The sequence below is a fragment of the Asterias amurensis genome, chromosome 1, assembly GCF_032118995.1.
Source record: "Asterias amurensis chromosome 1, ASM3211899v1".
Taxonomy (NCBI): Eukaryota; Metazoa; Echinodermata; class Asteroidea; order Forcipulatida; family Asteriidae; genus Asterias; species Asterias amurensis.
In genome coordinates this window covers 26851513-26984936 of record NC_092648.1, presented here as the reverse complement: position 1 = coordinate 26984936, position 133424 = coordinate 26851513, and the positions used below count along the sequence as shown (strand labels likewise).

The following is a 133424-nucleotide window of genomic DNA, read 5'->3' as shown; positions in this document are numbered from 1 at the left end:
CTCCGAAAACTCGGCACCTTGCAAACTCGTTACCCTCTATCTCGGCATCCTGAAAATTCGGCTCCAACAATACTGGCACCCGGCAAACTCGGCACCTTGCAAACTCGGTACCCACTATCTCGGCATCCTGCAAACTTGGCACTCACATTTCGGCACCCTGCAATAAACTAGGCACCCACTCGGCACCTACTCGACACCTTTCAAATTCAGCTCCCACAGTCTTAGCACCCTGCAAACTAAGCATCTTGCAAATTCGGCACTCACTCTGCACCAAGAATGTCGGCACCATACGAACTAGGCACCAGAATCACCTGTTCACTTACTAAACACAAACACACTTATGTTTATGGCCTTGTTAATGCCGTTAATTGCACTAGACACTACCGCTTCCGTAACGTTGTTATACATGAGTATGCGTCCATGTTGGTGATATTGTGTGATATTTTTGGTGTATGGGCTTTTATTATCTAGATAGCTCTTTGGTTGACGATTGACGGCTAAGAAACGTTTTGCTAAAGGCGATTACACGGAGCTTGATTTGCCGAATGGCGGCCTTGGGGACGTTTTGCCCGACGCCCGCGACGGTGTGCACGTTGGTTGACTTTGCACACATTTATGTCTATGTCATCAACTTACGAGTTGATGCTAAAATTAAACCATGTTTGTTATTGTATTTCTCTAGTCATCATAGTTTTCTTCTTATTTCCTTCGAAAATGTTAAGCTCTCCATCACTTTTTTCTTTTAGTAGTATTCGTTCTCATCTTTAGCCAAAGTTTTTTTCCCGGTCTTTTTCGACAGGTGCCGAGGATGTGCCGATCGTGTGGGTGACGAGTCTGCTAAGTGCCGAATTTGTGGATTTGATGGGTTTTTTGGTGCCGAGTTGGCACGGTGCCGAGTTTTATTGGTGCCGAGTTTATAAGTTCCGAAGTGACTGGTACCCTTTTAAAGACCACATCCTTCCCAAAGTAGCACTTGGTGTTGCCCAATGTTTAAACAGCAGTTATCTTAAAACCCTTTACGTCGTAGACCAACGTGGTAGCCTACCACTGCAAAAACGGGGTGTTCAAAAAGAAAACATCATTCAAACATACCTCAGACAGTTACGCTATTCCTATTGGTGGAAAGCGCGTCACGTGGGTGTGTATAAACCTTTGTTAATGAACAGTAACAAATGTTGAAATATGGGCGTGACACGCAATCTTGCACCTGTGTGCTTATGAGACAGTTTCTTCATTTCTATTGGTCGAGAGCAACGGCTGGGACAGTTGACCCAATCACGCGATACGCGCGACGCGCACAGCATTCCCTTATGAGGAGTTGTTTACCCGAGGGCCTTACCATTTCGTAGCTGGAGGGGTGTTGTGTTTGAAGCAATCATTGAACAATCATAATATTTGCATTTATTTTATTTTTTGACCAAAAAGTGTTGATGTTTTTTGACCGAAAAGGTATATATGAATGGGAATCAAAGTGTGTTGAATCGGTTTTCAGCTAGTGCTTAAAACCCGCCGAGGCCTGATTCTTGATAATTTCCAACGACTTCGTCTCGGTAAAATAAATCAAGAACCATGCCTCGTTGGGTTTAAACCACTAGTTGAAAACCTCTTCACCACACATTGATTCCCTTATTCATAAATACCTCAGACAATTTCGCTTTTCCTATTGGTGGAGGGCGCGTCCCGTGGGGGTGTTTAAACGGTTGATAATGACCAGCTGAGCTCTGTTTATGACCGGTTGTTTTCGCACACTACGCTTTAGTATTGGTGCAAAGACAATTCTTATACGGGCGATGCGGGCGCTGTCAGTGAGTGTCTTGCACCAAGACTACACGCGCCCGAACGGATCCGGAAACTGTAGTCTCAGTCATAACAATGCAACACACAGAGCTCAAGCAAGTCGGAAACAGAGGTTCTTATTTTATTGCGCCTTTTAACCAAATAGGCATTTATGAATGGGAATAAAATAGCAGTGACTCGTTCTTAAACGGTCGTAGCCGTGTGATAAAGGCCCGAGCCGCGCCTTCAGCTCAGGCCTTTATCACACGGCAACAACCCTGCCGGTTTTTAACGGCCGTTTAAGAACTCTTCGCTACCCTTTTATACCCTTAGTAAACTTGCTGGTACAACCAAGTGTATATCTCTTCCGTTGGGGTGTTTGCTCTCAAAAGAGCCGGTGTGGTCTCGACAATTGGAACAGTATTCTCTACTCGGCTATGGTGGTGGTGGTGGTGGTGGTGGTGGTGGTGGTGGTGGTAGTGGTGGTGGTGGTGGTGGTGGTGGTGATGGTGGTGGTGAAAAGAGATTTGTACATGGTTAGTACCAGTAAGTTTGCTATTGATTTTTAGTTTATTTTTTATTTATCCATGACATGCAAAGCTTCTAATAATTATTTACCAGACTTTTAATTTATGGTAATTCGTTTATACAAGAACGCAATAAGCCTAGACGTGTAGTAGACAGCGGTTATAAACATTGGGCACCTTTTGTAATTGCCAAAGACCGTCTTCTCACTTGGTGCATCTAAACGTTTGCATAAAAACTGTGAAAATTTAAACTCAATTGGTCGTCGAAGTTGAGAGATAATAATGAAAGAAAAAAAACACCCTTGTCACATGAATTTGTTTGCTTTAAGATGCTTGATTTCGAGACCTCAAAATCAAATTTTGAGGTCTCGAAATCAAATTCGTGGAACACAACTTCTTTCTCGAAAACTACGATGCTTCAGAGGGAGTCGTTTCTCACAATATTTTATATTATCAACAGCTCCCCATTGCCTGTTACCAAGTAAGTTTGTATGCTAACAATTATTTTGATTAATAACCAATAGTATCCAGTGCTTTTAAAGTTATACACAAGCTTAGACTTTCAGAATGTCACTTCATTCTTTGTTTCAGAGAAGCGATCTCTGGGCTTAAGAAGTCCATTCTTGTTACGAATAAATTAAACATTACTTAATTACACGTACGTCATATAATATATAAACAAACTAATTTACTTATAAGACATAAAAAGTAATTTTAAATTTACTGTTATATTATTCTCTGTACTGTATCCTACTACGTGCTATATACTCTTAACCGCTTACTTTAGCCTGTTTTGTTTTCATCTTACCTATAATCTGTATAATATACAAATACAACAACAACAACACCACCAACAACAACATAGTGCTATTCTTGTTTAGTTTTGAGCTCAATCAGATTCATCGTCAATGGAGTCAGGTGTATCCCAAGCTCTTTTTTACGTGTGAAAGGATAGCCATTTTTCGTCATCCTTCAATTATTTCGGCAATAAAACAGTTTTCAGAGACTGACAATCAATCAAAACATTTATTTGTTTATTCGAATCATAAACAACAACATGCTATTATGGTTTACTTTTCAATCGACTGATCGCCAATGATGTCATTACTAGTAACGGTATTCTGTAACAGGATTTGTACCTCACCACACATCTGTTAAAGCACACTTGCTTAGGACTAATCCTAAGGTAGGACTACCTTTGTGAAATCGACCCCTGGACCTGTGTAGTATTGTGCCTGCGAGAATACTGAAAGAATGTACACGGTCACATACAACCTGTGAAGGTGCCGTTTGTAAAGTGAAGGTTTCTCAAAATGCATTAAAATGGCCAAAGCAGCTGTCGTACCAAGTAAATATTTATTATTATATGACTGACATACAGATCCTTGTCATTTGATTGGTGGAACTTACTTCACGTGACATTACTCCCACCCGCACCGGCGATAAAAAAGACTAATCGCCCATGAGGAATAGCATTTCCCATTCAACAGTTACGGATCATCCTTGTTCCCAATGTTCTTGAGCAGTACAGCGCCGCCGCACCGCTGCTAAAACGAAGGAGCACCTGTGCAAAAGATGTGATCCGATTTGTGCATTGTTGCCGCTACGCAGCGCTATATGATTTTTGGTTGTCAGTAATTTGAGTGATTTTTCATAATGTTTTACTTTTAAAATACATCAAATGACAACGATCTATATGTCAGATATATAAAACAAATATTGAGTGGCTTTAATTCGTGGAATGGAAGGAATATTACCGCCCGGTAAAATTTGGACTGTTCCATTTCACTCGGCTTCGCCTCGTGAAATGGAACAGTCCAAATTTTACCTTGCGATAAATATTCCTCCCATTCCACTCTGAGCCACTCAATTACCTACCAAACGAATACAGACCGTTCATTGAAGTTGCACCTGGGAAGCGGCACTCAGGGGATCACCTTAAGGGGATGCGACTTTTTGTTTAAGATATCAATGTATCGTAATTTGGGTGTGATCCCTGGCTACACGGCAGTTAACGGTTGTATGGTTTCTGACTGGCACCCCCGAACAAAGATATTGACAAAATAGGGACTAGATAGCTCAGTTGGTAGAGCGCAAACATGTTAATCCGGAGGTCGTTGGTTCGAATCCCACTCTAGTCAATTCTTTGTTCAACCCAATAAATCAATTTTTATAACAAAGAAACACCCCACAGATGACGTCAAGGTATTGTCATTTTGACGCACGCCGTCAACGGCAGGATTGCGGCTAGGGTTTGGTCTAAAAAAAAACTTTGTTGAAGTTTGGCACTAATCGCACGAGAACATGCATGGTTAGCCTAATATCTGCGTGTCTGACATGTTTAGCAGATTGTACACAATAACTTCCTGCTTTATGATAAGATCTAAAAGGCACTGGACACTATTGGTATTTACTCAAAATAATTGTTAGCATAAAAACTTACTTGGGGAGCTTTTGAAAGTATACAACATTGTGAGAAACGGCTCCCTCTGAAGTAACGTAGTTTTCACCTAAAATATTTGAATTTGATTTCGAGACTTCAAAATAAGATTTTGTGGTCTCGAAATCAAGCATCCGAAAGCACACAACTTCGTGTGACAAGGGTGTTTTTTCTTCCATTTTAGCAGGTTGTTATATTGTGCATATACCTATGTGGGGTGTCGTGGCCGAGCGGATAAGAGCACCGAACTCAAGCTCTGATGCTTCTGTTCAGCAGAGTGTGGGTTCGAATCCCGGTCGTGACACTTGTGTCTCTGAGCAAGACACTTAACTATAATTGCTTCTCTCCACCCAGGGGTAAATGGGTACCTGTGAGGGCAGAGATGGTTCTTGTGGTTGATTTAGCCGAGTAGCGCATATTAATGTTGCACAGGCTGCATACTCCCTACCAGGGAGCTGAGATGGTTTAAGGAGTGAATTAAGGCCCAGTGACCAGGGGTAATAATGTGAAGCGCTTTGGGACGCCCTCCGGGTGTGAAAAGCGCTATATAAAAACGGGTTATTATATTATTATGTTGAGATACACCAAGTGAGAAGCCTTTAACTGGCGTCATTTTATCTGTAAGGTGTCTATAATGTTGCAACATGTAGGCCCTACCATGGAGTCAAGTTTTAACAACCAAGTTTTTGCAGTTTATGGTCTATACTAGTAGTTAGGGAATGTACTTCAAGAAATGGATGACTGAACACAAATAAATTGGTCTGAGACGGTGGCATTTAACAAAAAATACAATCATTTAATAGACCTACATTTAAACTTTATTTGTTAGTGTTATATATTGTACTTTTCTTCCTTTCTAATTTTCCAGTCAGCTTGGAGCTATAATAAAGATAACTAATTTTTTATGATATTTCCGTCATTACCAATAGAATTTCAATAAACAAAATGTTGATAATTTGACAAATTTAGTTTGAAAATTAAAAAATCGAATATTAAAAATCCCCCAAAAAATAAAAAACATGTTTTCTTATAGAAAATGGTCAAGTTTTTGGTTTTCTTGTGACAGTCAAGTACTTGTAAAGACACACTTGATCACATGCAAAACCAATTTTGTGAAATCCACACTTGCTCTAACGACCTTATAATCCCCACCCAGGGCAGAAAACAAGCTAATTGTAATTAAAGTTTCATAACATGACTATGTTATTAATATATTGGCATGCCGATTTATTCAATTTTATTTTATACTTTCATAGAGTCAGTTTTTAGTTTAGACATACTGTTATAACATTGGTGGGTATACCTTTGGTTAATCCAAAAGTTAATGACCAAACAAATTTACTTCATAGAGAACACTGAAGAGCTTTTGATATTATCAAAACTTCCCCCATTGAAGTAATGTAGAAGAGGTAATTTTTCACAACCAAAACTTGGAATCTGTGTAAAGCTTCAGGCATGAAGCCTTACTCAGGCATCTGAAGGCACACAATCCAATGCAAAAAGGTTGCTTTTTCTTTCATCGTTTTCTTGCAAACTCGATGACCAATTCAAAGTGAAATATATTTTCACGGACTCCTTATTTTACCATGTTTGGATATACCAAGTGAGGATACTGTTCTATGACAATAATAACAAGATACCCGTCGTTTAATATCCTCTTTCGGTATACGTCCCTGGTTTACTAAAAAATATAGTCACTGGATTCATATAACACCTAATTACCAAAGGATGTAAGGCACTTTATAAGGAGAAAAGAAAGACCAAAGTAATGTTGAGGAGAACAGGTGAGTCTTGAGACCCTTTTTGAACAGAACAGTCTGAGCGTTTTAAATGGGAACATGAAGACTGTTCAATAGGCGGGATACATGTGTCTCGAGTTACCACGTCCCAATTTTATAAAACTATTAAGCAACAAATACTGCTCAGCAAATTTCTCTGCTAAGCAGAAATTTAGTGGGGCACCAGCTGCAACAATGTAAACTTAATTTGGGCTGGTACCTAGTTTCCACTTAGCAAGATTCTTCTGTGCTTAAAGGCTTTATGAAGCTGGGCCCTGGTCCTATAAAGATTTTCTCTATGGGCAGGTGCACAAAAACAAACAAAGAAAGCCTAGAAGATTGTTCCGCTGTGTAAAAGACCCTCTAAGTCGGCGAGTGTGTAAGACCACATGCACTTGCGTCATTTAATCGTGGACTAGAGGGCAAAGGAATTGAGCAAAGATAGCATTGCAAATAAGGCTACATGGGGACAGCTATGATGTCATGTCCATACAAATTATCTACCTGGAAATATTTGCAGGATCCTACACAAAATTGTTGAGCTTAAATTTTTGGTTAAGGTTCAGACCTTCAACCTGCTTGAGCCCTACCCCCCCCCCTGGCCACTTTGCATTGTACGAGTGGCAATGGAATGGTATGATATTGGTTCCTGATGCAATAACCCTTGCCATGCAATAAGCATTGGCAGATTTTGGAACACAAGTGGGCAGCAGATTTACTAGGTATATTTATGTTGTTTACATAGGCCCTTTTTTTTAAACCACAGCTTCGGCTTTAGATTCAGCTTCAAGCTCCATCCTCGTGTCTGACGCCCTGAGCACGTACACAAAACAGGCGCAATTGCAAAGACAACCGCAGGGCCAAGCTTGCCTGAGCCGAATCCAAAACCGAAGCTGTGGTTTTGAAAAGGGCCATAGTTCTGAAAGTTTCCAAAGAAAATGAATTGAATAGAAAGTCTGCCGCCACCTACTCTCCCCAAAAGTACACAAATAGTTGAGTTTCCCTACACGATGGTCTCTAGCCTTGCAAATGTTACAACAAATAATGGTCTGCCAATGTTATATAAAATGCTGCCAAATATTGACATGCAATCGTGTGGCTTACTTTGAAAGACTATTAAATTATACATGTTTTAATAGAGGATTTTTCACAGGAGAGTCTTACATTTTGGACATCACCAAAAAATTCTTCTTTGTGATCAGATCTGGTGAGATGTCTTTGATTGAGGCACATCCTGAAAAAGAAGTCAATAAATTCAAAGGTTAAAATTGAAAGACACAAAAAACCTACCTACGAGATCCTTTCTAAGATTTCTTTTGTAGGCGGATCAATATTCTACAGTAAAACAATCTATTAAGCTGCAATGTCAAAAAGAGGATCATATTACGATAACAATATTTATAGATTAAAAATGCTCTTTTCAAAGCCAAAGTAATGCCCCCTCCCCTAACAAAACCTAAAAAGCACAACAATGTTTCACTTATACTACCCCATTTTTTACATCAAAGACACTGGACACAATTGGTTATTGTCAAAGACCAGTCTTCTCACTTGGTGTATCTCAACATATGCGTAAAATAACAAACCTGTAAAAATTTGAGCTCAATTGTTCGTCGAAGTTGCGAGATAATAATGAAAGAAAAAAAACACCCTTGTCACACGAAGTTGTGTGCTTTCAGATGCTTTATTTCTACGCTCAAAATCTAAATATGAGGTCTCAAAATAACATTTGTGGAATATTACTTCTTTCTCCAAAACTATGATACTCCAGAGCGAACCGTTTCTCATAATGTTTTATAGAGTAATTTATCACTCAAATATAAAATGACTTCAGCTGAACCTTTTTATTTCCATCTGATAGCAAATAAATCAAAAGGTGTCCAGTGCCTTTAAGAAATCATTGCCAGCTTCTAGACCTGTTAATTATGGAACAACTCACCAGAAAGGGCCATTGCTAGACTGAACTCTTCCCGAATGATTTCAAGAATCTTCTTCACTCCTGCTTCACCCTAAACAAATCAATGTATAAATTCAAAGTCAGATTATGAGTATGCGAATCAAAACTTTTAGAGAAAACATTTGGAGGTTCGCTGTGTCTAATTTTATAAAGCTTATGAGCCCAGAACATTGCTCAGAAGAGGTTATGTGGTTTGCAAAATCAGCTTAGAAGCCAAGAAATGTACAATCATGACAATAGGCAAGAAAATCAAAGTGTAAAGCAAGTTTTTGTCATCCCCACCAGCTTTCTTTTTCTACGCCATTCTTGATATTTCTATATATATATTTCTGTTCTTAAAAAAAGGAACTATACAGAAAACAGATTCGTAGCTTTTCTTTGTCATCTTTGTTACAGTCTGTAATTGGTGGCAACAATGTAGGGAGTCCAACTTTTCCATTTAAATTTACTACTTCAAGACCCGGAACTTACATCCCCAAACTGCACGATATATAACCATTGTGAACATTTTGGAGGTCAATTCATTTGTGTATATTTTGTACAAGAATGGAAATTTGTTTTTCTCAGTCACACACTAAAAAATAATGAAGGTTTCCTTTTGTTTGAGCATACATGTACTTGTTTTGTTTACTTGTATATGTTCTTATTACTTGTCTAAGAAACGAAACAAATACAGATAATGCTTCCCTAAATCAAACCTAAATAGTGCGATTAGTGTTGTAGTTGCAACTATTAATTGCTTAGTCAAGTTGCGACTGCTGTTAATGGTGTAGCCACAACAACTACAAAAACAGTCGCGACTTCCTGAATGGTGAACCAATTGTATTGCTCACAACAATCCTTCAATCCATTAAACGTGGATTTTACAATTTGCGTCTGCAGTAAAACAATTTGCCACAAAGCATCTTGGGAATAAAAGATTTGTTGCGACTAGTGTCGAAGTCGCAACAATTTCAGGCGCGACTAGTAAAAAAGAACTAGTCAAGTAAATTTCACTGGTCGCCCAGGCCTAGTCAGAAATAAGGTTCACCTACATCGTAAGCCAGTCCCCACAGGACTGGTCGGCCGATGAAGACGGCTCTAGCCCCCAGGGCCAGTGCCTTCAAGACATCATTGCCTTTTCTTACTCCTCCATCGAGATACATCTCTATGTTGGACCCACACACTGCCTCCACCACCTCGGACAATGCGTCTATCTTTGAATACTGTAAATGGTACTTACATCGTAAGCCAGTCCCCACAGGACCGGTCGGCCGATGAAGACGGCTCTAGCCCCCAGGGCCAGCGCCTTCAAGACATCAGTGCCTTTTCTTACTCCTCCATCGAGATACACCTCTATGTTGGACCCTCGCACTGCCTCCACCACCTCGGACAATGCGTCTATCTGAATATACATAAAAATATAAAAAACTTGAAGAATAAAACATTTTTTTCTTTTCGTTATTTCAAATGTGCATATTTTGTGTTACTTCTAAACAGTCTCAGCTTTTATATTGACAGATTAAATAGGAACACATTTCTAAGTATGTGAAGATAAAGCATATGAACAACATTAGTAATTGTCAGATGACAGTACTCATACTTTATGAGACCCCACAAACTGGAAACAAAAAAAATGTGAAAGTTTAAGCTTACTTTCTCTTTGGAGCCACCAAAAAACATGTAGTAACTAAAAACAAATTATGTTTTCACCGCTTTAAACATTGGGTTTTGGACTCAAAAGTGAAAAACTTGTTGTTTTTTCTCATTTTTGAAAAACTGCAGCATTTCAGGCGAACAGATTGTAAAGGGAAGGGAAGTTTTCCACACTTCCCATCTTTAAATCTGTAACCATAAACAGTGTTATGCAAACCCTTCAACCGAAGTATGCCCTCAGTAAAATATTACATTTCCTACACTGTGCAATCAGAGTCACTCTGTTTAAATATGTACCGTGACTAGGACAATTAGATTGAGTTCACTCACCGTTGCTTGGACACCATCAAGCTGCCTTGCCCCATGGTTTGACACGACGATGCCTGAGATGTTATGTTTAACAGCGAGACGAGCATCCTCAGCTGAAACATAAAATTTACAATCAACGACTTGAGCATTAAGAACTTAATAATAATAATATGTAATAATAATCGATTGTTATATTACGCGTTTCACACCCGAAGGGCTGCTCAAAACTAGCACTCCACCATGTACCTCTTTACCTGTGAGTATTCCTTTAAGGACGATAGGCATTGATGTGATTGTCTTGAGCCATTCGATGTGCTCCCAGTTCAGTGACGGATCTATGAGTGAAGCGACGTAAGCGGCCAGACCAGAGTCCTCAGAGTGCTTCACCCCGCTCGAAAGATGAGCATTAACGTTGAAGTTGGCTAACCTAATAGTAAAAAGAACCTGTCCTGTTTAAAAACGGAGGGTCTGTTCATCGCTTGGCTTTTGTCAACATAATGTTGATTCAAGGGGAAATCATCAAGAAAGATACAACCAAAAGTCACATTATGTAAAATATTCAGTTAAATAAAGTGTGTGCTTTATTGAGAAAACAGCTAAAACTGTCACAGTATTTTCAACATTACCATTTACTCTAGGTGAGGGCAAGTACCAGGCAGCACTCAACGGTCACTTAGGATATTTCAAAAAGCCGCCTGCAGACAATCTTTAGAGATTTTTGCCTTTCTGTATTGATTCATAATACGTACTACTGTTACCAGTCTTCACTAGCAGGTATTCATTAAAACTTACATACATTTTTTTCGGGGGTCATTATTCCAAAGTATGACCCTACCTTTAAAAATCTCTTTGCAGCAGAAACGTTTTAAAACAATCATCTTGAGTAAAATTTGTCTAGCCTCCCCTTTTCTACAACCCTTTGCCTCATACCTGAGATGTGATGGCAAAGAAAACTTGTTTCTAACATCAGCTAGTCTCCTGCCTAACATAGGCGTGTCCACCGTAACGAACAGCGCCTTGTAACCAGCTTGCTCCGCCCTCCTGACAAGATCTCTGACGACGTTACGATCTCGGTAGACATAGAGCTGAAACCAGCACAGGCCTTCAGGTGTGCAGGCTTCCGCTACCTCCTCAATTGTGGACGTGGCCCATGAACTCAGAATGATACCAGTTCCAAGAGATGAGGCCGCTTGAAAAGAAATAAACATAAATAATGTGAATGTTTTATGGTTTGGCTTTTCGTTTTTACGCTAATCAGCATTCTTTGGAACTAAACTGCCATGTGACGTGACTTGTTGACAAGTTTTTATTATTAGGTTAATTAAAAACATTTCAGAAGTCACTCCAATACGCTGATTTGTATTTAAATCCCAATCATTACAATAAATATATAAAAGGCACAAAGGCCAATAGAGACCTACTATAAAAACATGTTGTTGTCCAGTTAATGAATCGCAATTTCCTGATTTGTGCATCATAATCAAAGATGTTAAACCAAAGTTTGTATTAGAGAGATTGGCTGTCCCAACTTGGTGTTTATACCCCCCTTGTGGGAGTTTGCCAAGTTCCCTTGATGGGAAGATCATCTAAACAAACAAGCAAACAAACAAACAGACAAAAACTTTGTTTATAGGAAACATGTGTACACTCAACAATCGTATCTCTCACTCCTGCCGATGGTCAAAGACCAGAGCAGAGGTTGCAACAAACCATCTTTGCACAGGTTTTTGATGACCTTTCAAATCAACATTCTAAATATACCCAATTTCAGAAGTCACTCCATTACACTGATTTGTATTTGAATCACAATCGTTACAATAAATATATAAAAGGCACAAAGCCCACTAGAGACCTACAATAAAAACACGGAACACATCAGAACAACATTCAATCTCATTCTATCACAACATTCAATCTCATTTGATTGTGGAGGGCTTTTGCATCCACCAAAACCATCTTTGCACAGGTTTTTGATGATCTTTCAAATCAACATTCTAAATATACCCGATTGGGAACATATCAAATGATGAAAAAAAAATAAAACAACTTTCAAGTGAATGGTCTGTCGGTGTCAATCATACATGTACATGTAGCTGTTAGGTCGAAGGGCCTTGCCACATGGGGCAATTTACAGGCAACCAGTTCCAGGCAATCTCCAAGAAGAAACTTTGGCATTCACATTGTAACTCATGTGCTACCAATTTGGTCTTGTAGACTGCATTGCAAATGCTTGCCTCCAAGTTGCCTGCAAAAGTTTCCTTGTGTGGCAATTAAAGCCATTATACACTTTCGGCACAGAAAACAAACAAAAAGCTCACAGATTTACAAATAATTTACAGGGTTTACAGAAGGTAGTGGTGAAAGACTTCTCTTGAAATATAAGTCCATGAACTGCTTTACTTTTTTAGAAAACATTAAAACAATATCAATTCTCGATAGCGAGAATTAGGGATTTATGTTAAACCATGGAGGAAGAAAATTTTCTTCCTCCATGGTTAAACACATGTCAAGACACGGCGAAACGTGGGGAAACAAGGGTTGGTTTTCCTGTTATTTTCTCCCGACTCGGATGACCGATTGAGCTTAAATTTTCACAGGTTTGTTATTTTATATATAAGTTGTGATACACAAAGTGTGGGACTTGGACAACACTGTTTACCGAAAGGGTCTAATGGCTTTAAAGGTCCTAAGGTATGTAAGGAGAAATCAAGCTAAGATTATCAAAGCTAGACATAGCGTACACCATCATCTCTCTGAGTCCTTCCACACCATACCTTTTGCTGTTGCCACTTCTCCATCACTGTGTGCCATGCGCTGCATCGCTGTGGGAGCTACAGCTATAGGAAAAGCAATCTCTTGACCCAAGATGGTGGTACGAAGGTCTCGTTTGGAAACATCTCTTAATAGTTTGGGCTTCAGTCGGTATCTGTAAAAAATAAACACATATTAGTTTTGGTTTTACCCATATACTCGGTACTTTCCCAAAATCTGTTAAAAAAATCACAGGTACTCCGGTAAGATCAGGGGATAAAGAATATTAATTTTGTTTTTTTTACCCAAACACTGATGTGTGTTAGCACTGTATACACAGTACTTTCCCCAAGCCCTGTGAAAAAATATCACAGGCATGTTATCTTTTTATTGTATTAACTGACAAATTGTAAATTTGAGAACGCAATTCAGATTTTTTACTGCCAGTGTCTTTTTTAAATGTTGTTGAATAAATATTCCATTATAAAAAAAATTTAAAAAATTATATTCTGTCAGTCACATGTTCATATCATTCATGGTGGATAAACTTTAAATAGTATGTTTTAATAAAAATAAAAATTAAAAATTAAAACTAAAACATCAAACAAGCAAAGTGTCAGTGTGCTTTACCACCACATAAGGCATCAGTGGCAGTGATAATGTCTATTTTGAGTATCCTAGTGTAGGCCTCACCTCAAACTTAGGTTCGTTTCACTAGTTATGGATACTATATTGTCAGACTCCAGTCATAGTTCTAGGACTGGAGTAGTGTAGGCCTTCTTTTTTTTTTGCAGAGTGACTGGCATTATAAGCAGCAAATTAGGCAGTAGTACAGCATCTATACATACAATAAATCAAACTTTGATGAATGTCTCTCTGACCCTGTAGTGTCTGGAAAATTCCTGTGGCCTTTTTGGACCGTCACCGTGGTCAAGTGGTTAGACTGCAGGACTTGCAATCACAAGGTTGTGGGTTTGAATCCCCCAGCTAACCGCTGATTTCACAATGACTTGAACAAATATTGTCGTCTAGTTAATGAAGCACAGTTTCTTGATTTGTGTAATTCATAATCATAGACGTTAAAACCAATGTTTGAGAGAGAGATTGGCTGTTGCCAGCTTGGTGCTTATATCCCTTGTGGGAGTTTGCCGAGTTCCCTAAGCTGGGAAGATCATTCAAACAAACAAACAAACAATAAAAACACATGAAAATACTCCCAAAAAATAAAGGACACGGTAGACCTACAATCCTGAGAACAATTCAAAGAGTCAGCATTCATACATACATGATGCTAAAATTTTAAACAGTATAGCACACTGTGGCCAAAGCCACAAAAGTGGGGCTAAACTACTCCTATTCTACGAATAGTGGTGGAACAAAGACGATAGTAGTGGAACGAAGCTCATAGATCTAGGGCAAAACCATCTTTCAGGCCTGTATGCTTCGTTTTTGAAAGGGCAAGGGCACGAAGGCGGTTTCTCCTTGGTAAAGGCCACCCTATGACTTATTGAGGAAGTTGTAAAATTCTACTGTAAAGGAGCACTGCATGGAGGCAATCGCCTCTGTTGCCTCTGTAAAGTTTCAAATGTCTTTTTTACTTTGTTAATATTATTGTCAAGTTGGGGCCGGAACTATGGTGAGGGCTACTCCTAGAACTATGCGGTTTTATAGGGACTATAGGGGAATGAAACCGATAGCGGAATGAAACCGCATAGTTCCTACTAGGATCGGAGTACAGGTGTGGCCTAGACATGATGCTAGACCCTGTATCTGGGGCGCTGTATTCCTTTTTCAAATTTTTTGACATTAACAGTCAAACTAGCTAGTATTATACATTTTACGTACTAGTTGACTGATAATGTCAGACATTTCGAAAAAGGAATACAGCGCCACAGTTACTGGGTCTACATGGTCTAGGCTAGGTGTAGCCCATACTCCAGGATTCCCACTCACAACACAGGCGGGGCTATTATATTAAATTATTATAATAATACTAGGTGGAACTAATACAAGGTGGAACACCAGAACTATTGCGGTTTCGTCCGCTATCGTCTTTACGGGAGACGATAGCAGACGATATAGTTCTAAAAGTACCCTACAACAGACAGAAGGTTCGTTCCGCTCTCGCCTCATTCGTGGTGGCAATAGCGGAATTCCGCGGAACGAACCGCATAAAATAGTATTAGGAGTAGAACAGGATCCGTAGAACACCTCCATCATCTGCTGTATGAACCGTCGACCATCAACATCTGCTGAACAAGCTGAACCATGCCATGATGGCTAAACCGTCGACCGTCATCGTTTACCACGGAGGCTGGTCATCTCGCCACCTAGCAAGCTCGCCACCAACAAAGTCGCCCCAAAGTCGCCCCCTAACCGGCTCACCCCGAGTTGTTACAAAGTCGCCCCCTGACAGTTTTTGACTCCCATAAATGGCCGAACGTGTTTGTCAACGAGGTAAAACGAAAACCACGCAATTTCGAGGCATATTTGTGTAGATCATTGTATTCTACTTTTACAACATCTTTCTTACCATACCGATTTTATAACAGTTACAGAACGCTTTTCAAAGACCAACCTGACCGATCCAAGGCAACGTGTTCCTTTATTATAGCCTTAATTATTTTCCGAGCAACATCTGGGGGCGACTTTGGTTTGCTAGGAGGCGACAATGGCTGGGGGCGACATTGTCAGGGGGCGACTTTGCTAGCTAGGGGGCGACATTGTTTGGGGGCGACATTGCCAGGGGGCGACGTTGCCAGGGGGCAACTTTGTTTCAATCAACAACCCGGGCGAGCTGGGTAGGGGGCAACTTTGCAAGGGGCGACTTTGTTGGGGCGAGCTTGTCAGGTGGCGAGATGACCAGCACTCGTTTACCACTCAAAAGTCAAAGTTGCAATCCCCCCAAAAAGGTAGCGTACCTACCGTTGAAAAGCGTCCACATTATCCCTCAACGATTGCTCGTCATTCGCCCCACTTTGGTAATAATCGAAGGCATTCTTTGTGAGCCGCCTTCTTGCAATACCCTCAAAGTCTCCCAAACACACGGGTTGTTGTGTCGACACCATTTCTCTCAGTCGGTCGGTCAAGATGATCAGCTGATTTTTGTGACCAACACCCAAAATAAACAATTTAGATTTTGCACGTCCGTGGTCTCGGTGCAAAACGTTCTTGGTGGTAAAACCGCAAAACCATTGGAGGCGCGCCTACACAACACTATGATAATGATCAACAACGTCTTCAGCAAGACTAGTAAGTATTGCTGACAAGGGCAAAAAGCAGAGTCCTAGCTAGCTTCCAAACTGTCGAGTCTTTTTCGTATTGGGAGTTAGGGTACCATACGTAAATTTGTGGTGTCGTCTGCTAGTATAGTTGGCTAGCTAAAATGGAGGGTGGAAAGTAATATGATATCGCTATGCTTTTAATCATGGTTCAGTCTTTATTTCGGATCCAGTTTTGGCTATATCGATTTGAAGCGCTTTCCACACTAATTGACGGAGGCTAAGCCCATGGCCTCAAAAGGCCCAACGAATTGATAATTTAGTTTCAAAGATTTGACTTCTGCCAATTCCAACTAGGTTATTTTATAAATTAAGTGTCAGATCAGCAAAACCTCAAACGCAAAACTCAATCAGACAGTCCATTCCTTTCTCTTGTTTTAATAAATTGGAATAATCATCATTCTTAAATGGATATCAATAAATCTCATTACAAATTAGAAAGACCAATTCAAAATTGAAATTTTTAAAGTTAACAATTAACTTTTAAAGTTAACACTAAATCTTAATTAGTAAAACAGTTCTTAACAGCCAACAAATACTAACGAATTAGAAATTAAATGTAAATTGCAACTTGATCAAAACAAGTCATTACTTTTTCAGAACAGATCATCAATGTAGAAACTGGATTGCATAACAATGCTTTCTAGTGGTTGAACAACTTTTTAAAAAATCAATGTTTGGCAATATCACTGTTCAGGTGCTGGTACTCTATAGAAAAAAACCCAATGTTATAATCGAAGTATCATAGTTTGTTAAAAGGGAAGGTACACTATTGGTAATTGTCAAAGACCAGTGTTCTCACTGGGTGTATCTCAACATATGCATAAAATAACAACCCTGTGAAAATTTGAGTTCAATTGGTCATCAGAGTTGGGAGAAAATGATGGGAAAAAAACACATCCTTGTTGGACAAATTTGTGTGCTTTCAGACAGGAATAAAAGACTTCTAGCTAGAAGTCTTTTATTATTTTAGTGAGAGATTACCTCTATTACGAAACTTACGCCACTTCAGAAGGAGCCGTTTCTCTCAATGTTTTATATTATCAACAGCTCTCCTATGTTCACTACAAAGTCAGTTTTTAAGTTAGTATTTGTTTCGAGATATTACCAAAGGTGTACCTTCCCTTTAAAACATTTTTTCTTTATGACATTATTTCGACATTATTTCAGATGAACTTATTTTGATATAAACATGAACTGTATTAGTTTTGGTTTTACGCATGAACACCAATGTAATTAGCACCGTAAACTCATTACTTTCCCCGAGCTCTGTGTAAAAAAAAACACTTGCATATTACTCGGGTGGGATTCGAACCCATGACCTTTGAAATTCTAGACAGTGTCTTACCAATGGTAACACACCTCTAGAATTGCAAAGGTCATAGGTTCGAATCCTGTTGGTAAGACACTGCTCTAGAATTTCAAAGGTTGTGGGTTCAATCGAATCCCAACCGAGTACTATGCCTGTGATTTATTTTCACACAGCTCGTGTGAGTGCTAAACACAATTCAATGCAGATGGGTAAACCAAAATTAATATTCTTTATCCCTTGATGCAAATTTCCATCTATTAAAGACAGTGGAGACTATTGGAAATTGTCAAAGACCAGTCTTCTCACTTGGTGTATCCATGGAGGTACCTCCATGGTGTATCTCAACTTATACATAAAATAACAAACCTGTGACAATTTGAGCTCAATCGTTCGTCGAAATTGCGAAATAATAATGAAAGAAAAATCACACTTGTCACACGATGTTGTGTGCTTTCAGATGCTTGATTTAGAGACCTCAAATTCTAAATCTGAGGTTTCAAAACCAAACTCGTGGAAAGTTACTTCTTTCAGGAAAACTATGTTACTTCAGAGGGAGCCATTTCTCACATTGTTTTATACTATCAACAGCTCCCCATTACTCGTTACCAAATCAGGTTTCCAGCTAACAACTATTTTGAGTAATTACCAATAGTGCCCACTGCCTTTAAAGAATTGCTTTAGAATAACAAAGGTTGTGGGTTCGAATCCCAACCGAGTAATATGACTGTGGATTCTTTTCACAGAGCTTGGGAAAGTACTGAGTAAACAGTGCTTAGCACACATCAACAAATATGGGTAAAACCAAAATTCATATCCTTTACCCCCAATGCAAATTTCCATCTGTTAAAGAATTGTCTAGGATTTCAAAGGTCGTGGATTAGAATCCCACCAGAGTATATTTTGAGATTAAAAATGATTCAACTATTTTCAAAACTCAGGCCACCTACCTACTACAAATGTGAAAATCTGACAATTGAGGCAGTCACTTTAATTCAAAGGCATGAGGTGCTAAAGTGAATTAATGGCAAACAATTTCAATCTTGAATTAAAAAAACGTTATTTATTATTATTTCTCTGCATTTCAATAAGCCATTTGATAGTCTATAGAGCTGCTTAAGCACAAAAAGTAGCCAAGCACAACAAATCTGTGCTTACCAAAATAAAGTTACCAGCCAAGCTACCATATTACGTGTTCATTTCTGCTAAGCAGACAACTTTTAAGCAATTTTGTTCTGCTTAAGCAACTCTGTAAATGAAATGGGGGCAAGTTTGGTACATCACCAGTGAATGCTTAGCTTGAATTCTTAAAGACCACATCAAGCGCTCTGCTATGTCACACATGGTTAGGGCAAACATTTTTCATGGTATACCTATACTCATTAATAGTTTTTGCACTTCAATGTGCCATTTACGAGTTAGATTTTGATGCTCCGTACATCACAAGTGTATGCTCAACTCGAATTCCTAAAGCTTTTTCTTATGACATCAAAAAGACACGTTGGATCGGGCGAGTTGGTCTATAAAAAGTTTAAAAAAAATACAAATCCAAAGTGTTATAAAGTGCATATAGTTGGAAAGATGTTTTAAAAGTAGAATAAAGTCTGATCCACACAAATATGCCTTGAAATTGCGTGATTAGCCTTATATTTTGTGAACTATCACCGTCGGCCATTTTGTGCAATCACAAAAATTACTCCACAAAATGACATGCCATGTTAGTTCAGGATGTAAAAGGAAAATCGCACAATTTTGATGTTTTTTTGTGTGGATCATTATATTCTACTTTTAAAACATCTTTCCAACCATATACCTTTTGACAATTGGGTTTCAACTGCTTTTCATGGACCAACTCTCTTCGATCTGATGCAATGTGTTCCTTTAGAATACAAGTCTCTCGACAGTATAAAACATTGCTGAAACCTTACTTGTCAAACATTGATAAATGTAGGAGGTACAATATATACACCGAGCTCACAATCTGTGAGATCTAAGACACTCTTAAAAACAATATGCCCCTTTTTAAATCCTATAGCTTCAGCTTCAGGCTCCATTTCAAGTTGCTCGCTCGTCTGAAGCGCTGAGCACATACGCAAAGCAAGCGCAATTGTAAAACAACCGAATCCACAGCCAAAGACGTGTTTACGAAAAGGGCCTATGTCAACTGAGCTATTCTTCTTTGCCTCGTTTGTTTTTAGGTTCTCTCTTTCTTCGGTGCCACTGGTTCCACTCACAAGCTCTGCGACTAAATAAAAGAGGGAAATTCAAAGGTAACAATTTATACTAAATAATTTGAAGTAGGATTTGAAACGTTTCATGGTTGAAATGAAAATTAAAAAAATTAATCCCGGTTGGAAATTTTTGTAATCTATTGTCATTTACACTTTTGTGTATTGAATGAAAACTCTTGTACTGGTGAGAATTGTTACTGTTGGGAAAAAAAACAGCACGACAGAACACAAAATACTTGACCAGGATCAACAAATTTGACCAGGATGATGGACCTTTTATTAGTGCCGTCACAGTTGCAAGTTTTGCCAGCCTTGGGCTATGTACCTCACGACCAAAAGTACAAAATATTATTTACATATTGGTCTCAAATTACCCACACCATGAGGATCACTAATAAATCAATTGCCTTAGCAAAAACAAAAGTACACAAATTTTTACTTCATTAAAGGTGATATTAAAAAAAAAAAAATGTTTCATTAAAGTTGCAAATCAAGTTTGTGCCAAACCAGTTAAATATTTTGTGATATTACATTCACAAGCCATATTCACATTGTGTATCCCTGTAGAATACAGCCATTGGGAGACCCTGGGAGTTTTGTTTGTACCCCCCCCCCCAGTTATACCCTGTCGCACTTTCACACCTGCCGGCTTGGGGGTTCTGGGTTTCTGGTTGCCAATATTATGTGCACATTTCAAGAATACCCCAGGTTATGAATGGGCCAGCCATTATTCCCTGGGTTGTCCCCGGGGAATACTATCTAGAGTAGTGTGATCAGGGATAACTCATAATGGCAGTCAGTGTAATGGTAAAGAAAGGAAAGGACAATGTATGAGATTTGTAAGCCATCTCGTGCAGTTTTAAATCACTCAAACTCAGCAACACTGGGATGGTAAACAGAGGTGAGGTCAGGATTAAGCTTTAAAGAGGAGCCTAACCTGTAGTGTTTCTTGGAGTCTCCTGGTAGTTCTTTCCACACCTGGCCCAATAGTTTTGTAATATCTCGTCCTTGCAATTCGGGCCACTTTCTATAAATAAACGACAAACAAATAAATTTGATTACAACTGAAAAGTCTCCTACATCTACAGATGTACAAATCTGCATCTAATCAGGCACACATAAATCTAAATGCAAGGAACAATTGTCTTTTATTTGGCTCATTAGTAAATTTTGCCCAATAACTTTTAGAAAACAACAAAAAAGAGTATCTTCATTAAATCTTATTGAAAAATGGAAGCCTTAAGACCTAAAAAAGGTTCTGATGACATAACAGTCCATAGTTTGTCTGTTAATTTTGTGTTGTTTGTTTGTTTGTTTGTTTGCTTGTTTGTGTAGACATACCAGCTAAATGTCCATTGCTAATGTAGCTCTGAGCTTGCGCATATTTTTCAAAAAACACTTGATTTACCTGTTTCATGCAAGTCTACTGCCACCTAAATTATTCAGCGTTTCCCAAAAATTCTAATTGATCATAATTAAAAGCAAGTTGCCACTGACGCAACAAACGCAACAACAGTCATTCTCGGCATGATTTCTTGTCTGAAGGCTATGATCTTGTATCATGAGAATGGACTGAAGGTTCACTTCATTATCCCAAGATGTACCCTCTCTCTCTGAACAAAGTTTAATTTAGTAATAACTAAACCATTAACGGAAGATATACTCTTCAATGGCAATAAAAACTTACTTGTTTAGATGTAGCTTTCAGAAGTATAAAGCTTTTGAGAATCATTTCCCTTCAAAGTAATGTGGTTATAAAAAATATATATCAATTTCTATCCCCCCAAAAATTAAAAAGAGAAGAGTAAATTTCAGGTATATTTCTCTGAATTTGTATTCCAATAACAGCTTATTCTTTCTGCGTGGACATAACCACTCCAGATTTTTGACATCTCAAAAACGCTACCAGGTGTTCTTGTATATGTCCACATTTATATAGGATTAAAACCATCAAAACACATTTTTTTTAAACTAAGACAGATACTTTTTTTTTGTCTATCCATCTAACTAAAACATTCCAAAAGCTTTTTAATTTGCAAAAAGGTTTGTCCATTGTGACTTACTCCCTGAACTTTGGATGGTTAACTTTGGTGAAGAGTTGATATCCATTTATCCAAGAGCGACGTAAGGAGCAACCAGAGGCCGCTGTGGGGGTCAAGGTGGGAGACTCACTTCCACTGGGAATCTCTAGCGGACTCTCAGACTCCTCAAACTGAAGACAACTAGCATCGACCACCAATGTTTGGGCGATGGCTACTGTAGCTTGGTTATTCTACCAGAAAAAATACATGAAACAATTTGGAAATTGTTTAACTAGTGCAAACTGCTTACCAACCAAAATGACCTACGGTATAAATGCAAAAAAATAGTTCAAAGCCTATTGTTTCAACCCTTGCAGAGTCCCTCTCAAAGGCTAATTTAATTTGAGAACATTTTGGGAAAAGAATGAAATGTTCTAAATTTCACCAGCTTGATGGCCAAGTCTGCAGACTGATAGGTTTCTTACAACAGGGCAGTCATTCAAAATGAAAGAGAACAAGTAGAAAATTGCTTTTGTTTATTTAGACAGTAGATTTGTAGAGAAAGAGTTTGGCACAGTAGGAGCACAAAACAAATCTAATGGAGCATTGAAAAATTGCTAACCGAACATAAACAAAATACGATTCATGCTACAAAAAAGGGCAAATCTCAAAACATCCTATATATAGGATGCATTGTTTCTCAAATTTTCAATACTAACCTGCGGTATCACGTCTACAGCAGCTTCATAGATTGTCACCTGTTGGAAAGCTGGAGCCGTTGGTGCAGTATCGGTGGATTCGGTGGTGGCTGGTTGAATGGGGACAAAACCCTGAGGGGTGGTCTGTTCTGAGGTTGTCGATGTGGGTGATACAGTGGTCTGACTTGAAGTGGTAGCTGTCACATAATTCTTTGCCGTCTCACATGCAGTCATTATCTGTGCTGTTTCAAGAGGCTGGGTAGTTGGGACTGTGGTATGATGCAAGATAGTATTTGGCAAAATTTGAGGAAGAGTCCTTGAGACAGGGGTCGTGTTGGTTGTCATGGCAGTGGCAGTGGCCATGGTTGAGGTGGTCACTTTAGATAGCACTGGAGCAGCACAATGAGAAGCTGATGTCTTGTCAACTGAACATGGAACTGGCAATGTGGATGTGGAAGCTACTTGTTGATGAGATGTCGGCATAAAAGTGAGTTTCTCTGAATCACGTTGTGTCATTAAAGATGAGAAAACAGTTGGGCTCTGGAGGAGGGTATTCTCACGTGAAGTCATCAGCATCTTCTGAACTGGCACAGTAGATGCTGCTGTCGACTGACATACAACAGTGTTTGAAAATAGCAGAGGTGCTACGCTTGCAGTAGTTGTTCTTAAGTGCTGAGTTGTTATGACTTTGCTGGTAGCTGTTGTATAATATATCTGAGTGTTAGGTAGGACTGTAGAGTAATGAAGAGTCTTGGCAGATGACAGCAATGCCGCATTCTTGTTGGGTACACCGCAATGGCGCACTACAGCATCTGGCAAGACTGTAGGTTGTTCTGGTACCACGCTTGTCCGGAAGGATGTAGATGGCAGGTTCGTTGCTGATTTGTTCTTTGGCATCTGAGTAGTTGGCACGAAGGTTAGGTAACGATGTGATCCAGAACTGCTGGTTTGAGATGTCCAGTTGTTCCTGATAGGGAGTTTGGCAGGTTTCGCTGATTGATGTACCGGTGCAGCAGGATAGACTGTGGAGTATTGAAGCAGAGCTGTCTCACACGAAGTTGGAGTCTTTGGGGTTGTGGCTGCTTGTGAATACTGTGCAAGGGTTGATGGCATGAAGGTAAAAGACTGAAGTGATTCAGTCTTTCTTGACAATATTGGCTGCTTTGTCAGAGTTGGCTGGAGTGTTGGTACTGTTGATGGATTCACGATGGAAGTTGGCAATATGATTGAATAATGAAGAACCTTGTTTTCACTAGATTTTGACATCTTAATGATCTGTGATGGAAATGTAGCACCTGTTGTGGTCGACTGATTTACAAGAGCAGTTGCCGTGGCTGAAGAGTATAGGTTAGGAACAATTCCTGAAGTTGTCGTGGTCATCATATTTGAAGATGGCAAGAAAGATGCTTCTGCTGGGGGAAGGGAACTAGATGAGGTCAAGGAACGACAAGGTGTTGTGGTAGCCGTATCATTAGAAGCCGTTCCCATGAGAGAAGTAGACTTGGCTGAAGGGTTTGTGGAGTCATTAATATTGGAATATAAGAGAGGAACTGGTGTGGCTATCATTGGCTGAGTTAATTCCTTTGTTTGCAACACACGAGAACAACCAAGATCACCATTCTTGACTAAAGTGGTCTCCTTAGTTGGCCTTGCTGTTGAGGTAGCATTGGACTTGTGATCTTGGTCAATCTGGCAATAACTGACAAAACGATCACTTGCACACAGATAGCCTGGTCCAGTACTGTGAGTCTTCACCTGTGAAGCCATGATCTCTGGTGAATTATCTTGAGAGGATTCTACGGGTTGGTTGACATTATCACTGACTGAGGAAAGCTCACTTGGTAATCTTGCTTCACTGTTGGGGTATGATTGACGGGAATCAGCAGAGTAAGAATGTTCTAGGTGATTAGAAGATGGAGTCTGAAAGGATGTTTCTCCCTCAGATTCTACATTAGACCCTGACTTAGCATTAGCAGAAGAAGGAGATAGCCAACCTGGTCTAAACATATTAGCAGGCGCTGAGTATGCTGAATCAGGTGAGGAATCTCCACTGATATAGTAATCCAGAAGTCTCTTCCTCTGTTCTCTGTCAAGAGACGTCGATGGAGCATGGCCTAATGATGCTACCTTCCTCTGACAAGGGTTTTTCATTTTGCGGCGCTGGGATGACATTCGTGAAACAATGGGAAGGGAAACTGATGACTCCTTTGGTATTTGTTTAAAAGTGCAAAGATTGTCAATTTCCACTACGTCACTTTTTCTGGGGGGCATTTGCTCTTCATCAACAACTAATTCCCCTTGGTCACTTTCAAACACGTCTTCATTTTGGGGAGTTGGAGGGCTAAGATCCATGTGGGAAACTTCCCTAGAGAAACCTCCTGGATCTTTGTGGGGAACCTTTACGGAGTAACCTAGATTTGTGTTGGGAACCATCTTTGAATAACCTCCTGGATTATTGTGGGGCACCTTCTCAGAGTAACTTCCTGAAATTGTGTGGGGAACATCCTCACAGTAATCTCCTGGATCTGTGTGGGAAACCTCTTCGGAGCTACTTCTTGGATTTTTGTGTTCAACCTTCTTAGAGTAACCTTCAGGATCCATTGGTGGAACATCCACAGAGTGAATTCCTAGATCCATTAGGGGGACCTTCTCAGAGTAACTTCCTAGATCTCTACGGGAAACCCTCTTGGAGGAAACTCCTGAATTTTTGTTACAAACATTCTTAGAGTAAATTCCAGGCTCCATGTGTGAAACATGCTCAGGGTGACCTCCTAGATCTGTGTGGAAAACCTTTTTGGAGTAACCTCCTGGATTATTGTGGGGCGCCATCTTGGAGTAACTTCCAGGATCCATGTAGGGAACATCGCTGGAGTGATCTCCTAAATCTGTGTGGGGAACCTTTTGGGGAAGCTTCTCCGGAATCTTAGAGAAACATTTGTAGGGAACATCCTTATAAAATCCGTATGCAGGGGTGTTTTGGGTGACAAAAGGATTTGGTTTCTCATGAGGAATCTTTTTCGATCGCAATCCAGAGTACCTTGGCAGTGGTGTTTGAGGTGTTCTCACTTTGTCTGGTCTCCATGCAAATTTGTCAGCCTGCTGATTGACGGAGACAATCTTAGCTGACCTTTTGATATCACATAGTAGTTTGGGACTGATCGGGGTGGATGCAGGAACTTTCAGTTCCTTTCCATCTGAAACAAATTTAAATAACATTTCAAAGTTTAGATACATTAAAATAAAAACACTATTGAAGTTTTGAAATTTTTGTTTTTCATCCACATAATGACAGCTTCATAAACAAAAGATTTAAATGTACACTGAATGTTGCAACAAGTTTATTAAATGTGATGCAATCAAGCTAGATGAGGCAGATATTGGCAATTTCATTATGGAGAAACAAGTCAAAACAAGAACAGGGTAACATTTTCCAACTTTTTTTTCTACAAGACTCAAATGCCAAAAAGTCTCTATTTTAATAAATCGGAAAACAGGGGTAACATTTTCAAGTTTTTCAAGTAACAATAACATCTTCAAGTGGTTAACATTAGCTTAGGAATAAAGTTTGCTGATATACATTGTGAGAGAAAGAAATCAACAAAAGTTTGAAAATAATGTTTGCATAGGTTTGTTACACGGAAAGTTGTGCACACAAGTCCTGTAAAATTTACTGTCATCTCGACGGCAAAAAATACTTTAAAAGTGATTGAAAACAATCACAACATGCCTTTGAAAATGAATATGAGTGTCCCTGTTACCAACATGTAACTTCTGTACCTCAAACCCTTTGAAAAGTTCAATCACATCACTGTATTCCTTGTTTAACACCAAAAAGCGGAGATCGCCATTACTGTGTGTACATTGCGCGTGCGATGCATGGTAAATTACTTTTACGGACGGTACTACACAGAGAAAAACAGCAACTCGTGTGTTGCAATGTCAGGACTTCCGACCTTTGAACCCTTCAGGGGATTTTTTGCTATGGGGCACCAAGCGCTATTTTTAGACTGTTTTCATGTCGAGATTGCATTCTATCTACAGCTGTTTGCTGCATGTTAATCGCATGTTTAGAACTAAAATTTAGAGAGTCGTCAAACTTCAACGACGTTCGGCGCAATATTTAAAGTGTATACGCAGGGCACCTGTCGGATGTATGTGCAAGCTAAAAAAAAGGGTTTCAAACACCTTTTTCTTTGTTTCAGTCACTCATAACTCTTGGTGTTTCTCCTTTCACAACTTTTGAACAAAAGGTTTTAAAAACATGGAGTTTTCAAAGAAGTAAAGCATAGCTTAAAATTTGTTTAAATGACACGGGGCGACAAACGACTCATTTTGCTTGATTGCATCACATATGTACTTTAAATTTAAACAAAGTTAAACATTGACTGCACTTTGAGTGTCTATGGAGACAGGTTTTCAGCGCTTACCAATTGTTGCCTTCAGTGGTACATTGAAGCTGAGCCAGCAATCTTCTCTCTTCTGCTCAATACTTTCGGCTAAGCAGAGCTTATTAATTTTGGATTGCAGGAAATCAATGTAGTCGTTAGCCTTTCGTAACACGTTGAACTGTGTTTAAAAACATAAACGAACAAATCCACTAAGTTGTTTATAATTTATAGTCTTGACTTATCAAACAAATACAAATGTTGATGAGGTGGGAATGGTTATTACAACTGTTATACTTTCCTACAAAACTTTACAGCATTAAGTTATTTGATTCCATGTTGTTAGACGAGTCCACGAGTGACAAAAATACAACCCCCTTTCGGACAATTCAAGCCGTTTTTGTTTACTCTTTCCATGTGAACATTAATGTGAAGAGTTATGCCATTAGGCATTCAGGTCTTTTTAGCACGATTTGTTTCTATCATTCCCAACTGCATAGACAACCAAGGGTGGATTTCACACAGAGTTAAAACTGTCTTATCCCAGACAAGTTCAACTTGGGACTTAATCAAAAGCGTTGACAAATCCTAAGTTAGGGCTATCTTTGTAAAATCGAACCCAAGGTACTTTCTAGACATTGAGCTGCTAACTACATCAAAATGCAATACAGCTGAAATGAAGAAAGCCCTAAAAATTTGAGATTCTGTTGCATTGTAAATTAACTAGGTTTTATCAGCTACAGTTTTGGGATTTTACACTATTCTGCTCAATATTGCACCAATACACTGAAGTTAGCTGGGGACGACTGAGTTGACATGGAATGTATATCATCACATACCATGCATAGAACAGAGTTTGCCAAATTTGATTTTTGAATACTGAAGAGAAGTGGTTTTGAGGATGTACCTAAAAACTGGTATATTGCAGTGCATAATGTCAAAATTGTATTTAAGACATTTACTTATTTTTGTATTTTTCCCCCAGCCCGTACCTTGGTAACATTCCTGTAGACATCACCAGGAGGCAGTACCTTCACTAGTTCCTGAATCGCATCATTCAGACTCTGGTGGCGCTGTCTAATCCACAAATAATTAAGAACATCAATGTTAATTCTTCACAACGGTACATTTTACTGCTTCATATTGTTTAAAAGAATTACATCCCTCTTCGAATACGGATTTAAGTCTTAGTGAAAATATTCACTCCAGGGCTCAAAATGAACAATGGACCGCTGGCCTGAGGCCATTGTTTTTAGCATTGGGCCAGTAAACTAATGACCGAACAAGTCTCGTGTTCTTTTGTTTTTGAATAACAACTACATCTCCATAAAAAGGTTATGTTAAAATGTTTACTTTGAGTTTGATAAACATCTTTCAGTTCTGTTGAGTGTGAAAGTATTGCCAAAAACAAATGAGATTAATCTTCTGGCAGTGATGACAAATAAAAAAAATTACATTTCGCCTCTGGGAAGGTGTTTTTTTCTTTGTTTTTCTCATTTTGATTCTGGTACATAATTGTATTCAATTGTTCTGACCCTGTACAAACTTGAAACTGCAACTAACAAGCCCTGAAGTCTTGTGGATTTGTACCCTAAATTTGAGTCCGAACACCTCGCATACGTAACTTGTAGCAAACTCAACAAGTAGCACCTAGTTGAATACCCAATTCTATCATGATTGTAATCATGAACTTCAGAAATTCAATAGACCCCTTGCAAAGGCCACTGTCATTGGGAAACCTGTCCCTCTGGAGAATCTGTCCCTCTGAGGATTCTGTTCACCCTAATGGGAAGTTAACATGGACTGAAGGATGGTGATTCAACAGAGGGCGCTGTCAGGAGAGGCTTGTACACAGTGCGGCGTTATGGGGGGACAGAATCTCCTGCCACACCGCCATCGATAAAGAGGTCAACCAATACAAAGTTCATAGTTCAATTTATTTCACTCAATCATTTAAAATAACAAAACATAACATTACAGGAGAGAATACTTAATAGATTAAGTTAAGGAGGTCTCCTAAAGCAAGCTTGTTAGATGGAGACCCCCTGAATGTGTGTGCATCATATTAGAAAGAACAATGCAAGAATAGACTGAAATAATTGAAGGCACACAAACTTCGCACCACGCACAACTCTTCGTCAATGACCTCAATGAGGGCGCTGCTTAAGATTGCGAGGGGTCTAATTTACTTCTCACCTCTCATGTACCCTGTGTAGAGCTCTCCTCTCCTCAGACATGTTTTTCCTTGTCCTAAGCGGAGACTCCTCTCTCCAATCACTCTGCTCATCTTCATCTTCAGTTGAATGCTTACTCCTCTTTTTCTTTATTGAAGAAGACTTACTGTGCATCCTCTTCTTCCTCTTCTTCGAACAGACATTAGCTTCAGCCAAGGCTCGGTTTGGAACAGATCCATCTGGCTGGTCAGTGACCTTTGTCCCTGGCTCGTCGGAAACTGAAACATCTGCATCCCCCTCGCATTCGGTTTTTGGCTTTTTGGAAGATTTGCTGAGCTTTGTGCTTAACTGTTAGTGAGAGATAGAGAACACTTCTAAATTTCTTATTGGGTGCATTTGTTAAGCTTCCCTGAGTCGACCCCGCGGTGCTCATTCGGGTGAGCCCCTGATGACAAGAGCTAATCGAATGATAACTCACCCTCTCGTGGTAACGTCATGCACCTGGGGCCAGCCCCAAGTGTCCCACTCCATAAGCAGGGCACTTGGGGCTGACCCAGGTGAGCCCCTGGAATGACGAAAGGATTACGGTTTACCTAATTTGAATTAACTCAGATACTATTATTTTTATTTCATTAGTACGAATGAAAAAATTTACTTGCAATTTGTTTATATTCATTGGTTATCAAATTCAGAGTTGGTAAAATGAAGTAAATTCTACCTACCCTGACAGATTTGCGCAGCTGTCTATTGCCCTTCAAGTTTGAAGTAATTGGGGATTCTTGCATTGCCTCTAAAGACAGGTGAGCCTCGCCTCGTTTCTGTAAACAAATGTAAAATTGGAATTGAAAAAAAAAAAAAAAAAAACGGACTGAGCATGTAGAGGCGGGTAGATAGAAACATAACTTGTAGAAGAAGAAATGTAGCCTAGCCTAGTGAAGGGAATAGGTAGGAGTAATGGCAACCATGAAGTTGTACAACATCAATGCCAATTTGATCAGGGTAATAGAGCACCTCTATGACAAAGCCACCGGTGCAGTATCCTTCAACGGCAGCACAGGGGACTGGTTCAGGACGACAGTTGGAGTCAGGCAAGGTTGTCTGCTCTCCCCCACACTCTTCAACATCTTTCTGGAGAGAATCATGACAGACGCACTTAAAGACCATCAAGGTACAGTCAGCATTGGCGGCAGGACCATCACCATTTGCGCTTCGCCGACGATATCGATGGCCTAGCTGGAGAAGAACAGGAGCTGGTCAAACTAGTGGAAAGCCTTGACAAAACATCCTCATCCTATGGCATGGAAATCAGTGCAGAGAAGACAAAACTCATGACCAACAGTATCAACAATATCACCACTGACATCACAATCAATGGCAGGAAGCTTGACACTGTCAAATCTTTCAAGTACCTGGGAGCTGTTGTTAGTGATCAAGGGTCTAAACCAGAAATATGCTCCATGATAGCGCAGACAACAGCAGCGCTGACTAAACTGAAGCCCATCTGGAATGACAGGAACATCAAGCTCAGCTCAAAAATCAGACTGATGCGCTCGTTGGTCATCTCCGTCTTCCTCTATGCCTGTGAGACCTGGACTCTGAGAGCCGATCTAGAGAAGAGAATACAGGCCACAGAAATTAGATGCTACAGGAAGATTCTTTGCATTTCCTACAAAGATCATATTACCAACAAGGAGGTACGGACCAGAATCAGGCAAGTCATTGGACCCTACGAAGACCTACTGACCACTGTGAAAAAGCGTAAACTAAAGTGGTATGAGCACATTTCACGATTATTGGGACTTGCTAAGACTATCCTGCAAGGCACTGTAACAGGAGGAAGAAAGAGAGGCAGGCAGAGAAAAAGGTGGGTGGACAACACCTTCGAGTGGACGGGTCTGACGCTGAATGACTCCCTGAGAAAGTCTGAAGATCGAAAAGGATGGAGGAAACTAACTGACAAATCTTCAAGGGGTGCCCCCACGGTCAGAAGACTACGGGATAGATGAGATGATGATGAATGGACTACACAGGGACATCGTACAAGAAAACAAGAAAAAATACCAAATTCCAAAGCTACTGAGCTAATAATTATCATTAAAACTAAATTCCTAATTATAAAAAGCAAAGGAAAGGCATCACTATCAAAGATCATTGTGCGGTGTGAAGTTGCCACCTCCATGGTCCATCCAGTTTTAAAGGTTTTTTGCATACTTCTAATGAACAAAAGAAGGTAATCAGGGCATCAATACATCGCATCAATTTATTTTTTCCTATTCAAAGAAAAAGCCATGGTGGCCCAAAAACAGGACCAATGCGGTAGGATAGGTCATTTCTACTCCTAGAACTATGAGGTTCGTTCCGCTAATATTGTTTTGTGGAGACGATACCAGAACGAACCTCATATATATCTATGAGTAGGCCTTCTCTTCCTCCATGGATAGGCCATGGAGGTAGAAATAGCATATATTGGTTTCAATCGAAATATCGATATATTGCAATACTTTATTGATATCGCGATACTTAATCGATATTGCAGCTGCACATGTCTCTTAGTGTTACTGCTGACAAAGGGTTTTGCATCCTGTCACCTTTTGACAATACCTGCTGGTATTGTCAAATGGTCACGGGAGTAGACAAATTGCGTTGTCAGCAGTAACAGACATGCAGGGCTGTAACTCCGAAGTTTCACTGTAACTCTAAACTTGAGCATCAGCTTGGTGATTCAATTATCACTGTTTGTTTATCTTGTTTTAATTTATACGCTTAATTAAAAATGTTAAGAAACATAAAAAGACACAAAACTAAATAAAAATCAGGGAAAAGTTTATGTGTGGCGCCACCAGTTTTTCATTCGATATGAGATAATCTAATTTGCCTCCTCAATGAATGAGAATGAGATATCTCTTTTTGTAAAAATAAGTAAAAAAGTGGTGGCGCCATTATTATGGAAAGTTATAAATCAAAAATCAAATTTAATCTGAAAGCCAAGAATTATTTTCATTTAGGTATAACACTAAAGAAACTTCAGTTATTGCTGGCTAACGGTCGTAAAACTTTCACCTATCAACGCTGATTTGAAAAACGTTTAGCGTTAAGGAGGGCCAAAATCCAAGACCCCTATTATAAGGCTCACTGCTCACACCTCCACAGTCACAGGGAGTAGAGCAACTAGAAAAGTTTTAAAATACACACACTACAGACTAAAGTAAAACGGTTCGTTTTCACTGCCGAACTGCCCGGGGGAGTGCGTAATATCATGTGTGATTTTGTTCTAGTTTAACCGTGATTTCCAGATTGTCAAGTTAATTGATCAAGTTTGATCATTCTCAAACTGACAACAAATAACAATCTGTTTCAAACTTACCGCAAAACTCGTGAGCTTTCGTGAACATTCTTTCATTCATTCATTCAATGTGTGCATTTTACATGTCAAAAGGTACGTACCTACCTCTTGGTGCGCGGCGCACCAACCACCACACACACAGCGTGTGGGCGTCAACTTGCTTTTTTTCACACGTATCCATGTGCTATAAATATTCATGAGATAAGTTTTGGCCCCCCCCCCATCATTTCATAGTGGGTGGAGCTTCGCTACTTGCGTAACTCATAATTTTGTAGCGCGCGGCATCGACAGTGAACCGTTCAAACGGAATAACACAGAGATCACGTGAACAATAGCCCAATATACAACTGCTGCACGCTGGGACGGGTTCCATGGCGTTTTGAACACTCGAGGGGGAAAATGGAACCCGAGGCGAAGCCGAGGGTGCCATTTTCCCTCGAGGGTGTACAAAACCCATGGACCCTAGTCACAACGTGCAACAATTGTTTTGTTATACCTTTGTATAATATTGTTATTCCTCTTCTCGAAGTTCTGTTGTCATCTTCAAACATTATTACGACGGACTGTTCATTGTTTAATAAGCAGACAAACGAGAAACAATTCCCTCGAACTGCTGGTGTTTCGTTCACAGCGTGAAATCGACCAATGCTAGGAACGATCAAGGTGATGTACACCGGCCCGTCGCGAGCCATAAAACATGCGGCGTTTTTGTTGCGCGTCACATGATTGGTTTTCGACCAATCAAACAACACAGTTTGTTACAGTTTGCACGCTGTGACGCCGTCCATGGCGTTTCGTACACCCGAGGAGGGAAATGGCACCAGGGGCGAAGCCGAGGGTGCCATTTGCCACCGAGGGTGTACAAAACCCATGGACTCCAGTCACAGCGTGCAATAATGGACCCTTCCCATGAAATATGCTAAAATTACATTCACGCATGCGTACAGACCCTGTTGGTTGTCAAACACCATAGAGCTGTGCACTAAGCAGACGCGCAATCGCGTGTGCGTCACGCACCCATTAGCCGTGTACAAAACAGCGCGATGTTGCCTCATTTTGCCAACCAAAATGTTGGTGCGCACGCGCTATGTGCAATTTACATATTTCATGGGAAGGGTCTATTGTTTTATTATAACTTTGTATAATTGTTATTCCTCTTCTCGAAGTTCTGTTCACTCTAAAAACTAAAGAGTTGAATCCAACACTTGCATTAGTTCGGTGAGTGACTACACTTTGAAAGTGTTGGATCCAGCGTTTTGTATGTTAAATCTAGCATTTTAAATGTTTGATCCAACGCAAAAAGGGTTAATTTAACAATTTAAGTGTTACTTCAACCTTTTTCCTGTGAATTGTTGGATCAGGTTGACGTAACACTTAAATTGTTGAATTAACCCTTTTTGCGTTGGATCAAAAATTTAAAATGCTAGGTTCAACATACAAAACGCTGGATCCAACACTTTCAAAGTGTAGTCACTCACCGAACTAATGCAAGTGTTGGGTTCAACTCTTTAGTTTTTAGAGTGTAGTCATCTTCAAACATTATTACGACGGACTATTTATTGTTTAATAATCAGACGAACAAGAAACAATTCCCTCGAATCCGTGGTTGTTTCGTACACAGAGCTGGAAGTCGACCAGCGCTGGAAACGATCAAGGTGGTGTACATCACTTTCATGTTACTTTTCGCGTCACGTGATTCGTTCTCGACCAATCAAACTTCACAGTTTGTTACAGAGGTTTAACAACAGACATTGACATGGTCAATGAACAGAATGAAATTTTAATCAGACTGGAGGATCTTAAAAGAAGAACTCTGCTGATGAAGGGCTAATCAAATGGTTCACTGCAGCTCAGATTTACCAGAAAAGAATAACAGAAAAACAATGATATATGGTATCAAGGAAACACTGAATTATGTAAGAAGGAGGTGTCCATGCACACATCATTTAAATGACTGCTACGAGCTGCCTGGAGCCGGGCAGCGCAGTAGTTGAGCAACCAGCAGCTTGCGCGCGGAGAGCGCCGATGCAACTCGACTATCTCACCGCGTGGGACAATAAACAACTTGTCCCATAAGTCTACTACAAGAGTGTACTCGGCACGGCGCTAAAATCGACTACTTTCGCAGGCACGGCATGGCGTAATACTACCGTATTTGGTAAACTGGAGCTCTGAGACCGCCGGAGCTCCGAGACCGCCACACCGCCACACCGGTCTCGCTTTTAACATTTTCGGGAAGAATAATGAAATAATCTATCCATATTATTGGGGACTGTTGCTGACATTCAGAACGGGAAATTTTGCCGTGTTTTGTGACTTGTTTTCTTCCTTTTTGAAGCCATTTTTTTTAAATTTGATTTGCCATGCAACGATTTGTTTTCATACAAAACGACAGGTATGCTCTTCATTTCAATGTACTTCTACATTATTTCTGTCAATACTTTTCAGATAAGGCCGAAAAAGACTGAATTTCAGAAGCACTTTGGACTAATTACATATTCAATACGAGGTCACGCATGAAAAATTACGGCAACTCGCGCAGATGAATCACAAAGGAAACTTACTATATCGAGTGACCTGTGGGTAGAAAGGTATGGCGGCAGTCTTCCGCCGTGTTCAGTTTTCCGGGTGACGTAGCCGGACATTTCAACACGTTCTATAAACGGTTTTAGCTTTCCGGCGTGTTTAGTTTTCCGGGTGACGTAGTCATACAAAAATACCGCCGCGCCTGGCATGGCGAGTACTGTAGTTCTGTCTGTTAGTGTTACCCCAAATTGTTTCTATTTTACGATTCTTTTCTGTTTATTCCCTTGCCCCATCACACGTATTCAAGGGTATCATTTTAAGCAGGTCACACTGCTTGTGCCACTGGTTAACAGGATAATTTGCATGGTCTTCACACCAAATTCTCTCATACGATCCACGCGTTCGCCGCTCGTTGTACTCGTGGACGCCGCCATGATCGAAGAGTAACACGGATGACTCAATACGGCACTAAAAATTGACAACTTTCGCTTGCTGTGCACAGGCATCACATGACGTAATGTTACCGTATTTGGTCATTCGGAAAACTGAACACGGCGGAAAGTTGAAACCGCCACACCGGCATGCCAACAAGTGATGTTTATTTGAATGCCGCACACGTAACCAAGTAACATCTACATCTCATACATTATTCAATATTACACATGGACGCGAGTGAATTTAGACCGACAATTATCATTTTTCCCAGGAGTGGCTATTTACACCATGATTTACTGCACGACTAAATTGCTGGGGTCGAGGATAACTGTTTTGTTCGTGTCATGCTGATTGTCGACCCCGACCAAGTGGGCAGAATGCGTTGCGTGATAGCTAGATCAACAAATAAAGGATTTACAGGTTGTACATGTACGTAGTATGTGTGTATCGTCATATACAGTGTGAGCATACATACATGTGCGTAGTGGGACTAGTGTGTACACATTGCTCGACTACTAACGGTCACATGCCAAGCACTCATGCATGTGTTCTCTGCTGGTACTAAAATACTACGCCCCACCCCCACCCCCATGCTACGCTATTTCCAAAACACAAAACCACTCGATACACGGAGTAGTGAGATGTAGTTATGTAAAAAGTATTGACAAGATCAGTGAAATTAGCAACATATTGAGTTCCATAAAGTCGTGTCAGGCAACCCCAGATGAGGACTGTGAACGTTAACATGGCTCTACGCACCCGGGCTGGGAAAAATGGCACGGTCATCCTGCAACTGCCCGGGGGAGACGAGACGAAGGTGAAGCCGGTTCACTCCGCGGGGAAAAATGGCGTTGTGAACGGCAGGGTGGGAGTGGTTCTGAATGGATCGGCTAACGGTCATTGCTCACCGGTGAGCAATGGTCATGCTGTTGGACATCATTCCGCAGAGAAACCAGCCACTTCTGCTTACGAGGTATGATTGCTACACTTAATTCAGTATAGCTTTGGGTTTTTTTTCTTGTCTATCATTTTTTTATTTTGATTATAATTTTTTCAATTTGGGGGGTCGGAGAAACTCCATGCATCATGCATGGATGGAGGACAAATTTGATTTAATTTTTCCTCCATGGATGGTGTTACCACGGCTGCCCTGTGTCCTATTTATTGAAATTGTCAATTTAATTAACCGCGTGACATCATCATACAATCTTTATGTTCCATTGTTATTTTAAGCATTGAGGAATAACTAGACCAGGTATACAATTGTGTTGCTTTACATTGGCTTGCAAAGATCACCATATGGCCTTATGGCCTGCCTCCTCGGCCTGGATAATACAGTAGTCGCAATTACCTAATTGCAATTACAGTATCGCAATTACCTAACCTTTGATGGTAACGCCAAAAGGCAATACTTCCTGAGACATTTCTGATCAGATGCCCTGGCATGGCTTTATCGAAGAGATCCCAAGAAAAGACCATCATCAGACCATTATGGAGGTAGAAATGGATTTCTGTCGTTTGGTTATTAGTTGATTGATGGATGTTTGTTGTGCCCTTTAAAGACAGTGGACACTATTGGTAATTGTCAAAGACCAGTCTTCTCACTTGGTGTATTTCAACATATACATAAAACAACAAAGCTGTGAAAATTTGAGCTCAATTGGTCGTCGAAGTTGCGAGATATTAAATAATGAAAGAAAAAACAACCTTGTCACATGAAGTTGTGTGCTTTCAGATGCAAGTTGATTTCCAGACCTCATCTAATTCTGAGGTCTCGAGATCAAATTCGTGGAAAATTACTTCTTTCTCGAAAACTATGTTAAGTTTCAGAGGGAGCCGTTTCTCACAGTGTTTTAATCCTATCAACCTCTCCCCATTACTCGTTACCAAGTAAGGTTTTCTGCTAATAAATATTTTGAGTAATTACCACTGTCTTTAACCTACAGAGATTATGCCAATCACCCCGATCTCAAAAAAATGTCAAGTCTGGCCTCTGGGTATGATTGTCAAAATCAAGAAATTCCACGATGTTGGGAATTAAAAGTGTACAATTTTGAAGATACCCCTTAAAAAGTACTTAAAATTTTACTGATGGTGCGTCCATACATTTGCTGCATTTTTCTTAAATTCATGCCCCCCCCCCAAAAAAAAAAAAGGAACCCAAACATTTCTTAAGACATCTTCATTATGTCATTAGGGAGGAACAAAGACAAATCTCTCGGTGCTCTCTTGGCCATTCAAATGTAAGTCATGCGATATAGGCACATTACTGGTTTCTGCATGATAGCACAAGTGGACCCTCACAGGATGCACTAAAAGCATTCCCTCCCATGCTCCATTTGAATTGACCTTAATTCAAAGGGGTTGTTTTGAAAACTTCCTCGACCCACGACCCCTCGATGTCCGCCCCGTGTTCGAAGAATATCCTAACTCCGAATTCATAAAATGGCACTTTACGGTCAAGTAAGAATTAAGTCCCCGATTTAGAACTCACAGTGTGTGATCCGCGAGGCAACTTCCTTCCACGACTAGACTTGATTTCAAGTCTGAGATTGTGGTTAGTATTATCTGCATCAGCCACAGAGAATTGGTGTACAGGAATTCGAGACCTCGGCTGAGGTCTTGAACTCAATTCAAATATTTTTGTGAGAAATTACCTTTTTTTCTCAAGATCAATGTTTCTTCAGAGGGAGCTGTTTCTCTCAATGTATTACCATCAACAGCTGTACAGTATTGCTCTTTACCAAGTAAGATTTACATACATTTATGCATTATAGAGCTATGATTAGAGCGCTAACTTTCTCTGCGTTTTGAAGCCACCCTGGGCGCAGACATGTTTCATGTCTTACGTGACCACGGAACGATTTTAATTTTAAGAGAACACACATTGCCGCAATTTTTTAACATTCGGCGTGTGCGCTTACACACGCATTTGCCCATTCGCGTACGCCGCGCTACAGAAACCTTAAATTTGACTGATTGATGTACTAAAAAAAGCATACGCGCTATTATACATGATGCACACGACGCTCGCAGTTTGTACGCTCATCAGCAGATGGTGCGTCCATACATTTGCTGCATTTTTTGGTTCGATGACACATAGAAAAGATGCACTATGTATCATGTAAATAGCCGACCGTACAATTGCTGTACAAAAGTTCAAGCTTTTGTATTGGTTTGTACATAAACATGGATGCGTCAACACGGCTTCAAAACGTTAGACGTGTATCACAGGGTGTTAGCGCTCTAGTCAATATATATAGCTCTATGGATGGCAAAAAATATTTTGAGTTACGACCAATAACTAGTGTCCAGTGCCTCTAAGGGTGACATTTAAATATTTTGTGAGAAAGTAGTCAAAAATAGCTTTCATTTCATGGGGGGAAGGCGGTCAGAATCCCCCTTTTGCCACTTCGTTCCATCGACTAGGATTTCATGTAGATTAGTTGATAAAATGAATACAAAACAATAAGCTTCAAAGGGCCTACATGTGCCTGAAGTGACTTCTTTTAAGAATCATGCAGGACCGGCACTTGTTTAAACATCAGCACTATCAACTGTGAACAATAAGTCACCTATTCGATCAGTATCTCAATACATTACACAACGTGTTTTAATCTGTATTGTATTAAGAACATGTAGATTTCAAATTAAATATTATAATACAAAACACATAACGTTAGCATTGTACTTCCTTTTTTGAGATTTTGGCCTAGAAACTTCAACCTTAGTTTACAGCAATGTATCAAGTTTGTTAATTTTTGTCCTCATTTTTATTATTTTGTCAAGAACATGTGCGTACATCTTATCAATAGACCAATGCAGTGGCCTACAAAGTAGATCTACTAGCCAGATTTACAATTTTTGTTCGATGAATTCTAGGTTATTGAAACTCGTACACTTGTTATTTTAAATATCACTTTATTAAAAAATACCGTGTCTTGTATGACACTCCTTTATCAAAAACCAAGGCAGGATTGTTAGCATATATGGCTTAATTCTTCCAATATCCTCCTTTTATATATAATAACAATATTAGAATAATAATATTAAATAACATTTTTGTAGCGCTTTCCACAGGCGTTATATATCTTATGTCACTCCACATCAAATTATGCCTGACGTTGTGATAAAACACTGGTATGGATTTCGCCCACTTACCACAGTCCTTCTAATTACTTCTTCTTTGGATTCGCTTCCCCAAAAGAAGGAGGATTTGAAACATAGAGGAGTAAAATGACATGCTAACTAGCTGGCTTAAATCACAGAAAAAGTTAAGGGGGAAGTCATGAATTTAAATGTTGAAGTCTTTCTACTGACAGAATAAGTGCAAGTCCTAAAATTGAGGACAGCTAATTTAAAGTTTATGAATGCCTGGGTTTTGTTGTGGTTTATTTATTAGTCCAGCACACTAATGAGGCAGCTGCTATGTAGTTTCCTCCAGTGGTTGACAAAATATTCATCATCAGTGTGTATTGATTTGTTTGCCTGTATCCCAAACACGAGACGTTTATGTCATCCATCCAGCCAAGGTCCTTTGTTTGTGTGAAGTTAGGGGAGTCAGTGTGCAAACACAGTTTGACTAGGGTCATAAAAGAGTCCACATCCAACAAGTGGGTTTTTTTGGCGCAGTTTTCACAGGCTGACTGAACTCTTTGTTGTCTTTTCATTGTTGTCGCTCACTGGCTCTCTTCACGTCAATGACTGTGCAGAAATAAAGATTAATTCTGTGTTTCTTGGAATGAAAGATAGATCGATTTAACAGTATTTGGTTATGGGTAAAAAGGCAGTATAGGCCTATAACAGGGCTTGAAGTTGAGTTAAAAATATAGTGACCACTGGTATTTCAACCTCAAACTTTCACTACTGAACCAGGGGTCAACTTCACAAAGATAGTCCTAACTTAGGACTAGTCCTAGGACTCTGTAGGATCTTGTAAAGACTTAAGGCTAGTCCTAATCATGTTAGGAACTCGTCCTAACTCGAGATAAGACTAATTAAAATACTTGTACCAAGAATCACTTGAACCAGGGTCAAAACATGTAGGTAATTTATTTAGTTCTTTTTTTTCTAATACATCTAGTTTAGCATGAGAATGTTTCACAGATGAGCAACCAAACATGTCCACAGGTTTAGTGTATCAGCCCAAGGCTAAAAACCACCTGCCTCTGACCATTGGTATAATTCAAGCCCATGTTTTGAACAATAAGTTTTCCTCAGTTCAAATTTTTACTTGATTATGGAAGATAAGCATTTTTGTTAATTCCATGCAGTGGTCTTGAAGAACTAGATTAAAGATTTTGATAAACAAACAAAATAAAACTTGTCGAATCTCTTTTTACACTACACAAATAATTTGTTGATGGGAAAGTTGTTGATAGGCTTGTGTTTATATTTAATTTCTTTTGGATTGTTTCGAGTTAAAAAAAATGGCAACTTCACCCTAACAAACCACCCCAGACCAAGCTAAATTGACCCGATTTCAAATCTGTTAACAAGAAAGTTTCCAGTCCCAAACCAAACCAGTGACTTATTCTTATGAAACCTGCAACTCTCTGAAATTGAAAATCTATGGTGTATGTTGTAGAAAAAGCCTAGACTGAATCACAATTTAGACCAGGGCCACTTTTATTTGCCATAAATATTGATAGCCTGTGAACAATTAAAGAGGAGAATTCCAGTCCAAAACCAAACCAGTGACTTTTTCATTCTTGTCCTTGCTCTGTGTTCATACGTGTACAATACCTGCAATTTTCTGAAATTTAAAATTAATTGGGCAAGGTTTATGTCGTAGAAAACAAAAATAAACTCAATCACAATTTTGACTGAGACACATTTTTGCCATAAAAATTGTAGCCTGTGAACAATTAAAAAGAAGGATTCCAGTCCAAAACCAACTGGTGACTTGTTCAATACGAAATCGGCAACTCTCTGAAAATGAAAATTTTATTGGTGTATAATGTTGAAAAAAAAATAATCTTAATCACAATTTAGACTGAGACACATTTTTGCCTTAAAAACTGTTAGCCTTTGACCTATTAAAAGGAAGGTTTCCCGGCTAAAACCAAACCAGTGACTTGTTCATACGAGACCTGCAACTCTCTGAAATTAAAAAATTCATTGGTGCGTGTCGTAGAAAAAAAGACTTGACTAAATCACAAATTAGACTACGACGCATTTTTGGCAGAAAAATTGTTCGCTTGTGAACTTTGTACATTGATGAATTAGTCATCAGTGTATTTAGTGGCTGCACCTTCAGGTTTAGTCTAAACTGCCATGTAGCAAGCTTAGGGCATGCAGGGATCACACCCAAATTTATGATACAGCTCAACAAGGGAGTTTTGAAATCAAATCTGTCATGTATGGTTTTATATTACGTGAATCAGGGCGTGGCCAATTATTGATACTGTAGTTCAACACCCTGAGTTGAAGGGCACATACATGTACACTGTTACTTACTGAATATTCTATGTGCCCGTTTCCACTGGTTACAGTAGGCCTGGAGTTTCATCTTCGAAGGCCATTTTCATTTTGCAAAATCTTCAAGTCAATGGTAAAATTTTGAAAGGGCACCAAGGCCAAGACCAGGGGCAAAGGTAACAGGTAACATGGCCTGCGTGTAATTCCAGGCCTGTTACAGTAAATACACCAGGGGCCGATTTCACAAAGAGCTAAGATAAATCAATCATAGTTTGCTAAGTAATGTGTGATGTCAAAATACAAATCACTGTGGTAATACTGACAACTTAATTTGTGCTTGCGGTGAATTGTATTTCTTTGTGAAAACGGCCCCAGGCCTGGAGTTATATGAAGACCACACTGTTGCCCTAGTCTTGGCCTCAAGTGGTACCTCTTCAAAGGTTTCCCATGGACGTCAAGATGTTCCAATGGAAGGGGCCCTTTTCAAAATGAAAATTAGCCTTGTCTTGTGTAAATTTTTGGGCTGGTCGTGTTTGTACATCAAGTACATTCATGGGAAAATTTGATAGTATAACCATAGAGTGAAATTAAAAATAAAGGGGCCCTTTGCTAAATGGAAATGAGCATTGCCCTCTTTCATACATACTACATAATTTTGATTATCAATGTTTTATATGTAGTTATATTTGTAATTTTGTATAATACTTCTTTTTATTACTGCCAGTTAGTTGGTATTTTTAAAACCGTTATAATTATGGTATGGTGCCGCCCAATCTTTTGTTGTATTTGCCTAATCTGGTATAAATAAACCCTCTTAAATTGAATTGAATTGAAAAATGTGGGAAACAAATCTAGGGATGGTGATTGTGATTGTACATCGAGTACATTCGTGGGAAAATTTGATAGAACAGCCATAGAGCAAACACATCAAAGAAAATGTAAATTATTGAAATTTGTATTGCAATGAGTGTAAAACATAAGGATAATTAAATCATTTTGATTCATTTATTTAGTGAATTAGTCCTTGAGTTTGTTAATTATTGTTTTAATTTTAAGTGCTTTTGGTTTCATAAAGGTTGGAGGATATTGTTTGATAAGGGCTTAATGAATTGCCCCAGTGTGTGCATTCACTTATTAGTATGGCACATGTGGTTTGTAGTCACCCAGAGTAAACATGGATTGAGTAACGTATACAAACAATTGCACATACCCAGGACTAGCGCAGCGATAACATTTGTTTGGTTTAAGTTTCCATGGTCAGTTTGAGTCATTCAATAATATGATAAAGTACGTGTCTCATACAGATAATGTTTGCATAACAACATCCAGAAATACATTTATCACTATTAAAAGAGAATTAATTTTAAAAAGCGTGTCTGTAACAATTTGTTGCCCTGAGATGTTAAACCAAAAAGGAAAGGAACCCAATAGGGTAGCTAAATGTAGAATAGGGATCTAATGGTTTGGTGTGGAAAACACAAAAAAAAACAGTGTTAAATGTTACCTCGCAACATGCCATGGTTTTGTTATTTTTAGGTTTAATATCATTTTGGGGCTTGCGTTTTTTTAAATTAGTTTTAGGCCTAATTTACTCTGTAATTATGTTGCCGGTCTCCTAATTGTGTCAATGAACTGGTTTGGGGTGCCATGTAGAAGCCATACAACCGTAAGCTGCTGTGTAGCCAGGCACCACACCCAATTTAACGGGGAAATGGCGGCCATCTTACTTAAAGGGGATGCAATTTTGTTCTTCTTTCTAATAACAAGTTATAAACTAAAAGTGAAACCAACAATAATCTCCCTTGTGCTTTTTGACACTTTTTTAAGGTTTTATTATGGCAATAATTTTTGGAAAGGCGAAAAAAACCTGGCTGACTGCCATGACCTGGTGCAGCTTTTCCATTTTTTCCATCTGTTTACTTCTAGATGGCGGCTTGGTGATATCAGTGCATAGAAATATAATGTCTGTAAAATGAATGATCAATATTGAATTGGTTTAAACATTTATTGCCAGAACTCATTCTACCATGCTTTTTTGGAGGATGGAGTTCACTTCATACATGCACTTTGTTGAATAGTTGAACATGTCATTACACCGCGCACCTTTACAGAGCATCAACACTGTCAGTAGTTTTGTATACGGTACCAAACTGTAAACTTCCTCATTCAAGCTACAAGTACATGTACATCTGGGCCTTAATGCATTAGCCAGGCACCAGTAAGCATTCTATAAAACAGTAACATTTACTGGACATAATGAATGCTCATTATCCTGTTCTGTGAAGATCATTAATTCATTTGTTTGACCTTTGCCAAAGCCAAGAAACAAACGCTAATACTGAAAGCTCGACAACAGTACCTTGAATAGTTTAAATGTTCACAGTGTTCTTTTTCTGTACACAACTCACTGAATAAAGAGGAGCATGATGTCAAATTCGGTTTTGTGATGCACTAATTTGTTTACAGATAAGGTCCTCGTGATAGTTTGGAAATAGCCTCTCGTTGAAAGGGTGTTAAAATATAAACAGTCATTTTATCCGACACTTGTTCATAGCAAATTTGAACCGTGACGCAAACATGAAAAAATGGGTCGGTATGACACAAAGAAGATTTGTTTGTGTTATTGTACATGTAGATGAAAGGTCAAATCCATTGAATGCTGTTTGGTCCTTGTGATAGTTCGGAAATAGCCTCTTGTTTAAAAGGTGTTAAAATATAAACAGTAATTTTATCCGACACTCGTTCATAGCAAATTTGAACCGTGACGCAATCAAACATAAAAAAAAAGGGTTGGTATGACACAAAGAAGATTTGTTTGTGTTATTGTACATGTAGATGAAAGGTCAAATCCAATGCTGATTGGTCCTTGTGATATTTCGGAAATAGCCTCTTGTTTAAAAGGTGTTAAAATATAAACAGTAATTTTATCCGACACTCGTTCATAGCAAATTTGAACCGTGACGCAATCAAACACAAAAAATGGGTCAGTATGACACAAAGAAGATTTGTTTGTGTTACATACATGTACATGTAGATGAAAGGTCAAATCCAATGCTGTTTTGATTGAGTATCAAAAATCTGGATCTGAAAAATACCGAAAATGTTCTGACCATAATATTTTATAATAATGTTTTCATGTTGCGCTTTTCATACCCAAAGGGCGTCTCAAAGCACTTCCAACATGATTACTACTGGTCACTGGGCCTTAATTCATTCCTTAAACCATCTCAGCGCCCTGGGGAGTATACAGCATGTGCACAATATAAATGCGCTACTCGGCTAAACCAATCACAAGAACCATCTCTGCCCAAAAGAACCATCTCTGCCCTAACAGGTACCCATTTACCTCTTGGTGGAGAGAAGCAATTATAGTTAAGTGTCTTGCTCAGGGTAGGGACACAAGTGCCACAACTGGGATTAAAATTCACGCTCTGTTGAACAGAAACACCAGAGCTTGAGTTAGGTACCGTTTTATCCGCTCGAGCATGACCCCCTACGAAAGTGGGGTTATTAAAATTTGACGAAAATTTAACTTTAATGTTATTACACACATGGCTTTATACACCATTTTAGTGGGATGTTAGTGACTTCTACTGCGCAATTTTCCCCCTATTTGATAAGGAATCTTTTTATTGGAAAAGAGTACACCACAAAAACTAAATTGACCCTGGAGTCCCTCTTTTTTAGCACTTTTTAAAGCCATTGGACCCTTTCGGTAAACACAATTGTCCAAGGCCCACACTTCGTGTATCACAACTTCTATATCAAATAACAAACCTGTGAAAATTTAGGCTCAATCGGTCATCGGAGTCTGGAGAAAATAACGGGAAAACCCACCCGTGTATCCGCGCGTTTCGCCGTGTTATGACATGTGTTTAAAATAAATCCGTAATTCTCGCTAACGAGAATTGATATTGTTTTACTGTTTTCTCAAAAAGTAAAGCATTTCATGGAATAATATTTCAAGGGAAGTCTTTCACCACTACCTTCTGTAAACCCTGTAAGTTATTTGTAAATCTGTAAACTTTTTTTTTTTTTCTGTACCGAAAGGGTCCAATGGCTTTAGTGGACGCAGACAAAAGAAAAAGGGTTGCTTCAATCTTTGTGTAGTATCTCCATGCCTGTTGTATCTTATGATGGGGGCCAGCTGCTGGGCTTAATGGTGGGAAAGTGTTCAGTATACAATGTACTGTAAGAAACATTAAGTTTGTTTCTTATGAGGAGACATGGACAATTGAAAAAGCTGGCTAACCAGTAAAAGGCACTGGACACTATTGGTAATGTCTCAAAATAATTGTTGGCATACAAACTTACTTAGTATACAAGCAATGGGGAGCTCTTGATAGTATATAACACATTGTGGGAAACGGCTCCCTCTGAAGTAATGTTGTTTTTGATAAACAAGTAATTTCTCACTAAAGTATGTGGATTGAATTTTAGACTTCAGCTGAGGTCTCAAATTCAAACATCTGAAAGCACACAACTTGTGCTAAGAGCATTATTCTCTTGCAACTTTGATGACCAATTGAGTTCAAATTTTTTACAGGTTTATAATTATTTTATGCATTTGTTGGGACACACAAAGTGACAAAACTGGTCTTTTACAATTACCAAAGGTGTCCAGTGCCTTTATAATGGTACATGTAGGGTGTCGTGGCTGAGCAGATAATAGCACCTGACTTAAGCTATGGTGTTTCTGTTCAGCAGAGTGTGAGTTCCAGTCTTTAACCATGACTTCTGTGTCCTTCGCTTTAAATGGGACGAAAAGCTACTGCTCCTGTGTCTTGTGAAATGAATGTTTGTAAAATACTCAGTGCAATGCACTATCAAAGAGAGACGGGGTTCGCCCCTGTTTTACATGGCAGCAAATTGCACCGCAGCAGCTTGTAAACCATCACATGGTGCTACAGGTCTGTAAAAAAAAAAAAATTCCCATACTTCCACCTCCACAATACCTAACAAGAAGCCACTATTAATACAAGTGGTTAGTGCTTTAAGACACAGTGAGCACGTTCAGCTGCACTCAGTCATTTTGCAGCTGATTGGCTCACATGCTCCATTAACTGTGTTTATGCTTCGGTGCTGTGGTGTGCCATTGTTCGTAACTAGACTAAAGTGTATTAAAATTTCAGCTCTTTTGTTCTATTTTACTTTAATTTCCATGGAAACAAGACAGTATCATGCAGATGGAAATATGATACTCCTGTCCCTGTGTAAGTTTCATTTTTAATAAAGAAACTAATCTTCTTTTTTGGTCATCAGTCGCACTGTGTGACTTACAGGACTCATTGATTCTGGGAAGCGCTATGATGGTTACGGCCAAATAACAAACAATACCAGTTGATAGTTCAGATTTTTCAAACAAGAGGAGGATGAGGGCCTTTTTATTTACTATTACATTTTTTTTTTAAAGATGGGCACGAAGTATTTCAAATCAAACAGGCCACCAATTCTTCAGTTTGAGCCCATCGCAATCCTTTTTTATACCTATTTGTTGCATGAGGACCTGTGTAAACACTATTAACAGGGACGTATTACACTAAAAAGATTTGCTGGTAGGCATTTTCTAATACTAATATTGTTTTATAAAACAGACGGTTACACATTCTCGAGAGCATCACGTAAGATTCGGGAAAAGCTCCCAGGCCAATCCTTTTAAAACCACGAAGGTGTGTGCGTTAGATGGTTGATTTCGAGACCTCAAGTTCTAAATGCGAGGTCTCGCAATCAAATTCGTGAAAAATTCCTTCTTTCTCGAAAACTATGGCACTTCAGAGGGTGCCGTTCCTCACAATGTTTTATACCATCAACCTCTCCCTATTACTTGTCACCAAGTCAGGTTTTATTTTACGATCGATTGAGCTCAAATTTTCACAGGTTTGTTGTTTTATGTATATAATGTTGAGATACACCAAGTGAGAAGACTTGTCTTTGAAAATTACCAATAGTGTCCACTGTCTTTAAAGCATTTCCAATGGAAGTGCAAAGTTGGAAAATTAAAATGGCCTTGCCCTCTGAAAGATGAAGCTCCATGCCAGCACAAGACTTCATGCTCGATAAATGTTCAAAGATACAAAACAAACTTGAATTTTATCGAAACAAGATAGTGCCACATTTATGTAAATAAACATTCATCACTTCTTGCGACTCTACAAAACTAAAATTTAAGGATTGATGCTTTCCTCATGTTCCTTGTGTAAAAGGCAATTACCAGCAGTCACCCATAAATAATCAATCTTTATTGATGTGCAAATTTCTTAATGTGATTGATTTCAGAGGGCCAAGAAGCTTTCACATCAAGCTCCCAACGAGAAGACTCCCATCCTTATGGTGATTATCACACTCTACAACTACATAGCCTTGACGGTGATAGGTTACATCAAGGAATACCTCAGGAAGTTCCGTCTTATCAAGACCCCAGGGGCCCTGGAATCCATCAAAATGAAGGTAAGACTGAGGAGAATGTGAAAGCGTTGTCAGTCAGGTTCGTTTGTTTATTTGTTTGGGGAGCTGTGCCCAATTCCATAGAGTTGCTTTTTAAAGCTAAAAATATTGCTTTTAAAACAATTTTCTGCTGAAGCAGAAATTATCAGGATACCAGTCACAAATTGTACATGTTTTATGGTAATTTGGCTGGTAACCTTATTCTGGTAAGCATAACTTTGTTGTTACCAGCTACTTTTTGTGCTTTGAAGCAGCTGCTGCTCTATGGAATTGGACCCGGGTTACGTGTACAATTGTACATCATAAGAGCAAGGGCGAACCCTGCTTAATGGTAGATGTTCAATGTATGTCATAACTGTGTGTACTACAAACCTTTGGACCCTTGATGTGATTTTTACGCCTTGCTGCTTACATGTACATTAGTCATGGTTGTATCTTTCTGTGTTGTACTCGATCCATCAAAGTCACGCTAGACCCGGGGGATAATGGAAGTATATCTAGCTGTATGGGTTTACGATGATTGTTTGATATTTGGGTTATTCGGCCTACGTGCTGCACAGTACATAGTGAATTTGTTTAAATGCGGTAGTAGGCCTGTATGCTTCGTTTTTGAAAGGGCAACAAGGGCACCTAGGCATTTTCTCGTTGGTAAAGGGCACCTTATAAAGGCTATTTGTCAGGAGCATGGAGGCAATTGCTTCGTTGCCTCTGTGAACGAACCGAGCCTATGGGACTGGGAGGATTGGAGTGAATGCATTTATAACACATTCTTCTTACTGTACATAACTGGTATACCTTCATTCAGTCTGGAAACCTGACTTAACCACGTGTCTCTTCACATGTGGAATACAACATTTTCCAGTTGTCTAGTCAGTGCCCACAATGTAAACATAAAAGTTCGACTTTGACGTGTATTTTGTCTGAAATCTAGGATACATGCCTACAATACGTGTACTTTTATCGCATAAATGCTGAGTGCTGTTGGGGATAAACATAGTTGGATCAAATTCCCCCATGGTTGGATTGTACTATAGACTCACTACATGTGTGTCACAATCTAAGCAAGTAAAAGAATAATATGACCTTTGTTTAGAACCAGTAAACAAATGATAAAAACCTACAGTAGCAAGTGGGTTGTGATAGTGTCCAATGTATGTCAACAAGTGATGATGTACATGTAACTCGTCACTCCTGCATGACTTTGTGTTCTGTTGTTTTGCGTAGATGTATGTACACAGAGCTGCTGAGTCGGGGATGCTCATACATGTAAAATTAGCACTCCTGCAAAAGTCCCATTTTGTACATATTGTATATAGTACAATGTGTGTGTGTGTACCTGCATAAATTATAAAAGGTTTTGTCATGTTTCCCTGCATAAAATACATTTTCAGTTTGCTAAAACAAGGGGCCTGAGTAGTTGCCTTTCAGACCTCATACATGTAAAATTAGAACTCCTGCAAAAGTCCTATTTCGTACATCTTGTATTTATGTGTACAATGTGTGTATGTGTACCTGCATAAATTATAAAAGGTTTTGGTCATCAGTCTACCCGCAGGTCACTCGATATAATAAGTTTCCTTTGTGATTTATCTGCATGAGCAGGTGTGATTTTTCATGTGTGACCTCTGTGTGAATATACAATTAGTCAAAAGGGCGCTATGAATTTGGTAATTTTCAGCCTTTTCTGAAAAGTCTCAAACAAAATAATGTACCAATAAATTGAAACGAAGAGCATATCTGTCGTTTTGTTTTAAAAAAAATATGAGCAACTCAAGTTTTAAAAAGAGAAATTTGTACGTAAAAAATGGCTTCAAAACAGAGAAAAACAAGTCACAAAAACACGGGAAATTGTCCCGCTATGAATGTCTGCAACAGTCCCCAATTAGTATGTATGGATAGATAATTTCATATTCTACCTGGAAGTGTTAAAAACGAGACCGGAGCGTACCTAGTCCAGTCAGGATACAGCGATTTCCACCATTAATCCAAAACTCCCATTACGAAAAAATCAATTATTAGAGAGCATGGTTTTCCTGCACGGTTGATTGGCTGACGATGACATCATCGACGAACATGGCAGCAAGCTGTTTTTCCCCGACCACAAAGGCAGCGTTAGTCAATAACAAAAGAGCCCGTCTATACCATAGGATGAATGAGCTGATCCTCAAGAACACTCCAAGCCAAATTTCTGAAAAACGCGGGGTTAAACAAACCCGCGCGAGAAAGGAATCGTGACGTCAGTGGCCGCTATTTGATGTGGAAAATAGCGACTTCAGTTTGCCAAAGATGGAGAACTGTGTTCAAACCAAACTAGGGGAAAAGAGTCACTGGCGTCAAGGTGTCATTATAATAGATAAGCCGTTTTTGACTCAGCTGAAAAAGCCGCGGGGCCCGGTGCATTTTTGACTCGAGTTAATTATTACTAAATGCAAATTTTGAGAGTAAAATGGTTATTAACCCGTTCTACGATGTCTTTTTTGCAATAAAAAGGTAGGCCCTAATAGTTGAAATATTTAGATCATCCTTTATTGGCTGTTTAATGTGTGGATCATACAATAATTCTACTTCTAAAACCACTTTCCATCCATTCCAACCACTCATTTAACAACAAATGCTTTTTATAGCCAAACTCGCCTAATCCAATGCCTTAAATAGTTACGGTTTTAGGGCACTATGAGTGCAAAGTAGTTGCCCGCTAAGAATTTTGGAGCTAACTGTATGTCCTTTTTCTGTTTCTTTCTTTTACAGGATTTTGTGCCGCTCTTTCAAGACTTTGATAGTTTTTACATTCGCAATATTTATCGTAAATTAAGAGATTTGTTTGAGAACCCCATCTGTAGTGTTCCTGGTGCCGAACTGGAAATCATGGAGAGAACATCACCAGACTTCAACTGGACATACGTGTAAGTTTTACAATAAATAATAATAATAATAATAAAAACATTTAAATTGTGCCAAAACCATTCAAAAGATAAATGCTCACAACACTTTACGTAAAAATGACATTAACCAATAAAAGTTTTTAATTTAAGCAATATTTTTTTGTTTTAATGTAAGATGCCATTTTGGCACGATCTCCACCATATGGCTCAAATTCGGGCTCAATATTATTTTTGGGATCAGGTTGGTTCAGTGGTTTCTTTCCCTGCCTTTTACCTCTGTGGAACCTGGTTCGAATCCCACCTAAGACCAGAACCTTGTAGATTGAGTTTTCAGTCTATGCCTGATTGTGCAGGTTTCTCAACTGTGGGTTTTCCTCCAGCATCTAAAACTTAGCATTTTTTCATCCACTCTGTTATTAGCACCATTTGTGCTGATGGATGTGTAGGAATAAAATTTTAAAAATTTAAATTTAAAAAAAGCACGGTACCAAACATTTAAATGAACTGGGAAAATCTCTCTGAGAATGGTTTTTTCCTCAGATTTTTTATATAATATACATATATATATCTTTTTGGGTTTTTTTTTTTGGGGGGGGGCCAGCCTGAATCCTTTGCCATTCACATTGTTGAGACCAGTAGCCCATTATAAATATTATGGTTATTATAAAAACAGGCCTGGAGTTTCATCTTTGAAGGGCGAGACCATTTGTATTTTGCAAAGGGCATTTTCATTGGAAACTTTTCAAGGGGCACCAAGGCCATTACCAGAGGAATTACAGAGGCCATGGCCTCCTTGTGTAATTTCAGGCCTGATATACAGCCTGTGTCAACTTACACTGCGTTATTTTCTACTTGCATTAGCATTTTATTAAATTGGACATATAGATTTGAAACCCATACCTGCATTTTAGAGGAAAAGGCGTCTAGTCTCATCAAACTGTCTGACTATTCAATTTATTTCATTTCCTTTTGAATGAAAGATTCGCTGTGTCTGCCTGCAGTAATGGTATTATAGAGGTAGAAATACATGTAGCTGTACCTCAATGATGGTTTATTGTGTGGTTAAAGCCATTGGACCCTTTCGGTACAGAAAAGAAAAAAAAAAGTTCACAGATTTACAAATAATTTACAGGGTTTACAGAAGGTAATGGTGAAAGACTTCTCTTGAAATATTAGTCCATGAAATGCTTTACTTTTTGAGAAAACGGTAAAACAATATAAATTCTCGTTAGCGAGAATTACGGATTTGTTATAAACACATGTCATGACACGGCGAAACGCACGAAAACAGGAGTGGGTTTTCCCGTTGTTTTCTCCGACTCCAATGTCTGATTGAGCCTAAATTTCCACAGGTTTGTTATTTTATATATAAGTTGTGATACACGAAGTGTGGGACTTGGACAATACTGTTTACCGAAAGTGTATAATGGCTTTAACTAGTATCACATTGCAAAGGTCGATTTGTGCACAGTTGAGTTATTAGAAATTAGCAATTAGAAAGATTGAAAATTACTTGCACTTTTTTTAATAAATTCTACAGTGTATTAGTTCACATCCTGTTAAATGAAAGATGCACTGGTATAGAAATGGAGGTAGAAATAGTTCTACATTTACCTCCATGATGGTATGATGTGTTGAATTCCTCTGTCTTCACATTGCATAGATCTTTTTTACACGGTTGAGTTATTTGAAATTAGAAATTATAAGAAATTAATAATTAGAAATTAGCAATTACCAGAGAAAGATCTTGGGAATGATCTTGTGCAGCAATTTTACATTGCAATATATTCCAACTAGTAAGTTTTGTGCACATTGAATGCTAATATTGAATAGCAAATGATGATTTTAGAGTAATAACTGAAACATGTTGTGGTGCTTAAGGAAATCGTTCACTGCTAAAAGAGTAAAAATTACTTGCACATTTTGTCAACAAACTCTTCATTGTATTTACCTTCACCATCACTCTAGCCCATCAAACTCAAACTACATGGTTTCTTTAATTTTGTTGATGAACTGAGGACTGTATTGTAAACTCATTGTTTTTTTTTACATGGGATCAGGCATACCGCCATACATGTAATCAGAGTCCCAAAAGTTTAGGTGTTGAGTTACTAAATGGTGTTGGATTATGGACTGCGCTTAACTTACTATGCTTTTACATGGGAATCAGGCTTACCACCAAAAGTTATGGGGTTGATTTACAATTTTGTTAAAGCTACCTCCATGGTTACCTTACTGTATGGTTAAAGTGGGATGGATCCCAATGCATGTAGTAAATCATCCTCCAGGAGAGTATAGTATTTTAATGTTAAAAGCGTCTCGGCTAGTTCCATTGTGTTTTGGCCCTGTAGCTTTCATTATTCAAAAACGATGACAGGTGTGACAGGGTCAATTATGCTGGCAAATATTTTCTTCCTCCTTGATATTACCATGGAGTTAGAAATACTACCAAGACTCAGAGGGTTTCATTAATGGAAGCAATTCATTTTTCAACAAATTGTATCCTGTCATTAGAAGGAAGGTAATTTGCTTCGTAGCCACTCTTGAAATCAACTCCAATAACATTTATTAGTTAGAAGCCTACATCAGCTTCCGTTTCTCACAATTTATCTACAGCTCTCCATTGCTCGTTACCAAGTTCGTTTTTTAATGCTATTCCCCTAGCAATTATTTTGAGCAATTACCAATGTTGTCCGGTGCCTCTAAAGCATCTCAGATAAATTTTGTTTCCCCTTTTGCTTTCTTCAATTATACAGTATGACGGGGAGGAGTAAAAAATCCATCAACCTTGGCTCCTACAACTACCTAGGGTTTGCGGAGAACTCGGGCTCTCGAAACGAAATGGTGGAAAAAGCTGCGAGGTACTACGGGAATGGAGTGTGCAGTACGAGGCAGGAATTAGGTGAGTCTAGAGCAGCGAGCATTGTCATTAACAATGTCCATCTGGTTAGCGACTTTAATTATGCCACTCATTTTGCTGAGATTAAGTCTCCGGAGTCTGTTAATTGCATGATTAAAAAGGATTACTAAAAAGGATTTTTTATGTATTTTTGTTGATATGGCCAGAGATACTGAAATTGAAGGCCCTCGGGCTACATTTATTTGGTAAACTTTTTTTAATTCCGGGCTTATGTCCCTGGCTTATGTTTTGTTAATGTTTGCATTTTTAATGTCATTTAATGCAGAATAAATAAAAATAATAATAATTACAAATCTTTGTCCATTTTTTATAAATCAGGTTTGTTTTTGTGTTCCAATATTGTATGCTGTAGGTCTGGACTTAGATTTCCTGACAAAAACATGCTGGCAGGCATTACATCATTATTAATCACAAGAGCTTTACTGTTGTACAAAGTTTCATACACCTGGCAGCCCAACCTTCACAAGCTCAAAGGCTTGCTAAGAAAAAAAAACTTGCTTAGCAAAAGAAACGTGTGACCAGCCATTTTAATTTTTTTGATTGTTGCAACTGGAGTGCCCCACTAGTTGTTTTGCTTTACAAATCAATTTTGCCTATTGGCCCCTTATTCTTCGGAAAGTTTCCAAAACTAACAAACTTTTCCAAGTTCTAATAAGCAAATTAGAAATCTCCCTGATGACAGGAAAAAAGTCTTCCTTGTTTTCCTGAATGTAATTCTAAATGTATCCCCGATTGTATCCCTGGTTGCAGGATGCAAATGCAGCTCTGACATGAGTCAAAAGATGGCGCTATCAGATAAAATTTCTACACAATTCGTTTTAGATATCATTGGGAATAGGGGGAACAGAATCTCCTAGCACTCCGGATATTCCGGATAATGGCTCTCGACTGTTCCCTGTCTCCTGGATCATCTTTCAGGAAACTGGTATCCTGAGAAATCCTGTCCGCAACGATTGCACATTGACAGTTTCTACAGATCGCCAGCCATGGGCGGGGGAGTACATTTATACACGCAATATTATTCAACTTAAGTTTAAAGTTACAAATTGAAAGTTTAAACCCTTGCTGAGAAAACTTTTGGGTGATTAAAAATACTGCTTGACTTGTACAGCCGGGGGATAACAAGTATGGAAAGGGAAGCCACAAAATGTGAATTTTATGTGCAGTGCATGCTACCGTATCGATTTTGTTCTTGAGTCACATACACCGATGCATGTGTGGGTTCCTTTGTAATCGGACACTGAATCTTATGTCTATGTCTTCACAAATAACATCATTGTCTAGGTCTGTTTCATACCATCTGCGTAACATTACACGTATAGGAAGGTTTCTAGACATTGACACATGTAGCAGTGTTACAAGGTCTCTTGTTCTTTCACGATTGGACTATGGCAACGCACTTTTACTTGGAGCTAACACAACTCAAATTAATAGACTTCAACATCTTCAGAATTGGGCTGCCAAACTAATATTTTGTGCTTCTAAACATGATCATGCAACTCCTTTTCTCAAAAAGCTACATTGGCTCCCCGTGAAAGAATGCATTCAATTCAAAATATTGGTGCATGTGTATAAATGCTTAAATGGACTTGCACCAGCATATCTTCTTCTTGTTTTTCTTTTCATATTCAAACTAGGGCTGGGCTTCGCTCAGCATCAGACAAAACCCGCCTTGCTGAAGAAAAACCGAGCAGCAAATCTCTTCAGTCCGCTGCATCTAAATCATTTTCCTTGGCCGCTCCAGGACTGTGGAACCATCTTCCCATCACAATATGCACCTCAATTTCACTGCCTGTTTTCAAGAAAGCACTTAAAAAACATCTTTTTCCTTAGTGTCTGTTTATTGCTTTATTGTTCATTTGTTGTATTATCTGCATTGCTATTGTTCGTTTAAAGCACTGTGGTCTAAATGAAATGGCGCTAGATAAAAACCCATTGTATTGTATTGTATATTGTAATGTGTAGACATTGTAAAACTAGGTTGATTTGTAGTCGTGGAATGTAATTATGTTTATTGAGTTTTGTACATAAATTACATGTATAGTCACATGTATGTGCGGGTAACTGTGTACAGGAAGTGTGATCAAATTTAGTTTTATTAAAAACAAAAATTATGTGGTCACATTTGTCATTATTCTTTGGGGCTAGTTATCTAAGGTTTTTTTTCTCATCCTTGTATCCCCTTTTTAAATGTGTCTTGTCAAATAATATTATTTTTCTAATGTTGTGGTATCTCTGTTTTGTGCAATTTTATCAAATATTCTTGCGGTTTTGTTTTTTCCACTTGATTGTGTTTGGTCTGGTTAGGCCCTATGTCTAAATCTAATATGTTTATATTTTATTTAACTACATTCTTTATTTCCTTGTTTAGTGTATCATTGTATAGTGCAATTCAATCTATCGGTTGCGTTTCTCAGCAGGCCAGGAATGAGTCAATGTTGTAAAACAACACCAAGAACATTGGTGACAAAACAACATATAAACACAATACAATACATTGTGGGGGGGGGGGAGGATAGTGATTAACAAAAATACATAACAAAAAATTAATAAAGGCATATGCTGAAATCTTTTGGCTTGCATTTTTGTTACTATATACCACTAAATTTCTCCAGCAGAAGGTCGGCACTTACATGTAAGGTCACCTGTTGCCTAACGTTAGCATGTGTATATTATGTATGGTTGTCCTTCCTATTGAATCGCATAGAAATAATTATAATTATTCCATCATGCGACAAAAAAAAAAAAAACGCTTGAAATTCTCTTTCATAATGGATGACCATTTGCTACGCTTCAGGTGCTACATTTCAACTGGTATGAAAAATGAATGGCTTTAGTAACAGGCCTTCAGTGCATCATCGATTTCAGATGGTCAAAGTCCATGTATTCTTGTTTACTTAGTATGAGCGTTATTTAACAACTCTGTATTTGTTTGATATTTGGTGATAACAGATTTTACCTAAATTAGAAATCCAAACAAGGCTTTCACTTGCTTCTTAAAGCTATCATTTCCTGTTTTTTTTTACTGCAAAATATTAACTTGTTTCATTCCTTGTCATGCTCAGTAAATGTGCTGTCATTTGTGTGGGGTCGGATTTTGTATCTTCTCGAAAAGGCATTTGTTATGATTTATTGTTTGGCGGGTGGTTGAATAATCGCGGTCTGTGTTGGATAACAACCCTTTGTGATTTTTAGTTCAGAATTCCAATGACACATTGTCACCAACTGAAGTGTCACAGTTCAGTTGGTCTACTGTTGTGTTTTTCCTAAAGTGCACTTTTAAAAATCTCCAAGGTTAGTTTGTCTGTAGCAAAATACACAAAATTATTGCAGAATTTTTCTTGCAATGCAAATTATGCAAAACCTCAAATTTAGTACTTGGAGATGATAAAATGGAGTCGTTAGTATTTCTCGACCAGAAAGGAAGGGTTGTTTGGTGGAGTGATTGTTTGTTTGCAAAGTCTGTTACAATTTTGTTGTCTGGTTTTAAAAAAAAAATGGTTGTATTTGTTTCATTCATTTGCAGGCACTACAGATAAAATAATGGAACTGGAGAGATTAACAGCTAGTTTTCTAGGAGTGGAGTCTGCCATTACATTTAGCATGGGCTTTGCCACCAATTCTCTCAACATTCCTGCCTTAGTTACAGAGGTAATATCCTGTTTATTTTGGTACAATAATTATTATTGTTATAATTGTAATTGGTTTATTGAAAGTTCAAACATCGCAGGGTTGAATTTAGTTTAAAAGATACAACAACAGTAAACATATAAAAATATTAAAAAGGGAAGTGTTTACAGATTTTTTTTTTAAGATTATGTACAACTGACAACAACAAAAACTTGGATTCAAGCTCCATAAAAAACAAGAAGTAAAAGGTTGAGAAGGAATTGGGCTGTTTTTGTACACATGCACCTGTTGGTTCTACACCTGATTGGGAAAAAGTTTGTTAGTATTTCTCAGATTATTGTTTCTGTTGGGTGGGAGCAAATGTTTATAGTTGTTAGAACTTAAAAGTGATTTACCGGTGTCTAACAGAGACGGGTGACAAGCCAACCTGGTTTGGGTGTTTTTTTCTTATTGTTAGCATTGAATGTAGGTTTCTACCATTACTGGATACTGCATATTAACAAAAAAACACTAATTAAGCAAAAAAAAAAGGTTCAAATTTTGTTACACACCAGAACATCCAGACTGCTTTCTGTTACAAAGAATCCTCTCTTACACTCAGTACTCTCGTTTACATCCAAACACTCAGATTACCTCTCGCTGACACACAAACAGCCAGTCTACTCTCTGACACCCCACCATCTAAACTACTCTCTGACACCCAGTCTCCTTTCTTACACCCAAAACATACAGATGACACCCAAACACCCAGATTCCTCTATGACACTCAGACTCTCCTTAAACACCCAGACTCCTCTGTGAACACCCTAACGCGCTGACTACTTTCTGACACCCTAACACCCTGACTCCTCTCTGACACCAAGTCTTCTTTCTTACACCAAGTCTTCTTTCGTACACCCAAAACATGCCTAAGGCCCTTTTGGAAACAACGGCTTGGGCTTTGGATTCAGTTTAGGCCTGAGCTTGGCCTCGCCGGTTGTTTTGACAATTGTGCCTATGGTTTCCAAAAGGGCCCATATGACACCCAAACACCTAGAGTCCTCTCTGAAACACAAACACCCAGACTCTTCTTAGACACCCAGACACCCAGATAACCCTCTCTTACACCCAACACTTGCCTAAGACACCCAACACCCAGACTCTTCTTTGACACCCAGACACCCAGATAATCCTCTCTTACACCCAACACTTGCCTAAGACACCCAACACCCAGACTCTTCTTTGACACCCAGACACCCAGATAATCCTCTCGTACACCCAACACTTGCCTAAGACACCCAACACCCAGACTCTTCTTTGACACCCAGACACCCAGATAACCCTCTCTTACACCCAACACTTGCCTAAGACACCCAACACCCAGACTCTTCTTTGACACCCAGACACCCAGATAACCCTCTCTTACACCCAACACTTGCCTAAGACACCCAACACCCAGACTTGGTGCTCCTCTCTTATTCTCATTCATAAATGCCGTTTTGGTTAAAAGGTGTAATAAAGTTGGAAACTCTGTAAAAACTTTTCTGACGTCCCTGAGCTCTGTACGTGCGGTGCATTTTTATGAGACAGTTTTCGGATATGCATTTGTGCGCGTATTAATGCATCCCTGTATCCATGGGCTAAAATGGCGCGGTGAGATCGATCACCCCTGGAAACAAAGTTGTGGGCTATAACCCACACAAATGCAATGCGAAAACAATGGGTTATAAGTAGCTCCAGTTGGCCATTATCAACCGTTTAAACACCCCCACGTGACGCACTCTCCACCAATAGGAATAGCAGAACTGTCTTGGGTGTTAATTTTTATGAATGGCTGTAAAAATTAAAGACATGATGGAATGTTTTTTTTGTCTTGCAGGGTTGTCTGGTCATTAGTGATAAATTAAACCACTCCTCCCTCGTTCTCGGCATCAGATTATCTGGTGCCTCTGTCAAGGTGTTTGAACACAATGGTAAGTTTGTACATGTAGACCAAGGTTGAAAAAAACTAATGAACAATAAAAACAAAGTTTCTTGGCCCTTTTCGCACCGTGTGACTTGTTGGATTTGGATGCAGGATTTCACGTCCCTCATATGTTTCAGCTGTGCTCGTAATAAACAGGGTGTGCATGTAATTCAAATTCAAGTATCTCTTTGTAGAATATTATGAAAAGAAATTCCCAATTTTTCTTTGTACACAGTTTTATAATCTGTCTAATCTGTATACATGTTGATAATGGTGAACGGCCCTGCGGCCCATCAAAAATCGTAATCATTAAATCATTTTTGTCTGGAAATTAAATTGGCATCAAATTAAAATGATTAAGGGGTACTGCAGATCGCTCCTCAATAATGAATTTCCGGCATAGATAATAGATTACATTTACATGTAGATGGAGATTCGTTGATAGACGTATCTAATTTTTAGAGGAGTCGGGAGTCGCAGGTTTGTTAGCTTTTCGATGCTGTTGAAATTTCCCCATGATTCATGTAATACACATTAGTACAAGTCTTGTGCAGACATTGTTTTATACTTTACTGCATCTTAACTATGATCAAATTTAAGGCGGGGGGTGGGGGGACTGAGGGGAGTGCACCAGTCAATTAACAATCGATGTGTCAATGGTGAATAAAAAGTGCTTTGAGTTGTTTCGCAAATGCAAGATCTGCAAAGTTACTTAATATATTTATCCCCGATTCAAATTTAACATCTATCAATAGTTATATGTTGGTCATTTGGTGTCTTTGCAAAAAAAAAATAGAACCCATGGTTGTGGCTGTGCACAGCTACATTGCGTATGTACATGTAACATGTCACATATATATTGTTTGATTGGTTTGCATTTTCAGATCCTGAAGACCTGGAGAAGGTCTTGCAAGATGCCATTTCTTCAGGGCGGCCAAGGACCCATCAGCCCTGGAAAAAAATCCTTGTAGTCGTGGAGGGTATTTACAGGTCAGTTCAAGCAAAATAATGCTTTTGATGGGTTTTAACTTCATCGAAACTAGCAAGCTCATGTATTTGTTGTGGACCCCTTAATCCAAAGTCATATGCGGCTACTCTCTTGCCACACTCTCCTCCCCCTTTTGGAGAAACAAACTGACAAATCCTGTTAAATTTGTGAATGCCACATCACCTCAAATAACAACAGTACTACACTGGCCACTGGCTACAGATGGCCACTACACTGTGCAAAGCCTGGTCCATACTCCCTGCGAATGCAAGGCGAATTTTTGCATCATGTGGCTGTGTTCACAGCAAACGTTTTGCATAAGTTGAACACAGTTCAACTGTTGCAAATTATTTGTTGTGAATTTGTGACGTCAAAGTTTGTATCGCATTTGCATTTGCAGGAAGTATGAACCAGGCTTAAAGCCATTGGACCCTTTCGGTACATACCAACAACAAAAAGTTCACAGATTTACAAATAACTTACAGGGTTTACAGAAGGTAGTAGTGAAAGACTTCTCTTCAAATATTATTCCATGAAATGCTTTGCTTTTTGAGAAAAACAGTAAAACAATATCAATTCTCGATAGCGAGAATTGCGGATTTATTTTAAACAGATGTCATGACACAGCGAAACGTGCAGATACAAAGGTGGGTTTTCCCGTTATTTTCTCCCAACTCCGAAGACCGATTGCGCCTAAATTTTCACAGGTTTGTTATTTGATATAGAAGTTGTAATACACGAAGGACAAACCTGTTTACCGAAAGGGTCCACCGACTTTAATACAAGGGGACATTTACTTTCAAAATGGCAGAACCAAGGTTGTTGTGACTATTGCCCTTTTCGAGACCAGGGCTTCGGCTTCAGATTCGGCTCAGGCTAGCTTGGCCCCGTGGTTGTTTTGACACTTGCATGTGCTTTGCAAACGTGCTCAGCTTCAGACGAGAGAACAGAGCCTGGAGCCGAATCCAAAGCCGAAGCCGTGGTTTCGAAAAGGGCCTATGACGTCGACTGAAGTGGGTCATATACATTTTAAGCTCAAGGTATATGGTTTGTGTTGGACCATTTCTTCATATAAATGTGTTTTGAATGTTGAGTATATTTTCATTTTTATTAAGGAAGAAAAAAGTCAATCCAGGTTTTGGGGTTTTGGATCCTGTGTGTTGTGCACGTAAAAGATCCCAGTAAGAGAAGGGGTGCCTGGTTTGATTAGCTGCATATTGTGCCACAGCGTTTGTAAACCATTAAATGGTGCTATGTAAAGGAAGAGGTCTCATACTACAACACATTCTGTACCTTGCAGGAAAACATATACTGAGAGCTTTGATAAAGCTTTGCAATAAAGCTTTATATAAGAACTCAGTATTATTATTGTTATGATGTATCCCTTGAAAACTTCTATACAACCAAGACTATTACTATTCTGATTTAGTGTGTGAGTTATAATAGATCAAGCTTACTGATGCTTATCTGAGAAACGTTGTAACACCAAGTTGAAGGTCCACAAGAGTGGGTGGACACACACACACACACACACAAGTACAACATGAGTTGAGAATGGATTGACAAAGAAAAATAGCGAGTGTATCCGGAGCCGAGGGGGGTGAAATATACCCCAGGTTTGTATTGCATTGGCAGACATTGTATTTTTTTTATGGGGCAGGAATGAGGAAACTGAATTTCATTTTACAGGGTCAGGTTCGCATGAAATAGTTGGAAGGGGTAAAGGTAGTGATACTACACGTACCATGGAGGTCGAATTAACTTCCATGGTACTACCAAGGGCTCCAGTTAGAGAAGAAAATCCACAAGACCACAGGACTTGCATCTCAGAATCTTTACTGAAACAGGATTTAATTTAAAAGACCAGAATCAAAATAAGTAGAGACTCGACTTAAAATTAGAACACAGTCTTATCATTTAAACCGGTTTTTTTTAACAAACACCAAGTCTGGAACAATGCTGTGGAAAAGTAAAATTTTAGTATTATTTATTTCATACAACATCCAGTGTCCACAGCACAAGCGCCAAAAACAGATATATTACAAAATGAAGAAAGGTAAAATTTAAAAGGTAAATTGTCTATAGCCGTGATTGCGCTGGATTAATATTTTTGGTAACTTAACCATTACGCTGGGAAACACTCCGACGGGTTAACTTTCTCACCGTCCGCACCTGGATTTATTTAACTCGGGTAAATTTACCGAGACCGTGGGTAAACTAACCGAGCTGTGTAACCTTTGACCGCACTTTTCAGATTTCTGCTCGATCTTTCGCAATTATTAATCTAAACAATTCAGTATGAAATTCACCACTTTTTACAACTTACTTGGAAAGACCAAAGAGCATGCGCGACGCTGCCTGCCCATGAGGCATCCTCCGACACAAAGGTCCCATTACACGGCTAGGAATCATGTATACACTATTTTCTGCACAGTCTGGCTCCGTTGTGTTTGTGTTGTGCATAAAGACATAAAGGGACCAATACTCGGCTAGCTTTACATGTAGTACACATGATCTAGCGGTTGTGGACTGCATTTTGCCTATTACTCCTGTACAAATCGCCGTCATATTGAAACTTTTGTTGGCAACTTCTGAACGTGTGATTTCTCAAGCTTATAAATCCGTGTGTGGGAAAATTATTCCACATTTTTTGGCTTAAGAGTTGCATTTCTGGTTTTTGCTACATTGGATAGTTCGATAATCACGAAAATCTTATTCCTCCATGACAAAACATGTCAGTTTTTTGGGTCACGGACAGATGGAAGATTTAACCGAGTCGTCGTGTCCACACTTGACTTTCTGGCTAGGTTAAACTGACACAGTAAATCTTCCTGGGCACTCGGTCAATCTTCCTGGGCACCTTTGGCTCAGTTAAACTACATGTACCCATTCGGGTCCAGTAAGTTACCTGGGAGGAAAACTTCCTGGGCTGTTTGCATTGGACTTAAAATGGGTAAGTTTACCCATTGGCTCGGTTAGTTTACCTAAATTAAGTCCAATGCGAACAGGGCTTATGAAACACTTAGGGTAGGGGGAAAGATATTTTGGAGGATTGTGACAGAGTGAGAATAAGGCCGGTTTGGAAGCGGTCGTAGCCGCAGCCGTAGCCACCAATTCCGACACGGCCTAGGTTGGAGTCAAAATCAGCCTCTCATTAATTGGTTTATTTATTTTTATTCTTTATGTATTCAGCATGGAAGGGTCCATTGTTTGCTTACCCCAGATTATGGCGCTCAAAAAGAAGTATAAGTTCTACCTGTACCTTGACGAGGCTCATAGCATTGGGGCTCTTGGCTCGAGGGGGAGGGGGGTGACCGACTTCTACGGCATCGACCCCAAAGATATTGACATCCTCATGGGGACATTCACAAAGAGCTTTGGTGCTTGTGGTGGCTACATTGGTGGGCGGAGGGTAAGTAAAAGAACTGATTTTGTGGCCTTATGACAGAGTGACAAGAGCATGCATCATTGCTCCAATCTCCATACTGTACAAAATCATTGAATGTCTGTGATTTCCTCTTTTTTGGTGACGTTACAGTTGCATGACGTCAAAATTCACATTTGCATTCGCAGGGGGTATGAACCTAGCTTTAGATTATGCTTCCACCATGCACATTTTCAAACCCTACAAAGCTTCTATGGACAATAAGAATGTTAATACAGTTGGAGGGTGAATGAGAAGGTGTGCAATAAGAATATTTATCTGAGGTCTTTTTGTCTTTATAGGAGCTTGTTGAGCACATCAGGAAGCATTCTCACAGCACTACTTACGGTAACTCTCTCCCAGCACCCATCGTCCAGCAGATCATCTTGGCTATGACAGCCATCATGGGAGAAGATGGTACTAGTACCGGTAAGTCACGACTTTGTTTAGAAAATGTACAACTCGCTGGTTTAGTCTGGCCTTGTTTATCGATTGAGGGAGGCTTAAAGGATTGGAAAGGGTAATTACATCATTGATTAACTTTAGTCCAAAAATTCACTGGTTATGAAGTTCATACTAGAATCTTTCTATTTCTCTGTTATATTCACTCAGACTTGAAGTCATATGCAAGAAAACTGTATATTAACCCCCCCCCCCCAAAAAAAAAAACAAAAAAAACAAGAGCTGATTACGGTTGCGTAACCAAAATTAGGGAAAAATGTATATGCATGCCCAAAAATTGTGCATGTTTTTTCACTATTTTCTTCCTGACTCACATCTAACAGACTATACTCAAATTTTCAGTTGTTTGATATTTCGTGTTTTGATCCCACAAAACACAAACATTGCATGTGACTCATTTAACGGCTCTACCAATTCTGTATTATTCCTTTAACATTCTCATCTGGGCCCAATTTCATGGCTCTGCTTACCGCCGAATTCTGCGCTTACAACCACGATTCCCCGCTTACGATGCAAACGCCAAATTTCTGCGCTAGCCTTGTAAGCGTAGAATGCCTAGTAACATGGAGTACACATGTGCAGATGAAAAAATTCTGATCACCTGGTCTTCCCCCCAAATTTTTTTCTCAAGAGCCAGTTTGTTGTATGCAGTTCAATAAACGTATTCAGCTCAATAATTGCCCTTACATACTAAACTCATTAAATGCTTTAATGAAGCCAAAGGGATTGGGAATACAACAGCCTTATTAGCACCAACGGCAGAATGAAATAAAATGATGAAGAATTGTTCAGATTTATTAAACCCAGGTGAAAGGAAGGGAAAGAAACCTCTATAAGCCAATCGATACATGCATCGCCTCTAAAAGGCAAACGTGTCTTGGTGCTTCAAGTGCAATAATTTGATCTTTGTATTTGATATTTGTATCTTGTCTTAGGTATCAGTCGTATCCGACAGTTGGCATGGAATACAAAATACGTGCGCCATCGACTCAGGGATATGAAGTTTATAGTTATAGGCCATGACCAATCTCCAGTTATTCCAGTCATGATGTACATGCCTACCAGAGTTGGGTAAGTGAAACCTGATCATGCCTACCAGAGTTGGGTAAGTGAAACCTGATCATGACTACCAGAGTCGGGTAGATGCAACCTTGGCCCAATTTCATAGCACTGCTAAACGGTATGCAAATTTACGTGCCAACTGTAGCAGAATTTTTTCTTCTGAAGCATTAGCATATTTCACAAGTTAGCGAGGAAATTAGGCAGCCATCATGTGCAGTCACAATGGATTCGTATTGTGAGGTGGTTCATTTTTGCCCAGTAAGCATTAGAAGGTTAGCATGCCGTTCTGTGAGCTTACAGTTAGCAGCGCTATTACATTGAAGGAGTTGGCATGCCTTTCTATGAGGTTACGGTTAGCAGCGCTATTACATTGAAGGAGCATGGCTTAAAATTACTAACTGGACCACATACCTGAGGCCAGTACTTCTAGCATTGGGCCAGCTAAATCACGATCCCGGTGGTCTAGAGTTTGGCGATTGACAATTAAAAGTATTACCCCATTGTGTAGTATCGTTGTGGAAAATTTTCACAATGAACCTGATATATCTATCAATCTGTTGAGTGAGAAGTAGCATGATAAATGAGAAAGTAATTTAGTTTTCGAGAAAAAAAATTATTTTCCATGGTTTTAATTTTTGAGACCTCAGAATTATATTTTGAGATATCAAAATCATGCATCTGGAAGCACACAACTTTGTGTGCAAGGGTGTTTTTTTTTTCATCATTATCTCGCAACTTCCATGACCAATTGAGCTTAAATTTTTGACAAGTATGTTGCTTTATGCATATTTGAGATAACCAAATGAGAAGACTGATCTTTGACAATTGCCAAATGTATCCAGTGTCTCTAAAGAGGTTACAGAACTTTTGCATGGTTGTCATGCAGTCCTAATCCCTCCAATCCTAGAGTTTAAGCGATTCCAAATATTAATTAATTAACCAATCCTGTCTTTCTGTCTTCAGTGCTTTTAATCGGATGTGTCGAGCTAGAGGAGTAGGAACGGTTGCCGTTGGTTTCCCTGCTACGCCAATCATCGAAGCAAGAATTAGAATTTGTCTTTCAGCCGCACACACAAAGGAGATGCTTGATAAGGTAAAAATATTGTCAATGATTTTTTCATCTGCTACTCCAGAGCCCAATTTCATAGAGCTGCTTGAGCACAAAAAGTAGTTAAAGGAACACGTTGCCTTGGATCGGTCGAGTTGGTCTTTGAAAAGCGTTTGTAACCGTTTTTTATAAAATGCATATGGGTAGAAAGATGTTGTAAAAGTAGAATACAATGATCCACACAAACATGCCTCGAAATTGCGTGGTTTTCCTTTTAACTTGTCAACTAACACGTCGGCCATTTATGGGGGTCAAAATTTTGACTCCCATAAATGGCCGACCATGTTAGTTCGCTTAGTAGAAGGAAAACCTCGCAATTTCGAGGCAAACTTGTGTGGATCATTGTATTCTACTTTTAAAACATCTTTCCAACCATTTGCATTTTATAAAAAACGGTTACAAACGCTTTTGTTTTGACCAACTCGTCCGATCCAAGGCAACGTGTTCCTTTAAGCGCAAAATAACCATGCTTACCAGAATTAGGAAATAGGGCCCAGAGCTCAATATGGTTTACTCTATACCGCAGGTTGAAGCCGGCGTTTTTTAGCATCAAGCCATAAAACATACGTCCTAGGCCCAGTTTCATAGAGCTGCCTAAAGGCACTGGACACTATTGGTAATTGTCAAAGACCAGTCTGCTCATTTAGTTAATCTCAACATATGCATAAAGTAACAAACCTGTGAGAATTTGAGCTCAATTGGTTGTTGGAGTTGCAAGATAAATATGAACGAGAAAAACCCTTGTCACATGAAGTTGTGTGCTTTCAGATTTCGAGACCTCAAATTTGTGAACTCAAAATTACTTCTTTCTCGAAAACCACATTACTTCAGAGGGAGCAGTTTCTCACAATGTTTTAAACTATCAACCTCTCCCCATTACTTATTACCAAGTGAGGTTTTTCGCTGATAATTATTTTGAGTAATTACCAATAGTGTCCACTGCCTTTAAGCACAGCGAAATACTGCTAGTTAGAATAAGGATACCAGCCAAACTGCCATATCTGTTGTGCAATTTTTGACTAGTATCCTGCTCGTTACTTCTCAGCAGGCAATTGTTCAACAAATTTTTGCTGAGGCAGGCCCTTGTGGGCCCAGACAAGTTCGATGGTTTTGAGTTCTTGAATAATAATTCCTCACCTTGTCTTTGGTTTAAAAAATATTGTGTTCCAGTGTTGACTTTGAGTCTGATAAATAGCTTTTATTTGTTACAAATCTTCTTTAGGGACAAGATGAAGAAATGTTAAGTTTTAGATCTGGGAGGAAAACCTTAAATATGGGGGAAAAAACTGCTATCAGGTTGGGACTGATGTAACATTCTGTTTCAGAGTTCGAACCAGGGTTCACAGAAGTGAAAGGCAGGCCATTTACGCATGTTTATGATTGAAGATTCAAATGTTGGCGCTTTTTTTACCTTTTTAGAAACAAAAAATTCTCACAAACAAAAGATTACAATTTTGATGCGATTTGATTTGATTTGATTTCAAACTAGGCATTAGAAGTCATGAGCGACATCGGAGAAGACCTCCTGTTGAAACAATCTCACCAGCCACGACCCCAACCCCTAACCGAGGAAGAATTGAGAGAGCCAACAATACAATGGTGAGGAAGCAACCCAAGCCCACCTGTCTAATCTCCACTTTCAGTCGATCGAATTCAACAGTGTGCAGTGTAGTGACAATCCTAGTAACAGTGACAATATAAGTAACAGGAATAGACCTTATTGACATGACGTCAATTGAGTAGTTTTAAAGACGGTTGTTCATTGGCCAATCCTGTGTGGTGTGTTTACATCTAAGCGTATCTAAGCGTTTCCATTGTTTCATACCCCGTGTAAAAGCCATGTTCGCAAATGGCTAACTTTTCGCGGCAAATTTTTAAGTTACCGATATTAAGTCCAAGTGGGAACAGCTGGTTACTTACTTGGGTGTTTAATTTCGAGTCGCAGTAACTTAACAATGTTAACTTTAACATGGACAAGAAGTCCAATGCAAACACACCATAAGATGGCAGCTGGATGTCGTCAATGCATGAGGTCTAAGTTATAGGTAAAAATAACAGGACAATTACAAGAAAAGAGAGTAGATTTGTATTCAGGGGTTTTGCAGCAGCAGATAGTCGACTCAAAAACTAGGTCATTCAAAAAAGGTCATTCAAACAGTTTGTACGGATTTCATCAAATTGGTTTTGAGTTTAATGTGGTCCCACAATTATAAAGAAGCATTCATTTTCTAAGAAAAAAAAACATTTATTTGCAGATTTTTATTTATTTTTCAAAATCTATGCCCTTTTTCTTTCACCGCCCTTTTGATCTGTACGGTCTACTGACTGAGAAATTTCAATAAATGACGTTATAGCACTAAGCCGAGGATTATAATACTATAGGAAATGACTATGCACAAACGTTGACCAATGTTGGACCAGAAAGTATTCCATTATTGTTACGTGCACTATGAGGTCAAATTATATTGCTACTGGGGTTGGGTTGGCCACTTTAAAAAAAACATCTTTCAAAAGAATTCTCATTGTAAAGATTGAAAGGTGGTAAATATCTGTTGATTAGAAATCAATAGGGTTGTCGTAATACTTTAATCTTTAAGACTTCCAGTGGGTGACATTTTAACATTTCTGTGGTGTTGGCTTTAATTGAGTCTTCAGTATAGCGAGATATGTGGTTGGTACCCACCATCACCCCTCACTAAGCTCGGATGGATTAGACATTCTTGATCAAAAAAAAATCCAGGACAGTTTATGCTGTTTTCCTAACAAGTAGACACTATTCAACTGAAACGTTCATAGAGACTTAAAGGGGGGTCACACTGCAGCGATAACAAAAACTATAACGATTACGAGGCAAACAGAACTCATTCTATTGGTTGAAATGCTCCGCGCAGAATATGCCAATCGAGGGGCGTGCATTGTTAAGGTTCTCGTTTTCGTTCTCAGATTTAGGCTAGTGTGAGCGGGCCTTAATACTGTGTCTTTCCTGGTGATTTTGCTTGTAAATCAGCATTACGTTGGGGAAAAAAAACACGACCCTACCTTTGAAAAATGTATGTAAATGTTTGTATTGTAATTTGAGATACATGTATGAGGTGTTTAACATAAACTCATCAGTGGGGAGTGCCTTTCCGTTTATTGACATATCAAACTGAACGTGCCTTGACAATGGCATCTCACAGGGATCAGCTGCAAGTAAAAACAATTTCAGGCGTCATTTGACACGATTGATTAAAACGATCGTGGACTATAGATGGGTTGCAATTCATCATGGCCTTTTTAATGTGCCTCTTAAAGTTTTATGTTGTTTTCAAATAATGCAAAGGATTTTTTTTTGCATAATGGTAATTGCTTCATGGTGTACTGCCTAAGTGGTACGTTGTGTATTTTATTTATTTTTCTTTTTTTTGCATTTCTTTATTTATTTATTACTCACAACTCATTTATTACTCGCATACTTCACAAACACTTGATGGTAAATTTAGGGCATTATGGGGATGTTGTACATCCAAGAAAATGCGAGGAGAAGGCATTCAAAATATCAGATTTAAGCTTATATTTTTCAGCTTTCATTCATGCATTCTATTTTGTGTATTGTAAACCATAATATCTATCAAAAAAAATCAAAGGGCGGGATTTGCAGTTTTCATGCTGCACGGCCAAACATTTATTTTTTAAACAGAAACCTAACAATAGTCAAGAAAAATGATAAGAATAATACTTCAAAAATCACAAGCTATTTCTAAGGCAATGCCCGATTATATCTGTAAAGGGTGTGCACAAGATCAGTACGAATGAAAATACAAAATGACTGTATAAAAATCGTCGAGATGGAAACTTTTCCTTACAAATTTTGTGCCTGAAATGCTGTAGTTTCTTTAGAAATGAAAACCTAAAACAAATCTTGATGTTTGATAACACAATGCGTATATTGTTGTGGTTTTTTTCACAATATTGTTGCGACTTCGAAAACTGATTGAACGTAAAGTGTCGCAGGTTTGTTATTTCATTTATATGCTGGGTCACACTAAGAGCTTGTCTTTGACAACTGCCATTGTTGTTTTGCGTGCTTTAAGTAAACAAAGAGTTTTATAGAATCAATCAGAGCTCAAATAGACACCCTTTTTATTTTTAAGGAACTCCTCAGACAACCTCTTTAATGAAATGAGTTGAGGGTATCTTAAACAGGGATCGGTATAAACCTGAAGTTGTTATTACAATAATTTTGGTTGCGCCATTTTGAGTTTTTGATAGGATAGGAATCACTGTTTGTGAGCGATACTCCAAAAATGTGCCAAGTTTCAAGTTCTTTTACATAATGCTAAGGTATTGTTAAACAAAGCTGGTGAGGTTTTTGTGTGTTTTTGTGTGAGGGTTTGGCATAATACTGCTAGAGCATGTTATAGTTTTCAATATATGTACATGTAATCAGATATTGCATCAATATTGAAAAGTGTTAAAGGATATTCACAATTTTCTACATGGTTTGATTACTAAGTTTTGGAAAGATTTGTAATAAGTACTATCCTGTTTCAAATCAAAATACCTTTGATTTCCATACACCTTGAATATGCCGGGTAAACCTCTCCTATCTTACATAAAACCTTTCATCTCCAAAGCCTTGAAATGTAAACTTTTAAAAAATGGTTCTTTGTCATTGTGTCTTCTTAGTTTAATTTTTTGCTTCACTGGTGTGAACATTTCTGTTTGCTATCTTTTTTTTCTGTCAAACCTTTTCCTCAAGAAAATTCACCTTCTTTCCTTCAATCTCATGAGATTGTTTTTTTTTTTTTTTCAATGTGGGTGATTTGTAATTTATGTTTGTTAGGCTGTGTCCAAAATGGCGACCAGACGCATTGTCGGTATCATTAAATCTCAGGTGTGGTTTTTTGTGACTTTTTATTTGATTATATATATTTTTTTTTTTGGGGGGGGGGCACTAGAGACAAATTAACTATAGAAATACATAAAACTTCCGCACCTAATACATAACTCTTCCCAGAACACTTTCAATTTTTTCAGTTTATTTTTACTTTTCTTCCCCGATCGTTCCATCCCTATTTTACTTGTTCTGCTTTTGTTCGATGAGGACTAAAGAAATGGACATCAGCAGTTGTTGTTGAATAATATTTAATAATTTCTATTATTGTAGTACTGTAAACAAACACGTGTGTAAATTAAACAAAGAATGCTATTCAGCATACTTTTTGATTACTTTTTTAATAAACAAATTAATCAAGTTAATTGAATAAAAACTTTTCTTTTGCTATAGTAATTTTGAGAAACAATTTTTTAATAGTCTTATAACTTAATGATTCATTATAATTATCTGTGACTTTGTACATATTTTTCTATGCATTTATGTAAGATATATATTTAATTTTTCCATATGGTGATTGATGTTTTCAGAGATTATAACGATGAATATATTGCAGTACTGGTTAGTTTATATAGTAAACTATATGTATAATTAATTCAGCAGATTATAGTCAGTAATCAAAGAACGCTAAAGTTTGTTATGTGTTGGTAGTATATGTGAACATTTCTGGCGAAGGGCAAATGACATTTTTTTTTTTTCAAGTAGAAGTTCTCTTGAAAGTTAAATCAACCGATGGATATTTGTGCTCTTACATCTTTCATCCTCACTCCTTACACTTGCTGTGCCTTTAACCATAGCGTAGCCTTAAACTTTGGACAATTACAGATGGTTCTTAAATATAAATTGAATGGCTTCAATGGGTGAATGCTGCAAAGTTTGTGCTTGTCTGTGAATTCAGTGTTATCCTTAAAAGTTGGGTAACACAGTTGTTTATATAAATTATACGCAACACGACTACTAATCATTGCTATTTTTTCAAACTTAATCAACTCACAATTACTTCTGATGATAACTATACCACAATTTTCTTGTCTCTTATTTTGCCTTTTGCTTAACAATTGCCAAGCAGCAGCTTGTGGACTCTTTGAGTGACTAATATAAGTTGTTATTTAGCTACAAATTATTTGCCTGTTTGGTCAAACAAACTATATTCTGTTAACACTTATTTCTTGGTTGATTTGATTTAAAACTTATGAATGAGGATCTGTTTTCAGTCCATGTGCCTAGACTGGTGCAATGATGATGTTACTCTCTACATAAGAACAGCATGTAGACATGCACAGGGAGCAAGACAAAGGGGCGTTTTGATTCTTAAGTCAGTCTCCCTTGTTATTGCTTGAATAATTGATGCACTTGTGCCATGAGTTTTTATATATATATTTTGTATATTTCAAATAGTATAGGATATAGTATAATGATTAAAGTTAAGAGTTAGCAGTATACCCTGGACATACAAGCTGAGCGCGGGCAAATTTCATCAAGCTGTGGAGCCAATAGGTTTTACAAACTGTTATTGAGCGAAATGAGCATAATTTTTCTTTTGTTACAGAAAGGTAAACGAGTTTGACATATTGAGTCAAACTCAATACAAATTGTGTGGGTTCACACTACGAACTTGATCCAAACAAGACAATGGAAATCGCATAGCCAATTCCAGTCTCTTTTGTGATGTGTGATCTTTAAGCATAAAATAACGAGTTGTGACTACTCTAGGCTTTGCTTTTAAATGTAGACTCCCATGGCAACATATATTTGTGACCAAACTGAGGATGCCATTTGTGACTGTTTCCGCTCATTCTATAGACGATGTGACCTCTGACGACACTCAAAAACCATAACATGATTCGCGCGCATACCGCCGGGCAAAACCTTGTTTTGGCAGCCAACTAGAAATTGTACGCAATCTTACTGTGACTGCGCAACTCAGTGCCCGCCGAAACATGACGTATAGAGTGTTTTGTCAACAGAGGGCGGTTTGAATGTAAACATAGGTCACATGGTCTATAGTGACACAATTTACAGCTTGATGAAATTGAAATAAGGCCCTGTGCGAATGAATGTATGTCCATCATCAGTGTGTAAAAGTCAACCATGTACAGTGCCTTTTGTGTGATAAAGTTATAAAATTAATGTCTTTTTCAGCAGCTTGTGCTTGAAAATTTCCAACTCGAAGGTCTTTCGTAAACAGAGCTCTTGTAATATCAGGGAGAGCTGTTGTGTCTTGGGATATTTTTTGCATACTTTTGAGGGAAGGTATGCCATAAATGCATTGCCAAATTATGAAACTAGTTCATGCTAAGAAGGAGAGTGCTTATAACCCTAACAACCATTGACCAATCAAAAGTCCAATAGCCTGATAAGGGGGGGGGGGGGGAAAACTGATTTGTTTAGATTTTATTCATTGGCGACTGGCTCTGGCAATATCCTTTACTTTTGACACAGTTTTCAAAGTGAGATTTGGGTATTTATTGTGAAGACAAACAGTGTCTCCAAAATTGTGTAAGTATTTTTCCCATAATGATAATCTAGAGAAAATGCTCTACAATTGTGAAATAAAAATCTCAAATTGGTCCCTGGGCCAATTTTGATCTTTTCATGTCTGTGGTCAGTCTTGTAAAACAGTGAACGATTTCCCGATTGCTACTCAACCATTCAGTGTGCACAAAACTTGTTCAGTCGAAATATTTTGCTTTGCACAACTGCCAGACAAAATCGTTCCCTGTAAATAAAAGCTGAAATGTTGTTCAAGTTTTGCCAGAGCAGTTCTTGTTTATTGAGTTTCTAAGTAAATTTTGCCTCATCGAATATTTTCAGTTTGGATGGAAACATGTGAAGATGATACAACACTTGGGTTCTCACATGAACAGAAAGTTAATGACGATAATTGGTTATCCATTTGTAGGGTGTGACATCAGCAATACATGTCCATAATTGCTTCCCTTCCACTCTTCATAGACTTACATTAAAGTTTGATCAGAGAAGTTTAATAATTTATACCTATTTGATGTGTTAAAATGAGTTTTTCAGTTTTGGGGTTGTTAGTGGTTTTGGTATTTTTTATTATTATTTTTGTGCACATGAAATGCGTATTGATACACGCTAACTCATTGGTTGAATGTAATTGGTGATGACATGTTGGTTGTGAATAAATTATCCCAGGCTTGTACTGTAACACATAGTCTGTTGTGGCTCAATAAATCGTGCAACTTTTTGTTGTTTTCTTAGTAAACCATTTGATAAATCTGGGCCCAATTTCATAGAGCTGCTTATGCAGACAAAAAAAGCTGAGCAAGATAAAAGTTTACTTACCAGAATAAGGTTACCAGCCAAACTACAATGTCTCGTGTACAATTTTTTACTGGTATCCTGCTCATTTCTATAAATTGTTTACTTGCTCAAGCAGCTCCATGAAATTGGGCTCAGTTCTGCTGACAAAAACTACATTCAGTTCAGAAAGTTACATATGGGAAAACAAAAAGTTCATCCTGATAGTGGTGACAAAGAACAGAACCTTCTAGTTCGTAGATGTATTTCCACTGGCAGTCTGTAAATTTGTATATGAAGTGTGAGTTTTTTGGGTTTGTTTTAATAATGGCTATTTATAATTCCTTGGTTGTACATTAATTTGCTTCAAGCCAGCCAGACATCCCAGACTTACTACAAAAGTGGTGTGTGTCCCCCCCCCCCCGAGTGAAAAAAAATTTGAAATTGAAACAGATCAACACCTGTTCCGCCAACCAGCCAAATAATATTCTTAGTTGGACATTGGGACATTAATGGACATTAATGAATCACAATTTCTTGATTAATCATGGACGTTAAACCAATGTTTGTGAGAGAGAGATTGGCTGTTGCCAACTCGGTGTTTATATCCCTTGTGGGAGTTTGCTGAGTTTCCTTTATGGGAAGATCATTCAAACAAACAAACAAACAAACAAAATTTGACTTGAGCTCTGGAGGTTTCAAATGAACCTGTTACAAACATTATTACCGGAGTAAATGCCTGTGGGAAAATTTTTCACAAACTCTGGGAAAGTATAGACCCTGTTCTAATAACATCTGTGTAAAGGGGAAAAACAAAATTAATGTTCTTTATCAATCAACGATGCAAGCTTACATTTATTTAACCAGAAACAAGTTTTGAAAAAAGATTTTACATTTTAAATGTATTGCATTTATAACTTTCAAATTTCACAGAATTTCTCACTTGGCCGATTGGTAATTAAAATGCTGGAGTGTACCTGGATTTTGGTCAATGGTAACAAAATATGTTTGACAAAATATGTTTGTTTTTGTATTAGTTTATTTCATAGAGCTGATATAGCTCCATTTCTTTGCATTATGGACGGGTGTGTGTGCTGGATGGGTTAACTAAAGTTTAATAACAAAATAATAATGAGCAAGAAGCGAAGACGCAACTTGTCAAGAGAGGTCGCCCTACCTTCAGTGTGTGAGCAAAATAATCTGCTTGTTTATAATGTAAATCACACACAGTGTACGGATTCTCGTGCGTGACAAGCTGGTCATACCAGAACATTTTCTAATTGTCGCTACAGTTTACGAATAATACATGGACCATGGTACAGCTATAAAGCATAAAAGGACAAAAATGCACGGTAAGCAAAGCTTGTTAATTATCTTTTTTTGATAACTTGAACTTGAACTTGAAGGATGTGCATTTGTTTTTTGTACAGTTCCATTTACTTTTTAATTTTACATGTAACTCAAAAAGTCCTACAAAAATATAGGGAAAAGTTTCCGTATGGCGCCACCACTTTTTCATTTGAAATAAAATAATATAGTATCTAATTTACCTGATTGATATATCCCTTTTTGTAAAAATAAGTGAAAAAGTGGTGGCGCCATACGGAAAGTTATCCAAATATAGATTGACTGAAGTTAGATAGAGCAACCCGAGCAACCAGGCTGAAGTGAGCACCGTGTTTGGGCCCAACACTAAATCGGGCCCAGCACCGAAATTCTCCTCAGCACCGAATTTAAAAAAATCCGCAAACGACCGTCAATACACGTCGACACCATCAGGGATGCTTTATCAGCATACCTAACTTTAACGAAATTTGTGTCACCTTTAAATTATGAAATTTCAAGATTTTCTTTCAGGGATATGTTTGTTACATCCCTGATCATATCTCCTGGGCGGAAAAATAATCTCAGATTACTAATTAGCTCAGCCCAACTAATTAAAGATTGTCTCAAATTAGCATGTGTATAAATAATGTACTAAGTGCGGCAGACATACCTAACTTTGACGAAATTTGTGTCACTTTTAATTTATGATATTTTAATTTTTTCTTTCATAGATATGTTTGTTACATCCCTGACCACATCTCCTAGGCGGAAAAACAATCTCAGATTACTAATTAGCTCAGCCCAACTAATTAAACATTGTCTCAAATTAGCGCTTACGTATATAGCAACATAGTGTATACAAAGTGCGTGTATAGACATACCAAACTTTAACGAAATTTGTGTCACCTTTAATTTATGAAATTTTAATATTTTCTTTCAGGGATATGTTTGTTACATCCCTGATCATATCTCCTGGGCGGAAAATTAATCTCAGATTACTAATTAGCTCAGCCCAACTAATTAAAGATTGTCTCAAATTAGCATGTGTATAAATAATGTACTAAGTGCGGCAGACATACCTAACTTTGACGAAATTTGTGTCACTTTTAATTTATGATATTTTAATTTTTTCTTTCATAGATATGTTTGTTACATCCCTGACCACATCTCCTAGGCGGAAAAACAATCTCAGATTACTAATTAGCTCAGCCCAACTAATTAAAGATTGTCTCAAATTAGCATGTGTATAAATAATGTACTAAGTGCGGCAGACATACCTAACTTTGACGAAATTTGTGTCACTTTTAATTTATGATATTTTAATTTTTTCTTTCATAGATATGTTAGTTACATCCCTGACCACATCTCCTAGGCGGAAAAACAATCTCAGATTACTAATTAGCTCAGCCCAACTAATTAAACATTGTCTCAAATTAGCGCTTACGTATATAGCAACATAGTGTATACAAAGTGCGTGTATAGACATACCAAACTTTAACGAAATTTGTGTCACCTTTAATTTATGAAATTTTAATATTTTCTTTCAGGGATATGTTTGTTACATCCCTGATCATATCTCCTAGGCGGAAAAATAATCTCAGATTACTAATTAGCTCAGCCCAACTAATTAAACATTGTCTCAAATTAGGGTGTGTATAGACTATATATGTAAAAAGTGCGGGTAACATAACTAACTTTGACGAAATTTGTGTCACCTTTAATTTATGATATTTTAATTTTTTCTTTCATAGATATGTTTGTTACATCCCTGACCACATCTCCTAGGCGGAAAAACAATCTCAGATTACTAATTAGCTCAGCCCAACTAATTAAACATTGTCTCAAATTAGCGGTTACGTATATAGCAACATAGTGTATACAAAGTGCGTGTATAGACATACCAAACTTTAACGAAATTTGTGTCACCTTTAATTTATGAAATTTTAATATTTTCTTTCATTGATATGTTTGTTACATCCCTGACCACATCTCCTAGGCGGAAAAACAATCTCAGATTACTAATTAGCTCAGCCCAACTAATTAAACATTGTCTCAAATTAGCGCTTGATATATAATAGCCACATAGTTCAACAAAGTGCCGGTAACATACCTAACTTTAAGGAAATTTGTGTCACCTTTAATTTATGAAATTTTAATATTTTCTTTCATAGATATGTTTGTTACATCCCTGACCACATCTCCTAGGCGGAAAAATAATTTCAGATCACTAATTAGCTCAGCCCACTTAATTAAACATTGTCTCAAATTAGCGCTTGATATATAATAGCCACATAGTGTATACAAAGTGTGTGTATAGACATACCTAACTTTAACGAAATTTGTGTCACCTTTAATCTATGAAATTTTAATATTTTCTTTCATTGATATGTTTGTTACATCCCTGACCACATCTCCTAGGCGGAAAAATAATTTCAGATCACTAATTAGCTCAGCCCAACTAATTAAACATTGTCTCAAATTAGCGCTTGATATATAATAGCCACATAGTGTATACAAAGTGTGTGTATAGACATACCTAACTTTAACGAAATTTGTGTCACCTTTAATCTATGAAATTTTAATATTTTCTTTCATAGATATGTTTGTTACATCCCTGACCACATCTCCTAGGCGGAAAAATAATCTCAGATCACTAATTAGCTCAGCCCAACTAATTAAAGATTGTTTCAAATTAGCGCTTGTATATAGCCTATAATGTACAAAGTGCGGATACATACCTAACTTTGACGAAATTTGTGTCACTTTTAATTTATGAAATTTAAATATTTTCTTTCATTGATATATTTGTTACATCCCTGACCACATCTCCTGGGCGGAAAAATAATCTCAGATCACTAATTAGCTCAGACCAACTATATAAACATTGTCTCCAATTAGCGCTTACGTATAAAGCCACATAGTGTATACAAAGTGCGTGTATAGACATACCTAACTTTAACGACATTTGTGTCACTTTTAATTTATGAAATTTTAATATTTTCTTTCATAGATATGTTTGTTACATCCCTGACCATATCTCCTAGGCGGAAAAACAATCTCAGATTACTAATTAGCTCAGCCCAACTAATTAAACATTGTCTCAAATTAGGGTGTGTATAGACTATATATGTAAAAAGTGCGGGTAACATAACTAACTTTGACGAAATTTGTGTCACCTTTAATTTATGAAATTTTAATATTTTCTTTCATTGATATGTTTGTTACATCCCTGACCACATCTCCTAGGCGGAAAAATAATCTCAGATCACTAATTAGCTCAGCCCAACTAATTAAACATTGTCTCAAATTAGCGCTTGATATCTAATAGCCACATAGCGTATACAAAGTGTGTGTATAGACATGCCTAACTTTGACGAAATTTGTGTCACTTTTAATTTATGAAACTTTAATATTTTCTTTCATAGATATGTTTGTTACATCCCTGACCACATCTCCTAGGCGGAAAAATAATCTCAGAACACTAATTAGCTCAGCCCAACTAATTAAACATTGTCTCAAATTAGCGCTTGATATATAATAGCCACATAGTGTATACAAAGTGTGTGTATAGACATGCCTAACTTTGACGAAATTTGTGTCACTTTTAATTTATGAAATTTTAATATTTTCTTTCATAGATATGTTTGTTACATCCCTGACCACATCTCCTAGGCGGAAAAATAATCTCAGAACACTAATTAGCTCAGCCCAACTAATTAAAGATTGTCTCAAATTAGCGCTTGATATATAATAGCCACATACAAAGTGCGTGTATAGACATACCTAACTTTAACGAAATTTGTGTCACCTTTAATTTATGAAATTGTAATATTTTCTTTTATAGATATGTTTGTTACATCCCTGACCACATCTCCTAGGCGGAAAAATAATTTCAGATCACTAATTAGCTCAGCCCAACTAATTAAACATTGTCTCAAATTAGAGCTTGATATATAATAGCCACATACAAAGTGCGTGTATAGACATACCTAACTTTAACGAAATTTGTGTCACCTTTAATTTATGAAACTTTAAAAAATTCTTTCATAGATATGTTTGTTACATCCCTGACCACATCTCCTAGGCGGAAAAATAATCTCAGATCACTAATTAGCTCAGCCCAACTAATTAAACATTGTTTCAAATTAGCGCTTACGTATATAGCAACATAGTGTATACAAAGTGCGTGTATAGACATACCAAACTTTAACGAAATTTGTGTCACCTTTAATTTATGAAATTTTAATATTTTCTTTCATTGATATGTTTGTTACATCCCTGACCACATCTCCTAGGCGGAAAAACAATCTCAGATTACTAATTAGCTCAGCCCAACTAATTAAACATTGTCTCAAATTAGCGCTTACGTATATAGCAACATAGTGTATACAAAGTGCGTGTATAGACATACCAAACTTTAACGAAATTTGTGTCACCTTTAATTTATGAAATTTTAATTTTTGATTTCATAAATATGTTTGTTACATCTCTGACAACATCTCCTAGGCGGAAAAATAATCTCAGATCACTAATTAGCTCAGCCCAACTAATTAAAGATTGTCTCAAATTAGCGCGTGATAGCCTAAATAGGTACAAAGTGCGGGTAACATACCTAACTTTGACGAAATTTGTGTCACCTTTAATTTATGAAGTTTTAATATTTTCTTTCAAAGATATGTTTGTTACATCCCTGACCACATCTCATGGGCGGAAAAACAATCTCAGATCAATAATTAGCTCAGCCCAACTAATTAAAGATTGTCTCAAATTAGCGCTTACGTATAAAGCCACATAGTGTATACAAAGTGCGTGTATAGACATACCTAACTTTAACGAAATTTGTGTCACCTTTAATTTATGAAATTTTAATATTTTCTTTCATAGATATGTTTGTTACATTCCTGACCATATCTCCTAGGCGGAAAAATAATCTCAGATTACTAATTAGCTCAGCCCAACTAATTAAAGATTGTCTCAAATTAGCGCTTACGTATAAAGCCACATAGTGTATACAAAGTGTGTGTATAGACATACCTAAGTTTGACGAAATTTGTGTCACCTTTAAATTATGAAATTTTAATATTTTCTTTCATAGATATGTTTGTTACATCCCTGACCACATCTCCTAGGCGGAAAAATAATTTCAGATCACTAATTAGCTCAGCCCAACTAATTAAACATTGTCTCAAATTAGCGCTTGATATATAATAGCCACATACAAAGTGCGTGTATAGACATACCTAACTTTAACGAAATTTGTGTCACCTTTAATTTATGAAATTTTAAAAAATTCTTTCATAGATATGTTTGTTACATCCCTGACCACATCTCCTAGGCGGAAAAAAAATCTCAGATCACTAATTAGCTCAGCCCAACTAATTAAACATTGTCTCAAATTAGCGCTTGATATATAATAGCCACATACAAAGTGCGTGTATAGACATACCTAACTTTAACGAAATTTGTGTCACCTTTAATTTATGAAATTTTAATATTTTCTTTCATTGATATGTTTGTTACATCCCTGACCACATCTCCTAGGCGGAAAAACAATCTCAGATTACTAATTAGCTCAGCCCAACTAATTAAACATTGTCTCAAATTAGCGCTTACGTATATAGCAACATAGTGTATACAAAGTGCGTGTATAGACATACCAAACTTTAACGAAATTTGTGTCACCTTTAATTTATGAAATTTTAATTTTTGATTTCATAAATATGTTTGTTACATCTCTGACAACATCTCCTAGGCGGAAAAATAATCTCAGATCACTAATTAGCTCAGCCCAACTAATTAAAGATTGTCTCAAATTAGCGCGTGATAGCCTAAATAGGTACAAAGTGCGGGTAACATACCTAACTTTGACGAAATTTGTGTCACCTTTAATTTATGAAGTTTTAATATTTTCTTTCAAAGATATGTTTGTTACATCCCTGACCACATCTCATGGGCGGAAAAATAATCTCAGATGACTAATTATCTCAGCCCAACTAATTAAACATTGTCTCAAATTAGCGTGTGATAGCCTATATAGGTACAAATTGCGGATACATACCTAACTTTGACGAAATTTGTGTCACCTTTAATTTATGAAATTTTAATTTTTTCTTTCAGAAATATGTTTGTTACATCCCTGACCATATCTCCTGGGCGGAAAAATAATCTCAGATGACTAATTATCTCAGCCCAACTAATTAAACATTGTCTCCAATTAGCGTGTGATAGCCTAAATAGGTACAAAGTGCGGGTAACATACCTAACTTTGACGAAATTTGTGTCACCTTTAAATTATGAAATTTTAATATTTTCATTCATAGATATGTTTGTTACATCCCTGACCACATCTCCTGGGCGGAAAAATAATCTCAGATCACTAATTAGCTCAGCCCAACTAATTAAAGATTGTCTCAAATTAGCGCTTACGTATAAAGCCACATATGTGTATACGAAGTGCGTGTATAGACATACCTAACTTTAACGAAATTTGTGTCACCTTTAATTTATGAAATTTTAATATTTTCTTTCATAGATATGTTTGTTACATTCCTGACCATATCTCCTAGGCGGAAAAATAATCTCAGATTACTAATTAGCTCAGCCCAACTAATTAAAGATTGTCTCCAATTAGCGCGTGATAGCCTATATAGGTACAAATTGCGGATACATACCTAACTTTGACGAAATTTGTGTCACCTTTAATTTATGAAATTTTAATTTTTTCTTTCAGAAATATGTTTGTTACATCCCTGACGATATCTCCTGGGCGGAAAAATAATCTCAGATCACTAATTATCTCAGCCCAACTAATTAAACATTGTCTCCAATTAGCGTGTGATAGCCTAAATAGGTACAAAGTGCGGGTAACATACCTAACTTTGACGAAATTTGTGTCACCTTTAAATTATGAAATTTTAATATTTTCATTCATAGATATGTTTGTTACATCCCTGACCACATCTCCTGGGCGGAAAAATAATCTCAGATCACTAATTAGCTCAGCCCAACTAATTAAAGATTGTCTCAAATTAGCGCTTACGTATAAAGCCACATATGTGTATACGAAGTGCGTGTATAGACATACCTAACTTTAACGAAATTTGTGTCACCTTTAATTTATGAAATTTTAATATTTTCTTTCATAGATATGTTTGTTACATTCCTGACCATATCTCCTAGGCGGAAAAATAATCTCAGATTACTAATTAGCTCAGCCCAACTAATTAAAGATTGTCTCCAATTAGCGCGTGATAGCCTAAATAGGTACAAAGTGCGGGTAACATACCTAACTTTGACGAAATTTGTGTCACCTTTAAATTATGAAATTTTAATGTTTTCTTTCATAGATATGTTTGTTACATCCCTGACCACATCTCCTAGGCGGAAAAATAATCTCAGATCACTAATTAGCTCAGCCCAACTAATTAATGATTGTCTCCAATTAGCGCTTACGTATAAAGCCACATAGTGTATACAAAGTGCGTGTATAGACATACCTAACTTTAACGAATTTTGTGTCACTTTTAATTTATGAAATTTTAATGTTTTCTTTCATAGATATGTTTGTTACATCCCTGACCACATCTCCTAGGCGGAAAAATAATCTCAGATCACTAATTAGCTCAGCCCAACTAATTAAAGATTGTCTCCAATTAGCGCGTGATAGCCTAAATAGGTACAAAGTGCGGGTAACATACCTAACTTTTACGAAATTTGTGTCACCTTTAATTTATGAAATTTTAATATTTTCTTTCATGGATATGTTTGTTACATCCTTGACCATATCTCCTGGGCGGAAAAATAATCTCAGATCACTAATTAGCTCAGCCCAACTAATTAAAGATTGTTTCAAATTAGCGCGTGATAGCCTAAATAGGTACAAATTGCGGATACATACCTAACTTTGACGAAATTTGTGTCACCTTTAATTTATGAAATTTTAATTTTTTCTTCCATAGATATGTTTGTCACATCACTGACCACATCTTCTAGGCGGAAAAACAATCTCAGATCAATAATTAGCTCAGCCCAACTAATTAAAGATTGTCTCCAATTAGCTTTTTTTTTACGTACAAATAATGTACTAATTGCGACAAACATACCTAACTTTGACGAAATTTGTGTCACCTTTAATTTATGAAATTTCAATATTTTTTTTCATTGATATGTTTGTTAGATCACTGACCACATCTCCTAGGCGGAAAAATAATCTCAGATTACTAATTAGCTCAGCCCAACTAATTAAAGATTGTATCAAATTAGTGTTTGTATATAGCCATATAGTGTATACAAGGTGCGTGTATAGACATACCTAACTTTGACGAAATTTGTGTCACCTTTAATTTATGAAATTTTAATTTTTTCTTTCTAAATATGTTTGTCACATCACTTACCACATCTCCTAGGCGGAAAAAGAATCTCAGATCAATAATTAGCTCAGCCCAACTAATTAAAGATTGTCTCAAATTAGCTCTTACGTACAAATAATGTACTAATTGCGGCAAACATACCTAACTTTGACGAAATTTGTGTCACCTTTAATTTATGAAATTTTAATATCGTGCGTCTGACACCTCAAGTTCCACATAGGACGGTGCCAGACCGATAGTGGGCTCCAAACTGGGACTAAAACTCGATCTAATATCGTGTCTCCGTGTCGCTATATGGAACGTACTGACACTCTCCAACGCTGTATACACGGAAGCCATGTCTCATTAACTGACACGCTACCGAATAAGCATCGCTGGTCTTACCGAAGCTCGTATCCCAGGAACTGGAGAACGCCGTATCGATCAGTATACAATGTACCATTCGGGCAATTCAGGCCGCACGGAGGGAGTTGCCTTGCTCCTTAATAACAAGGTCAGTTAATCCCTAACGCAATGGACACCAGTCTCAAACCGGATCCTTCATGCCCGGCTCCATCAACCAACTGGACCACTCATTCAATCTACTCCACCCCATGACCAACAACTTGTCATTGGAGATCTGAATGCTGTAGGCGGAAAAGTACGTGCAGGTTACTAGCGTGTTGTGGGAAACTTCGGTTCCGGACAGCCAATTAATGATACCTCGGCACGCCTCCTCAACACGTGTTCCCTCGCCAACCTGTCAATTGTCGGCTCCTTCTTCAGACGGAAAGAAATTCACAATCTGACGTGGCTATCCAATGACGGTTGCACCAGGAAGGAGATTGACCATAACAAGAGATTCCTCTCTCTTCAGCTCCTACAGGGTCTACAGAGGGGCAGAGGCTCCAGCTAACACACACCACCGATAATTTGTTGGCGTGATCAAAATCCAGGTCTACCGCAAACCACAAAACCAACCGCCAGACGGTTCTATGTATTAGCTCACTAACACGCAACTTTCTGCTGCTTCAGAATCCATCGGCAGCAGCAGACCACAGCGACGTCCCTGGCTGACTCCAAGTACTCTGGACGTACTTGACCTGATGAAGCTCGCAGACTTAAGGGTGCTATTAAAGCTAAGGCCAAGAGCGACCTTGAGGAGTTTTATAACGACCTCGCCGACAATGCCGAAGAAGGACTGCAAAAACAAACCCCCGTCCTACCTTCCAGGCCATCAAGTGCATGCGCGTCCCCCCACAACAGGGACAAAGCACCTCCCCAATTACAAAAACTGATGGCAGTCCCTGCAAGTCGGTCGAGGAGACTCTTGCCCGCTGGCGTGAGCACTACAGCACCTGAAGTACGTTGAGCTATCAGGAAGTTAAATAATGGGCGTGCTGCAGGACCTGACAGCATTTTTCCTGAGCTGCTCAAATGTGCAGAAACCCCAATCAGTGCTGCCCTCCACAAGCTCTTTCAAAACATAAAATAGTCCTCTGGTAGGGTTCCTACTGAATGGAGGGATGGCATTATCATCTCCCTGTACAAAGGAAAGGGGTATCGAAACCAGTGCAGCAGCTACAGACTTATAACTCTACTGTCTGTCCCTGAAAAGGTGTTCAGCCATGTTCTGCTCTCCTGCTTAGAACCCATACTCGCCCGTCACCGACGACCCAACCAGTCTGGTCTACAAAAGGCCGGCCTACTCTGTATGCCGTGCTTGCTCTCCGACTTCTTCCAGAACTCCACCGTGAATTTGAGAGGCCTCTCTACGTTGCCTACGTTGACATCAAGGCAGCTTTCGACTCCTTGGATCGCGATGCTCTTTGGAAGGCCCTGAAAGCAACCGATGTCCCACCAATACTGCTTTCGTTGATTCAGGACCTGCACATGGGCTGTGCATCCACTGTACGTATTGGAAGTGACGTTTCCAACCCCTTCTCTACCACCCCGGGTGTCAGTCAGGGCTGCATCCTTGCCCCAACTTTATTCTGCTGCGCCAACGACTGGATCCTAAACCGCTGTGAGTCAGACTTCGGAATAATGGTCGGGGACACATCCTTCACAGATCTGGACTATTCTGACGACGCTGCTCTGTTCATAGGAGAGCCTGCCCAGTGGCCTGTCTCACTCCAAAGATTTGAGGAAGAAGCTGGGATGATGGGGATGCACACGTCATGGGCCAAAACCAAGATCCAGAACTGCACCAGCCTCGGCCCACATCCCGCCTAAGTCACCGTTGATGGTAACTCTGTCCAAATCACACAGAAGTTCAAGTATCTCGGCTGTGACATCCATTCCTCAGGCTACTCCTCCCGACATTCTCTGACGCCTGGGGCTTGCCTCATCCACCATGGACACTCCGAGCTGATAACACACGAAGGCTTTAGCCTCAGGTATCAACGACGCATTCTCGGTGTCCGGTGGTCTGATTTAATCTCTACCGCAACAATCTCGGAGACCACCGGCATCGAGCACCTCCGTGTGACTATCTCCCGGAAACGTCATTCCCTCTTTGGCCATGTCAGACGGCTCCTAGAGGAAGCAGACTTTGAGTTCCGCGCCGGCCAGCTGTGGCAATCAGCAGCAGAGCGCAGTGGTTGGGTGGCTCTACGTTCCACCTGATGGATCAAGAGGAGGATGATGATGATGATGATGATGATGATGATGATGATGATGATGTTGATGAAGATGTTGATGATGATGATGACGATGATGATGATGATGATGATGATGATGATGATGATGATGATGACTGCATTGAGTATTTCCCGTACCATCAATGAATTAATTGGCAGCATCCCACAACAACCTACCGTTTCAATATCACCAACTGCGCTGGCCAACCATTATGTCACTTCTGAAATTTTTTGAAGATTGTTCAGCGATCTACCAAAAGATGCATCCTTACAGTCAGGTGTCTTTCCTGAGAGTCTGGGGGTGCAATAGTAACACCAATCTTGAAAAAGCCTTCAATGGACAAAGAAGATCTCAAGAATTCTGGCCCAGTTTCTAACATCCGCTACCTGTCCAAAGTCATTGAAACGGTAGTCTGCTCCCGAATCACCCAATACCTGGACGACCACAAGCTACTCGACCCATTGCAGTCAGCATACAGAGTTGGTCACAGCACCGAGACAGCTCTGTTCGGGGTACACAACGACATCCTTCGCATAATAGTCAGCAGCAGAGCCGTTTTCTTGGTAATGATCGACCTCTCTGCTGCTTTCGATACCCTTGACCACGATATCCTACTGCAACGCTTTCGTAATCAATTCGGGATCGCTGGAACTCCTCTTCAGTGGTTCTCGTCCTACTTTACAAGAAGAACACATTGGGTCCATGCTGCAAGTGCATCGGCATGGAGTCAACTACCACATGTACGCTGATGACATTCAAAGCTACCTAGATTTTGATCCTTCCATCCCGTGTGATGCTGAGTGCTGCTTGTTCAGGCTATCTAACTGTATCCAGGATGTCCAAACCTGGATGCTTGCAAACAAACTCATGCTGAATGAAAACAAAACAGAGTTTTTCATAGCATCAGCACCATATCAATACAAACGTCTTGAGCTACTAAGACTCACCAAAGGTAACACAACCATCAATCCTGTCTCATCCGTTTGGAACCTGGGAGTAACTTTTGACAACTCCATGTCAATGAGTGAACATATCACTGGAGTGAAGCAACATGATCTCAACCGCTTACAAAGACTCCAAAACAAGGCCGCTCGACTGATCCATAAGAAGCCAAAATATTCCCATGCCAGACCTCTGCTCACGGATCTACATTGGCTTCAAGTCGACCAGCGGATCAATTTTAAGACGGCACTGAACATGTTCAAAACTGTATCCAATACTTTCCCGTCCTACATTTCAGACACATTAGATCTCAGCAAACTAAAATCTGGTGGTACCTCGATCCTCAAAGAAGTTTTGAAACCGTGCATTCTCCATCGCTGGTCCCCGCAACTGGAACTCACTCCCAACAAATATCCAGAACGCTTCTATTGTAGAACAGTTTAAACGACTTTTAAAAACACATTTTGTTTAATCGTTCCATCTAATGTGTTTTTGATTCTGTCACTTTTTGTATTTTTGCTTGCTATTCTTTTTTCTCTTGTGGGTTTTTGGGTGCATTATCCCTAGCGCTTTGTATCCTTTGGAAAATGCGCTCTACAAAAACGGTTGTATTATTAATCAAAGATGGCGCAGGTTAGGGAATTAATGGGTGCGATCGGATAGCTTCCCTGGGTCTACCCCGCGGTGCTCACTCAGGTGAGCCCCCGACAAGAGCTAAACGAACGATCACTCACCGCTCTCGTAGTGACGTCATGCACCTGGGGCCAGTCCCCAAGTGACCCACTCCACAAGCAGGGCACTGGGGGCTGACCACCTGAACCCCCTGGAATGACGTCAAAGCTATTCGAACGCACCGGGGCAGACCGGGGTCGACTCAGGGAAGCTAAACGAACGCACCCAATAGTGGGTGCGTTCGATAAGCTTCCATGGGTCGACCCCGTAGTGCTCACTCGGGTGGGCCCCTTGGGATGATAATACCTAACCGAACGATCACACTCGCCCTCTCGTGGTGACGGCATGCACCTCAGGTCACCCCAAGTGACCCACTCCACAAGCACTTGGGCTGACCCGGGAACGTATCGGAGCAGACCGGGTCGACCCAGAGAAGCTAAACGAACGCACCCAGTATAGATAGATATAACTTTTGTAAAGAAAATCGTATGACCTTAACTTCCGGGCCGTATTAACCCTGGGTCAAAGTTTGCCTTCTGGTTTTTTTCTCGAGCTTATCTTCAGAATAACTAACGATTGAGATTGATTTTAACAACGAAACACAACAGGTAGTTGAACCTTAGTATCAAGACACCACAAACCTCATTTCGTTATAATGACGTCATCGGGAATCAAATTAAATTAATTTGTAAAAATCATGTGGCGCGAACTTTTGGGGGAAATCCTAACAGCGCTCTCTTTGGTCCAACGAAGGAGGGCGCTGCTGGGAATAACAGAAAATCGCAATAGTTGAGTCATAAGTTTAATCTTAGCTTCTTGTTCAAACCGGAGGTTAAACTTTAATTCATAAATACCTCAGACAGTTTCGCTAGTCATATTGGTGGAATCGCGTCACGTGGGGTGTTTAAACCGTTGATAATGACCAGTGTTTATAACCGGAGACTCCGCGCTAGTCTTGATGCAAGACGTTTCTGGTTACGGGCGATGCAGGCGCTGTCGATGAGTTGGCCGCGCTGTGTGTGAAAGGAAAACCAGCGAATATGCACCAAGACTATACGCGCATGCGCACGAACGGAACTGGAAAACACACGCGTACGGACATCGTACATGTGCATGTAACATGTACTACTGAACGGTACACCATGGAGGTGGAAACATACAGAGCTCAAGCACTCGGAAACGATAAGTTTTACAGAGTTTCATACATTATTACGCTTTTTAACCAAAAAAGTATTTATGAATGGGAATCAAAGTGTGTTGAATCGGTTTTCAACTAGTGGTTTAAACCCGCCGAGGTCTGGTTCTTGATAAAATTATCAAGAACCACGCGCTTATTAGAGACAATCTTTAATAAGATGGGCTGAGCTACCTAGTGGTCATGGAATGTTTTTCCGCTCAGGCGATGTGTTTAGGGATGTATCAAACATATGTATGAAAGAAAATATTAGAATTTCGAAAATTAAACGTGACACAAACTTCGTCAAAGTAGGTATGTTACCCGCACGTTGTGATACATTATGTGGCTATACACAATCATGCTAATTTGAGACAATCTTATAGTTGGGCTGAGCTAACTAGCGATGTGACATTATTTTTCCGCCCAGGACATGTTGTCAGGGATGTAACAAACATATATATGAAAGAAAATATTAAAATTTCATAAATTAAAGGTGACACAAATTTCACGTTGTAATACATTATGTGGCTATACACATGGTAATTTGAGACAATCTTACATTAGTTGGGCTGAGCTAACTAGTGATCTGAGATTATTTTTCCGCCTAGGAGATGTGGTCAGGGATGTAACAAACATATCTATGAAAGAAAAAATTAAAATTTCATAAATTAAAGGTGACACAAATTTCGTCAAAGTTAGGTATGTTACCCGCACTTTGTATACACTATGTGGCTATAATCAAGCGCTAATTTGAGACAATGTTTAATTAGTTGGGCTGAGCTAATTAGTAATCTGAGATTATTTTTCCGCCTAGGAGATGTGGTCAGGGATGTAACAAACATATCAATGAAAGAAAATATTAAAATTTCATAAATTAAAGGTGACACAAATTTCGTCAAAGTTAGTTATGTTACCCGCACTTTGTACATTATAGGCTATACACGCGCTAATTTGAGACAATGTTTAATTAGTTGGGCTGAGCTAATTAGTGATCTGAGATTATTTTTCCGCCCAGGAGATAGGGTCAGGGATCTAACAAACATATCTATGAAAGAAAATATTAAAATTTCGAAAATTAAAGGTGACACAAATTTCGTTAAAGTTAGGTATGTCTATACACGCACTTTGTATACACTATGTGGCTATTATACATCAAGCGCTAATTTGCGACGATCTTTAATTAGTTGGGCTGAGCTAATTAGTGATATGAGATTATTTTTCCGCCCAGGAGATGTGGTCAGGGATGTAACAAATATATCAATGAAAGAAAATCTAGAAATTTCATAAATTAAAGGTGACACAAATTTCGTCAAAGTTAGGTATGTTTGCCGCAATTAGTACATTATTTGTACGTAAGAGCTAATTTGAGACAATCTTTAATTAGTTGGGCTGAGCTAATTATTGATCTGAGATTCTTTTTCCGCCTAGGAGATGTGGTCAGGGATGTAAGAAACATATCTATAAAAGAAAAAATTAAAATTTCATAAATTAAGGGTGACACAAATTTCGTCAAAGTTAGGTATGTATCCGCAATTTGTACCTATTTAGGCTATCAAGCGCTAATTTGAGACAATGTTTAATTAGTTGGGCTGAGCTAATTAGTAATCTGAGATTATTTTTCCGCCTAGGAGATGTGGTCAGGGATCTAACAAACATATCTATGAAAGAAAATATTGAAATTTCATAAATTAAAGGTGACACAAATTTCGTCAAAGTTAGGTAAGTTTGCCACAATTAGTACATTATTTGTACGTAAGAGCTAATTTGAGACAATGTTTAAATAGTTGGGCTGAGCTAATTATTGATCTGAGATTATTTTTCCGCCTAGGAGATGTGGTCAGTGATCTAACAAACATATCAATGAAAAAAAATATTGAAATTTCATAAATTAAAGGTGACACAAATTTCGTCAAAGTTAGGTATGTTTGCCGCAATTAGTACATTATTTGTACGTAAAAAAAAAGCTAATTGGAGACAATCTTTAATTAGTTGGGCTGAGCTAATTATTGATCTGAGATTGTTTTTCCGCCTAGGAGATGTGGTCAGTGATGTGACAAACATATCTATGGAAGAAAAAATTAAAATTTCATAAATTAAAGGTGACACAAATTTCGTCAAAGTTAGGTATGTATCCGCAATTTGTACCTATTTAGGCTATCACGCGCTAATTTGAAACAATCTTTAATTAGTGTGGCTGAGCTAATTAGTGATCTGAGATTATTTTTCCGCCCAGGAGATATGGTCAAGGATGTAACAAACATATCCATGAAAGAAAATATTAAAATTTCATAAATTAAAGGTGACACAAATTTCGTAAAAGTTAGGTATGTTACCCGCACTTTGTACCTATTTAGGCTATCACGCGCTAATTGGAGACAATCTTTAATTAGTTGGGCTGAGCTAATTAGTGATCTGAGATTATTTTTCCGCCTAGGAGATGTGGTCAGGGATGTAACAAACATATCTATGAAAGAAAACATTAAAATTTCATAAATTAAAAGTGACACAAAATTCGTTAAAGTTAGGTATGTCTATACACGCACTTTGTATACACTATGTGGCTTTATACGTAAGCGCTAATTGGAGACAATCATTAATTAGTTGGGCTGAGCTAATTAGTGATCTGAGATTATTTTTCCGCCTAGGAGATGTGGTCAGGGATGTAACAAACATATCTATGAAAGAAAACATTAAAATTTCATAATTTAAAGGTGACACAAATTTCGTCAAAGTTAGGTATGTTACCCGCACTTTGTACCTATTTAGGCTATCACGCGCTAATTGGAGACAATCTTTAATTAGTTGGGCTGAGCTAATTAGTAATCTGAGATTATTTTTCCGCCTAGGAGATATGGTCAGGAATGTAACAAACATATCTATGAAAGAAAATATTAAAATTTCATAAATTAAAGGTGACACAAATTTCGTTAAAGTTAGGTATGTCTATACACGCACTTCGTATACACATATGTGGCTTTATACGTAAGCGCTAATTTGAGACAATCTTTAATTAGTTGGGCTGAGCTAATTAGTGATCTGAGATTATTTTTCCGCCCAGGAGATGTGGTCAGGGATGTAACAAACATATCTATGAATGAAAATATTAAAATTTCATAAGTTAAAGGTGACACAAATTTCGTCAAAGTTAGGTATGTTACCCGCACTTTGTACCTATTTAGGCTATCACACGCTAATTGGAGACAATGTTTAATTAGTTGGGCTGAGATAATTAGTGATCTGAGATTATTTTTCCGCCCAGGAGATATCGTCAGGGATGTAACAAACATATTTCTGAAAGAAAAAATTAAAATTTCATAAATTAAAGGTGACACAAATTTCGTCAAAGTTAGGTATGTATCCGCAATTTGTACCTATATAGGCTATCACGCGCTAATTGGAGACAATCTTTAATTAGTTGGGCTGAGCTAATTAGTAATCTGAGATTATTTTTCCGCCTAGGAGATATGGTCAGGAATGTAACAAACATATCTATGAAAGAAAATATTAAAATTTCATAAATTAAAGGTGACACAAATTTCGTTAAAGTTAGGTATGTCTATACACGCACTTCGTATACACATATGTGGCTTTATACGTAAGCGCTAATTTGAGACAATCTTTAATTAGTTGGGCTGAGCTAATTAGTGATCTGAGATTATTTTTCCGCCCAGGAGATGTGGTCAGGGATGTAACAAACATATCTATGAATGAAAATATTAAAATTTCATAATTTAAAGGTGACACAAATTTCGTCAAAGTTAGGTATGTTACCCGCACTTTGTACCTATTTAGGCTATCACACGCTAATTGGAGACAATGTTTAATTAGTTGGGCTGAGATAATTAGTCATCTGAGATTATTTTTCCGCCCAGGAGATATGGTCAGGGATGTAACAAACATATTTCTGAAAGAAAAAATTAAAATTTCATAAATTAAAGGTGACACAAATTTCGTCAAAGTTAGGTATGTATCCGCAATTTGTACCTATATAGGCTATCACACGCTAATTTGAGACAATGTTTAATTAGTTGGGCTGAGATAATTAGTCATCTGAGATTATTTTTCCGCCCATGAGATGTGGTCAGGGATGTAACAAACATATCTTTGAAAGAAAATATTAAAACTTCATAAATTAAAGGTGACACAAATTTCGTCAAAGTTAGGTATGTTACCCGCACTTTGTACCTATTTAGGCTATCACGCGCTAATTTGAGACAATCTTTAATTAGTTGGGCTGAGCTAATTAGTGATCTGAGATTATTTTTCCGCCTAGGAGATGTTGTCAGAGATGTAACAAACATATTTATGAAATCAAAAATTAAAATTTCATAAATTAAAGGTGACACAAATTTCGTTAAAGTTTGGTATGTCTATACACGCACTTTGTATACACTATGTTGCTATATACGTAAGCGCTAATTTGAGACAATGTTTAATTAGTTGGGCTGAGCTAATTAGTAATCTGAGATTGTTTTTCCGCCTAGGAGATGTGGTCAGGGATGTAACAAACATATCAATGAAAGAAAATATTAAAATTTCATAAATTAAAGGTGACACAAATTTCGTTAAAGTTAGGTATGTCTATACACGCACTTTGTATGTGGCTATTATATATCAAGCGCTAATTTGAGACAATGTTTAATTAGTTGGGCTGAGCTAATTAGTGATCTGAGATTTTTTTTCCGCCTAGGAGATGTGGTCAGGGATGTAACAAACATATCTATGAAAGAATTTTTTAAAATTTCATAAATTAAAGGTGACACAAATTTCGTTAAAGTTAGGTATGTCTATACACGCACTTTGTATGTGGCTATTATATATCAAGCGCTAATTTGAGACAATGTTTAATTAGTTGGGCTGAGCTAATTAGTGATCTGAAATTATTTTTCCGCCTAGGAGATGTGGTCAGGGATGTAACAAACATATCTATGAAAGAAAATATTAAAATTTCATAATTTAAAGGTGACACAAATTTCGTCAAACTTAGGTATGTCTATACACACACTTTGTATACACTATGTGGCTTTATACGTAAGCGCTAATTTGAGACAATCTTTAATTAGTTGGGCTGAGCTAATTAGTAATCTGAGATTATTTTTCCGCCTAGGAGATATGGTCAGGAATGTAACAAACATATCTATGAAAGAAAATATTAAAATTTCATAAATTAAAGGTGACACAAATTTCGTTAAAGTTAGGTATGTCTATACACGCACTTTGTATACACTATGTGGCTTTATACGTAAGCGCTAATTTGAGACAATCTTTAATTAGTTGGGCTGAGCTAATTATTGATCTGAGATTGTTTTTCCGCCCATGAGATGTGGTCAGGGATGTAACAAACATATCTTTGAAAGAAAATATTAAAACTTCATAAATTAAAGGTGACACAAATTTCGTCAAAGTTAGGTATGTTACCCGCACTTTGTACCTATTTAGGCTATCACGCGCTAATTTGAGACAATCTTTAATTAGTTGGGCTGAGCTAATTAGTGATCTGAGATTATTTTTCCGCCTAGGAGATGTTGTCAGAGATGTAACAAACATATTTATGAAATCAAAAATTAAAATTTCATAAATTAAAGGTGACACAAATTTCGTTAAAGTTTGGTATGTCTATACACGCACTTTGTATACACTATGTTGCTATATACGTAAGCGCTAATTTGAGACAATGTTTAATTAGTTGGGCTGAGCTAATTAGTAATCTGAGATTGTTTTTCCGCCTAGGAGATGTGGTCAGGGATGTAACAAACATATCAATGAAAGAAAATATTAAAATTTCATAAATTAAAGGTGACACAAATTTCGTTAAAGTTTGGTATGTCTATACACGCACTTTGTATACACTATGTTGCTATATACGTAAGCGCTAATTTGAAACAATGTTTAATTAGTTGGGCTGAGCTAATTAGTGATCTGAGATTATTTTTCCGCCTAGGAGATGTGGTCAGGGATGTAACAAACATATCTATGAAAGAATTTTTTAAAGTTTCATAAATTAAAGGTGACACAAATTTCGTTAAAGTTAGGTATGTCTATACACGCACTTTGTATGTGGCTATTATATATCAAGCTCTAATTTGAGACAATGTTTAATTAGTTGGGCTGAGCTAATTAGTGATCTGAAATTATTTTTCCGCCTAGGAGATGTGGTCAGGGATGTAACAAACATATCTATAAAAGAAAATATTACAATTTCATAAATTAAAGGTGACACAAATTTCGTTAAAGTTAGGTATGTCTATACACGCACTTTGTATGTGGCTATTATATATCAAGCGCTAATTTGAGACAATCTTTAATTAGTTGGGCTGAGCTAATTAGTGTTCTGAGATTATTTTTCCGCCTAGGAGATGTGGTCAGGGATGTAACAAACATATCTATGAAAGAAAATATTAAAATTTCATAAATTAAAAGTGACACAAATTTCGTCAAAGTTAGGCATGTCTATACACACACTTTGTATACACTATGTGGCTATTATATATCAAGCGCTAATTTGAGACAATGTTTAATTAGTTGGGCTGAGCTAATTAGTGTTCTGAGATTATTTTTCCGCCTAGGAGATGTGGTCAGGGATGTAACAAACATATCTATGAAAGAAAATATTAAAGTTTCATAAATTAAAAGTGACACAAATTTCGTCAAAGTTAGGCATGTCTATACACACACTTTGTATACGCTATGTGGCTATTAGATATCAAGCGCTAATTTGAGACAATGTTTAATTAGTTGGGCTGAGCTAATTAGTGATCTGAGATTATTTTTCCGCCTAGGAGATGTGGTCAGGGATGTAACAAACATATCAATGAAAGAAAATATTAAAATTTCATAAATTAAAGGTGACACAAATTTCGTCAAAGTTAGTTATGTTACCCGCACTTTTTACATATATAGTCTATACACACCCTAATTTGAGACAATGTTTAATTAGTTGGGCTGAGCTAATTAGTAATCTGAGATTGTTTTTCCGCCTAGGAGATATGGTCAGGGATGTAACAAACATATCTATGAAAGAAAATATTAAAATTTCATAAATTAAAAGTGACACAAATGTCGTTAAAGTTAGGTATGTCTATACACGCACTTTGTATACACTATGTGGCTTTATACGTAAGCGCTAATTGGAGACAATGTTTATATAGTTGGTCTGAGCTAATTAGTGATCTGAGATTATTTTTCCGCCCAGGAGATGTGGTCAGGGATGTAACAAATATATCAATGAAAGAAAATATTTAAATTTCATAAATTAAAAGTGACACAAATTTCGTCAAAGTTAGGTATGTATCCGCACTTTGTACATTATAGGCTATATACAAGCGCTAATTTGAAACAATCTTTAATTAGTTGGGCTGAGCTAATTAGTGATCTGAGATTATTTTTCCGCCTAGGAGATGTGGTCAGGGATGTAACAAACATATCTATGAAAGAAAATATTAAAATTTCATAGATTAAAGGTGACACAAATTTCGTTAAAGTTAGGTATGTCTATACACACACTTTGTATACACTATGTGGCTATTATATATCAAGCGCTAATTTGAGACAATGTTTAATTAGTTGGGCTGAGCTAATTAGTGATCTGAAATTATTTTTCCGCCTAGGAGATGTGGTCAGGGATGTAACAAACATATCAATGAAAGAAAATATTAAAATTTCATAGATTAAAGGTGACACAAATTTCGTTAAAGTTAGGTATGTCTATACACACACTTTGTATACACTATGTGGCTATTATATATCAAGCGCTAATTTGAGACAATGTTTAATTAAGTGGGCTGAGCTAATTAGTGATCTGAAATTATTTTTCCGCCTAGGAGATGTGGTCAGGGATGTAACAAACATATCTATGAAAGAAAATATTAAAATTTCATAAATTAAAGGTGACACAAATTTCCTTAAAGTTAGGTATGTTACCGGCACTTTGTTGAACTATGTGGCTATTATATATCAAGCGCTAATTTGAGACAATGTTTAATTAGTTGGGCTGAGCTAATTAGTAATCTGAGATTGTTTTTCCGCCTAGGAGATGTGGTCAGGGATGTAACAAACATATCAATGAAAGAAAATATTAAAATTTCATAAATTAAAGGTGACACAAATTTCGTTAAAGTTTGGTATGTCTATACACGCACTTTGTATACACTATGTTGCTATATACGTAACCGCTAATTTGAGACAATGTTTAATTAGTTGGGCTGAGCTAATTAGTAATCTGAGATTGTTTTTCCGCCTAGGAGATGTGGTCAGGGATGTAACAAACATATCTATGAAAGAAAAAATTAAAATATCATAAATTAAAGGTGACACAAATTTCGTCAAAGTTAGTTATGTTACCCGCACTTTTTACATATATAGTCTATACACACCCTAATTTGAGACAATGTTTAATTAGTTGGGCTGAGCTAATTAGTAATCTGAGATTATTTTTCCGCCTAGGAGATATGATCAGGGATGTAACAAACATATCCCTGAAAGAAAATATTAAAATTTCATAAATTAAAGGTGACACAAATTTCGTTAAAGTTTGGTATGTCTATACACGCACTTTGTATACACTATGTTGCTATATACGTAAGCGCTAATTTGAGACAATGTTTAATTAGTTGGGCTGAGCTAATTAGTAATCTGAGATTGTTTTTCCGCCTAGGAGATGTGGTCAGGGATGTAACAAACATATCAATGAAAGAAAATATTAAAATTTCATAAATTAAAGGTGACACAAATTTCGTTAAAGTTTGGTATGTCTATACACGCACTTTGTATACACTATGTTGCTATATACGTAACCGCTAATTTGAGACAATGTTTAATTAGTTGGGCTGAGCTAATTAGTAATCTGAGATTGTTTTTCCGCCTAGGAGATGTGGTCAGGGATGTAACAAACAATCTATGAAAGAAAAAATTAAAATATCATAAATTAAAGGTGACACAAATTTCGTCAAAGTTAGTTATGTTACCCGCACTTTTTACATATATAGTCTATACACACCCTAATTTGAGACAATGTTTAATTAGTTGGGCTGAGCTAATTAGTAATCTGAGATTATTTTTCCGCCTAGGAGATATGATCAGGGATGTAACAAACATATCCCTGAAAGAAAATATTAAAATTTCATAAATTAAAGGTGACACAAATTTCGTTAAAGTTTGGTATGTCTATACACGCACTTTGTATACACTATGTTGCTATATACGTAAGCGCTAATTTGAGACAATGTTTAATTAGTTGGGCTGAGCTAATTAGTAATCTGAGATTGTTTTTCCGCCTAGGAGATGTGGTCAGGGATGTAACTAACATATCTATGAAAGAAAAAATTAAAATATCATAAATTAAAAGTGACACAAATTTCGTCAAAGTTAGGTATGTCTGCCGCACTTAGTACATTATTTATACACATGCTAATTTGAGACAATCTTTAATTAGTTGGGCTGAGCTAATTAGTAATCTGAGATTGTTTTTCCGCCTAGGAGATGTGGTCAGGGATGTAACAAACATATCTATGAAAGAAAAAATTAAAATATCATAAATTAAAAGTGACACAAATTTCGTCAAAGTTAGGTATGTCTGCCGCACTTAGTACATTATTTATACACATGCTAATTTGAGACAATCTTTAATTAGTTGGGCTGAGCTAATTAGTAATCTGAGATTAATTTTCCGCCCAGGAGATATGATCAGGGATGTAACAAACATATCCCTGAAAGAAAATATTAAAATTTCATAAATTAAAGGTGACACAAATTTCGTTAAAGTTTGGTATGTCTATACACGCACTTTGTATACACTATGTTGCTATATACGTAAGCGCTAATTTGAGACAATGTTTAATTAGTTGGGCTGAGCTAATTAGTAATCTGAGATTGTTTTTCCGCCTAGGAGATGTGGTCAGGGATGTAACAAACATATCTATGAAAGAAAAAATTAAAATATCATAAATTAAAAGTGACACAAATTTCGTCAAAGTTAGGTATGTCTGCCGCACTTAGTACATTATTTATACACATGCTAATTTGAGACAATCTTTAATTAGTTGGGCTGAGCTAATTAGTAATCTGAGATTATTTTTCCGCCCAGGAGATATGATCAGGGATGTAACAAACATATCCCTGAAAGAAAATCTTAAAATTTCATAATTTAAAGGTGACACAAATTTCGTTAAAGTTAGGTATGCTGATAAAGCATCCCTGATGGTGTCGACGTGTATTGACGGTCGTTTGCGGATTTTTTTAAATTCGGTGCTGAGGAGAATTTCGGTGCTGGGCCCGATTTAGTGTTGGGCCCAAACACGGTGCTCACTTCAGCCTGGTCCCGAGCAACCCTTGCTACATGGTCACATCAATTTTACTGTATTTATTTTCATATCTACCTCTAGGTGCAAGATTAATAACTGTATTAATTATTAAATAATAATTATAATACAGATGCACTAAAATAAAAATTAAAAATAATTGTAGAGACCTACACAGGGCCCCCTACACATGAAATTGTTGTAACGATTCTATCCACAATGTCCACACACGCAGCATATATACACTTCCTTGTTGTGTAGAGAGGTCCAGTGGGTTTGTCCCTAAACATGTTGTTGGGATTTTATATTGTGTCACTTCTTGTTAAAAAATATTACATGTAGTTCTAGCCCCAACTTGTGTGGCCAAGAATGATTCAGCTATCCTTGGCCACACAAGTGGGTCTAGTTCATATTTCAACTTTGATTACTGATAGTGATACTAAATATAGTAGTGTAGTCTTAGTGAGTTAATCAGTACTTCAATGTTGACAATGGTAACACCATGGAGGTAGAAACACAGACTGATCTTTTTGTATTTCCTTCCTCCATGTTAATTGGAGAGTCTACAATTACAAATGGCTGTCACTACTAGCTCTGTTGCTTTGGTGGAACATTTGCCAACAAACTTGATAAAGTGATTCAATTTCAATGTGTGGACATGCAGGGCAGCCAGATTTGTCTGTAAAGACTCAGGACAAGCAGTGTCTCATCAATGATACAGGCCTTGAACTACGCTCTTAAAGGGGCACAGCAATTTTCCTCTTGTAAGGGGCACCTCTATGAGGACAATGTAAATTTGTACAGGAACCTTGCACAGGGCACCACAGAAAAAGCACAGGGCACCACAGCAAAAGCACAGGGCACCACAGAAAAAGCACAAGGCACCACAGAAAAAGCACAGGGCACCACAGCAAAAGCACAGGGCACCACAGAAAAAGCACAAGGCACCACAGAAAAAGCACAGGCCACCACAGCAAAAGCACAGGGCACCACAGAAAAAGCACAGGGCACCACAGCAAAAGCACAGGGCACCACAGCAAAAGCACAGGGCACCACAGCAATTGCTGTGGGTGCCGTGGGTTATTTCGAGGTCTGAGTGATAGCATAGCTGGGATGGGAATCCCTTGAGAATCTTGGACAAGCTACCTCAAGACTCGCACTTCTGTACAAATCAATCATTATGTCGTAGCCATTAACTCTGACGGGTACCATGAATCACAACCTGCCATAGTAGGAATTCAAACAAGGAAATCCTCCGCAACCTCTTTTCTTCACCCCGCAACAAAGAAAGACTGTTATAAATTCTCATTCTTACCAAGAACAATGGCCGAATGGAACCTTCTACCTGTAAACGTTTGCCAATCTCCAACTGTAGACACATTCAAGACAAAATTAATTGACATGCATACCTTTATTCGGGAGGCCCGTTATTAATCAACTAAAGTAGTATTACCCACCAGGCACTGGCACCATTGATATCCTGATAATGCAGTTTGTGTGCAGTACCAAACAGATACAGATACAGCCGTCGATTTCACCAAACTCTTCCTAACTTAGGATTAATCATAGGACTTAGGACGGTTCAGTTCCGTATCCAAATACCCGTCCTAACTCGAGTTAGGATTAACCCTAGCGTTTCGTGAAATGGGCCGCAGATACTCTGTTTAAATTTTTATTATTATTAAAGGAACACTTCAGAATTAGTAAGAAAAAACTTGTCTTCCTTGTGGTTTATTACTTGAAGTTTTTTAAGACCACATCCTCATAAACCCTCATAAGTGGCATGTCGTTGCTGAGCGAATTGACTCAAGTTATGGTGGTTTTAGTCATCTGCATGTGGACCAATTCATCAACCCTTATTTATGCGCATAATATTGTTATCCAACAATGATTGTAAATGCTGGTACTGCCTGCCCACTGGGCTAGTAAAATGTATTTTTTACTTGCCCGCAGGAAGTTTTAGGTAGGCCAGATTTTAAACTTTTGTTATCAATGGGAATGGAACAATTAAAACCGGTTAAAACTGTTTTACCATAAAACAATTAGGGAATAAGTTTACAGCAGTACCTGTGTGGTGAACCATTGATTCACTGCTTGGTAATGATCAGGTTGGAGGCTGGCTGCTGTTAATGGATAGAATTGAATCTCACAGGCATTTTTACTCGGGTGGGATTCGAACCCACGACCTTTGCAATTCTAGAGCAGTGTCATACCAACTAGACCACCGAGATTGCCCGGTAGCTAGAGGTAGTATACAGTGCTACACACATCGGTGTATATGGGTAAAAACCAAAAATTAATATTCGAACTGCCTCTAGCTACCGGGCAATCTCGGTGGTCTAGTTGGTATGACACTGCTCTAGAATTGCAAAGGTCGTGGGTTCGAATCCCACCCGAGTAAAAAATGCCTGTGATTTTTTTCACAGGACTCGGGAAAGTACTGAGTATACAGTGCTACACACATCGGTGTATATGGGTAAAAACCAAAAATTAATATTCTTTATCCCCGATGCAAATTTAACATCTATTAGAATTGAATCTCTTAAAACACACCTTTTTTTTTCTTTCTTTCCTGACGAAAGGGGGGGGGGGAGTACCCGAACCCTCTAATCTCTTAAAACACACTTTTTTTTTTTTTCCTGATGAAAAGGAGGGGGGGGGGGCGTTTCCTAACAATTCTAACAGAATCATTCAAGTGGAAAGAAATGTAAAGAGAGAGAGACAGAAAACATACGGATGAATGATAAAGAAGGAGACCAGGTTGGGGGTTGGGTAGAGGGAAGGGGTTGGTTTTACCACAAGTGGATAGAGAAAAGACTCTGTGGGGTCAAAACATACAATAAGACTGTTAAATTGCCCCTTTGAAATGCTGCATTGTGTTTTAGGAGTATTTCTGGGATTCAATACAATAAATTCATAGTATCCCATGTACAGCCAAAGTCGAGCAATACTCCTTTGGCTCACACTATGCGCATAAATCATAACATGTACAACAGAGGTCAGAAATGCATCAGCAGTGATTCAAAAAGTACCAGTAGAAATCTAGAATGTGCAAGTATGTAAACAACACTTCAAGAAGTGAGAGTGAAGGTGGGTAGCATATGTGTACAGGTGACTTGTTCTGATGACAACCCCATGTTCCAATAACCCCATGTGGATTCACATAGTAAGATAAAGGTTGGATTTACATGATTAGGAGTCTTAGTGCTTTGTGAAATCTCATTCGTAGGTACTCTACATTTTTATAATGTTATGTATTACATTTTCCTGAACCAATAATTGTATATTATGTATGTATGCCTACTTGTTTAAATAAAACTCAGTTTCCTTTTAAATGACAAGCATATTATGGCAGTCATACATAAATGTAGACTTCCTGTACCTTACTGTCTGTGTTTCAGTTTCTCATGCATGTCCAAGGAATTCTTGTTGCTTACTAAGGCCTACCGTCTGACATTCTGTAAAAATTAAACATCATTAAAGTGTTTGCAATTAATTTTTTCAGAAAGTTTTCAGGTTTGTATGATCTTCGGAAAGTTGGCATGGTATTATACAATTATGTTGAAACTTCAACTGTTGCTGTTGTTTGTATTTTACTAATTTGTTTGTCTTTTATGAGTCAATCTGTCAGAGTTCAGGGTGCAAAAAAAAACTACATGAAGCACGGCAGTTCATAATCAGAGGAAGTATAATACATGATAATTGTGGGTTACATGTACACATGTATGGCAAGCTTTAATCTGAAGTTATCATTGTTAATATTTAATTAAGATCTTGACCTTTAGAAGAGCATTGTGATTTTTGAACTGTCAAATGCTGGATGAAGTTGAGTCAGATTAATAAATTATATTAAAAGGAGGGTATTAATTGGGTAACCAGTAGAGGCCTTTCAGCTTTTAGTAAGCATTTTGAGAATTGTTTCACTTCCAAGTAATGTGGTTACATGTTTTTATCCCTCCAAATTTCAATCTGAGAAACGTTTCTCAGAATGTGTATTCCAATTTTGAATTATTTTTCCTGCATGGAAGAAATGTGTATATTTTATGTGTCTACTTGTATAGGATAGAAACAATCAAGTGGTTTTAAAAAACAAACGTACATTCCCATTAAAAGCGCAATGAAGCACTTAATGCAATGTACACCCCAGACACGTGGCTGATATTGCACCATCGTCACACATGAATACTGTCTGCCACGCTCGTCATTTTGAAAGTCAAATAGCACACTGTTTAGAAAGTATGGTAAGCGTGTGAAAAGGAACACTTCAACACTAATTCACAAAATGATAGCGACCAAGAATATCTGAGAAGATGACATCAGGGCCCAATTTCATGGTTCTGCTTATCGCCGAATTCTGCACTTCTTTTCCAAAACATTTAAAAACAGTTTCTTACTAATTGCTTATTATAACACTCATGAATAATCGCAACTCATGACTAGTGGTTACTAATACTATAAACATCTTTAAAGAAAAACCCCGAGCCAAAAACATCACGGGAGTGAAAGATCATTTACTTCTGCTTCCCCTTCATAAAGGAACAACTTCCCAGATTTTCTTTCACCATCAATAGCTTTGTTCAAAACTTCCCCTAAGAAGAAAATTCCCCGGTGCATTATAAATTCCCTATTATTATCGTTAAAGTAATCCTCTGTCTTATTTGTAGATCCTATTTCCTAAGTGACCTTGTCAGAAGAAAACAAGATGGCCGACTTAGAAACAACACAGAATCCGACACCAGAGGGGCAAATCCCAACAGACAACCATGATGACCAAACAGAGAAACCACCGACAGAGCCAAGCATCACAAGCACCAGTCGGATATCAGACCTGAGCATGGACTCCCTGCCCAACGTTCTGCCGGAGCTGTGCGAATTTGCTCCATTAGATTTCATCCTGAAACAGTTGCCGCAAAAGGCGCAACGAGCACAGCGTGCCTTGACGGCCATCACGGTGGAATTCACCTGCATGGATGCCAACAAAGACTTCATTGTTCTTGGCGCTAACTTCTCCATGGTGTTCGTGTATGACCGCTGTGAGAACTCCATCATCAAGTTGAGATGTGATGTAAGACTTTGACCACAGTCAAATTTAAATAAGGAATAAACTTATAATATATTTAATTCTTTAATTACACACCCAGCAGCACAATTAGCATCAATAACAAGACGAATAAGAAACGAGAAGAAATGTTCAGTTTTTAGATGTGGGAAGAAATGTTCAGTTTAAGATGTGGGAGAATACAAACCTATAGGGGAAAACCACACAATCAGGCAGGGAAAGAAACACTAAGCCAACCTGATTCCCAAAATTGCAAAACATGATGCGTGCACACACTAAGAACAACTTCCATTATATTTATAGGGCCCATGCAAAATGCTCAGCCCACTCACACGGCGCACATATCCTGGCCGCTATTTTAAGAGTCAAAATTGAGCACAAACATGCTCAAAAGATTTTACTTCTAAAATTTTGGAAATAGTAGATGCCCGTTGTTGGGAGGTGCATTCTGTGTTGCGTAAGGGGTCCATAGAAGTCAATAGATCCCCTTGCATAATAGTATTAGTGTTAAAACGCTAAGGTCACGCGCAGATTTTTTTGCACAAAGAACCGCCATCGTCCAATGATCTTCCTTCATCTGGCCTCAGGGATGGGGCTTTCTGAGAGTGTGACTTCATATATGCACTGGATCTATACTGTGAAGTTATTTTCTTTGACTGTTCACTTTAGGATAGGAACTGTCGGATCACCTGCGTGAAGATCATGACTAGTCTCGATCATCAAATAGCTGTGGGTACCTCAAGCGGTCAAGTAGAGATCTACCTGCTACCAGCTAAGAGACCCGGCCAAACCACTAGAGAGGTAAAAGATATTTAGTCTCAAGAATATTGACTCTTTAAAAGTTTTCCGCCATGAGCCATTTTGAGATATGGTGGCAGAATAGACCTTTATCATGGTGCAGCCATCTTAAAATTCTCCCATTGATATAAATGTTACCAAACCGAGGCTGGAAGAACAAAATAGTGTGGTTCCTATTTGCAAAATGATTATTAGCAATCATAATTGTTATTTGATACGAGGAACATGAGCAAGATGGAGGCAGCATGGTAAAGGTCTATATGTGTACTATAACACTATTAGGTTTGGGTATATTTCACTGCATACACCCAAACCAAACAGTGCACTCCTATAGTGTTCACCATATCTCAAAAAGGCTAAAGGCCTGGTCACACAGGCCCCGATAACGAGAACGAAAACGAGAACGATAAAAATGCACGCTCGCGATTGGTTGAACTGATCCACGCAGAATACACCCACGCTCATTCAACCAATCGAGGGCGTGCATTTGTATCGTTATTGTTTTTGTTCTCGTTATCGGGGCCTATGTGACCAGGCCTTAAGGCCCATCTTCATACCATGGAAGTTGTGTGAACGTTCATAAATGTACTCTTACCAATGTTGTGATTTCATGTTAACTACCTTCTGGAGACTGGGAACAAAAGGGAAAACGAAGGTCTTCACAGGGGAATTCTCAAGACAGGGGCGCACCACAAGGAATTCTGTATACAGACCATATGGGAGGTTCTTAACTACAGAGATGAAGAGAGAAAAAACAGGTTTCTCCACAGGGAGGCTGGGAGGCAAAAAATAGAACGTGTGCACACCTAGGCATGTTTCTTCGGGTTTTTTTAAGGGCAAGTGCATCAAGGTGTTTTCTCCTTGGTGAAAACATTGAGAGTTGTAAATTCCTATAGGAACAGGATGCCAAGGCACACAATTCGCCTGCCGTTATTGCCTCCGTTAAGTATCAGACCTTTATCATACTGTAGTTTGGATGTAGTTAACATACCCAAGATTATGTCATGTTATCACAATGTATAAAAGCACTCCATAATTTCCGTCTCCAAGCCTCAATGTAACCCATTGAACCCATAGCAGTTGCCGTGGTGCTTTTGCTGTGGTCCCTTTTGCAAGGTTTCAATACTAATTTACATATTCCTCATTGAAAGTGCCCCTAACCAGAGCATCGTTACTGTGCCCCTTCAAGAGCACAGTTCAAGGCCAACAGCTCCATGATTTCTAGCCCTATATAGGACTCTTTCTCTGTACACAGGAACAGAGTCCTAACTATTGAGGCCCGTTTCTGGGGCGGATAAATTTCACAGCTTCATAACTTAAATCTTACCTGCAACAAGCCACTAATTTCAACAGATTCACATTCCATGGCGGCATACATTTTTCTGCGGTGGGTTTTGGTCCTCATATTTTCCTCACAAATCCGTCATTTTTGTGAAATAATGCAGCTTCCAACGTTAAAAAGTTCCCGTTTCGATCGTTTTCTCACAGTGTTATCTGTTGTCGTGCGTACGCGGATACATTCGCGTGCAAAACGCATGATGCAAGCTTAGACGCATGAATTCTTGCTCACCGTATCTTGACTGCACAGCGTTAACAACACAATTCAAAATTTGCGCGTCTTGCGTACACACGGCAGACTGTGAGAGTACGAACAAAAATGGGAATTCCTTAACGTTGGGAGCTGCATTATTTCATGAAAATGACGGATTTGTGAAGAATATATGACGATCAAAACCCACCGCAGAAAAACATATGCTGCCATGGAATGTGAATCTGTTGAAATTGGTGCTTTCTTGCAGGTAAGATTTGAGTTATGAAGCTGTGAAAATTTTCCGCCCCAGAAATGTACCCTGATGTCCAGGATGTCACTGTAGTACAAAACGAAAGTGTAAGGCCGCCAGGGCTACATGATTTCAAGCTCTGTAGTAGGGAAAACAATTCTTGTGTTTATGATTTAAAATAACGCCAAGCTAAAATTCTTATGATTCGGTAGCTGAAGAAGTTTTTCGTGGATGGAGGACATCGAAGCAATGTGACGTGCGCTGAGTGGAGTGCCAATGGAATGAAGCTTTTTACTGGAGACTCCATCGGGAATGTGGTTTATACTGCTGTGGACTTTTATGAGGTGAGGTCAATAACTCCCTTGACTCTTTAGAACAAGGAAGGAAGAGCGAACACTTAAAGACTAACTAATGACATTAAAAAAAACTGCATGAGCTTTCATAGAAACTACTTCATTGCGTCTGATGAAGTAGTTGTTGCTACGAAACCTCATTGAAGTTTTTTATGTAAATAGTTAGTCTTTTAGTGCTACAACCACCCTGGGAGTTTTATCTTTCAAACTAACTGGGCTATTTTTTAGTATCCTTTAGGCCATTTTTTTTTAATAACTTGAATTACGGGAATCGCCACCCGAAAAAATCGTGTTTCTGAAAAAATCTTTAAAAATCCCCGCCCGAAAAATCTAATTTTGTAGGGGGAAAAAAAAAAATAAAAAAAAATAAATACACAACACTTTCATACAACAGTGCCACCGATCGCGTACATGTACAAAACACCATCGTGTACATGTTTTTACTAGCGATTTTTTCTTCTGGAGTTTACAACGAGACCCCTACATGTACACATACATGTACGTACAATGTACATGCACATGTACACGTATTAAACCGCGGCGTGAGTCAGTGTCAGCGGAGAAAACAAACCGCGGCCGATGTATGATGGAAACCAGACCAATGGTATGCATTCACATACAAAAGTGTGAGTCCGTTTATAGACTATACTATTTGCCCAAGTGCAAACAGTTTGGCCATTTAGTAACAACCACGAGAGCATCGACCGCTCACGACCCAAACTCATGCAATCAATTAATGCGTCAACAAATGGTCTGTGTGCGCGAATTTGGGCAGAGCATCAGCGTGTCGTGTGTGCTTCCTTCTGCACTAACTCGTGAGCTAGGAACCGGTGTACGTCCGTGGATTAGTAATAAATCATGGGCCTTAAATCACGGAGATATCGGTAAATTTGTCTTTATTTCAATTTTGTTCTAACATTTGTTAATTTGGTGAAAGTCTGACTTTTTGTTCGACACGGTTTAAAAAAAATATGAATAAATTTTTTTCAAGCCGAAAATGTGAATAATTTAGGGTCGCGGTGTAACTTAAAGTAAGGGCCGGTCAGTAACCAGAAACCGAACATTTTGTTTGGCCTAAAACACTGGCGACATTCAATCAGTGAGTGGTTGCTTTTATCTACATAAATTGTGTATATATGTACGTGTTTTAGAAGCCGCCCGCTTGCATTTTTTTTTTCTTTTCTTTTTTTTTTCCCCCGCCCGATTTTCTGGGCTCGAAGTTCCGTAATCCTTCTTTTTTTTTTTTCCCCCCCGCCCCCCGCCCGTTTTTTGTAGCTTACAAATCCGTAATCCAAGTAATAAAAAGAAAATGGCCTTACTGAGACCAGGGCTCAACTTCATAAAGGCTGTAAACAAACAACCTTGCTAAGCACAGAACAATCATGTTAACATCTATTAAAAAATGAAACAATCCTGCTTAACAGAAACTGATTACCAACCCAAATTCCATAAAGTTTACATTGTTGCAACTGGTGCCCTATTTATTTTTTGCTTACTAAAGCAGTTTGCTACTTAAGCAGTTTTTTTCTGCTTAACAGCTTTATGAAATTGGGCCCAGGGCTTGAATTTTCCACTGGACCGAGGCCAGTGGTTTTAGTGTTGGGCCATAAAAGGCAGTGGACACTATTGGTAATTACTAAAAAACAATTATTCGCATAAAATCTTACTTGGTAATGAGTAATAGGGAGCTCTTGATAGTATCAACATTGTGAGAAACGGCTCCATTTGAGGTAATGTAGTTTTCAATAAAAAAGCAATTTTCAACGAACTTGATTTCGAGACCTCAGCATGAGATTTTAACGTCTCGAAATCAAGCCTGACAAAAATGTAGATCGTGAGTAAACTGCAGAGCTTCTGTCACCGATGGCACAGCTTGCACAGTCTCGAGGTAAACGGAATCAAAGTTTAGGACCAAAAACATATGAGGGTCGCTAACAGAGGACCCTTCGATATAATTTAAAATTGTAATTGCTCAAATAACAGTTTAATGTGTGTTACAGGAAGATTACAGAATTGGTTTTGCTAGCAAAAACATTGCTGCCAGTGCAAGCACTTTATGAAATCCACCATACAATAAACTGACAAACCTGTAGAAGTTTGAGATTGATCTGCCATCTGGGTCACGAGATAATAGTGAAAAACCTATTACAAATTTTGCATTGCATCGATGCCAAAGCAAAACTGAATAAAACGCTCACTGAGCGATAAACTCCAAATACGAAATTAGATAATTTATTTCTCATCAAATATGAAGTTTCAGACAGAAATATTTTGAAGGTATATTTTCTACTATCATCATCATAAGACTGTGAATTGTGATCTTTACGATGTGTGTTTCTTACAAATTCTGTAACAGTCCTTTAAACGTGACAGGAGACAGGAAGTTCTTTCACAATTTGATTTTGGTCATTTACAAACAAATTTTGTTCAATAGATTTCCCTTCTTCTTTCATTGTCAGAATAAATGTCACTCAGAACTCATACTCAAGGAAGAGATGCCGATTGTACAGCTCAACTACGCCCACAAGATTCTGATCATCTCCACTTACAGTAGAACCGTCTTGTGTCATACTGATGAGAAGTACAGACTTCAGCAGGTTGGACAGCGTCCTAGGAAGAGGTGAGTCCTTCTTACATAGCGTGCATATCCCTCACTCAGTGACGCTCCTGGAACTGTATATTATTTCATTACCGGCCAGGCTCCTAGTGGATGATAACAACATCCGTATGGCCTCTGAAGGGGGATAACCCTGTTTCAACCCTGGTAGCAGCTGATTTAGGCTGACATCTCAAATCAGTTAAGTGTATCCCTCACTTTTAAGTTTCTGTTCGGCCCTATGACGTTAGGCAATGTCGTATAAAACAATTTGAAAGTTCATTGAAGAGGGGGCTCCACGGGTCACCAGTCAATCGCCCAAATTCAGGGTTGTTTTGATTTAATATCAGAATTTGGGAATAAACTGGAAAATCTCTGTGCACAATGTGATGTCGTGCAATTGTTTTGGATTTTGACAAAAATTCCACTTGAAGGGTATCAAAAGTTAATGATGGTGGAATGTACATGTAAGGATCTAGGATTATATTCTTAAATCTTATTCATTCTTTCTATCAACAGCAAAGGTTACTTTGGTGGTCATTTTGTCCCAGGCCTTTGCGCGGCTCGTGATGCAATCCTCTGCGCGACCCGTCCCGGCTTGCGACTCTGGCGTGCCAACACCGATGGCACTGTACTGGAGACGCTGAAATTCAAAGATCTCCTCGTCGGCGTGCACCAGACCATCATGCTCCTGCCTTCCACCAGACAGCAGGTCCAGACGGCCACCGACCAGCAGTTTGGACCCGTGCTATTCTTCAACGAGTCCTACATCCTGACGTGGTCTCACAATCTCTTGGTGGTGCTTGACATGGTTGGACCAAGTGGGGCGAGGGTCGTAGCGAGTAGCCTGGGAGACCTTGGGAGTATCATCTCTGTGGCGACGTGTGGATCGGAGATTTACGTTCTGAGAAGAGGGTTAGATAGGCCGCTGATACGGATCGCTACGGAACCTGAAGTCTTCCCTCTAAAAGGTTATTTTGTTATAAATTTAAATTTGTTTTATTCTCTGTGATGGCGTAGACCTTTTCGCGAATACCCATTTCGCAAGCGCTAACTTTTGAATGAGGTGCATGCTGGTCTTGCTAGCGATCAAACTTGCTTTCTTTGGTAGGGGGGTCCGTACTCGACAAGCTCTGCTTTTTACGGGCCCCCCTCCCTCTCTGTTGTCATGTGCTTTGTATTGGCTTTTAGTTTTTTGTTTTCTGTTATTGTATGATTGCCTTTGCTTGTGAATGGTTGTTTTTTATTGTATTACATCAATGTTTTCACATAAATTCTTGAATTGAACTTGATCGCTAGCTAGACCAGCATGCACCTCATTCCATGCCTAGCACAACATATCAAGTAATTGCAATACCGTTTTGGGGGTTGCTAGTTCATCAAGTTCAGTTGCCTTCTACCTCTGTGGCCCTGGTTCAATATCAAGCCAGGGCCATGTGGATTCTCTCCTATGCCTCAATTTGGGTTTTTTTGTCCAAGCCCTCAAGCTTTCTTTCGTTCAGAAAAACCTTACACTTCCTTGCACAAGACAAATGTTTTTCGTCAGATAACAATAAGATTTCACTTCAGAGGGAGCCGTTTCTCAAAAGATGTTATACTACCAACCTCTCTCCATTACTCGTTGCCAAGTAAGGTTTTATGCTAATAATTATTTTGAGCAATTACCAATAGTGTCCACTGCCTTTAACCTTGGTTACTTACTTAGCCTCAATTTTCTGCCTCTTTTAGAACTGATTTCTTGCTAATAAACAACAAATAAATGTGTCTTTGACACACTCTAACACTTTTTATTTATCGTTGACTCAACAGTTGTTAATTGATAAATATAATTAGATAACATAGACATTGAGATAACTGCTACATCAGTGGTTTTCATACTGTTGTTCATAAAATGCACTTGAACAAAAATTGTACCCGTGATTGTGGCTGTGCACACACAGAAATGTGAGGTTGTCCCAGGACATTGCAAGTTTACTTTGCAAGACTTTGCAAAAATTCGCACAACATTCTACTCGACCCTCCAGAAAGCACAATCTCCAATTCCATCAAATTCGTCACACAACCAAAATCTATGGCAGCAGTTTTTTTCCGGCCACCATCAAGGACTGGAACGCCTTACCCGGTAGTGTGATTTCCAGCGACTCATTAGATATCTTCAAAGACACTCCCATCCACACAATGCGCATAAGCTGGTGTGATGTGTCTTTAGACATTTTTTGGCCGGCTCAACTATACAGATACAGATACTTATTTACTAAATGTTAAACTCTATTTGTATGTCCACAGCTTAACAAAAAGGGCCTTACTTGACTTTGCAGCTTACAACATGAATAACTGTGCTTCAACACAAATCTGTTATCTTTGCAGAGCACATCAGTCTTGCTGAAACTGATCACCTTAAGGTTTCACGACCAGGAACAAACAGCGGTACAAACAGCAACACCAGCAGTCCAAGCTTACCAAGGAAGGACCGAGGCTCCAACAGCATCAAGCAGGGACTCTTCGCCGTCAAGACTCTCTTCAGTAAAGCCAAAGAGGAGATCGTAGACACTACGTCCAAACTTAAAGTGCCGAAGTTTGGCAAGCTTGACCAAGAAGACGGTAACAGTGCAGGGTCGTCTCGGCGAGGAAGCCAAGATGGCCCGACCGCAATGTGTCAGACTCCGGATGCGACCATCTCACCGGAGATCATCGCTGCCCAGTTTGCCGCCAGAGGAAATGAAACTGTCCATCAAGTTTCTCCTGGTGCTTTAGAAAGGGACCACAATGTCGTTGAACACTCGGAAGCCCAACCCAGTGGGGGACCCGGTGCGTTAGCGTTGGACCAGACTGGATTGGCCCTGACGGGAGAGTCGCAAGCAGAGGAGGAGCAGCTCCCGAATGAACATCCAATGATAACTCTCAACGAGAAGAAACTCATGGAGATCGGCCAGCGGAGCTTTGATGATGAACTCGTCCGTCCAGTCAAGCATTCCAAAAAGAAGAAGAAGAAATCAACTCACAAAGGCAAATTTGTGTTAATTTCCCTATGATGTTAATAACATACCTGACATTAATTGTTGGTTTACCAGTAAACATTTATGTGTGTTAGCACTGTACAGGCCTACTCAGTACTTTCCCGAGCTCTGTGAAGAAAAATCACAGGCATATTACTCGGGTGGGATTCAAAGGTACCTGCTAACACACATCAATGTATTTTGTCAAAAACCTGTCAAAATGTTCTTTATCCCCTAAGGAAATTTCCATCTATTAAAACATACGTGATATTCTTCCTACTTTAGTCTGATGTCAGTAAAAGGAATTGCAGTGAAGCGTCTTGCTCAAGGACAAAATTGTCATTACTGGGATACGAACCCGCCCCCCCCCCCCCTCCCCAATGACTTAACCTCCAGAACTTGAGTCAGGTACACTAGATTACTCAGCCCTGGTACATGATTAATAGTTTTATTTTAGTGCCGATTAAATTGTAGATAACCCCAGTATTTTTTTTCAATATTTTCAAAGTGGTTCTTCTCTTTTAGCATAAAGCTTTCTTGAAAATATATATTTTGTGACTCTGGGAGTTATTATTTTATTTTTCAGAGTTTGTAACCGTTTTTTCATAAAGAACATTTTTTCATAAAAACAGGTGCAGGATTTTATTACACTGAATTACTGCTTCTTTAATATTGTTAGTTTTTGATCGAGATAAAGAATATAATTTGTTCTTATCCTCACACACTGTCGATGCAAAACTAACATAAATCATTACCGTATCATAGGATTTTAAACTCCCTCTAGCCACTGGGCTAGCTCGTTCATCCAGTGGTAAGACATCTGCTCTAGCAATGCTCTAGTGATTTGCCTGTGAATTATTTTTTTCACAAAACTTGAGAAAAGTAATGAATATAATGTGCTTAATACACATCGTTGTATAAGGGTAAAGCCAATTATATTACTGCTTCTTCTTTTCCAACAGGTAAAAAAGACCCTTCAGATCGATCAGCCACCCCGTCCCCTACTCCAGAGGACAGCAACGGCTCATCAAACTTTCCGAAAACCCAAACTCTTAATCCTAGATCTGAAGTTGACAAAAGTAGATCCGATAGCTTTAATAGTGACAGCTGCAGTGTCCGATCAGACAGAAGTTCAAGTGACAGCAAGGAACCTCACCCAGAAATCCTCAGCGTTCCAGGCCTTGATGCCGTCCAGCTAGATTCCACAGGATCAGACAGCCTGAAAATGGAAAGCGGGAACATGCAGACAGATTGCAAAAACATGGAATCCAACTCCAGAACTCCTGAGGTCCAGGAGCTAAAGAACGACACAAGTGCACCGAGTAAAGAAACTAGCCTACATTCAGAGAACATGAGGACTAGAAATGAGCATACCAAGAAGGACATCCAAGAGGGTCAAAGTGCTTTGCCGGAGGGTGTAGTTGCTTTCAGTAGGGGAGGTTTGGAAAGGATGATCACAGGAATGGTTGCAGACAGTAACGAAAACATTGAAACAAGACTAGGTTCACCAATTCTGAACACCATGTCACCGCCCAGTGTTATTGGTGTGAATGATTTAGCAAGAACGCTCAAGTCTTGGGAAGGTGCTGATGCAATGAGTCAGGCACAGGGTACCCAGATGGGACATCCAGCACAGAGTCAGCAGACGGGACGTACTTATACCATTTCCACAGACAGCATTCATTCATTAGTGTCCGATGATGCAAACTTAAAACTGGATCTTCACAAAGAAGTACCTTCAGATGCGCCTGGCCCTCGTGAGCAGGAGCATAGTAATGCAGAAATCTTGCCACCTGCGGAGATGAACAATGACAAAGAAACAACTGTCAATAAGGAATCGGCATTGTCCAAGGCTGATTCCACCGATGATGAGTTTTATGGGAAGTATCTCTCCCAGTCTCCGAGCAGCGACAGCAGCCCACCTGGAATCTTCGCCATCGAGGAGGCAAATCCCCCGGGAGATGTCGAGGAAGGAATGCTAGAAGACACCCCGATCCCGGAGAACATCCAGCAGAGGTTTGCCGGTAGCTGGATGCAGTGCAACACGCCCGGCTTCATCTTCCAGCTCATGGTGTCCGACAAACACATCTGGTGTGTGGACAACAAGGACAGAGTCTACCACTCTCTGGTGTCCAATGTCAGCCTCAAGTGGAACAAACTCAAGGAATCGGCAATGCAGATTGCAACTTCTCCATCCGGAAACATTGTTTGGCGTCTGCATCGGAGGACGAACACTGCCTTCGCCTGTGCCCCAATCAGCCCTCAGTGCCCGATCGGTACCAAGTGGTACGAGGCTGCTAGAGGGATCATACACATCTGCTTGGATGAGACCATGGCCTGGCTAGTCCTTAACAGCGGGGCGATCTATGTATGCAAGGGTATCAGCCGTGATGTACCATATACAAGGCCACAAAAGGCTGCGAGTGATGCCTTTGTGACACAGATTGCAGCAAATCGTGGTGTGGTGTGGGCCATTGGGTCTAACAAGATGGTTATGTACAGGAGTGGCATAACTCGGAAGAGGCCCGAAGGCACAAAGTGGATGGTTTTTGAGGATTTAAGGTACGTAGCTCTCAAACCGAAATGAAAATCTTTTGATGATGCAAAGTTTGGCTAAAAAAGTAAAACCCACACTTAACTGCATTAAATTTAAAATGGAAGTACATTTTGACACTTGTAATATGGTGTTTAACCCAAGCATTGCCCACTAATAATAAAAATACTAATAATAACAAATTTGTGTTATCGCATTTTACAATAACCCTCTCAATGCGCTTTACATTAGTGCCCTGGTCATTTGGTTGGGTCAATAACATCCCTTTAATCTTTCTCATGTTCGTGGCGCTCCGAAGGCTTTTTCATACACAATATCAACCTCTACCCTCACCTGGCCTGGATGAAAAGAAGCACTTATAGTAAAGAATCTTGCTCAATGACCGGGTTCGAACCCACACTCCGATGACTTAAAGGCAGTGGACACTATTGGTAATTGTCAAAGACTAGCCTGCACAGTTGGTGTATCTCAACATATGCATAAAATAACAAACCTGTGAAAATTTGAGCTCAATCGGTCATCGAAGTTGCGAGATAATGATGAAAAGAAAAATAGCCCTTGTCACCTGAAGTTGTGTGCTTTTAGATGGTTGATTTTGAGACCTCAAGTTCTAAATCTGTGGTCTCGAAATCAAATTCGTGGAAAACTACTTCTTTCTCAAAAACTAAGGTACTTCAGAGGGAGCCGTTTCTCACAATTTTTTATACCATCAACCTCTCCCCATTACTCGTCACCAAGAAAGGTTTTATGCCAATAATTATTTTGAGTAATTACCAATAGTGTCCACTGCCTTTAACCACCAGAACTTGAATTTGCTGCTCTTAACCACTCAACCTTGACACCCTAATAAATAGTGTAATGCAATGCATTGAAAGCTTTTAAAATCAAATGGTCAGCCACTTTGAAAGTGACTTTGTGTCACTATTGTCTTCCATTGCAAGGGTTCTTTGTTTTTTGTTTTGCTTCATAAAATTTTAGTGAACCACCCCCACATGAGGTGTTTCTCTGCCAAGCCAGGTTCCTTAGTTCTTTGCTATTTTTAATAATAATAATAATAGTAATAATAAGACTTGTACTGCGCACATATCCACCCTGCTGGGTGTTCAAGGTGCAGATCTTGTAGATCCTTCGATTTGCAATTTGTGATTGTTTTTCTTAATGTTTGCTGGCAAATAAAATGAAATGAAATGAAATAATGTGTGAGAATAAACTATCAATAATAATAGTAAACTTGCTGGTACAACCATGTAATAATTCTCTTTCAACGGATTGTTGGCTATGAAAAAGCCGGTTTGAACGGTATACTCTGCTCGTCTTCAATAAAGCATCTGTGTGATTTTTTAAATCTTTCCAGTTTCAAACTGAAATTTGCAAGCATCGCCCTGGACAGTCGAAATGTAGGCTGGGGTATTGATGATGAAGGTCTAGTCTGGTTCCGGACAGGCGTTACACCCAACAGTCCCGAAGGAGATGATAAGAAATGGTGGCAGGTAGACATCTTACACCGTTTTCATTTGTTTCTAATTTGCCCCAGGCCTGGAATTACACGCAGGCCACGGAGGCCAAGACCTTCGTTGCCCTTGGTCTCGACCTTAGTACCCTTTGAAAAGTTTCCCATAGACTTTATGATTTTCAAATACAAGTGCCCTTCGCCAAATTAAAATAGCCTTGCATTTTCAGAGATGAGTCTGACATCATGAAGAAAAAGAAAAAAATAAGTCACTGCCTGTCAACTTGTGCACGCATCAAGTTTTGCAATTTTGAAGGTCAAGGTGGCTCAGTGGTTTCTTTACCTGCCTTTCACCTCTGTGGACTCTAGTTAGATTCCCACCAGGTCGCATGTGCAAGTATGCAACTTGCCTGCGATAGTTTGAAGCTTAAGTGCGCAAGTTTGAAACTTGCCCCAGGAGCTATACTAAGCGTTCAATAAGGATAGAAATTAATTGCATAGGCTAGCCAAGGCAACACAGTCAGAATTTGTTTTCAACTTTGAAAGATTTTTAAGTATGTTTAACGGAATGATTTTTATGACGTTGTGACTCTTCAACAGCAGCTTGAAACCTTGCAGGGTTGTGGCCATGGGTTGACAGACCTTGCATGCTTGGTCCTTTATGGCACAGCCAAGACCCTGCTGGTTTCAAACAGTCATCTAAGATCTTGTTGCCACTGTTTCATTCCCTAATACTCACAATCATCTCCTTTCTCACTCCCTGTCTCTTCAAGGTCCCTATGGGTGAGTACCTCATGCAAGATCCCAATGCCTTGAAGATGTTGCTGAATATGGCGGGCACCAACGCCACTGTAGATCGCATGACCAACTGGCTGAAACGTCAGTACTACAGAGCCACTCATATAGCAGCCAGTGCAGGCAGCCTATGGGTCTGTGGTTCATATCACTACAAGAGCTCTCTGCATGTATCCAAAGGAAATTTACTAGGTATGAAGGAAATTAAAGAACACTGGACACTATTGGTAACTGTCAAAAACTAGTCTTCAACATACAGCCTGTCAACATATGCATAAAATAACAAACCTGTGAAAATTTGAACTCAATCGGTCGTCGACAATGCGAGGTAACTATCAAAGAAGAAAACAACGCCCTTTTCACACGAAGTTGTGTGCTTTCAGATGCTTGATTTCCAGACCTCGAAATCTAATTCATTGAAAATTACTTCTTTCTCGAAAACTATGTCACTTCAGAGGGAGCCATTTCTCACAATGTTTTATACTATCAACAGCTCCCCATTACTTGTTACCAAGTAAGGTTTTATGCTAATAAATATTTTGAATAATTACCAATAGTGTCCTTTGCTTTCAAAATAGTGTCCAACCATGTTTGTTTTTTCTTCTTCTAATTTATAGTTTGCAGGCCTGATATTTCACGTAGGGGCATTGCCCCATAGTGGTGTGCATTCCACTCAGGCTAATACTACATGTACATGTAGGTTCACACTACGTGCGAATGCAAAAACTATACGAATGTTGGCGTCACAAATTCGCATTGAATAATTCGCAACAGTTGAACTGTTTCTGGTGAAACATTTCATGTAAAAACACCCATGTGAAGTCAAAATTCGCTTCGCAATTGCAGGAAGTATGAACCGGGCTGTACATTGTTAACAGTTGCTGACTACGCGTATGTTTTCAAAGGGGAATATGTTAGCACACATTTGCGAAATTTGGCAAATGCTCTGGGGAAGTGTAAGCTATTTGCTCCGACTAAAAATATTATTGGTGGAAAACAGTGCAAAAGCAGTCACTAAGAAATGAATATTAGACTGGTGTGTTCTCAATCTTACCTCAAAGTAATCAGATTGGTTGTAGCAAAGTTTCATAATTAATCATGTCAAATTGTATTTGCAAAAATTTGATTTTGATGTTAAACAGCAGATGACAGACTATTGGCGTAACACAGATTGATACTGCAGCACAATTGGTCCAACAGATTGAAGCAAATGGGCATACAGGTTTTTAAAACGCGGGTAAATGTTTGCCCAACCAGAATTTCCTTTTTCCTCACAGAAATGCTTTTAAGCAAAAAGAAAACGATTTGGCAATAGTGAGGGCATTTTGGGACGCTAGGTGGCAGCAGACTTGCCAGGTAAATTAATTGTTCTCGGTAATGTGTGCGCTGGAAATTTAGCTAGTAAATCTGTCGCCACCTAGCGTTTCAAAGTCTCCCATTGAGTAGTGTAACCTTCAAATATCACTTACTACATTTCCTGTTTCAGATTGATTTGATTTCTGCTTACTCCTATTTTAGGTTCCCGATGGGAGAGTGGTTGTCCGGCCGGTCTACCTTTATCCGCTGTCTGGGTCACTCTGAGTGCTACAGGGGTGTACGGTCCCAGTGGTAAGCCCATTAACAACTCCTCATAATCAGGGCGTGGGTTATCAATAGCGATCTCATGGTTGCGACCTTTCCACCAGTGCTGCATAGGCCCTCAACATCAGTGTTCCAGTAGGCTCCTTGGCCAAATTCACAGCGGTAACTTTTTGTTACAAAGTAAGACATGTGTTGAGGTTTGCACTGAGCTTTGATCTAGTGTGAAGTCCAGAGACACTGTCAGGGTTGTAACAAAAATTGTTTGTATGCATGAGGACTTACTTTGTTGTATCTTCATAGGCTTTAGATTTTCTTCATAGGCCACAAATACACCTCTCTTAATATTTATACATGACGTCATAATTCTTACCGAAAATTACGCTATGGGCGCACGTCCCCCATCACTTGCAGTGGCTGCGCCCATCGCCTTGTTTTGGATTAGCATTGTGACGTACCTCATACATAAATATTAAAGGAACACGTTGCCTTGGATCGATCGAGTTGGTCTTTGAAAAGCGTTTGTATTCATTTGTTATAAAATGCATATGATTAGAAAGATATTTTAAAAGTAGAATATAATGATCTAAACAAGCATTACTCGAAATTGCGTGGTTTTCCTTTTACCTCGTTGACAAACACGGTCGGCCATTTATGGGAGTCAGATTTTTGACTCCCATAAATGGCCGACCGTGTTAGTTCGCAAAGTAAAAGGAAAACCACGCAATTTCGAGGCAAATGTGTGTGGATCATTGTATTCTACTTTTAAAACATCTTTCTAACCATATGCATTTTATAACAAACGGTTACAAGCGCTTTTCAAAGACCAACTCGACCGATCCAAGGCAACGTGTTCCTTTAAGAAAGGCGTATTTCTGTTTTAGGCCCAAGGCACAGTCTCTATTATGCATATTGGACAAAACAGGCCGGCTTAGATTGAACCCTAAGTGTACTTGACTCAATTTGATTAGTACCCGACTCATTTCTTGCTTATCAAAGAAATTAGCTAAGTAGAACTTTCTTCTTAGCAGCTTTATGAAATTGGGCCCTGATGGTTTAGTTACAATGTTCCACATTTGCAATGAGTGTGTAATGACAAACCTCAGTATTTGTATCAAGTAATGTGTTAACTTTCTATTGAATAGCATCATCGGTGTATCTAACTGGTTGTCAATTTTCTTACCAGGAACTATTTGGGCGGCCCTCAAGTCTGGCGAGGTCTTCTGTTTCCCTCCAGACACGCGCAAACCTCTCCAGGTTGATCCCCCGAGGGCGGGCGCCGTCTTCAAGCATCTCAGCGCGACAGCAGACACGCTGTGGGCCCTTACGGAGGAGAGTTATATCTACGTTCGGCAACGCATTACGGAGAGGAGTCCACAGGGACTGAGCTGGAAGAAACTCAACCTGGACCAGCTAGGTGGGTAATTTTAATAATAATAATCAACGTTTACCATAAAGCCCTTAAGGGCGTCTCAAAGCGCTTCTAACATTATTACCCCTGGTCACTAGGCCAGCTAATTCATTCCGTAAACCCATCTCAGTAAACAGCCTGTGCAACCCCTTGGTGGAGAAAAGCAATTGTATTTTCCAGCCGGATAAGGGGCGCGACATAAAGCTAGGGTCTGTTCGGTAACAGGAAACAGAACATAAATTTATCTTGGCCTATGTACAACTTTTGGTTTAACCGCTGATGGTGATGACTTGTGTTCCGTGAATTTCTAAGCAAGCAAACCTAGAAATGTTTTAAATTTTTAAGTTTGTGAACAACTTAAAAATGTGAGTTTCAGCGTTCTCTCAATGCACATGTTTTGCGACAAATACGCCAAAATTGTTGGCTGATACACCCCAAATTTGTAGTGGGAGGGAAACAAATTGGAGCATAGTACATGCGCATGCCTGCGCATGTAACATAACGGATGTGCATCAACCAGTCAGAATCTTCAGACATTTATACTGTACAAAAATGCCTGTAGTGGCTTTCTAAATATACAGTTGGTCATGCATGCGGCAGGATACCTTAAACTTACAGAACTTCAGAAATGTATGATTTGAGGCATTGCATGGTGAGGTTTCAATAAATATTTGGTTTGCGGTAATACCATGGGTGTATCTACTTTCCAGGTAGAGTTTGTTCTTAGAGAACAGTCTTGCTACATAATCGACTACTGCGGAGTAGATTGATTTGATTGTTCATCAGGAGACTTCTCAGTTCTGAAAAAAAACTTTCCTGCTTTTTAGCTGTAACTTGGGTGGAAGGTATAGACAGTTGGCTGGGACTATGTTCCATGAGTTTGTAAGCCAGCAAACTGTCAACTGAAGTTGCCATTATTGTGTACGTGTATTATTTTCTTGCAGGGCCATGCAAGTTAGTACACTTCTCCTGCGGAGCTGATGTCGTCTGGGCGTGTGACAACGAGGGCATCATCTACCTGCGCATCGGCGTGGATATCCCCAATGATGTGTCTCTTCCTGCAGCCTGGGTGCCTGTAGACGGTAAGGCGGTCGGGTACGGGGCGCACTTTGTGCAAGTCTTCTGCAGCGTTGACAACCGCCTCGTATGGGCAATTGACAGCAAGAAAACTGTGTATGTGAGAAAGGGCATCTGTGACGGGCTGCCTCTTGGACTGGAGTGGGAGGTTGTGGAAGGTATGTTGGAGGAGTGGTTGAGGACTGGGGGTGGGTGTAGGCAAGGAACTACTGCCTTGGGCAGGGTATCACTAAGAGACAAGTTGGATCTTAAGATTTTTGTTTACATGTTGCCATGGTTTTCTTGTTTTGTAATAATAACAATAATTATAAACTTATACTGCGCACGTATCTGTCTCAAAAGAGACACCCAAGGTGCGTTGTGCGATGTTAAGATTAGTTTGTGGGGAACTCATAATAATAATAATGGTGGCTTCTTATATAGCGCTCAGGTCCGTCACGCAGTGATGCTCATGGCGCTTCAGCAACCCTGGTCACTGGGCCTTAACTCATTCCTTAAACCATCTCAGCTCCCTGTGGAGTATACAGCCTGTGCTGCCAAATATGTAGCGCTGACACGTTGCTTTTCACAGGCTGCCAGTTTGAACTCTTTTTGTGACTTGATCCTTTGAAATGGTTTGTTCAGTTTCATTATGCAACAACTGGATATTCAGCTGTGTTCATCAATTTTTTAATTAAGCTACAATTTGTTTGAGATCGGATTCTTTTCAATGCTCATTGCAAATAAATCTTGTCCTGAAAATGCACATCTTGCTGACATACAAATTCATGATCCGTTTTAATTCCTTTTCATGACTTATCTTGCAGCTTTGTGTAACTTGACTCTCAGTCTGATAACTTTAGTGACATCTGGTGTTTTCTTTCTTCCATAGGAACTCAAGCTGTTCATCTGTGCATTAGTTCTAGTACAGTGTGGGCGCTGTGTCCAAACGGGGATGTGGCGTGTCGCTTTGGTATCACGGAGAGGAACTGTGTTGGTGATTACTGGAAGAAAGTACCTGGGAGCTACACATACCTATCAGGTACCCACAAACAAACCTTGTTTACACCCATATCCCTATCAGGTACCCACAAACAAACCTTGTTTACACCCATATCCCTATCAGGTACCCACAAATAAACCTTGATTACACCCATATCCCTATCAGGTACCCACAAATAAACCTTGATTACACCCATATCCCTATCAGGTACCCACAAATAAACCTTGTTTACACCCATATCCCTATCAGGTACCCACAAATAAACCTTGTTTACACCCATATCCCTATCAGGTACCCACAAATAAACCTTGATTACACCCATATCCCTATCAGGTACCCACAAATAAACCTGAATTACACCCATATCCCTATCAGGTACCCACAAATTAACCTTGTTTTTAAACCCATATCCCTATCAGGTACCCACAAATTAACCTTGTATTTACACTCATATCCCTGTCAGGTACCCATAAATAAGCCTTGTTTACACCCATATCCCTATCAGGTACCCACAAATAAACCTTGTTTACACCCTTATCCCTTATCCCAATAACCTTGAGAATACACGTAACCCTCATACCAGGGTGGACATGAGGAAATCGGCCGGGACAGCTACTTTGCTTTCGTGGATTGAGGGGACTTGTCATTTTTATTTTCACTAACGCGGAGTAAGTTCTGAATTAGTCTCAATATTACGACTAGCTCGCTCTAGTCTTTAGGAGACTGGAGAGTGTGTGAGATATCGGCCTGTTTATAGGGGTTCAGACTTTTGAGTGCAGAGTGGGTCGCTGCTCAGATTTTGAGGGGCTGCTGAATCACAGACTTTATTCCCCCATGATATTCTACTTCTTAACTTTACCAGTTTCATTACTGTTTATGATCGAAGGCCGACTCATCCGACTTACATTGTTACTAACAGCAGTAGACCAACAATTAATAAGTAGAGACAGTAGACCCAGTTTGTGCTCTGCCTGCATTTATTGTGATTTACCAAACTGGTTTACAATGTTACATTTTACAAATCATTACATCAAACATCAAGTTATATGCCTTATAATCAACGGGTGGTTTGTTATATTTTCTAAAGTTCCTTTTTTTAATTGTGGGCTACTGTGGAGTGCATTATTGGTGACCCTGACCAGATACTTGCTTGAGCTTTGGTCATTGGTTAGTTATTTTTGCTTTGGTGATGTTGCTGTACTGACCAATTTGTAATAAGTTGTTGGCTCAGTTTGACTTAAAGACAGTGGACACTATTGGTAATTGTCAAAGACTAGCTTCCACAGTTGGAGTATCTCAACATATGCATAAAATAACGAACATGTGAAAATTTTAGCTCAATCGGTCAACGAAGCGAGATAATAGTGAAAGAAAAATAACCCTTGTCACACAATGTTGTGTGTGTTTAATGGTTGAACTTGAGGTCTCGAAATCAAATTCATGGAAAATTACTTCTTTCTCGTCAACTATGGCACTTCAGAGGGAGCCGTTTCTTACAATGTTTTATACCATCAACCTCTCCCCATTACTTGTCACCAGGAAAGGTTTTATGCCAATAATTATTTTGAGTAATTACCAATAGTGTCCACTGCCTTTAAAAACTTAATTTTGTATTTTTAGCTAAGCTACGCTCCAAGCATCTGGCAGATCGACAAATTCTTAAAAAGTCTTTTTCTGAAATAAAATAAGGTGTTTTCACACAAACAATTTTTAACAACAAATCTATTGAAGCGCATGTACAACATTGGGTAATTGTCAAAGACCAGTATTTACACTTGTATAAAAGATGCAATCTTACCAATGTTTTGCACACCCATCAAGTAAAGTATTTAAAATATACATCACTAGAAACTGGCTCAAAATGCATGATGTGGATATATTATAAGTTATGACACAAGTGGAGTGGAATACGGAAAAAATATAGCACTTCTGCATGCAGCCGAGTTGTACGCAGGCGCACTATATTATCCGTATTTCCACGAGCGCGCGTGTGATAACGTATTTATCTTCAAGCAAACTTGGCGCGTGACATACAACACACAAGACGCATGGTAGTGATATTAGCCGTGCAATATATAGGTTTTTATCACCACTCCATTCTGCGAATCTGATCGGAGGATTAGCGCGTACTTGAAGATATAAAGTTTAAATATCCACATTGATTTTAATAAATGTGACAAAAACTCCAACATCAGTTATTACAGTTTGGTTGTTGTTAACTCTTTCAGTGCCACGCTCGTACATGTACGATCTGTTTTATGTATTCTGAAATCACCATTATATTGTACGTGTACAATCTTTTTTATGTACTCAAAATTTGTCATCGGTTGTACATGTACAACCCATGATATTCATGTTATCACTCAAGAAATATAAATTACTAAATTTTTGTTTGGTTAGAAAGACTAATTTTTTTAGTTGTTATACAGAATTAAAAAACTTAAAAAAGCTGGACATTTTATATTAAAAAAAGCTGGCACTGAATGAGTTAACGTACTAATACAAATACAACTAAAAACAATTCAGTGACCAACTAAGTTAGTTTTTTTTAACACAATATATTTTTGATTTTTGGGGTTGAACAAAGAATTGACGAGATTGGGATTTGAACCAAAGATCTCCAGATTAAGGTACCGGCGCTCTACCAACTGAGCTATCTAGCCCTATATTGGCGGTGTCCCTATTTTGTCAATATCTTTGTTCGGGGGTGCCAGTCAGAAGCCATACAACCGTTAACTGCCGTGTAGCCAGGGATCATACCCAAATTCTGCTACAACTTGGGAAGTGGCAGCCAGGAGATCACCTGGTTTATATGTACAATTTATTTTTGAAAGCCTAATATTTACACACCTTCATAGACACAACTTCAGGAAAGTGTCTAAATGTGGTTCAAGATCAAAACTAACTGTTTTAACTCTTTTCCTAAAAACTATGGCATTTAAAAAAACTATTTCAAGACAAGTTTTCCACCATGACCATCTTTATACTATGTAAGTTATGTGCAATGGACTGCATCTCTTTGGAACTCCTTACCTGGTGCATGTTTCCCTCCATTCTACAATCTAAATTGTTTTAAGAGGAATATCAATTCTGAACTTCTACTCCCCTGAATTCTTTTCACATTAATTAATTTCTCTTCTTGTAGCCCCATAACAAGATTGGCTTTTTGCCTTGTTTGAGGTGAACCTGCATTAAAAAAATGTAATAAGAAGGACCTATAACAAAATAGTTCAAGTTCAAAAAAAAAAAAAAAAATGCCAGCAGGGCATACCACTTGGATATGCTTTTAGACTTTGGTACAAAGGTTAAGTGATTATTTCATGCGAATCCTCATGGTACTTTTCTTGTATGAGTATTTCAAGTCATCACCGGTAAGTTCCCCCCAATTGATCCCATGCCCGTGAGCTACACTACTGTGGTGATAATACAACCCATTCAGGTGGGATCTAAAGCAAGCATTGAACCACCAAGCACCTTCATGTATTTGTGCACAAGATAAAGCTTCATGTAGATTATCATTATCTCGATCTTTGGTTGTAAATGCTTGGTTGTTATGATGCATCATGGCATCTCTCATTGTGCTATCGGTATTATAAGAGCTCAAATGAAGAGTGTACAGCTCACCTGAGATCTGGAAACCATTGTAAACTGCCCAAGATTTCTTAGCGTCCCAGTCTTCAAGGTCAACGCGAAGAACCCAATCGTTTGCTTCAGACTCGGTCAGTTTGCGAAGGTTGTCATTTCCGAGCCAGAATTCGCCCGACAAGTCCCCAAACCCAACCTGGTAGTCTGCCCATTCAAGGTAGAAATCTACGCTGCCGTCCTGACGCCTCTGAAAGACGATCCATCCCTTGCCATCAATGTCCATTTGACAGTACACCTTTAGACCATAGCCATCAAATCCAGATGGATATATTGTGTAGATACCACTCCTGGTACGACCTGCGTCAAGAAGATTCTGACAACTGCTGTAGGTAGACGCAGACAAGAGAGATGTGTCTTCATCAGCATCAAAGTACACACTCCCAGAGTGTGTGACAAACGCATCAGGATACTGAGCCCTGGTGGCATTGATCAGCTCACAGAAGTGAAGAGGAGGTTGATAATTCACAGAGTGACAATCAGGATCAGAGTGACAGTAACTCACACAGTCCACTTGGGTCCGGGTAATCTTGAATTGATACGGCGCATGTTGTAAGTTCTTGTTCACTGCAGTTACAAACTTCCTTGTCCGAAGTTCAAAGTGACACGACATTGCCCAATTTCTTTGTATAAAGAGGAATAATGTCAGGAGGAGAAAGCTGATGGACTGCTTTTCGACGGCGATACTGAGACTCCCAGATCCAAACATGACGAAGAATTTATATTGTCACTGCTTTTTTTAATAAAGAAAAATGTATGTAACCGACCGTTTGAGCCAAGCTCCTACAGCAGTTTGTTTCTTAAGTTGAGAATTCTTGTTTTTGCTCAGTCTATTTGAACATATTTGTGTAGTGAGTGTCACAAGCTTCGACTCTTTTCAGAGCGCGCATTGTCCAATCTTCAACAACAACAATTTCTCAGTTCTAAGCTTTGGACAAAGATCTCATCCTACGGTGTGGTAGTTGGCCCTAAAAAAATGACGAGAATGACAGAATTCATATTTGCTAGAAGTTGAGTTGTCGGTATAAAGCAGAGAAGTGTTGAATGTCAGTCTGATCTGCTGAAGAAAATTCAGTACTACTGGGTGGAATTCTTCACCAAAATATTTGTGTTTCTGCGCACTCGCAAATTGAATCAAAACTAGGACACTGACCAGTATGCTTATGATGCGTGTGTCCCTCCCCCCCCCCCAAAGATTCTTTAGAAAATCTATTAGTCTAATTCTTTTATCAAATCATTTGTGTTTCAGCGAATCCACAAATTGATTTTAAATTGGAATTCTGAGCAGTATGCTATTAACGCCTACTGCTATGTGTATATAATCACCACTTGTTGTGGGGTCAAGGTGGTTGCCATGGGAAAGTGTAATTTGCATTACTACTCCCCAGTAGATTGTTTTGAAATCTATTTTTTTTTCCAGGGCTAGAGCCTCCTATCAAACAACTAAAATTAATATAAAGAATAACATTTTGCTTCTTGTCTGCAAATTGCTCTTTTTGAATTTTGCACTTTGTGGAATAAAAGTGTTGGGATTTCCTTCCTCTTTTCCTAGTTATTACACCTTTTTTTTATCTTCCTTTGGACTTGATAAAGGCACTCCACTTCATTCTGTTTTGTTTTTCTTATTTTACAAAAACCTGACATCTGTATGTTTTGCCCTGATTATAATATATTTTTTTGTTTTACTTTTAATTTCCAGTGACCCAAAGTGATGACCTATGGGCTCTCAGCAGTGAGGGGAAGCTCTTTCAACGTTTCACTAAGATGTTCCATAGACGAGGGTTACCACAGATTGAACAACAGGAATCACCATTAGCTGAGGATGATTGGGAGTTACTGTAAGGAGAGGTTCATTCACTGCTAGCAAGCGTAAGATTCTTCCTACTTTAGTCTGTTCTTCTGACTTATATTCTTGGAAAAATCAGAAAACTTTGATATGGAAAGGTTTGCGGTAACACCATGGCATGACTATCTCTAAATGAGTTGGGGTGGTTCTGAAAGAACCGCAAGTTGAAACCAATGGTTCTTTTTTAGAACCAGCCCAACTCATTTAGAGATGGTGTTAAGTTCTAAATAGAAAAGACCAATCACAACCATTGGCGGATACAACATGTGATTGAAGGCTTAACCCTTCGCAAGGTTTAATATGGCAGGCAATCTGGGCTTAAGATGAACTGCCATTTTCACAAAGTGACCTATCTGTTTTGGGAACTAATTACTTTTAAAATATGGCAGGAAAGAAAATACATTGACTGTTTGGTATGGATAGAAACAAAATATTAATAAGCAGACCCTAAAACGGCATTTTGAAAAGTAGTGCACACCTTCAATCGTGATTTTCTTCAAACATGAGGAATTTTTTACTGTGGGCGTCACTTTTTGGTGCGAGCAACAATTTAAATTCTACTGATTGTCACTCCGTAAGCAGAAATCGTCTGCTTATATTTTTTATGAAACTGGCCCGAGCTTTAAGTTTTTAAAAATTGCTTATTACCTGCAATCTATAGCAAAGCATTCTTGTCCTTATTTTTTCATCCAGTTTTTACTGGGGGGAGAGCTCCAAAATAACACTGAAATTTTGCAAAGTTTTTTTCATGTAGTGTGTGTAATATAGTGTGTATATTTACTCTCTTGGCATGAAATACGTCTCTGTACAAATTGTAAACGAGCGACAAATTTAGGCTATGCTGAGTTTTTTTTAAATATCAATAAAGTTATTTACTTTGAAGCATCACTTGGAAGGTTTTAGTGCCTTAGATTTTAATGACTTAGTTGCAATGACTCAAGTTTGCACGATTTCTTAAAGGAACACATTGCCTTGGATCGGTCGAGTTGGTCTTTGAAAAGCGTTTGTAACCGTTTTTTTGCACGATTTCTTAAAGGAACACATTGCCTTGGATCGGTCGAGTTGGTCTTTGAAAAGCGTTTGTAACCGTTTTTTATAAAATGCATATGGTTAGAAAGATGTTGTAAAAGTAGAATACAATGATCCACACAAACATGCCTCGAAATTGCGTGGTTTTCCTTTTACCTCGTCGAATAACACGTCGGCCATTTATGGGGGTCAAAATTTTGACTCCCATAAATGGCCGACCGTGTTAGTTCGCACAGTAGAAGGACAACCACGCACTTTCGAGGCAAACTTGTGTGGATCATTGTATTCTACTTTTAAAACATCTTTCCAACCATATGCATTATATACAAAACGGTTACAAACGCTTTTGTTTTGACCAACTCATCCGATTCAAGGCAACGTGTTCCTTTAAACAGATGAACTGGTGTGCTTGCATTGCTTCAATCTATTGCAAGCGTCGCTTGGGCTGTTGGAAATCCTTTTGTGCACCATTTATCTTTAGTGTGGTTAGTATGGAAGTTTTAAAGGGAATCGAGAGAGAATAAATTTATTGTCATAATTTTGACTTAACAGCTCATTATTGTGACTTATGTTAGTCATAATATCTCATAAATGTAACTTGTTTAGAACATGTCATAAATACGACCTTTGTTGGTTCATAATTATAAGATATAAGATATATCATAAATATAATATAACATTGTTTATGTATTTTATGAGATTTAAGTCCCAGTTATGACTTGTTCAAAGTTATAATCATGAGATATTGTTAGTAAATACACAAGCATGAGTAAAATATGTGGGAAAGGCGCTTCTGTGTCCCCTTGTCCAATCAGGTCAAAATGTACATGTAATAACTAATTAATCTTCAGGCAAACTTGACGCACAGCTTCATGCAACTCATGTTAGAACAGCTATATGTTTTTAGTATGGCTTAAAGACACTGGACACTATTGGTACATGTAATTGTCAACAACCAGTCTCAATTTGAGCTCAATTGGTCGTCGAAGTTGCGAGGTAGCTATCAAAGAAAAAAACACCCTTGACACACTAAGTTGTGTGCTTTCAGGTGCTTGATTTCGATACCTCAAATTTTAAACCTAATTTTTGGAAAAATACTTTTCTTGAAAAACTATATCACTTCAGAGGGAGCCGTTTCTCTCAGTGTTTTATACTATCATCCTCTCCCTAGTACTCGTTACCAAATAAGGTTTTATGCTAATAATTATTTTGAGTAATTACCAATAGTGTCCACTGCCTTTAAAATAGCACAACTTGCGGAGTTAGATTTAAAAAGGGTGTGATACATGGCAGTATAGGTTTATATTATGCCTTCTTGTTGCTTTGGGTAGACCAATGCAAAACCAAAGATTCCAGTTAAAATTGTGACCTTCTTTTATTTTTCTCAATTCCCTTGAATGCCTCTGTTGTAGAACCCTACACTGGCAGAAAAGATTTATGCATGATTAGAACACGCAAAAGAAGTTTTGAAAATGACCTTAATTGTTTGAAACTAAGCAGTGTTAATGATGTTTTCTTACTGGCCTTAATAGTTCCTTGAAGCCAATACAGTACTTTAAAATATAAATAAGGTGCAATTTAACATTTGAGTTTGATATTTTCTTCATTTATGGTTAGAAACACATTATATTAATTTTTATATATTTTATGTGAATTGATGATCATCTGTCTTAGCACAGCCACACTAAGCTTCGCCGAAAACTCATGCTGCATTTAATATGATCATAAACATATTTTGACCCAATTCACATGATGTCAATTTTGCATCTGCCATTTTCTTTTTGGGAGTTATTTTTCCTTGTGTTTAGACAACAAACCATGCATTTAGATGTGCAACATACATTTAGATGCATGGTCTACCAAAATGATAGACCAACGGCATGAGTGGCTGATGTGACATAAGTGTAAAGACTCAATATACTATTTATTTCATCGATTAATTTTATTCAGTAATTGCTGTTGTAGGATGGTAAATATGTGTTTTTAAATGTGGGAGGAAAATCCCAAATGAGGGAGAACCCACGCGATCTGAACCCAATTTCACAGAGCTGCTTAACCACGAAAATAAGCTAAGCACAACCAAATTATGCTTACGAGATTATGGTTACCAGCCAAACTACCATGATGCTTGTACAATCTGTGACTGGTTTCCTGCTCATACCTGCTAAGCAGACATTTTTCGAGCAATATTTTGTGCACGCTTTAATTTTATCAGCTTTGTGAAATAGGGCCCAGGTAGTTAAACCTAATGCATCTTCTTTTTGGAAATACTATTTCTGGATGGAGAGCATTTAAAAGCTGTATGTGTGTGTTTGTTTTGTCTGCATACACATCATATCTTTTTGGCACACTAAAATGTGTGGGTGGGGATACACTGTCTTTACAAAACTTGGTATGAATTTGAACTTGGGTCGATTTCACAAAGAGTTAGGACTAGTTCCAGGGGATATAAAAAATGCATGGCTAGTCCGAAGGACAAGTAACTTGTCCTAACATGAGATAAGACTAGTCCTAACTCTTTGTGAAATCCAGCCACCGCTTGTCTTTGCAGGTTGTATAGGGAAAAGACTGAAGTTTTTTATTGAGCTTTATAAAACTGTCCATTGGTACATCCCAATAAGGGTGAGTAATTAATTAAGCTATGAACTAATAATAGATTCCTCTGTATATATGTACATGTATATATATATAATTTACTCTGCAAACTTACCCAGTTGATTTGGTCTTATGATAGAATTGTTGAAGTTGTTGGTGTTCTGCAAATTTGTGGTCAATCTTGAAGTTAAAGGGGGCACTATACTGTCAGGGTGATCAAAGCAGGCCTGTGGCTGTACATGGAACTCCAAAGCTACTACCACGCATACACTCAGCTTTAATCATGATGACACAGCCCCTTTAAAGGGTTCTCATGTAAACTTATCCTTCAAAGACATTTTATATATACTTGCTGCTTACCTTGTATGTACACAATTTTCTGGACACGTTATCAGATAAATTTTGCCAGATCTTAAGCCAACATTTAAATAAAAATATCACTAATTTGGCTGCATGTAATGTCTACTTATGCCAGTTG

General features: G+C 38.5%; 5 protein-coding genes across 7 annotated transcripts; 3 read left to right on the top strand and 2 right to left on the bottom strand.

Moving 5' to 3' along the window:
* Positions 1 to 5530: 5530 nt before the first annotated feature.
* LOC139934964 (2-Hydroxyacid oxidase 1-like) lies at positions 5531 to 16360 on the bottom strand. Its single transcript, XM_071929399.1, has 8 exons — positions 16099 to 16360; positions 13197 to 13348; positions 11353 to 11611; positions 10677 to 10849; positions 10444 to 10535; positions 9701 to 9862; positions 8461 to 8530; positions 5531 to 7755 (listed from the first exon to the last, which is right to left on the bottom strand). The coding sequence occupies exons 1-8, from the start codon at positions 16239 to 16241 to the stop codon at positions 7682 to 7684; spliced, it is 1125 nt and encodes a 374-aa protein (XP_071785500.1). The 5' UTR covers positions 16242 to 16360; the 3' UTR covers positions 5531 to 7681.
* A 1251-nt stretch (positions 16361 to 17611) lies between these two features.
* LOC139934943 (uncharacterized) lies at positions 17612 to 33175 on the bottom strand. 3 transcript variants are annotated; one of them, XM_071929389.1, is made up of 9 exons: positions 33112 to 33175; positions 29995 to 30090; positions 29295 to 29620; positions 28091 to 28175; positions 27141 to 27279; positions 22735 to 25907; positions 22058 to 22266; positions 20932 to 21021; positions 17612 to 20008 (listed from the first exon to the last, which is right to left on the bottom strand). In XM_071929389.1, the coding sequence occupies exons 2-9, from the start codon at positions 30055 to 30057 to the stop codon at positions 19933 to 19935; spliced, it is 4161 nt and encodes a 1386-aa protein (XP_071785490.1). In that variant the 5' UTR covers positions 30058 to 30090; positions 33112 to 33175; the 3' UTR covers positions 17612 to 19932. The 3 variants fall into 3 exon arrangements, with proteins under 3 accessions (XP_071785490.1, XP_071785481.1, XP_071785474.1); XM_071929380.1 differs by lacking the exon at positions 33112 to 33175 and adding an exon at positions 32637 to 32729; XM_071929373.1 differs by lacking the exon at positions 33112 to 33175 and adding an exon at positions 30284 to 30793.
* Positions 33176 to 36031: 2856 nt separating this feature from the next.
* On the top strand, positions 36032 to 74921 carry LOC139934933 (serine palmitoyltransferase 2-like). Its single transcript, XM_071929364.1, has 12 exons — positions 36032 to 36549; positions 48273 to 48443; positions 51189 to 51343; positions 54079 to 54224; positions 57769 to 57893; positions 59731 to 59824; positions 60702 to 60807; positions 63998 to 64217; positions 64532 to 64658; positions 65627 to 65762; positions 66717 to 66846; positions 68351 to 74921. Exons 1-12 carry the CDS (start codon positions 36301 to 36303, stop codon positions 68462 to 68464), a joined length of 1773 nt encoding a protein of 590 aa, XP_071785465.1. The 5' UTR covers positions 36032 to 36300; the 3' UTR covers positions 68465 to 74921.
* A 1313-nt stretch (positions 74922 to 76234) lies between these two features.
* LOC139934923 (tectonin beta-propeller repeat-containing protein 2-like) lies at positions 76235 to 130569 on the top strand. The gene is made up of 15 exons (XM_071929352.1): positions 76235 to 76353; positions 105069 to 105469; positions 106133 to 106264; positions 108255 to 108386; positions 110855 to 111015; positions 111511 to 111962; positions 113359 to 113997; positions 114950 to 116549; positions 117896 to 118031; positions 118765 to 118978; positions 120305 to 120394; positions 121551 to 121781; positions 122720 to 123010; positions 123724 to 123873; positions 129176 to 130569. Exons 2-15 carry the CDS (start codon positions 105107 to 105109, stop codon positions 129316 to 129318), a joined length of 4734 nt encoding a protein of 1577 aa, XP_071785453.1. The 5' UTR covers positions 76235 to 76353; positions 105069 to 105106; the 3' UTR covers positions 129319 to 130569.
* On the top strand, positions 88021 to 88704 carry LOC139941542 (uncharacterized). The gene has a single exon (XM_071938132.1). It carries the CDS (start codon positions 88021 to 88023, stop codon positions 88702 to 88704), a length of 684 nt encoding a protein of 227 aa, XP_071794233.1.
* Positions 130570 to 133424: the final 2855 nt, after the last annotated feature.

Excerpts from the sequence above, each read along its gene's own strand:
- LOC139934923 (XM_071929352.1), top strand. The coding sequence starts at position 105,107 with ATGGCCGACTTAGAAACAACACAGAATCCGACACCAGAGGGGCAAATC. Across the intron at positions 121,782-122,719 it reads ACTCAACCTGGACCAGCTAG|GGCCATGCAAGTTAGTACAC; the intron begins GTGGGTAATTTT and ends ATTTTCTTGCAG. Across the intron at positions 123,011-123,723 it reads GGAGTGGGAGGTTGTGGAAG|GAACTCAAGCTGTTCATCTG; the intron begins GTATGTTGGAGG and ends TTTCTTCCATAG.
- LOC139934964 (XM_071929399.1), bottom strand. The coding sequence starts at position 16,241 with ATGGTGTCGACACAACAACCCGTGTGTTTGGGAGACTTTGAGGGTATT. Across the intron at positions 11,612-13,196 it reads AGAAGTGGCAACAGCAAAAG|CGGCCTCATCTCTTGGAACT; the intron begins GTATGGTGTGGA and ends TTTCTTTTCAAG. Across the intron at positions 7,756-8,460 it reads TCTAGCAATGGCCCTTTCTG|GATGTGCCTCAATCAAAGAC; the intron begins GTGAGTTGTTCC and ends CTTCTTTTTCAG.
- LOC139934933 (XM_071929364.1), top strand. The coding sequence starts at position 36,301 with ATGAGGACTGTGAACGTTAACATGGCTCTACGCACCCGGGCTGGGAAA. Across the intron at positions 36,550-48,272 it reads CAGCCACTTCTGCTTACGAG|AGGGCCAAGAAGCTTTCACA; the intron begins GTATGATTGCTA and ends GATTGATTTCAG. Across the intron at positions 57,894-59,730 it reads TTCCTGCCTTAGTTACAGAG|GGTTGTCTGGTCATTAGTGA; the intron begins GTAATATCCTGT and ends TTTGTCTTGCAG.
- LOC139941542 (XM_071938132.1), top strand. The coding sequence starts at position 88,021 with ATGCTGCAAGTGCATCGGCATGGAGTCAACTACCACATGTACGCTGAT.
- LOC139934943 (XM_071929373.1), bottom strand. The coding sequence starts at position 30,436 with ATGGTCTTTAAGTGCGTCTGTCATGATTCTCTCCAGAAAGATGTTGAA. Across the intron at positions 29,621-29,994 it reads AGCTGCGCAAATCTGTCAGG|TTAAGCACAAAGCTCAGCAA; the intron begins GTAGGTAGAATT and ends TCTCACTAACAG. Across the intron at positions 28,176-29,294 it reads CTACACAGGGTACATGAGAG|ACAGCGCCACCAGAGTCTGA; the intron begins GTGAGAAGTAAA and ends TTTGTGGATTAG.